Genomic DNA, 101751 nt, shown 5'->3' with positions numbered 1-101751 from the left:
TGGTACTGAGGTCCCATGGACCACTTTAATCCTTCAGAAAGACATATTTGATTGGAGCATTATAAGGGACAATGCTGTAGTGGTACATTTGATGTAGATCATAATCCAATGTAAATGATTGTTGCTTAACAACACATAATCTAACAATTCACTTTTCTGGGTTAAATTGTTGTTTAGGTAATGTGCATCAAGATTCACCCTGGCTTTGTATTCTTATTGTGCAATAACTGGTGGGTTTACATATTTTTGAAGAGCAATTGGAATGCACAATATGAAACGGATTTTTGGCCCACACATTTCTGCTTATGAATTTAAGAATAAGATAAGATAAGAAAACGCAGCTTGTAAGCATGCTCTCAGGGCGAATTGTTGCTGACAGGTATGTACACATGTTTCCTTTGTTAAGGTGCCTTCCCTAGTCTAGAACTGTGCACTAGTGGATTTAAAATGAGATGACAAAAAAAGAGATACAATTTAAAAGGAGATTAATTTCTCGATTTAACCATGAAGTGTAATATCAATCAGCAAATTCAGCTCCGATTCACAATTGGACTGCAATCGGCAAACATTGTAGACTTGAGTAATCATAACGTCGGTAGCTATGCGGGATCTTTTCTGACTCCAGGGGTGTAGAAATGCTCAGGCTAACGCGTCCTCCAGTCGCAGCAGTAGCCACAACTGGCCCATCTCTGGCCTGCGCTGGGTGGCAGCCTCCAAGAAACTCCTGCATGGGGTCCTCAACCTGTTCCTCGTCTACGACAGTGTGAGGGGACTCCAGTCCAGAGAAGGATGCTGAGAAGATGGAGGAACAGCTCTCTAGCGGGGGTCATAAGTGAGCTTTTCAAGAGGAAGAAAGTCTACAATCTGGTCAATCCACATTTTAAATGTAGGAGAAGTATTAGAAGCCCACAATAAAATAATACATTTCTTAGCAAAGTATGTGATAGTCATAAAAACATTTTCTCTGCCAGGATCAAGAACAAAGTCCTGCTGGGCATTAAGAAGATAGACACGCAGGGTCATATCAAACTGTACATCTAGTATTTTCTGTGCAGCAGTATGTATAGATTTGCAAAATCCGGCAATCTCTCTAAAACTCCAAAATACATGCATATAGGTTCCACTTTCAGAGGTACAGTTACGAGAAATGTCTCTTCATTCTATGGAGTCTCATTGGGGTGTAATTAGATTCTTTCATTTTTTACATTGGTAGAGGAGCAGTATACCCTGTCACAAACCTCCGCCCAGAACTCATCACTGATAGTCAGACCAAGGTCCTTTCCCCAGATTATTTTCAAATTAGTAAAGGAGGAGCCTCTCAGAAAGGAGTCTATAGATATAGGAGATTTTGCCTTTAATGGAATGTGCTGTAGCAAGAAGGGTTTCAACTTCATTCAGCTGAGCTCTAAACCTCCTCTTGGAAGTAAATGAGGAAGTATTTTTCTTTCTGTCTTTAGTAAGGCAAGATTTAAAAAAGAAAACAGTCTACTGAAGGTGCTGAAAGTCTCTCTCTCTCTCTCTGAGAGGGGATGCCCTGTAGGTTCTGTCACCACAAAGGAGACATCCGGGAGGACAGGAAACTGCAGAGCTCAGCATGCAGCATCCAGTCGCCCCACATAGCCCTGAAAGCCTCGCTACCTACGGGAAACTGGTCCAAGCTGGGGCTGTTGACAGGACCTCCTCACACGAATCGGTCATCTCCAAAGTGCCCTTAATAGTAAATCTGCACACCTTATAATACAGTGCATTCGGAAAGTATTCAGACCCCTTGACTTTTTCCACATTTTGTTACATTACAGCCTTATTCTAAAATGTATTAAATAGTTTTCACACAATACCCCATAATGACAAAGCAAAAACATGTTCTTAGAAATTTTAGCAAATTTATTTTACAAAACGGAAATATCACATTTACAAAAAAACATTTAAAATATGGCTTTAACGTAACAAAATGTGGAAAAAGTCAAGGGTTCTGAATACTTTCCGAATGCACTGTATATTCATGTCAACAACATAAATTCCTATTAGTGCTACAATGGAAGTCGCATAGAATAGAAGCATTCTGCTCTCTGTGGTAGAGATATACTCTAACTTTTCTTTCTGTATGCAGGCCAAGTTCTTTCTGTAGGTAGCTCTGCTGAGAAATAGGCTCATTTGCGCTGTGTGTTTTTCCCCACTTCCTAGACTGCACCCAAAGGGGCTAGGAATCAGCATTGCAGGAGGGGTGGGCTTCTTGCCTTACAAGGAGCATGACCAGGTGAGCCTCATCTCAGGAGCAGCAGAGCTGTCAGACTTGATGCAGCACTGTTGCAACCCCAATCGGAGCACCACACCTCTTGCATGATAAGGGTAGCTAATAATAATCATATCGGTGGAGTGGCATTTAAAAATGGCAGGAATGTTGCCAGCAGTAATATAGCTAAATATTTACCTAGGCAGTTGATATTTCAGTTCAGTGTTAGTGCTCAGCTGACATATTTCAGATGCAGACAGATTCAAATTCAGATCAGAGTATTGGCTGTGAAGAGGCAACCACAGCTGATTAAAACAATTCCCTTGGTCGAGTTCGCCATTACCTTCCAGTTATTGTAGCCCACTTTTACTGTAGTGTATTCCCTTTTCAAAGCATCTTTATTTCCAACGTGTTGAGAGGAGCGCCATCGGAAAAGGCGGGGGTCCACATTGCTGGAGGTTGAACCCAAATATCCTCCCATGTTGTAGGCCCTGTAGTTTCAGCCTGTTTGTTTCCATGTAGCTTCAATGACCACCAGATTATAAATCAACAGTGTACATCCCTGCTATACCAGGTCCATTGCAATTCACCTCCTGGCCAGAGGGGAGCGGCATTAGACAGACACAAATGTATAAACTGTGGTCTGCAGAGGTTAAAGCTACAAAGGAGTTATGCTGGTTAGTAGAAATAAATATTTCTCTCTTAAAAACAGGTATTCAAAAATATCTATATCTATGGTAAATATCAATATGTGTGATATTGGTCAAAGAGTTGTCCTTTCATCATTTGCACTGCACTGAAAATGAAATCTCAAACTCTTAGACCAAATGTGGCTCTGAATAATCTATTGCGGGCCTACAAATACACCTGTTTTTTTTCAGTGGATAAATGCTTTGAGGCGATAGCTTTTATTTCCCACCCCGACCCCTGCTTCTACTTTTGCTGGTGTCCAACTGTATAATGTGTCACTTGTCCATCCAGGTCAACGGCCTGGACATGCAAGTGGTCAGCCACCACAAAGCTGTCACCGCCCTGAGGAATACTGGGAGCTGCATCAAGATGAAAGTCATGAGGGAGAAGGCCATCCCGTGCCTCGATGCCTGCCGGGCCCAGCAGGAAAGCGCTGTTGCTGTCACCACGGAGACAGACATTCTCATGAGCTGGCAGCTTGTTGACCAGGAGGAAGGACGCCAGCAACCCAAAGCCCGGCAGCCAGGTCCGGCGCACGCTGTGGACTGTAGCCTGACCAAAAAGATTGAGACTGTGGTCTCTAAAGGCAACGGAGTGGTGGGTGGAGTTTGCCACTCCGATGGCTCAAGGTATAATTGTGTACAAAAGTGAGGCAGAATAGAATCCTAGGTTGGAAATTGTCTTTTTAAAATGACTCCAATATTATGTCTTATTTTTTCAGAACATTCTCTCCATCTATAGGTTATGGCAGCGTTTCCCAAACTCGGTCCTCGGCACCCCAAAGGGTGCACATTTTGGTTTTTGCCCTAACACTACAAGCGGATTCAAAGATGGATGATTAGTGGATTATTCAAATCAGATGTGTAGTGCTAGTGCAAAAAAACTAAACGTGCACCCCTTGGGGTCCCAAGAACCGAGTTTGGGAAACCCTGCGTTATGGTCTTCATGATTGTTCATGTCTTTGGTTCTTCTCAGCCTGATCTGGAGACTGTCCTTAATTGGTCATTTTTTTTAACAAGAACCGGAGACCTCGTTTAAAAGCCATGCACTTCAAGTGGTAGCATGACGGTAAGCAAGATGCTTTCCCAGGGGTCTAAAAAACACGCCCTTTCTTCACCCCCCTCTCCTTTATCAGCACTGTCTGACAAATTGACCTGGTAGAATCCAGCTGGTGGAAGCTCATCATTAGGCTGGTTTTCACCTGGTCAAGTCTTTTCCAATCAGTCGAGATAAGGAGGCGAAGGGAGGACAGACCAATCACATTTTTTGAAAGAGCTTCTGATGCAATCTTTGAAACTTGTCAGAGTCATCGCATAGTGTCCCATACAGATGTAGGATCTTCATTTGATCACCCTGTTGCGGGATAACTTTCCTGCAATGCAGGAAGTGTAAAAGTTGTAGTGTATTTTAGGTTAAAAAGGCTTCTGAAGTTTGTAATTTCCAGTTTGAAATTTCAGACTTGATTTTCACTTATGAAAAATGTATCAACCCCTACAACATCCATTAGATATAATCCACATAATACTGTAATTCACATTTCCAGTTGCTGCAGGATTATTCTCCTGCTGTAGCAAACTGGCTCAAATTAAGATCCTGCATCTCTATGCTCTTGTTGGCCCCTTATCAAATGACCTTAACTGGATTGTTCAATTCAAAAGTTTGTCAGAAGTGTTCCATGCTCAGAAGTTGTGTAATGCCAAGTTGAAGCCGTGACCCACCCCATCTGTTGTTTAGATGCAGCAATAGTATCCTTCAACCCCAGATTAATCAAAAAGATACCTACTGTCAAATTTCCAAAACATTTTCATGGCCTCTTTCCCATTCATTTTGGGATTAGGGCTCCCGAGTGGCGCAGCGATCTAAGGCGAGGCATCCCTGGTTCGAATCCAGGCTGCATCACATCCGGCTGTGATTGGGAGTCCCATAGGGTGGCGCACAATTGGCCCGGGGTAGGCCGTTATTGTAAATAAGAATTTGTACTTAACTGACTTGCCTGGTTGAATAAAGGTTAAATTTAAAATTAAATAAATTAAGTGGTGAATCTGGATCTAGACAACAGATGAAGTGAGACATGGACTAGTCTTGACAATTGTGAAGTTCTAGTTGTGAAATGCCAGTATGCTGTCAGTATGCTGTCAAACTAGATGATTTACCGATCATCCATTTTATTTCCCACCCAATCATGTTCAATTCCTGGGCATCCACTGCTAGATACCTCAGATTATCCCCCCCCCCCCCCCCCCCCCCCCCGCCCCCCCCTCTGACAATGATATGGAGCCCTTGACACAGAACGCTGACAGGGAGGCATTAGACCGCCACAGGATCCAGACGGCCACATCCACTCTAACAGTGCTTACTATTATCCCCCCTGACCACATGCCTAAGGTTTGCATGCAAAAAATGTTGACAACAACTGACTTGTTGCACACAACTGTCTCTCCTTACCTTTGTATTGACTTATAAAAAATGTAAGATATTCCAACTAAAGACATGTTCATGTAAGTAAAAAAAGAGTAAAATTGGCAGTTGTCATTACATTGCTATTTTGGGAGAATTTACAACACTGTTCATTGATGTTAATGACTGCTACAGTACATGGTAAGACCATGGCAAGAACTAACTCATTGAACAACGGGAGTCTTTGTTTGGGCAGAACAATAGACTTGTTCCATCCATGTAGGAGTCCAACCACAATGACACAAAGAGTATTGTTACACTCCAGCCTCTCATTCTGAAAGGAAGACTCACAAAACGTAGATGAAAAATATCTGTTAAGCACTTAAAATATGTTATGCTCTTCCAATTTAGAAAGTTTATGTTCAGTTGATCAAAGGGTTATTCTTCTAGCTACCTCTACCAATGAACCACTGAGCCACCGGATGGTTTGGCAAGTGGTTATTGGTATTCCCCCCTAGCCACGAGAGAGTGAGATGCCCTTTTTACTCTCACCAGTAGGAGCTTAGATCCACTGTTTAGTCACTCCAGGCATTGTGAGTGACAGTCTCTGCAGAGGCTCAGTCTGAAACCTCACTTCTCCCAACACCTGCAGCCCAATGCTACATAGTCTTTTCACCTTGCGGAAATATTTCTTAAGTGTGAACGGCCAAAGAGTCTTAATAACATAAAACCTAATAACTTACAGGTCTTTGTAATTAAAATGGTCAAAAACAAACAAAAATGTATTCTTAGTAAAGAGCAATTTCATAAGCAAGAATTTTGCTATGACTGTCAGGGAGTAGTCTGAGTAGCCTCTGCCGAGTCCCCAACAACCAGATTTTCATGGGAAATGGAAAGAGAGCCTGCAACGTGACTTCCGCTTTTGAACGTTAACAACGGATTGGTTGAACAGCGCAGAAGAGAACTTCCCCCTACAGTTTCTTTCTTCTCATCAAGACCAGGATGTAGGGGATCTAGTTTCAGGCTTTTCTTTTACGCCTGCTACGTTAGGTTAGAGCTGAGTGGGGAGGGGAACACTAAAAATTAGCTGTTATTGGCAGAGACGTTTGACATTCTTTATTTTGGTCTATTAACTAATTTACCTCATGGTGATGTCACCATGGAAGGCCCAAAATCCATCCCACCAAATCAGGCTGACATTTCAGGTGGTGTTTTCAAACAGTCCTTCTAATAACTGCCATTTTTCATGTTACATACATTATCCCTCCCATTAGGCTTGTCCAATAAGGCCCCTCTCGCAGACCACTTCGACAGTCCTAGCAAAATTCTCACTTGAGATATTAGTTTTTGCTGAGAAACTATTTTTGTTAGTAAAAAAAACACACAAAACAGTCAGGTGCTTAATTGTTACCCATAAATGATTTTATGTTAAGATAAAAACATCTGCATTTGACCTTTAATCCGTTAAGAAAATCCTGCTTCTGTATTAGAATGTGCAACACTTTAGACTTTACTTGCCCAGTATGATATTTCATTTTGAGATTCATTCTTTCACTATTCTTATATTGCCAATTATTACATTTCTCAAACATTTATCGGAAAGCTTTGTTTTGTGAATCTTGTTGAAAAGTCAAGGCTCTGTGAAACCTGTATTTGACAAAATTAGAGATAATTGCAACGCAAGTTGTACAGGCCCAAGTATAAGCTGTACAACCACAAATGTATGTTCCAAGTTTGAAAGGGACCCTTTAGTTTAACTATTCTTCGCCTGACTAACAAAGTGAGTTCCTGCGGTGCACTTCCCATATCCCACCTGCCACAACAACTTGTTATTCACAGCTAGTATGCAGGATGCTCAATTCTGCTCTATAGCTGGAGTGTTTGATGAGCAAGGTCGCATTCTCTGGCTTACTCCCGTTTTTAAAAATGTATTTTCATCTTGTCTTCCACCTATGCTTTACACAATTGTTTTCAAGAAATGTGTGAGGGTTGAGCTGGATTTCTACAAAGCTGTACATAAAACAAACTTGTAAAAGTGGTGCACCTGACTTAAAATGTAAGATTTACATTTCTTCAAAGAAAGCTGTCATAGATATGGCTCTCTTGGCAATCACTCAACTAGATTCATGAGGTAGTCACCTGGAATGCATTTCAATTAGCAAGTGTGTCTTCTTAAAAGTTTTAATTTGTGGAATTTCTTTCCTTTTTAATGTGTTTGAGCCAATCTGTTGTGTTGTGACAAGTTAGGGGTGGTAACAGAAGAAAGCCCTATTTGGAAAAAGACCAAGTCCACATTATGGCAAGAACAGCTCAAATATGCAAAGAGAAACGATAGTCCATTACTTTAAGATCAGTCAATACAGAAAATGTCAATAATTTTGAAAGTTTCTTCAAGTGCAGTCGCAAAAACCATCAAGCGCTATGATGAAACTGGCTCTCATAAGGACTGCCACAGGAAAGGAAGACCCAGAGTTACCTCTGCTGCAGAGGACAAGTTAATTAGTTACAAACCTCAGGAATTGCAGCCCAAATAAATGCTTCAGAGTTCAAGTAACAGACATCTCAACATCAACTGTTCAGAGGAGACTGCGTGAATCAGGCCTTCATGGTTGAATTTCTGCAAAGAAACCACTACTAAAGGACATCAATAAGAAGACTTGCTTGTGTCAAGAAACACGAGCAATGGACATTAGACCGGTGGGAAATCGAGAGTTTTGGTTCCAGCCGCTGTGTCTTTGTTAGACGCAGAGTAGGTGAATGGATTATTGCCGCATGTGTGGTTCCCACCGTGAAGCATGGAGGAGGTGTGATGGTGTGGGGGTGCTTTGCTGGTAACACTGATTTATTTAGAATTCAAATCGCACTAAACCAGCATGGCTACCACAGCATTCTGCAGCGATGCACCATCCCATCTGGTTTGCGCTTAGTCCCACTATCATTTGTTTTTCAACAGGACAATGACCCAACACACCTCCAGTCTGTGTAAGGGCTATTTGACCAATAAGTAGAGTGATGGAGTGCTGCATCAGATGACCAGGCCTCAACAAATCACCAGATCTCAACCCAATTGAAGATAGTTTGGGATGAGTTGGAATGCAGAGTGAAGGAAAAGTAGCCAACAAGTGCTCAGCATAATGTGGGAACTCCTTCAAGACTATTGGAAAAGCATTCCAGATGAAACTGGTTGAGAGAATGCCAAGAGTGTGCAAAGCTAACATCAAGGCAAATTGTGGCTACATTGAAGAATCTAAAAGATAAAATATATTTTGATGTGTTAAATTTTTTGGTTACTACATGATCTGTTATTTCATAGTTTTTATTACTTCACTATTATTCTACAATTAAGAAAAACCCTTGAATGAGTAGATGTGTCCAAACGTTTGACTGGTACTGTAAGTTCAGACTCTTTGCTATGAGACTCATGTGCATCCTGTTTCCATTGATCATCCTTGAGATCTTTCTACAACTTGGAGTCCACCTGTGGTAAATTCTATTGATTCAACATGATTTGAAAAAGGCACACAGCTGTCTATATAAAGTCCCACAGTTGACTGTTGAAGGAATTGTCCATAGAGCTCCAAGACAGGATTGTGTCAGGTGACCAAAAACCTGATGGTCACTCTGACAGATCTCTAGAGTTTCTCTGTGGAGATGGGAGAACCTTCCAGAAGGACAGCCATCTCGGCAGCACTCCACCAATCAGGTCTTTATGGTAGAGTGAACAGACAGAAGCCGCTCCTCAGTAAAAGGCACATGACAGCTTGCTTGAGGTTTGCCTAAAGGGACCTACACACTGTCAGACCATGAGAAACACGATTCTGATGAAACAAGATTAAACTCTTTGGCCTGAATGCTAAGCGTCACGTCTAGAGGAAACCTGGCACCATCCCTACGGTGAAGCATTGTTGTGGCAGCATCGTGCTGTGTGGATGTTTTTCAGGGGCAGGGCCTGGGAGACTATTCAGGATTGAGGCAAAGATGAACAGAGCAAAGTACAGAGAGATCCTTGATGAAAACCTGCTCCAGAGCGCTCAGGACCTCAGACTGGGGCAAAGGTTAACCTTCCCACAGGACAATGACCCTAAGCACACAGCCAAGAACACGCAGGAGTGGCTTCGGGACAAGTCTATGAATGTACTTGAGTGGCCCAGTCAGAGCCCTGACTTGAACCTGATCTAACATCTCTGGAGAGACCTGAAAATAGCTGTGCAGCAACGCTCCCCATCCAACCTGACAGACTTTGAGAAGATCTGTAGAGAAGAATGGGAGAAACTCCCTAAAATACAGGTGTGCCAAACTTGTAGCATCATACCCAAGAAGACAATGCTGTCATCGCTTCCAAAGGTGCGTGTTTACAGCCTTGGTGTTCACAGTAAACGCGCTCTGGAAGTTGCAGAGAATTTTCACAACGTTCAAGTTTACGCTCAGCAGACCTGAAATTTGCTCAGTGCCGTGACAATTGAGGGAACATTGCTCCAGACACCACTTTTTCTCCGTACAAGATTGGGTCAATTTTGCATCACTTAAAGGGGTCTTTTTTTGGAACTTTCTCCCAGACCACCTCGAACTGAAACGTCAAGTCCTTCAAATACAAAATAAAACAACTATCAACTGGACATTCATACAATGACTCATCCCAATAATTGTCTGCCTACAGTATCTGTCACTGTTGATTAAGCATTTGACCTAAATCTTTTATTTGTATTGGTGTAAATCCTGTGTTTTAATAATCAGGATATACATTTTCATTTTTCAATATTTTTAAAGGTTCCTTTACAAGATGCTCGGTTTATTTATTTTTTTTACCTCTCCTGCACTTGTCTTTTAAACTGGCATTGTTTTGTCTTTTCTTGTGTGAAAATAATGAAAAAGAAAATGTCTGCATGTGGCTCAAGAGAAGAAGGCAACCAACAACTGGTTTCCTGGAAACAGCCTTCCTGGAGAGCGAGAGAGCATGTTAATAATTCAGTATAGTTGTTTGTTTGCTCACACTGGTTTTGTTGAGTACACACAACTCTTTATGTTTTCTTGCAGCATAACCATAAGTGTTTGAGGGAATTACAGGCAGGGTTTGACCCTGATACACATGGGAATACATTCAGGTAGGATTAGAAATGACCTCAGCCCAGTGAAATACAATCATATACCCATAATCTGTAATATACACAATTATTGCCAAGAAGCCATTGATTTATGGGACCTACCTACTCACTAATTAATTCACAAACTAGGAAACCCTTTCTTTTTATAACATGTTGATTACTTTAATTACAGCAGCGCTTAAAAATAGATTAACTTAAAAAAAAAACATTTCCCTGAACCCGCAGGACCTTCAGCCAGACATGACAGTCATGAGGAATATAGGGCTGCAGCCTATGTCACCAATTGAGGAATGTGGGCACGTGCTATAGGAGAAAGATACGGTTAAGATTCAATGAATAAATAATGTCTACTTTTGCTTAAAGCAAGATATTTAATCAGGCCCTTTTGGCAACACGCATGAGCAGATACAAGTTACTTAAATTACTTTTAACCAACTTTCTTGGATGAAAATAATTTAGTCGGCCTATGTTATTCTGTCAGCATGTTCCCAAAAATGACCATTCTGTTTGATTTAGGCAATACATTTGGTTAATCCAGTGCTGCCCGGGATCCTTGGGACAGCCATACCCTAAACCCTAACCTTAACCCTTACCTAACCCTAAACATTTCACATTTCAACTTCAACGGGGGGACGTTCCAAGGATTCTGAGTAGCTGGGACCATTAAAATATTATTTTAAAGTGGCAATCAGCAGTTGAAACAATAACAAAGCATTTTCCCCACCACTTTCTCTAAAAAGCTGAGGGATGGGCCTGGAGAAACACCTCAAATTCATAGACAGAGGACTGGCCATCCATGAGATCACAATGATAGTTTTAAATCATGTTTTGAGGCTATAAAGTGTTTGTTTACTTTTACTTTGTTGACAAACATGGGAGTAAACAATATTATATTTTGGGTTCTGATGGGGTACGACAGTTGAACTAATTTCATGAGGCATTTATAAGTTATATATTCTTCAAGAATCAATGGGTACCGATCATTAATTCTATATGTCAGAAAATGGATGTAGCAACTGCAGATTTCCCCTTAAAGTGCTACAAAAAGAGTTCCTTCACATTTGACTCAGAGGGAGCCTTATTCAAAGCCTGTTCATTAGCTCTCTCGTTAGTCTTGTTTACAAAATCAAAAAGGCAAGTTATGTTGTGATTCATTAAGCTTTGCTCTCGAATCATTAAGAGTTCATGTTGAGTCTCCTGGCTTGCACATTACTCACTTTGATCTTTAGGTGATTGTCTGGTGATTTCCCCCCTCCTCTACACCATGTATATTTGATGAAAGATCAAAATTAAACTGAAAGAAAAACACTGATTTTGAAGCAAAACACTATGTGTGGCATTAAACATTGTCTGCAGATATCTGGCATTGCACATACTGTATAAACAATTATAAACAACAATTATTATGACATAAGTGGCAGGCCACCAGCTCCCTTGCTAGTTGTATTGCAGTCCCAGTCCCATACAGGAGGAGGCAGGGAGATGGTTGAGCAGAGATGGACAGGGACAGCTGTGATAAAGGAGAAATGTGGCACACTTAGGGGATTAGACTGACCTCCCAAGGTCTGCTTTCATTGGCTTGTCAGAAGTCAGACAGACAGGCCGGTTGGGCAGGGGAGGCAGACATACTAGCAGGCAGACAGTAACCCAGACAGACACGCAGGCAGACAGAGAAGACAGGCAGACAGACCTAACCTACTCCCAAACCGAGAATAAACGTGTTTAAAGAGGCCTAACACATTCAGAATATTCAGTCAGGAGCACCAGTCTGCTGCTTCTATTTACTTTGAAGCTTCAGGGCGATTTGGCTTGCTTCATGGGTAGATAAATAGGCCTGCTATCTGCCGAAATCTGGAAGGGCAGAGTCAGACAGGTATTTTAAAATGGGGGGGGGGGGGGGGGGGGGGGGGGGCGGGGGGGCATAAAGGTAAGGCTTCTGCTCGTACATACAGTCTGCAGTAATAGACCACAATAAATCACACTCCCTTCTGCATTCATTATGTAGTCAATCATGTGTTGAATGAAAACCCCCTTGTTAATTAGTCATCCAGAAATTGTACAGTGCGTTTGGAAAATAATTCAGACACCTTCACTTTTTCCACATTTTGTTACGTTACAGCCTTCTTCTAAAATGGATGAAATGATATGCGCTCAGGACCTCAGAATGAAGTGAAGGTTCTCCTACCAACAGGACAATGACCCTAAGCACACAGACAAGACACTGGCTTTGGGGCAAGTCTTTGAATGTCCTTGAGCGCCCCAGGCAGAGCCCAGACTTGAAACTTATCGAACATCTCTGGAGAGACCTGAAAATAGCTGTGTTCCCCATCCAACCTGACAGAGTTTGAGAGGATCTGCAGAGAAGAATGGGAGAAACTCCCCAAATACAGGTGTGCCAAGCTTGTAGTTTCATACACAAGAACACTCAAGACTGTAATTGCTACCAAACGTGCTTCAACAAAGTACATGCAGGATGCAACTGGAAGCCAGCCAGCCTGACAAAGATATTACACCAGCTTTCTAAGGTGCTCACCTTAAGCGTCAATCATATCTGAATTACTAGCATTCCATTCCATTTAACTTGGTTCTCTGCATGCTCAGACTATAACACAGTGGAAAGAAATGAATGCACCCTTCAACATACAGGACCAAGTGGATCATAAGATTTCAGTGTGTACAAATTGCACTGCAAAAGTGGCTACAGAAAGGTTGCTGTTGTAGCAACACCGCCATATTTGTCCATCAGCTTCAATGGTCCAGCCCTCGAAGGATGGCCAACAGGGGGGAGATGTAGAGGAGCGTCAACTTCACACCATAGAAATAGAATGAATAGAATGGACTCCCCCGTTCAAGTCAATGATGGCATAAACGGTAGACTGGCAGCCATTTTGAGTGTACCAATGTCAGGAATGAAAATCAGGAAGTGTACCGTTTGATCTGTGCTGTGATTTGTTTAGTCAACTCAACTGACATTACAAAAAATGTGTTTACCAGTCAAATTGCCAGGGTTAGAGTCCAATTCTATTCCTTCTATTTCTATGCTTCACACATCTTCGCCAGACAGATGTCAACCACAAGGAGAATGTGCAAGGACCCCTCTTCACTGGCTAGACAACACAGGGGACAGAAAGTTCCTAGCAGGAGTCGTCCTCCCCAGTATGCCCATTTCACACCTACCAGCATAAGATAATGTTCAGGACAATCAGCCTTATTGAACCAAACGGTAGTCAGACAGGAGACAAACACAGCAGGGTCCTCGATGAAGATGACTACGGCTCAGCCAAGGAGATTCTCTATTGGAATCAACGGATTGCACACAAAGTACCTCAAACTCTTTTTTTTCCTCAAGCAAACAGTGTAAACAGACTGAAAATGACAGGGTTAAACGTGTTGAGATGTGTGTAATAAGACCGTTTTGGAATGTGTGCTGTGATGTTTTTCTGCCCTTAAAGAATTTATGAAAGTGTATAAAGTACTCTCGCATTCATGTGAACATTGATGAACTGATACCCTATAGAATGACACAGAACAATGCAGGCGATGAATGGTAGAGGACTCAGCCCCTGGAACTTTTCCGTCACTTAAACCAATCGCAGCTCTCCTGACCGGGAGACCTCACCTCTTCCTGTCCCAGGACTATAAACTGAACGTGTGAACACCAGTCCCTGTGTTCAGGATCAGTGACCAGACGTGGTTGTGGTCATTAAGAATCAAGAACGATTCTTGGCTACCTACCGGGGAAAACTGGACTTCTGAACAGCTTTGTTTTGGACTCTGCATGCATGGAGAGTTCTCTGAAGACCGTTGAGTGCAGGCAGACTAAACGTAAGAGTATCCAGCTTGAGCTCAAGTTCTATTAGTCATATGTACAGGATACACATGGTATACGCCATCCAACGAAACACTTGTATTATTTCTTATTGTAGAGAAGGAACCTGCAAGATAAGAATACGAACATAAAATAGCGATTTGACTGAGCGTTTAAATCTGTACCTGTTACTCTATTATTAGGCTATTTTTATTTATTCTTATTTCTCTTTATTTCTCTTCTGTCTTTGTTAGTTTTAGGACTTTCAAATAATCGTCCTGCTTTTATCCTTTGAATCAAAATGCTGCAGAATAGACAAAACCTTTTAACCTTCTTCCTATTCCCTTTCTATTCTGAATTGTTTACACTACCATTTTGCCAACAAAAGCTTCACTATTTATTCATCCTATAAGATTCATTGCTTTGTCTTGGTTATTTCTTAATAAATCTTTTGTTTAATAAAATATTTACTCTTCTCAGAGACTGCATCGCCTGGTCATTTCAATAACTCAATTGCCTTTGAAATGACAATTGTAACTCTTATAGTTTTTTGTTGACTAAGAATTAACAAGTAGTGCTCCAAATTAGACTATCACATTAAGACCATTCCTCTACACCCATCAAACTCAACTCTGGACCTCAGTCAGTTCCACCACACTGTTTGTTGTTCCCCTCTAATCAGGGACTGATTTAGACCAGGGTCACCTGGTGTGTGTTATAAATTATCAGGTAGAACAGAAAACCTTGTAGGGTTGAGTACCCATGCTCTACACTATTCTTAATGCAATTGTCTATAACTGTTTAATGGGAACAGACTTACTGTATATAAATAACTCTGGGGAAGTGGGTGAAACACTCGTCCTTGGTCATCATTACACCTTCAGAGACCACCGCTCCAGGGACCCCCTCGGACAAATTTGAACTGAGAGAAGAGCAAATACAATTGTGGCCATGCATTCCCGGGGGCACAGAGCACAGTTGCTAGCGATGGCATGATCATTATAGTTATCGGTGCCCTGCAGGCTGGATGCCGTCTGCAAGCTATTTGTGGCTTTGTGTGTCTATAAATGGAAGCCAGCGCTGCTCGGCACTTATCACAGGGTAATACATGTTAGGACTCCATATGGAAAAGTTGCTTAATCTGAATTATAGTGTGTAGCCGAATGGACCTCTGTAACCCTGAGAGCATTTCACCTTTACCTGGACAAACAATGCCTAGATGTGGAGAAGAGTGACAGCTCAAATGAGAGCCAGGGAAAGGTAAGAAGGGAATCAATATTTTAATTCAGTAAAGAACAAAGGAAGTAGCAGCTTAGTCATATCGCAGAGGTTTTACATATTATGGCAGGAATGCAACACCTAGTAGTGTGTAAGGTGTTTCCCTTACAAAAAAGACTGCAGTTTTGAAACCGCAGTAAAAGTGCAGTAACTGCAATCGACTGTGGTATTTTGGGCACAGTAATTGCAGCATACTGTAGTTATATTGCACTCTAACTGCACTGTACCTGCAATCTTTTTTCTTAAGGGTTGTGCTGCCAATGACCTTGTTTGAAAAAGCCTCTCCTCCCTCTCATGAGGACTGCCACAGGAAAGAAAGACCCAGAGTTACCTCTGCTGCAGAGGATAAGTTTGTTAGAGTTACCAGTCTTAGAAATTGCAGCCCAAATAAATGCGTCAGAGTTTAAGTAACAGACACATGTCAACATTAATTGTTCAGAGGAGCTTTCATGGTCGAATTGCTGCAAAGAAACCACCACTAAATAACACCAAAAAGGACTTGCTTGAGTCAAGAAACACGAGCAATGGACATTAGACTTGTGGAAATCTGTCCTTTGGTCTGATAGGTCCAAATTTGAGATTTTTGGTTTCAACCGAGGTGTCTTTGTGAGAGAGTAGGTGAACGGATGATCTCAGCATGTTTGGTTCCCATTGTGACGCAAGGAGGAAGACGTGTGATGGTGTGGGGGGTGCTTTGCTGGTGACACTGATTTATTTAGAATTCAAGGCATTCAACACATCATCCCATCTGGTATGCGCTTACTGGGACTATCATTTATTTTTCAACAGGACAATGACCCAACATATCGCCAGGCTGTGTAAGGGCTTTATGATCAAGTAGAGTGATGGAGTGCTGCATCAGATGACCTGGCCTCCACAATCACCTGACTTCAACCCAATTGAGATGGTTTGGGATGAGTTGGACCACAGAGTGAAGGAAAAGCTGCCAACAAGTGCTCAACATATGTGGGAACTCTTTCAAGACTGTTGGAAAAGCATTCCAGGTGAAGCTGGTTGAGAGAAAGCCAAGAGTGTGCAAAGCTGTCATCAAGGCAACGGGTGGCTCCTTTGAAGATCTAAAAAATATTTTGATTGGTTTAACACTTTTTGGTTACTTCCATGTGGTATTTCATTGTTTTGGTGTCTTCACTATTATTCTACGATGTATAAAATAGTAAGAATAAAGAAAAAGCCTTGAATGATTAGGTGTCCAAACTTTTGACTGGTACTGCACACAAACACTAGAAGTCAGAAGTTCACATACACCTTAGCCAAATACATTTAAACTCAGTTTCAAAATTCCTGACATTTAATCCAAGTAAAAATTCCCTGTTTCAGGTCAGATAGGATCAACACCATTTTAAGAATGTGAAATGTCCAAATTAAAGTAGAGAGAATGATTCATTTCAGTTTTTATTTCTTTCATCACATTCCCAGTGGGTCAGAAGTTTACATACACTCAATTAGTATTTGGTAGCATTGCCTTTAAATAGTTTAACTTGGGTAAAACTTTTCGGGTAGCCTACCACAAGCTTCCCACAATAAGTTGGGTGAATTTTGGCCCATTCCTCCTGACAGAGCTGGTGTAACTGAGTCAGGTTTGTAGGTATCCTTGCTCGCACACACTTTTTCAGTTTTGCCCACAAATATTCTATGAGATTGAGGTCAGGGCGTTGTGATGGCCACACCAATACCTCGACTTTGTTTGGAATTTGGAAGTATGCTTTGAGTCATTGTCCATTTGGAAGACACATTTGCAAGCTTCAACTTCCTGACTGATGTCTTGAGATGTTGCTTCAATAGATCCACATAATTTGCTTTCATCATGATGCCATCTATTTTGTGAAGTGCACCAGTCTCTTGCAGCAAAGTACCCCCACAACATGACGCTGCCACCCCCGTGCGTCACAGTTGGGATGTGTTCTTCGCCTTGCAAGCATCCCCCTTTTTCCTCCAAACATAATGGTCATTATGGTCGAACAGTTCTGTTTTTGTTTCATCAGACCAGAGGACATTTCTCCAAAAAGTATGATATTTGTCTCCATGTGCAAACCATTGTCTGGCTTTTTTAGAGCAGTGGCTTCTTCCTTGCCGAGCGGCCTTTCAGGTTGTGTCGATATAGGACACGTTTTACTGTGGATATAGATACTTTTGTACCGGTTTCCTCCAGCATCTTCACAAGGTCCTTTGTTGTTCTGGGATTGATTCACACTTTCCACACCAAAGTACGTTCATCTCTAGGAGACAGAACGCGTCTCCTTCCTGAGCGGTATGATGGCTGCGTGGTCCCATGGTGTTTATACTTGCGTACTATTGTTTGTACAGATGAACGTGGTACCTTCAGGCGTTTGGAAATTGCTCCCAAGGATGAACCAGACATATGGAGTCCTACAATATTTTTTCTGAGGTCTTGGCTGATTTCTTTTGATTTCCCATGATGTCAAGCAAAGAGGCACTGAGTTTGAAGGTAGGCCTTGAAATACATCCACAGGTACACCTCCAATTGACTCCAATGATGTCAATTAGACTAAGAAGCTTCTAAAGCCATGCCATCATTTTCTGGAGATTTCCAAGCTGTTTAAAGGAAGTCAACTTAGTGTATGTAAACTTCTGACCCACTGAAATTGTGATAGTGAATTATAAGTGAAATAATCTGTCTAAACAATTGTTGGAAAAATAACTTAGCACATCTACTTTGTGCATGACACAACTGACTTGCCAAAACTATAGTTGGTTAACAACACATTTGTGGAGTGGTTGAAAAACTAGTTTTAATGACTCCAACCTAAGTGTATGTAAACTTCCGACTTCAACTGTGTGTGTGTGTGTGTATATAAAAATAAAGAAACACAATAAATAGCGGATGCTATATACGGTTACAGTGCCAATACCAAATGATAGATATGTACTGTACATGCAGGTAGGGATTAGGAGAAAGTAGCGTAGGTGTCAGGGGAAGCCGTAGTTGTTATCCAGTTAACGGTCTTATGGCCAGGGGTTAAATGTTGTTTAGGAGTCTGTTGGTCTGAGTCTTGATGCACCAGGACCGTCTGCAGGAAGGGAGCATGAGGAACTGTCCCCGTCTCGGGTGGCTGGAGTCTTTGGCAATTTTTCAGGCCTTTCTCAGACACCGCCTAGCATGTACGTCCTGGATGGCTGGGAGCTCACCCCCAGTGACGCGCTGGGCCGTCCGCACCACCCTCTGCAGGTGCCATACCAGACGGTTATACAACAGGTCAGAATGCTCTCGATGGAGCATCTGTAAAAGTTCTTAAGGATTTCAGGGGACATGCCCAGTCATATTAGCCTCCTAAGGAAGGCTGTACTGGTGTGAGAGAACCGTGATACGTTTTAGGTGATGTGGACAACGAGGAACTTGAAGCGCTTGACCCTCTCCACTCTAACGTGGAGGGAGGGGTTGTTGTCCTGGCACCACACTGCCAGGTCTCTGATCTCCTCCCTGTATGCTGTCTCACTGTTGGTGATCAGGCTTGTCACCGTCGTCCGTCGTGTTGTCAGCAAACTTGGAGTTGAAATCATGCTTGGCCACTGTCGTGGGTAAACGGAGTACAGGCGGTGACTAAGGACACACCCCTGGGGGGCCAACCATGTTGAGGATCAGCGTGGCAGGTGTGTTGTTACCTACTCCTACCACCTGGGGGCGGCCTGTCAGCAAGTCCAGGTTCCAGTTGCAGAGGGAGGTGTTTAGTCCCAGAGTCCTTAGCTTAATGATGAGCTTTTTAGGGCACGATGGTGTTGAACACAGCTGTGGTCGATGAACAGCATCATCACATTGGTAATCCTCTTTTCTAGGTGGAAGAGGGCAGAGTAGAGTGTGATTGAGATTGCGTCCTCTGTGGATCTGTTGCGGTGGTATACGATTTAGAGTAGGTCTAGGGTGTCTGGAATGAAGATGATATGTGCCATGACCAGCCTTTCAAAGCACTTCATTAATAAAGATGTGAGTGCTACAGGGCCGTAGTCATTGTGGCAGGATGCCATGGAGTCTTTTGGGACAGGAACGATGGTAGTCAGCTTGAAACATGTGGGAATTACAGAGGAGAGGTTGAAAATTTCAGTGCATTTGACAGCTCTAACGCTGCGTGCACACAGGTTACTGCTGTACAGTACATTATGATACATGTCATCTAGTCTTCACTAACTAGTCGCCACATCACAACAAAAATAATCATGCTACACATTAGCAAATTCTTCAGTGGTTTACTAATGCTACCGCTAACTTTTTTAACTACAAAACACAGAAACTGTCACGTTGGTAGAAGGGATCGGGAAACAAGTGCAGGAATGTGTAAGTAAAAAAAATATATTTATCCAAATTACAGCGTGCCGTGTAAAGGCACAGGGACGAAGACCAAACAAACACGTAACAAACACAGGGTTGAAACCCAAACAAAAGAGCAAGGACTACCTCAAGTAAATACCACAAGAGCACAATGACACCACACGGGACGAGACCCATAATCATCTGCACAATACACACAACACGAAATCCAACACAGCACAGGTACTCACACGACCAACGGACATTGGAGCAACAACCAACAGGCAATGGTGAACAAAGGGCAGACTTATACAATTACTAATCGAATGGGACCAGGTGTGCGTAGTGACAGTTCCCGAGGGATCCGTGACAGAAACGTGCCATTTTCACATATGTTGATGTTGGGCTGATGCTGGAGATGATGTTAAGAGGGAGCATTTCATTGGGTGTCAGAAATTAAATACATGAATTACTTTTCTTTAATTGAATGGAATTCAATTGCTTGTGAATTTCATTAGCCTAACTGTTGTTCATTACTTTGCTTTAAATGAAAGTAGTACGGTTGGAATTCCTCTCTCAGCTGTGTACATTTGAGGCTACAGGTCAGGAAGAATTGGTAGAACAACATTCGTACTCCTTTCAGCCTGTGTCTACAGTAAGAGATATTGACTCAAACCAGATGGAACAATTTGTGCTGTGAAGAACTATACTTAGTGAAGGCCTGTTCACTAGTAGATGCTGAATTGAGCTCTGAGAGAAACATGTCTCAAAAGTCCAAAAAATATGATTTCCTTTACTTCTGCCTCACTTGAATATTGAATAGATCTTTATTGAGTTTTGCCTCCTGCATGCTGGGGACAGCCATTTTCTACTTGGCACAGATGCTGTATAGAAAGTCATTTATCTATTATGTTGTGGTCAGCATCACGTGTAGGGAGCTCAGCATTCTTTAAAATATATATATATATACATATATATTTTTTTACCCCTTTTCTCCCTAATTTCGTGGTATCCAATTGTTTTAGTAGCTACTATCTTGTCTCATCACTACAACTCCCGTACGGGCTCGGGAGAGACGAAGGTTGAAAGTCATGCATCCTCCGATACACAACCCAACCAAGCCACACTGCTTCTTAACACAGCGCGCATCCAACCCGTAAGCCAGCCGCACCAATGTGTCGGAGGAAACACCGTGCACCTGGCGACCTGGTCAGCGTGCACTGCGCCCGGCCCGCCACAGGAGTCGCTGGTGCGCGATGAGACAAGGATATCCCTACCGGCCAAACCCTACCTAACCCGGACGACGCTAGGCCAATTGTACGTCGCCCCACGGACCTCCCGGTCGCGGCCGGTTACGACAGAGCCTGGGCGCGAACCCAGGGTCTCTGGTGGCACAGCTGGCGCTGCAGTACAGCGCCCTTAACCACTGCGCCACCCGGGAGGCCGGGAGCTCAGCATTCTAATGTGTTTGGTCCATGTAATGTCTTACTATGTCACATTATAACTTTATGGGACCCTAAATGGAAAGTCAACCAACGGTCTCCATGGCATTGAGAGTTAATCTAAATGTCTAGTGTGCTACTGCCTTACACGTGAGATCACAGAGACGTTTTCTCTAAAATAGGAAAGCTTATTCTTGCCGAAGAAAATGATTGTCTTGAGCGCGTACAAACCCTATATCCACCATGTAATGACAGACAGACTGGTCTCAGCAGCGTATTTACCGAGCAGCTGGCAGATGGTTATATTTGTATATTTGCTTTTGAAGGAGGGGCAGTGTTTGGATGTAATTAAACTCTTGACGAAGTGACACACCCACTTGTTTATGTTCTAGCCTCAATGGAGATGCCAAATCCCCTGAAACTAGAAATTGCTTAGCTGTCCATAATGTAGATCTACAATTCTGGGTTAAATAATCTCCAAGCAATTCCATGTAAGTACACTTTTCTCTGTGGTCTTGATCTTGAAATGTTTAGAGTAAAGTGAACATCCAGTCGATAGTGGATGTATGTGTGACTGTACCCATAACGAACACCAACAGGGGTGGTCTGTTTCTGGGAATGATCTATTACTGTTTCTTGTTGGTGTTTGGTATTGGTCAGGGTATGTGCCATGAATTCTCTGGAGAAATACCTATGTGAGCTCAGGCCCAGTGAAATGACTGGCAGTATTGCCCCATAGTGGGGGAAATATGATCTGCGAGGACAGTATGACCTTGGCGATAGTCCCAGCAATTAAACCTTCAAGAGGAGCCCTAACGGGCAAGTAGGAAATGCCTGCCTTAACCTTTAAATCATTTATTTACCCGCTGTTGTGACTACAGAGGAAATACAGAGCAAGGGGTTAACATGTGAGAACACACAGTTTAAATAAAATGAAAGGTTCCTAGGATCAAGCATATATCCTTTTTGGATGAGACGACTGTTTACATATTATTTGCTTTGATGTGAAGAGACACAAACCCCGGAACAGACACATGCATACACACGATAACATACGCACCATAGACATTGATTTTGTGTTGTCGATATTTGGTAATATGCTAGTGGCCTGAGGGCACACACTTAGTGTCTTGTGAAATCTGTTGTGAATGTTTTTAAAATGGTACAACTGCCTTGATTTTGCTGGACCACAGGAAGAGTAGCTGCTGCCTTGCTAGTGGGGATCCACAATACAATACAAATACACCTTTCCTCTTCTGGTAAAAATCCATATGCGACCTGAATGGTTGGGTTGAATCCAGACAAAAAACATATTTAGCCATTCTCCATATGGACCTCAATGATAAAAGTTGAGTGGATTTGATGAATGTGGTGGCAAATGTTATTGTAGAGATTCAAATTGATAAAAATGGTGGGAATTGTAACTGAACGTTTAAAATGTACTTTAAATATTCCAAGGTCATGGGACAAAAGGAATCATTGAATGGTTCTTCATTTATATGATTTACACTGTTTTAATTCATTTGGTGCTGAATTTATCAATTCAGTTGTCAATGAATCCCCCATTATCTATTTGATTCAATAATCATTTACACCCCTCAGAACAGTTGGCCAACAACGTAGGAAGAAACCGTTACCACAGAGCTAGACATTAGATTAGGGGGCTACACATTATATTAGGGGGGCTATACATTAGATTAGGGGGCCTATACATTAGATTAGGGGGCTAGACATTAGATTGGGGCAGTTACTAGCCATACAAATGTGTAATTAAAGTTTGCATTCAACTTGTCTTTTTTCAATAAAAGGTCTTCATTAGTATGACTTGCAGGCATTTGGCTGAAATGATAGGTGGCAGGAGTTCTGAGAAGCTTTGTTATTATTTCTACTGCTGACTGCTCCTTTAAGGTTGTCACAGTCGTGTGTATAGGTGGCAGGGAAGACAGGCGCAGGAGAATCAAAACTTGGTGGAATGGAGTAGTTTAATAAATTAAAACACAAAACTCCAAAACCATGAGATACAATGAAACAAAGTGGGTACGAGGACCCGTCGCGCACCAAATACAAACCACGAATACTGAACATAAAACAATCTCTGACAAAGACATGAGGGGAAACAGAGGGTTAAATACACAACAGGTAATACATGGGATTGAAACCAGGTGTGTAGGAAGATAAGACAAGACAAATGGAAAATGAAAAATGGATCAATGATGGCTAGAAGACCGGTGAAGTCGACCGCCGAGCACCGCCCGAACAAGGAGAGGCTTTGACTTCGTTAGAAGTCGTGACAGGTTTGGGATAGGGTTAAAACCAGTGGAGGCTGCTGAAGGGAGGACGGCTCATAATAATGGCTGGACAGAGTGAATGGAATGGCAACAAACACATGGAAACCATATGTTTGATGTATTTGATACCATTCCACTTATTCCCCTCCAACCATTACCACGAGCCCGTCCTCCCCAATTAAGGTGCCAACCTCCTGTGGAACAACTCAACGGTTAAATTTAGGCAAGTTAAAGGGTAAGGTTTAGGGTAAGGTTAAAATGGTCCCTAGCACTGGGGATTAACCCCACGATCCTTGGAGCCTGCAGAGCCTTCTTGATGGTAGCCTACTTAATGGTGACAGCGCTCACTGTTGCCCCTAGTGGCAGGTATTTAAGGCATCTCTCGACGTCCTGGGAACCTGGATTAACGTTAAATACTGCATTGGATCTGGTGTGATCTGGCTGGTTGAAATGGATGATTGTGGCTTTAAAATTTTCTCTCCCTTTCTGACAGTGACTGAAGTGTAATCATCAAGTAATGCTACAAAGTAATGGCCCCATTTAAGAGATGAAAGCAACATGTCTTTTGACATCTGTATTTGCCACTCACACTCAGTTTTAAGTGCATTTGTGGAGCGAAGGCTTTTGATGGAGTAGCTGGCCTCTAGAATCTAGATTGCTGTAATAAAAGTGAGGTAGAAAACCATGATCGTGAGCGCTACTATCAAGACCACGGCTTCTTTTCACAATCACAACAACTTATCTTTGTTTTTAAAAGGGGAATGATTGGGCCTCCCGAGTGGCGCAGCGGTCTAAAGCACTGCATCGGAGAGCTAGAGGCGTCACTACAGACCCAGGTTTGATCCTGGGCTGTATCACAACTGCCCGTGATCGGGAGTCCCATAGGGCAGTGCACAATTGGCCCAGCGTCATCCGGGCCTGGGGAGGTTTGGCAGGGGGGCTTTACTTGGCTCATTGCACTCTTGCAACTCCTTGAGGCGGGCCGGGCGCCTGCAGGCTGACCTCAGTCATCAGTTGAGCAGTGTTTCCTCCAACACATTGGTGCAGGCGGGTGTTTAGAAGCTTGGTTTGGCGGGTCATGTTTTGGAAGATGCATGACTCAACCTTCGCCTCCCGAGCACATTGGGGAGTTACAACGATGAGACAAGATTGAAAAGAGGGGTAAAATATATAAAAAGGCTAATGATTGAAGTAAGGTTCAATATGTAGTACATAATATATCGTACAGCAAAACGTAAACACAATGCTGAGAACTTTTTCTGGGGGGGTGGACCCTAAGCAACATTTTATTTGACGCAGAGAGAAGAAAAATATGAATTTCCTGAAATTCAAAACATTTTGCCATGGGGTGCTGAGAAAATATTGCAGTTTTAAAGCAAGTTTTACTGCTATTCCACACATTTTGTCATAGGGTGGAGAGATTTTCTTTGCAGTTTTAAAGCGAATTTCCTCCAATTCTACACATTTAACCATGAAATACTGTATGCCATGTTAATATGTTATCTGAGTGAGAGTGACTAACAAAATCAATTGGGGTCCCCTGGAGGTCAGGGCCCCTGGGCACATGCCCTTCATGCCTGGTCGATAATTCAACCATGATTACTACAAGTTTAGATAGGTGGCTAAACTAACTTATCAATCTAAAAAGATTTAGCTGACATGGGCTAATTGAGTGACTGTCAGGGACTACTAATGCACAACCAAATTTCGAATTTTCACCATGTATTGTACTGTTCTAACTCTCAACAGTAAGTTCAGACCCCAACTGAGTTCCTAAAACTCTGTTTTTTGAGGAGGTCAGTGGCCCCCTAGCAACTGAGGGCCCTAAGCGACCACTTATGTTCCTTTATGTCCAGGGCCGGCCCTGATACTATAGTATCACATCACAAGAAAACAGACAACAGTTACCACATGCTCCTCACACCCTGTTCACAGTTAAGATCATAGTCACAGAAAGTAGAGGTACTGAGGTTGCTGCAGCACCCCCTGATAAATCACAATTAATTAATACAAATAAATGCCTTTATTATTCCTGTATGAGCGGAGAAAAATACTTGTCAGCAGAGCGAGGGAGAAAAACACCCCCGTAGACAACACCCCCACCCCAAAACATCTTCCTGCGGCCATGGCTAAGATGACTTTCAATGAGCAATAATGCCCACTTGCATTGCTGTATTGTATACAGTGACCTCTCAATGGCTACAAACCTTATGTTGCTGAACCATAATCAATAATAGCAATAGTCAAATACAGTACAGGCCTATACTGTATAGTATAAATCCATTATTTGGCAAGCACAAAACAACATTCACACTCAATTTGAACCAGTTTTAGTTGTTAATTAATGATTTATAAAGTACATGTAAATCATTATTATTACAACAAACAAGACCCCCCCCCCACCTCAATGTTTTGACATGCTGACATGAATTGACCAGGTGAATGAGTTCTTTCAAATAATTCACAAATGTGAACTTTTAACCAAATTATTACACAGCACCCTCTAGATTGGGAGTAACTAGCACGGTGACTACCAACTCTTGAGACAACCAACCCTTGAGACAACCAACCCTTGAGACAACCAACCCTTGAGACAACCAACCCTTGAGAAAAACATCCCCTGAGACAACCAACCCTTGAGACAACCAACCCTCGAGACAACCAACCCTCGAGACAACCAACCCTCGAGACAACCAACCCTCGAGACAACCAACCCTCGAGACAACCAACCCTCGAGACAACCAACCCTTGAGAAAAACATCCCCTGATACAACAAAACTCTGAGACAACCAACCCGTCTCCCATACCAATTGACTTCTGTGAAAATACGTCTCCTCTTATCTCCAAGGGAGCAGATTCCTTTTTCTCAGTTATAACATTGCATGAATTATTCAGGGTATTATTCAGGGTAGGAATACGATTTTTCCAACTCTCGTATTTTGCTATTATCTCTTTGTTTGTTCATGGTGTCTGGCTAATCCACTTTTGGTGTAGGTATACAATGTCTTGCTGTGCGTAATTAACACAATTCGTACCTAAAAGGACCTAGAAGCATTTACTGTATGTAACATGATATGAAAGTTATGGTCTGTCAGTCATGATATGTTGTGTCACTAATTGCTTTCAGCCTACTCTGTTTTCCACTATTTATAAGGACAGCTGGTGAGAGTGGACATTTCAAAGGCTGCTGATTGCACTCTTGTTTATTTTTTCAGAGTAAATCTCATTCAAATGGATTTATAACAGCATTCTGTTTTGGGGAGAATTTCTTGTGGAATGGGCAAGCAGTTTAGCCCTCTGCCAAGATATTAACTGAGGTTGTTATTCAATCATTTCCAGTGTATTTTCAGAAAGCATGTTTAATTTCCACTGCTGCTGTACCAATTAGCTACACTGTGGCGCAGCGGTCTAAGGCACTGCATCTCAGAGCAAGAGGTGTCACTACAGACCCTGGTTTGAATCCAGGCTGTATCACATCCGGCTGTGATTGGGAGTCCCATAGGGTGGTGCACAATTCGTCCGGGTTTGGCCGGTGTAAGCCGTCATTGTAAATAAGAATTTGTTATTAACTGACCTGCCTAGTTAAAGGTTAAATACAAAATAATAATAATAATAATGAAAATAAAACACAATTCTGAGAGCACTACAGATGTAGGATCTTCATTTGAGCCAGTGTGCTAAGGCAGGACAATAGTCCTGCAACAGCAGTAAGTGTTCATTATTATAATTAATTGATATTTTTTGTAGGGGTTGATAAATTTTTCGTAAGGGAAAATCAAGTCTGAAATTTTAAAGTGGAAACTTCAGATGCGTCAAGTGACATAATAAAAACATCCCCATCAAAATCCCTCAGTTTAAACTTCAAATACACTGCAATTTAAAAAAATGTCCTGCATTTCAGCGAAGTTCTTCTACACAGGGTGATCAAATCAAGATCTTATATCTGTATCACTTTTTCAAATTATGTTTGATGTTTGAAGCTGCTGTGCCGATCAAATACAATTCTGAAAGCAATAACTGGAAACCCACTATCAACCATTGATTTAATACCTGTAGCCTTAGTAGTTGTGTTTTTGTTGCTGTAATTAAACACTCATACTTCAATGTCTTGGAGCAACAGAGAAGGGAAAACAATGGAACGATCTGAAGTATAAGTTCAGTGTTTGTGGGGTTTCCACTAGTTACCACAGCCACAAAGTAAATGTTGGCTATAATATCTTAAAAATGATGGGGGAAAAAAATGTGCTTTTCAGTCTTAATTTAATGTTAGGGTTATGAATAACGTTAGCAGTGTGGTTATGGTTAGGTTTAAAATCACATTTTAAGAAGATCAATTGTATGTGTTTATGACTTTGTGGCTGTGGTAACTAGTGACAATCTTTGTTGAAGTCTTTTCTCTCAAGTTAGCTCTGGTCTCATGATAAACCCAGCGTCACTTCGCAATGGAGAAGTTAGGAGAGCATGAAATAAACAAGGCTATTTCTGTCTAGCGACATTAAATCGAGGACAAAACCTGAGCTGCCTGCTTACATTTACAGTGACTGTCAGTTCAGCTGTTGGCTCAACAAGAGAACACTCCAGTGATCCCAAGACATACCTCATGCAGTTAACTGCAAGTTTGCAAAAACTTAATTTGTCAGCAGTTATATATAGCATAGTAAAATACAATGTTGTGTCGATTCTGAAAAATTGCTAATTGCAACCAGGCTGCAATTAAAGGGACTTTTAACCATTTTTCAATTTCATATTCATCATCTCCAGCACCACTTCAACATCAACATTGCAAATTAATTGCGTTTCTATGTTTTGTAGTAAAAAAGATAGAAGAGAAGTGTTTCATCAACCAATTAGTAGGCAATTAGTAGGCAATGCCTACTCATAATTGGTTTAAATCACATGATGCACACCGATGATGTCATTTGAAATGTTCATCTTTTTACTACAAAACAGAAATGCGCCATTTTCACATTTGTTGATGTTGGGCGTTGTGCAGGAGATTTTGAATATGAAGTAGAAAAATGTTGACATTTCACTTTAAGTGTCACTATATGGCACTCCTACTCTCTGGTGGACAGATCTACCTTAACATAACTGGTACAGTAGAATGTGTCGGGAAGGAATGAGACGCATGGACCAAGGAGCAGCAGTAGTTCCGGTGTTTGGGTTTTTCGTCACTGTGTTTTTTTTTGTTTTGTTATTTGGACAAATCACGGTTTCGCAGGTGTTAACATCTTTCGAATTTCAGAAGGGGAGGGGAAATTCGTCCCGGGATCTTGCAAAGAATGAGGTTCCACAACTCATTCCGGTTCCGCTCCTTGTTCTAGCATCTATTCATCTCTTCTCTTAACACGTATGGACCCAGAACTTAATCAAGCAGTTGATCAATTACGCAAGCCTTTAGTTCTGGTTTAACCAACATTATGACACTCCCAATAAGCAAGTTAGTGGCATGGCATCACTCTGCTAGCTAAAGAAATGACTGTTGATTGCAGTGCCATTTATTTTTAAAGTCATGATCCATCTCTCTAAACTGGTAGTAAGGGATTCTAAACATTTACTTTATGTTCATTTCCTCAGGACTCTTAAATCCTATGTACAAAGTATGATCCAATTCAAGCAAGACTCTTCAATATTGAACACTCATAGTCTCGGTTGTTGTAATGAATACTGTAGTCTACATATACGAGCAGGTTGATGAGGCAGAACTGAGCGATTTCCATTAGATGGGCCAGCTGAAAAGTCAAAATGGGCTATTATTGTAAAAAATCATGAAACAAGTTTAATGATGAAAAATGCTAACCTGTCACATACTTCCTCGTCATTGTGTAAACTTTTGTGGAGTTAAGGTTTAAGTTAATTAACATATACATTGGAATATTAATAGGGAGACCCACAGAATGTATCTTAATTTATTTCAAGTAGTTAGATAATATTGATAATACAAAACATGTTTTCTTTCCAAATGGAGGAGGAGAAAAATGCACTTGTCTGCCTATATTCTTTGTCTCTTGCTCAGTCATCCAACAATCATTAACTGTGAGCTCTTAAAATGTGAACAGGGACGGACTCATTTCTCCCTCCTACGTGTACACATTCATGTAGTCTGAATTGAGCTTCTGTTCTGACACATTCCATTTTGAGTACTACATCCCAAAACGAATTTGGAAAAACACTGCATTATTCTCTTGAGCAGCTTTGGGCTTATTTCATGCAACTCTGACCAGAATAACTAAAGCAAGCAGAAGGTAAACCACATCTCAGGGCTTCTTTACTCTCTTTCAACATCCTTTTAAATGGTAGAAATACATACTTTATAGGTAGAAATATTCACAATATGTGTATCACTAGCGTGCGACAGTGCTTCAGCAATGTCGTTTAATTACAAACTCAGATCATGTGATTTGAATAGTTTTTTAATGTGAAGATCACAGACATAAGATGATGTGTAACCATCTTATTTACAGGTCTCAGAAGAAGAAGTGTCATCCAAGCTTCTTTTTTATACGTTTGTGCCGGTGCTGAAGACATTGCCAATTAAAATCACGCTCACAGTGGCTGTGAAAACAGGACTACTCACAGGCAAACCAAATAAGGTACTTGGCACCAACTTCAATCAGCCACTTTTGTGTGGTCTCAATTCTTACACTGTAAAAGAAAAAGTATGTTGATTCAACATAAAATTGTAAGGGAACCAGCCGCATCAGGATTGTGCATTTTCAACTGGTTGCCTTACAATTGTATGTTGAATAAACATATCTTTTTTATTGTATTTTTTTTTACAGTGTATGCATGAATACATGCATTTAGATAATAATCCTGCCAAAACATTAATAAACGTTAATAATGCACCAACTGAACAGGATGAGATGACGTCTCTTCATTGATACAGCTATTTTAAATGTCATACGCTCATCAAATGAGAAAGAAATTGAAAATATGTTTGACATATCCATGTTTGCGTCCATTTCCACAGTCTCAAACTTTGGCTGTAGCTTTTGTTGGTTTTCAATGCACCTGATTATGAAATGATAATGTTTATATAACATCAGTTGTCAAGTAGTCACTGTTGATATGGGAATCAGTTTTTCATTGAGCGAATCTTTCACACCACGCCCATGGCATTTTCAATGTGCTTCAATTCAAGCCCTCAGTTAGCGATTCCATTTAGTTAAGGCAACCATGAAGCAAGTCTGTTGGCTATGTCGTGTAGAAAAATACTGCATTATCACATGGACAGAATTGTATCAGGCTTGTAGTACATGAGGTGTGGTTGTGAATAATGTATAGAGGGACTGGCTCAATAGGTTACCATAGATACAAATGTGAAGAGTTCAAAAACTCCAGGCCTTTTTTCTTTACCATGGTAACATACAGAACACAGGAGAAACCAAATCTGCAAGTTATTTATTTAAAGTCAATCTTAGGTTGCCTTTTGTGATGAATATGAAGGTCTGAGTTATGCACATGGATACCTAAGAGTCTGTTCAGAAAACCAGCAGATGTCACAAGGAGGTTATTTCATAGGTGAATATAAACTGCAGGTGCACTCTGTGAGCAAACATGAAGTAGTATACAGTATATACTACAAATCAGGATAAATCAGGATACAAGTCTAGGTCCCAAAGGCTCCTTATCAGCTTCTACCCCCAAGCTACATGACTGCTGAACAATTAATCAAATGGACACCCGGACTATTTACATTGATCCCCCCACCCCCCCCCCCCCCCCCCCCCCTTTTATTTTAACACTGCTTTTACACTGCTGCTACTCGGCTGTTTATTATCTATGCATAGTTACTTCACACCTACATGTACAAATTACCTTGACTAACCTGTACCCCCGCACATTGACTCGCTACTGGTACCCCCTGTATATAGCCTCGTTATTATGATTTTATTGTGTTACTTTTTATTTAATTTTTTACTTTAGTTTATTTAGTAAATATTTTCTTAACTATTTCTTGAACTGCATTGTTTGTTAACCCCTTTAAGGGTTTGTAAGTAAGCATTTCACGGTAAGGTCTACCTGTTGTATTCATCGCATGTGACAAATACATTTCAATTTGATATAAAGCTGAGAGAGGTAAAGGTGAGTTGATACTTATCTCAATGTTCTTTGCTACAGTGCCTTGCGAAAGTATTCGGCCCCCTTGAACTTTGCGACCTTTTGCCACATTTCAGGCTTCAAACATAAAGATATAAAACTGTATTTTTTTGTGAAGAATCAACAACAAGTGGGACACAATCATGAAGTGGAACGACATTTATTGGATATTTCAAACTTTTAACAAGTCAAAAACTGAAAAATTGGGCGTGCAAAATTATTCAGCCCCCTTAAGTTAATACTTTGTAGCGCCACCTTTTGCTGCGATTACAGCTGTAAGTCGCTTGGGGTATGTCTCTATCAGTTTTGCACATCGAGAGACTGACATTTTTTCCCATTCCTCCTTGCAAAACAGCTTGAGCTCAGTGAGGTTGGATGGAGAGCATTTGTGAACAGCAGTTTTCAGTTCTTTCCACAGATTCTCGATTGGATTCAGGTCTGGACTTTGACTTGGCCATTCTAACACATGGATATGTTTATTTTTGAACCATTCCATTGTAGATTTTGCTTTATGTTTTGGATCATTGTCTTGTTGGAAGACAAATCTCCGTCCCAGTCTCAGGTCTTTTGCAGACTCCATCAGGTTTTCTTCCAGAATGGTCCTGTATTTGGCTCCATCCATCTTCCCATCAATTTTAACCATCTTCCCAGTCCCTGCTGAAGAAAAGCAGGCCCAAACCATGATGCTGCCACCACCATGTTTGACAGTGGGGATGGTGTGTTCAGCTGTGTTGCTTTTACGCCAAACATAATGTTTTGCATTGTTGCCAAAAAGTTGAATTTTGGTTTCATCTGACCAGAGCACCTTCTTCCACATGTTTGGTGTGTCTCCCAGGTGGCTTGTGGCAAACCTTAAACAACACTTTTTATGGATATCTTTAAGAAATGGCTTTCTTCTTGCCACTCTTCCATAAAGGCCAGATTTGTGCAATATAAGACTGATTGTTGTCCTATGGACAGAGTCTCCCACCTCAGCTGTAGATCTCTGCAGTTCATCCAGAGTGATCATGGGCCTCTTGGCTGCATCTCTGATCAGTCTTCTCCTTGTATGAGCTGAAAGTTTAGAGGGACGGCCAGGTCTTGGTAGATTTGCAGTGGTCTGATACTCCTTCCATTTCAATATTATCGCTTGCACAGTGCTCCTTGGGATGTTTAAAGCTTGGGAAAACTTTTTGTATCCAAATCCGGCTTTAAACTTCTTCACAACAGTATCTCGGACCTGCCTGGTGTGTTCCTTGTTCTTCATGATGCTCTCTGCGCTTTTAACGGACCTCTGAGACTATCACAGTGCAGGTGCATTTATACGGAGACTTGATTACACACAGGTGGATTGTATTTATCATCATTAGTCATTTAGGTCAACATTGGATCATTCAGAGATCCTCACTGAACTTCTGGAGAGAGTTTGCTGCACTGAAAGTAAAGGGGCTGAATAATTTTGCACGCCCAATTTTTCAGTTTTTGATTTGTTAAAAAAGTTTGAAATATCCAATAAATGTCGTTCCACTTCATGATTGTGTCCCACTTGTTGTTGATTCTTCACAAAAAAATACAGTTTTATATCTTTATGTTTTAAGCCTGAAATGTGGCAAAAGGTCGCAAAGTTCAAGGGGGCCGAATACTTTCGCAAGGCACTGTATGTTCTCCTTAATATTCTCTCTATACCTAGCATGATTAGGACCAATAATAACATGTATACTGCTTACTAGCAATAACCATTTCCAGTACTTAATATTGTTGGTACTTAATGCTGTTCAGAGTTAAACTTGCCATTGAAAACTGCTGTGACATTGTTCTATTCAAATGCAGCTTTACTAAGCAATATCCTGTAGTTTTGATAACTGTAGTCCCTTTATATAGACAGCTGATTTTAAAATATATATGATTTTAGAGATATTCTATATTAATTTGACAGTATTACTCATGTTCCATCATTTCCCATTCAGATGTTCAATTATGAACTTACATTGGTATAGGTTATATGCTAGCATGGAATGAATGAGATATATTATACAAGCCATTTTCACATACACAATGTTCGAATTCAGCCATGACGCATGAATGCTACAAAGAATAATCAGGATAAGCAGACTGAAACTAAAGGGGACTTGAGAGTACATTCTTGAAAGAGATATTGTAGCAAATGTATGAAAAAGTCGAACCCATACAGACATTCCAAACGTCATTAGAGTGGTCTCACACCGTGTTTCATCAATTCAATTAGAATTTATCGAAGCTTCTAAGCCTTATAGAATGAACTGGCATTGTGGTTAAAAAGGTTCTTATTATCATGGATCAGTCTCAATCTAGTCAATCATACCGCATGCCAAATGGTTTGGATTATGCAACAACTGTTGTTAAAAGAGCTTCTCTTACTGTAGAAGTCCAGCTTGACCTTTTTCAACATCCATTTTGAGTACAATTGAAATAAAGACAGAATACATTATGTTTTCTCCGCATAATAATTACATTTTAAATGCAGTGTATCACACATCTAGTTAACATCTAGTGAATCTCTGAAAGAAAACACTAACATTTATGAATGTTTCATTTCATTTTATTTAGACAGTGATGAAAGATTTCTAAATGAATTGTGACTGTATGGAGAACATACTGTGTAATTCTGTCGTCAGTCAGTCATCCAGGACGGGTGTCCCTACTCCCCTAGAGAAATGACTTACTATAATTATGAAGAACAAATAGTATCAGTTAAGCTCTTACTCAACCAGTGAGGCATGTGGTAGTGCATGTGGTAGTGCATGTGTACAGTTCATGTGGGACATGTGTTCTGGTAAAAGGAAACCCAGGAGAGAGACATAATTACACATCCCGCTCTCGCTTAGGAGCTGGAAGTTATACACAGGGACTTGCCGAGGTTCACTTCAGGATTGCTCAGGTTACAGTAACTCATCTAAGTGGCTCATCAACGTTTCCTGATCCTCTGTCAGAATTTAGGAGTTCCCAAGCAGAAGGTGACTGAACACACCATGTCGGACGGAGGGCTTTTCAAGGCGGAGGTGATCTATATCAGTGACTGTGAAAAACGTGGAGCAGGGGACATGGTCCAACAGGAGACATATACTCGGGTAAGTGCTTATGTTCTACTCTTACTACCTCAATGTGATACTCGCATTTACAGCAGAACCAACAACAACATTAATCACAAAGTGAATCTTAAAGCTTTGTATTCATGTCCTATATGTCGCACCTTCTCTGCTTGAGGCCAAGACATAGTAACTTTAATGGAAGTTGGGCAAAAATATTTGATAATAACAATGTTTTGTTAAGGCTAACAGCTTGACTCCCTTCCATATGTGACCATTTTAATTACGTACTGTAGCTTCTGAGATTAAATCTATACATAGTAATAAAAATGACACACAAATGGCAGATCAGAATTGTTGGTTCCAACCCTACTTGCCATAATCTATACTGTTCCAATTGTTGTAACCTTTGCTTGTACCTTTTAAATGAGAGAACATGCCTTCTGAGATTCCAATTTTACATAGTATACCAAAAGACAAACAACTTGGTTATATGAAGCTATGGTTACAATCCTGATTTGATGTTGGGTCTCAGACATGCAAAGTATTAGTGATTATGTAAAAATCCAGTTTTGTTTACCCTTTTCTAAATTATGTTTGCCTGAGACTGCTTTAATTACTTTGCAAATCAATGGCAAAATGTTTATCTATCATGGTTCAATAATTCAGAATTTGAAATAAAATAAAATCAAATGAATCTACCTCATTGACAGTCTTCAGTTATCATTAGTCAACAATGTGTTAATTAATATTCATAGAACCTTTTCCCCCCTGTCCCATGTTTTTTTTCCTTCTCAGTTGATATCGCCTCCTGATCACACAACAACACCCCAGACCCCTCCCCCTATAAATACCCAGCCAGAAAATACAGTCCACCATTTTGTATCCGGGCCCGCTACTATGGAAACAGCTGTTAACAAACACCAGGGCATTTCTCAGCAGCAGTGGCACAACACCCCTGTCGGTGCTGAGGTCAGCTTGGATCTCTTTTTAAATAGAGAGTCTGACTCAGACGAGAGACTAAGCCCCACTAACTCCACAGACCTGTTTCCTGCTTCTTCCAAGAGCCAGAGTCAGGAGTCCATCCTCTCTGAGAGTTGGGACAAAGACAGGAGCTGGTCAGCACTGCAAATGTCCCCTGAGACGTCTTGCGCGGTGTCCCCGTGCTCCTCAGTGAGATCTGGCATGTTCACCCCCTCTGTTGTACGAGTCAAGAGGCACTCCCTAGAACCTGGCTCCAGTTTAGTCCACATGCCGCCAACCTGCCTCTCACCAACTTATTGTGCAAGTCCCTCCTCGTCCCCCTGTCCCCTGTCCCCCCGCTCCCGCCACAGGCCCCCTCCCACGCGACTCTCCCTGCTAACAGCTATCCTCCGAAAGGGCCGCCTGCCAGTCCTGTCCCCTACTCTGACTCTACAGAGACCCTACTCCCCCTGCTGGCCCATTCACCATGGGACTTCCTGTAACGCCTGCTCTGCAGCCTCCAGTGTGGCCTCTATTCCTCTGGAGGTGTTCTCATCCAGGGCCCAGTCCTCAGCCTCCATACACAGCCCAGCTCAGAATTACCATCACAGGGATGGATGTGTGTTAGAGTCCCTTAGATCTGTCAATGCACCCCTGTCCATAGAGTCTAAGGAGCTTTCCACCTCATGGAGAATGGTTGGCCCTCACAGCCCACCATTAAGACACTCAGAAAAACTGAAATCAAACAATGGAATTATCTCTGAGAGGGTCACCTCCCCCTCTTATCGAAGCCTTGTGGCGTCACCAGTCCCACCGTTGTCTCAAGCGTTCCCTCAGAACCTCCCCAAACCAGTAGACCACACCAACGTTCCAAGTCCACCTCTGTACTCATCACACTCACGATTCAGACGTCTGTTTCCTGAGCCACTCGACAACTCAGTTAACTCAAGACTTAACTCACTGTCGCCTGAGCCGAAACCAGTTAAGAACCAGGGGGCTTCTGTGCCCCAAGATTCAAATCAACCCCTGTATTCGTCACACTCAAGACTTAAATGTCTGTCTCCTAATCCAGCTCACAACCAGGGGACCTCTGCATGTCAACCTCTTTACTCATCCTTCTCAAAGCTCAGCTCATCGCCTCCCGGAATAGTAAACTCCTCATCAAACTCAACACTCGACTCACTGTCTCCCGGACCAGTAAACACCTCTTCAAACTCAACACTTGACACACTGTCTGCTGAACCTAAACCAGTTAGCAAGAACTTTGTACAAGCTCTGAATTCTCACCTACAATCAAAGCTCACCTTTCTGTCTTCTGCACCTGCTAATAACCAGGAGACCTTTAAGGCCCTCGATACGTCTACACCTGAAGTTTCCTCCATGGGAACCTCTAACAATCGGGGGATTTCTATGGGGACCCTTAACACACGGGGGACCGCAAGGCCCCAAGTTTGGAGTCCACTGCCCTACTCATGTCTTTCCAGGTCTCCTAAACCTCTCTCTCTATCCTGCTGTGCCCCAGAGGGCCATCTTTCTGCCTCATCCCACTCACCCAGTGGCATAGTTTCCTCTGCACAGAGGTACACAGATACAATATCACCAACCCCATTACAGAACGGCCTGAAAACACCTCCACACTCGATGCTGCAACTCGGTGTCTCCCCAGCTCACAGAGCTTTCCACCTCACTCCCACCCTCTACACATCCCCAGGATGTCCATCACCTAAGCCCCCCACTCCCCCCTCTACACCTGACCGTTTCACCCTCTCCCCTTCTCCTGCGCCCCCGACCCGCGACCTTACTCCGTCTCCCTCTCTCTCCCTGCGCTCTACGCCCTCTCCATGCCTATGGAGGGAGATGTCAGACTCCATTGATACAAAAAGAAAGGTAGCTACTCTGCATGCTGGCATGCAGTCCAATCGCACGCCACCTGCATGAGTCAAGTAAACAAGGACAAAGGAAACTATTAATGTCCTGTGACCGACATTGAGTACTGTAAGAATGATTGCGCATCTGGCAAGATGCCGCTCGGTTAAAAATGATCTTGTTAACTTACAACCTCTAACAGTAACTTTTTTGTCCTTGGTTCCCAACTGTCATATTTGCTTTTCAGAGACAGTTAGCGAAAGTTTTTTTTTCATTAAAATGTTGTAGGGTTCAAGTGCATTATGTCTAAACAGAATTGTGTTGTTACATTGAGAAATGGAATCATTTTGAACATTTCTAGCAAAGCCCAGCCTGGGAATAGCACTATAAAAAAGATTTGTTTTGTATTTTTCATATCCCTCCGCCCATCCCTCTCAACTCTAGCCACACAAGATCAAGTTAAGCTATAAAGCCCTCGCTGCAATTCCCACAAACATCGTTCTGTTGGACCAGCAGGTAAGCACAGTCTGCTGACGTATCCCCATCTCATTGCTAATTGACAATCAGCCAGAAACATTACAGTTAAACAGCTGCCAAATTATGGTTGATACAGACACACCTGACCTGGATCAATCGGCAGTAGAAACAATAAACTGTTTTTTCCCACCCCTGTTTTGTTAAAAAGCTGACAGATAGGGCTGGAGAAAATATAATAATAACATGATTATTGGAATGAGTCACTACAGTTCTCATTTAGTCAACAGAATTGGAATGAGTTTATTTTGTTACTACAGAAAATGAATGACTTTTGATTGTGCCTGTGACAGGGTTGACATGCTTCAGACTGAGGATAGAAGTGGATGACAGGAACATTTACAACATGCCTGACAGCCTCAATCGCTTTACAAATGTTGACTCAATAGAAAATACATTAAAACATGCTCCATTGAAAGAAAGAAAAAACTTTGTAAAACCTTGAAAGTTGTTATATTCGTTCTGTGTAGATCACATGACAAAGAAAGAGAACATATACTACAAAGAAATAATTTCATACAGTATGTGCGGATCAGGAAAATTCTCACACAAAAGGGTGATCAAATGAAGATCCTACACCTGTACGTACTGTACTGTACGTTGTGTCCATTGATGTTTCCATCTCAATTTATATTGCTTTCACAGGCAATTGATGATCAAGTGCACAAAGAAGGAGATTCACAGGACCCAGTGGACATATGTAAGAAAGAGGACACACATGCAGAGGTACAGTACAGTGGAGTATAGTGCAGAACAGTGTGGCCTCTGATTCCTAAGACACTGTGTACTTGTAGCATCAATTATTTTGTAAATATATTCTGTAAATGCTTGTTTGCCACAACTTCTCTTTACACGTTTCCATGTAGATGTACTTGACTTTGAGGCAGCTGAGCATCTGTACTGTAAAAAAAGTCCAATACTTTCTCTGAAGTGTTCGGAAACCAATTTAGTCCGTTCAAAAGTAAAACCATATATTGCAGGACTGTTAGCTCGATGATAAAGGTCTTGTTAAGAATATTACAGCTACCATAGCCTTGTCTATATGCCGCAAGAATGTCTATTTAACTGCTGATTCTCTCTACAGATGTGTTCCCCTGCACAGTTGCGAAAGCAGTCAGAAGATCTGTACGCTGCCATAGACGAAGTGTTAGAGGACCCCATTCCAATGGTGAGTTTTGTATTGACCTGCACTCACTTGAGCCAAAGCAGAAGAGATCAAATGAAGTGTTCTCTTTTATGATTACTTTTGGCATCTTTCAGCGCCAAGCATCTCCCGCTCTCGCATACTCCAGGGAATCAATGGACAAATGTGCACCAAAGGTATGTAAGAAGCTGTTCAGGTGGGCCTTCGTGCTTCAGCAAACAAATGAAAGGAGGGCAGCTCAATAGCAATGTCAAAAAATCAGGAGAAGGGCTTACCAAGAAAAACTTCCAATGTAAGAAGCACTCACAGCAATATGTAGAATAGAATAGAACACTTTTTCCCCCCCAGAAGGAACTTCCGTTGTGGCAAGTCAGATAAGATAAAGATATATATAGCAAACATACAAACAACAACATTCACACGTCTGATACAAATGCTTACAAGGTATAATATATACAAGATAAACATACTGCACACAAATACCTTTTCATTTAAACGCCGTACTGACGCTGGTAAAAAAACTGTTTGTGGTTCTCTTGGTTTTAAGAGTGTATACGCCCTGATTGCGCTATTGCATATTTACTATTCAGTGGATGTGTTATCCAAAATGATTTCTTTACCCCTCTTACATGAGCGGTCTTTTTAAATGTCTCGTAGGTGGCTCGTCTCTTATGTCAGACTTTGTTCAGTTTCTCATAACTTATTAGAAAGCAATAATGTGATCCATTCTTATTGGCAATCTAATGCACAACGGAAAACATTGTATCACTATGCATGTCCATTAATCTCAGTGAAAACTCAAATAATCTCATTACAATGCATACAGGTACAGTAATCTCATTACAATACATACAGGTACAGTAATCTCATTACAATGCATACAGGTACAGTAATCTCATTACAATGCATACAGGTACAGTAATCTCATTATAATGCATACAGGTACAGTAATCTCATTACAATGCATACAGGTACAGTAATCTCATTACAATGCATACAGGTACAGTAATCTCATTACAATGCATACAGGTAGAGTAATCTCATTACATTGCATACAGGTACAGTAATCTCATTACAATGCATACAGGTACAGTAATCTCATTACAATGCATACAGGTACAGTAATCTCATTACAATGCATACAGGTACAGTAGCATAATATCCCTTTCTACATCCATTATTCCAACTGTCTTTGTATGTTGGAGTGTGTGTGTGCATTCGTGTGTGTGCCTGTGTGCGTGTGTGCTTGTGTGTGTGCGTGTGGTCAGATACTGATCATATGAAATGAGATGATCCTCTAACTGGCTGATAATTATGTTGGTAATATCCCCTTCCATAGGGCTACACAATGTGTTACACAAAGTGGATTGAAAAGACAGTCCAGATGTATAAAGGTGACATTCAGGATCATAACAGTCTACTTATACAATTACCACCACAAACAGCCCAGCAAGTAGATAAACTGACTTTACCAGGAATAGTCTTCTCATAAAGTTCGCATTATTTGCGTTTCTCTGTTTGCTTTCTCCCACATGTAGCGATACACCTCATTGCCAAGGTCATTGGGACGTGAAACGAAATATGTGAGTATACATATGTATGTTTGTTTTGTCCCCTAAGCAAGATCCACTATACTATATTCCAAAATAAATGAGAATGCTTGTTTTGTGCATCTGGAACTGCAAAATTGCTCCCTATAGGAAAAAAACAACTTTCAGGCTCTACAAAAAGATTATTCTGATGTCTACATTGGAAAGCACAATCACTTTCATGACTAATTACTGTGTCTGTAATTAAATGACTACACTATGTGCTATTTGATCAATCCATGAGGTGTTCTTTGTTGTGTTGTTTTCATTTCTCATATGTGTTTGTAAGAAAATAAATGAATAGAATATCCTGAAAAAGATTGTCCTCATGAGATTTAGAGATACCCTGTATAGGAAAGCAGGTTACATTGCATAGGGAACATCAACATTTTGTTTCTTAGAGTAGTGGGTATGTTTGAGAAGGGGATTTTCTGAGTGAAAACTTGTGGCGGACTTTGGCTTTCATGATATCATTACGGTGGGGATGTTCTACCCCTCTAAGTCTCAATGGGTCTCCAGATATCAAGCTGGAAATGTAATCTGTTATAGTTAATAAACTATATCTGGAAATATTTAGATTAATACAACAACTTACTGAAGTATCTCAGCATGCAAACAACATGACAGCTTTGTCTGGGGAACGAGACTGCATGATAAGACAGGATTCAAAACAAAACCAGTCATGAATGTTTCATTAAGTTGCATTTATATTCACTGAACTTTACGAATCTTACATCAAGAGACACATCATTCTTTTCAAGATTTTGTCTTCAGTAGAGTCCATTGTCATCGAAGCCAAAGAAAGACTCTTTCTAATCAAAGGAAGACTAGTTCTTTGTGCAGCAAGTTGACACTTGGATGATTACATACTGTATGTGGGATCTTAATTTGATCATCCTGTTGCAGGATAACAGGAAATGTAAAGCTTGTTGTGTATTTAAGGTTTTATGGCTTCTGAAGTTTATTTCCACTTTGAAATTGTAGACTTTGTTTTCCCTTTACGAAAAATGTATTAACCCATACTAAAATGTCAATTTAATTATAATCAAAATTACAATTCCCCTGTTCTTACAGGATAATTTTTCTGCTGTAGCAAACTGGGTCAAATTAAGATCCTACGTTTGTAGGAAAAATCCAAAATACATCAACATTATATACAGTATGTGCTGATATCTTATTTTTTACAGGCAACCTGCAACCTTCAACCTGTTGAGAGAAAACTGGCAGACAACTATAAGGTAGTTCTTCTATTGCAAATATGTCAAATCTGTTTAAACTATGTTATGCTAATTAATGGCCATTGTTATTTCTTTATTAAGTGTATATTTACTGTGATCTTATGTTTTCGTTATCTACTAAATCAAATTAATCTAGACATATTTTCAAACCTTACAGACCAAGCCTGGCGTAATTCGACCTGCCAATATTATCCCAAGATTGCCAGAGGAAAATGATGATGAAGCGTTTCATCCAAACCCCTTCAAACAATATCTGGACGAGTTGACTGTCAATGACCAGAACAAGGTAGGCATAGTTTAACCCACAATACCTTGGTATTAGGTTACCTCAGAACACATGTGTTGAAAACAACTGCGTTTATCTTATGGGATTGCCTGATTCATTCAGAGTATGCATATTAACCAGCACTTAGACATAACTGTTTCCAAATAGCATACTTGACATACAAAAATGAGAAAGTGGGTTTAGTGTAGAACTTCTGCATAAGTCTCTGTTTACTTGTAAAGGTTACTTTAGAGGCTTTCTGTTTACTTGTACAGGTTACTTTAGAGGGTTTCTGTTTACTTGTACAGGTTACTTTAGAGGCTTTCTGTTTACTTGTAAAGGTTACTTTAGAGGCTTTCTGTTTACTTGTAAAGGTTACTTTAGAAGCTTTCTGTTTACTTGTAAAGGTTACTTTAGAGGCTTTCTGTTTACTTGTAAAGGTTACTTTAGAGGCTTTCTGTTTACTTGTAAAGGTTACTTTAGAGGCTTTCTGTTTACTTGTAAAGGTTACTTTAGAGGCTTTCTGTTTACTTGTAAAGGTTACTTTAGAAGCTTTCTGTTTACTTGTAAAGGTTACTTTAGAGGCTTTCTGTTTACTTGTAAAGGTTACTTTAGAGGCTTTCTGTTTACTTGTAAAGGTTACTTTAGAGGCTTTCTGTTTACTTGTAAAGGTTACTTTAGAGGCTTTCTGTTTACTTGTAAAGGTTACTTTAGAGGCTTTCTGTTTACTTGTAAAGGTTACTTTAGAGGCTTTCTGTTTACTTGTAAAGGTTACTTTAGAGGCTTTCTGTTTACTTGTAAAGGTTACTTTAGAGGCTTTCTGTTTACTTGTAAAGGTTACTTTAGAGGCTTTCTGTTTACTTGTAAAGGTTACTTTAGAGGCTTTCTGTTTACTTGTAAAGGTTACTTTAGAGGCTTTCTGTTTACTTGTAAAGGTTACTTTAGAGGCTTTCTGTTTACTTGTAAAGGTTACTTTAGAGGCTTTATGTTTACTTGTAAAGGTTACTTTAGAGGCTTTCTGTTTACTTGTAAAGGTTACTTTAGAGGCTTTCTGTTTACTTGTAAAGGTTACTTTAGAGGCTTTCTGTTTACTTGTAAAGGTTACTTTAGAGGCTTTCTGTTTACTTGTAAAGGTTACTTTAGAGGCTTTCCTTTTTTTCTTCTTTTTTTTATTTGTAGATTTTCAGACATGGGAACAGAAACATTGAAACAGTACAACACACCCAGTCCTTTAAAACCCCGCCCACCCCACCGCTTCCGTCCCTCCCTCCCTTCCTCCCACCCACCCCTTCCATCCCTCCCTCCCTCCCACCCACCCACCCCATCCCTCCCTCCCTCCCCACCAAGGCATCATACCAAGACATCATAAAATATAAATTCAAAATAGACAAATAAAAACAAACATTGAGAAAAACAAAGACAAAAACAATAGCAATACTTTGTAACAACAATAGTAATGATTGGTCATACAACATCACTACTGTTCTTTATTAGCAGCTCCAACACATCTGGCCCATATCATTGCCTCTTAGTCCTTGTCCCGGGGACCCTGAGGGGTGCACAACCCCACCCCAGCCTCCAGCACACTGACTCCAATCCAGGGCTTGGTAATGAGTTGTTTTGTTGAATCGAGAGAGCTTGCGCCGTGGCAATAACAAAGATGCAGAGGTTATTGGATTTGCTGTTTAGTCAAATGGAACTAGGATTAGTTAAATTCAAGAGCATTTGAATTATATTCATTAGGTTTTGAGATGTTTTGTAAAACCATAGTTTGTAGATATAGGCCTGTCAGTTTTCCAAGAACATGAAGGTCGATTGGCTACATTTGCCATGACTGAAAGGCACTGCAGTCGCTTCAATCTTGACCTTGTTGACCTGAAATTATTTCCCCTTTGCTCTAAAACCTGATTTTGTGAAAGATGGGAGAGATCATTTAAGACAATTTTAGAAGATATGTTAAAGTAGGAATCCTTAATACTGAAACTGCCACGTCCGTTTGGGATAACAAAAAAGTTACTGCCAACAAAACCTTGGACACGCCTACTCATTCAAGGGTTTTTCTAATCTATGAAATAACACACATGGAATCATGTAGTAACCAAAAAAAGCGTTAAACAAATCAAAATATATTTTAGATTCTTCGAAGTAGCCACCTTGACTGAGATGGTTTGGGATGAGTTGGACTGCAGAGTGAAGGAAAAGCAGCCAACAAGTGCTCAGCATATGTGGGAACTCCTTCAAGACTGTTGGAAAAGCATTCCTCGGGAAGCGGGTTGAGAGAATGCCTAGAGTGTGCAAAGCCGTCACCAAGGCAAAGGGTGGCTACTTTGAAGAATCTCAAATGTAAAATATATTTTGATTTGTTTAACACTTTTTTTGGTTACTACATGATTCCATATGTGTTATTTCATAGTTTTGATGCCGTCACTATTATTCTACAATGTTTAATTATATATTTTTTTATTTCACCTTTTTTTTAACCAGGTAGGCTTGTTGAGAACAAGTTCTCATTTACAACTGCGACCTGGCCAAGATAAAGCAAAGCAGTGCAACACAAACAACAACACAGAGTTACACATGGAATAAACAAGCATACAGTCAATAACACAATAGAAAAAAAAGAATGTCTATATACAGTACGGTGTGTGCAAATGGCATGAGGAGGTAAGGCAATAAATAGGCCATAGTAGCGAAGTAATTACAATTTAGCAAATTAACACTGGAGTGATAGATGAGCAGATGGTGATGTGCAAGTAGAAATACGGGTGTGCAAAAGAGCAGAAAAGTAAATAAAAAATATATGGGGATGAGGTAGGTAGATTGGGTGGGCTATTTACAGATGGGCTATGTACAGTTGCAGCAATCGGTTAGCTGCTCAGATAGCTGATGTTTAAAGTTAGTGAGGGAAATATAAGTCTCCAGCTTCAGAGATTTTTGCAATTTGTTCCAGTCATTGGCAGCAGAGAACAGGAAGGAAAGGCGGCCAAAGGAGGTGTTGGCTTTGGGGATGACCAGTGAGATATACCTGTAGAAAATAGTAAAAATAAAGAAATACCCTTGAATGAGTAGGTGTGTCCAAATTTTGACTGGTACTTTAATTTGAGTGAGGAAAAGTGAGTTTGTGGGTGATTCTCCAATACAATGTCACATTATGTAAGCTCCTACTGACAAACCTTTTATGTTCCTATCAAGTACATATGAAGAGTTTATATCCAAAACACTATACAGTGCCAACAGGACAATGACCCTAGCACACAGCCAAGATAATGCACAAGTGGCTTCAGGACAAGTCTGCGAATGTCGTTGAGTGGCCCAGCCAGAGCCCGGGTTTTAACCCGATTGAATATCTCTGGAGAGACCTCAAAATAGGTGTGTAGCAACGCTCCCCATCCAACCTGACAGCGCTTGAAAGGATCTGCAGAGAAGAATGGGTGAAACTCCCCAAATACAGGTGTGCCAAGCTTGTAGCGTCATACCCAAGAAGACTCGAGGCTGTAGTCACTGCCAAAGGCACTTCAACAAAGTACTGAGTAAAGGGTCTGAATACTTAAGCAAATGTGATATTTCAGTTGTTTATTATTAATAAAATAACAAACATTTATAAAAAACTGTTTTTCCTTTGTCATTATGTGTTATTGTGTGTAGATTGATGAGGGGGTAAAAAACGATTTAATCCATTTTAGAACAAGGCTGTAACCTAACAAAATGAGTAAGGCTGTAACCTAACAAAATGAGTAAGGCTGTAACCTTACAAAATGAGTAAGGCTGTAACCTAACAAAATGAGTAAGGCTGTAACCTAACAAAATGAGTAAGGCTGTAACCTAACAAAATGAGTAAGGCTGTAACCTTACAAAATGAGTAAGGCTGTAACCTAACAAAATGAGTAAGGCTGTAACCTAACAAAATGAGTAAGGCTGTAACCTTACAAAATGAGTAAGGCTGTAACCTAACAAAATGAGTAAGGCTGTAACCTAACAAAATGAGTAAGGCTGTAACCTAACAAAATGAGTAAGGCTGTAACCTAACAAAATGAGTAAGGCTGTAACCTAACAAAATGAGTAAGGCTGTAACCTAACAAAATGAGTAAGGCTGTAACCTAACAAAATGTGGAAAAAATCAAGGGGTCTGAATAGCTTCCAAAAGCACTGTATATACATTTTCAGAAATGTTGGTAATTGAGCTTTTCTTTAAAGAAATTATGAAAGAGATAGGTTTGTTTTTTCACTATCTAATTATGGCATGGTGTTCAATGACACACATTTCAAAAATATACATATATCACTTGATGGTTTCATTTCAGAGAGAAAAATAATATATTTTTTTTGCAAAACGCCATTACATCCACCTTACTCTCAGAGGGATAAATAGCGCTGCTAGGTTTTACACAGTCAAATGTAACAAAATAATCTTTTTTTTTAATAAAGAACTGTACAAATGATACGTCAACATTTAAAAAATAGTCACACAAAAAATGTAATGCATCAATATGAGATCTGTATGTAAAACATTTACATTTGACATTTTAGTCATTTAGCAGATGGTCTACCTTTCAAGTTTTAATGTCACGCACACAAGTACAGTGAAATGCCTTTCTTGCAAGCTCTAAACCCAACAATGCAGTAATCAATACCAATGTAGCACTAAAAATAACACAAGGTAGAACAAAAACATACAATAAATGAAATTAAGAAATAAGAAGAACATGAGAAAGTAAGAAGCTATATACAGGGTCATTTCCAACTCCATATTTATAATGTATAGAGATACTGGAGTTAAAGTGATAGATATGTATAGGGCTAAGGTGACTAGGCAGCAGTATATACTGTGTGGTAAACAGAGTAGCAGCAATGTACAGTTGAAGTCTGAAGTTTACATACACCTTAGCCAAATACATTTTAACTCAGTTTTTTTCACAATTCCTGACACTTTATCCTAGTAAAAATTCCATGTCTTAGGTCAGTTAGGATCACCACTTTATTTTAAGAATGTGAAATGTCAGAATAATACTAGAGAGAATGTTTCAGCTTTTATTTCTTTCATCACATTCCCAGTGGGTCAGAAGTTAACATACACTCAATTAGTATTTGGTAGCATTGCCTTTAAATTGCTTAACTTGGGTCAAATGTTTCGGGTAGCCTCCCACACACTTCCCACAATAAGTTGGGTGAATTTTGGCCCATTCCTCCTGACAGAGCTGGTGTAACTGAGTCAGGTTTGTAGGCCTCCTTGCTCGCACACACCTTTTCAGTTTTGCCCACAACTTTTCTATAGGATTGAGGTCAGGGCTTTGTGATGGCCACTCCAAAACCTTCACTTTGTTGTCCTTAAGCAATTTTGCCACAATCTTGGAAGTATGCTTGGGGTCATTGTCCATTTGGAAGACCCATTTGCGACCAAGCTTTAACTTCCTGACTGATGTCCACATAATTTTCCTACCTCATGATGCCATCTATTTTGTGAAGTGCACCAGTGCCTCCTGCAGCAAAGCACCCCCACAACATGATGCTGCCACCCCCATTCTTCACGGTTGGGATGGTGTTCTTCGGCTTGCAAGCATCCCCCTTTCTCCTCCAAACATAACGATGGTCATTATGGCCAAACAGTTCTGTTTTTGTTTCATCAGACCAGAGGACATTTCTCCAAAAAGTACAATCGTTGTCCCCATGTGCAGTTGCAAACTGCAGTCTGGCTTTTTTATAGCAGTTTTGGAGCAGTGGCTTCTTCATTGCTGAGTGGCCTTTCAGGTTATGTTGATATTGGACTCGTTTTACGTTTCCTCCAGCATCTTCACAAGGTCCTTTGCTGTTGTTCTGGGATTGATTTGCACTTTTCGGACCAAAGTACGTTCATCTCTAGGAGACAGAACACGTCTCCTTCCTGAGCGGTATAATAGCTGAGTGGTCCCATGGTGTTTATACTGCGTACTATTGATTTTACAGATGAATGTGGTACCTTCAGGCGTTTGGAAATTGCACCCAAGGATGAACCAGACTTGTGGAGGTCTACAATTTATTTTCTGAGGAGGCACTGAGTTTGAAGGTAGGCCTTGAAATACATCCACAGGTACACCTCCAATTGACTCAAATGATGTCAATTAGCCTATCAGAAGCTTCTAAAGCCATGCCATCATTTTCTGGAATTTTCCAAGCTGTTTAAAGGCACAGTCAACTTAGTGTATGTAAACTTCTGACCCACTGGAATTGTGATAAGTGAAATAATCTGTCTGTAAGCAATTGTTGGAAAAATTACTTGTGTCATACACAAAGTAGATGTCCTAAACTACTTGCCAAAACTATAGTTTGTTAACAAGACATTTGTGGAGTGTTTGAAAAACGAGTTTTAATGACTCCAACCTAAGTGTATGTAAACTTCCGACTTCAACTGTATATGATTGTATGTGTGCTTGTCTAAGGGGGGGAAATTACGGCCCGCCGGGCACTGCAATCCGGCTCACGAGACATTTTTTACTTTTTACCACTTTTTTCTCCCCAATTTCGTGATATATAATTGGTAGTGACAGTCTTGTCCCATCGCTGCAACTCCCGTACGGACTCGGGAGAGGCAAAGATCGAGAGCCGTACATCCTCCGAAACACAACCCAGACAAGCTGCACTGCTTCTTGACACAATGCCCGCTTAACCCAGAAGCCAGCCTCACCAATGTGTCAGAGGAAACACAACACCTGGCGACAGTGTCATGCTCCTGGCCCGCCACAAGAGTCGCTAGAGCGCGATGGGACAAGGAAATCCCGGCCTGCCAAACCCTCTCCTAACCCAGACAACGCTGGGCCAATTGTGCGCCTCCTCATGGGTCTCCCATTCACGGCCAGTTGTGACACAGCCTGGGATAAAACCCGGGTCTGTAGTGACACCTCAAGCACTGCAATGCAGGGCTTTCGACCACTGCGCCACTCGGGAGGCCCTCGCAAATTGATTTTAACAAACAATTGGTCCCCCAAAATATGCAATATCGATTGAATTTCAAAATCCCAATGTGGCCCTAAGGCCAAAAAGTGTTCCCACTCCTGTCAGTATAAATGTTTGTGCATGTTATGTGTGTGGATGCAAATTCAGTGTGTGTGTGTGTGTGTGTGCGCGTGCGTGTGTTGGAGTATCAGTGTGCGTGAGTGTGTAGAGTCTTGTGAGTGTACACAGAGATAAATACATGGGTCAACCCAGAGCGACTTACAGCAAGTGCATCTTAAGATAGCTAGGTGAGAACCACATATCACAGTCAAATATACGGAGTACCAACATTCTATTCGAGCTAAACAATGGATACTTGGTTTTGCAAAAAGAAAAATGTTCTTACACATCCAGAATCGTTTTGTAGCGTTTTGGATATAAACTCTTCATATGAGTATATTTACTGTAAGTGATAATGCCAGAGAAGCCGGTGTTTGGAGGATATTGGCACGGAGGTTGTTAGGCCTGAGACAAAGTCCAAACACCGGCTTCAAGGTCCAAACACCGGCTTCGAGGGCATTATCACTTTTATACAATGGGTTACCAAAATATTCAAATAATGATTTACATATTTTCATTAAAAACGTTATTTTGATGAATTTATTCATACTATTTCATCCTTCCACAAGATATCGCCCCAACACAAATCTAGGGTTGCTTCCCAAGCCGGCTGGTTGTTTGTTCTATCGGTTAGATTGTTAAAGACGCGACCCAGTCGTTCAGTCTTTTTGTTCTGTATCTATTGACACGACCCAGTCGTTTGTTCAAAATTTTCCATTGCCATATTGGCTGGCAATATTGCTAGCTAGCCAACTATGGCTAACTTACAGTCACATCAAACAGTGCAGCCAGAATAAAAACGAAGTAGCTGCATTTGTTTAATTTGTTTTCTAGTGACATTTATTTGTATACATCCATGACAATGAGCTAATGATGCAGATTTCACCTGGCATAGGAAATGTCCTCTCTCATCAGGACACTGTTGTTCAAGAGCTAGCCAACAACACAGCTAACAAAATCACTTCAAAACTGAAGCTGGAAAACTAGCTGCGCTTTGTTTCATTTGACTTGACAGTTCTTTGTATATATACATAAAAATGATGGAGAAAAGCTGCCTACCTGTCTGTCTCATCCCGACTTCCGACACGTTCATACTATGGGACAGCTGGAGATCGAATTTGAATATTGAAAAAATGTGGAAAATGTCGGAGAGACAGACAGTAATATTTATATAAATCTCCGCTGTTGAAAACTTAATGTTAGTCTACAAGAACTGTGACGTAATGTCTAGATGCTTTTTATAATGGAGATCAAGTTCATAAATTGCCTGGCTGGGCTAATGAGATATTGGATTGCGCAGTCAGACGGAACAGAGTAAATAGGCATTTTAATGTCATGGATTTAGCCGGTGGTAACTTGTGTAATTGACACCGGCTAGGATGCATTCAGGATTAGACCCACACGTTGTGTGATATATATATATATATATATATATATATATATATATATATATATATATATATATATATATATTAATGCCAATCAAAGATGGATGGATTTATGTCCTTTATTCACAACCTTTAATCCAGTCCTTATTGACAACAAAGTCAGGAAACGTTCTGTTTCATGTCTAATTATGTATAGCACTCCCATTGGGTGACACTTTGTAGATCTGCTGTGAGACGATAGGTATCTGCTTGGGGAAATTATAGAATCTCAAACTTTCTTGGCTCAACTCCCAACACAGCAGGTATTCACATCACAACAGGCATCATTATGGTACAACGTTTGAGCTTTATCCAGCTTCAAATCAAACCATATCCAGTCAAACCATCCTCTTGTAATGGAGAGCTTTTCATTCAGTCATCAGGACAACTTGGTTGGTGTCGGTCTACTAAATAGCCTGTATAAAAGTTATAAGAGGGATAAAACCAAACGATTAGGATAGAGATTTATCACCGGAGAAGTGAGTGGACGGAGATAGGGACCGAACGCTATCCATCTCTGTCATTGGGAAAACCGCACCTACAGATGTAGGATCTTAATTAGATTTTTTTGCTAAGAAATCAAAACTTTTAGTGCAGTCCAGCATTAAAAAGGCTTCTAAAGTTTGAAATTTCCACTTTAAAATTGCAGACTTGATTTGCCCTAATGGAAAAGGTATCAACCCCTACCCTTTTTTACAATTAGCTATAATCCACATTACAATTCATATTTCCTATTGCTGCAGGATTATTTTCCTGCTGTAGCGGACTGGCTCAAATTAAGATCTTACATCTGTAATGTACTCAATCGTAGGCAGCTGGCAGACAAAACTAACCACTTGAAACAGGGGCAGTGCCATAATTACAGATGATTGCTTCAGAAACCGGACCTTAAGTGGGTGCAGTAGCTAGGCAAAAGCAATTTTACGCTCGCCTCACAGTTTTCCTTCATGCATACGCATGGGGGCAACCACATGTATATGCTTGGGCGGTATACTTCCGGTTGACTATGAATGATTGCCAACTGAGCAATACAAAGAAAACCAACTACTGGTATGACATAACCAAATGTATACATCATCTCCTCTTCAGTCATTTTGGCACATACATGAAGAAGGTTTTGGAACACTTGTCAGCTGTTTACCAGACCTAATAAAGTAACCAGAGTCTGCATCAGTCCATCTTAATAACTTTGCATTCCTTCATTTTGATCCCCCAATGTTCAGTACCCACTGTTGTTACCTTGAGACCTTCTGTCAGAGCCACTCTCTCACATTCAATTTCTAATCCCCAGTGTGTCCAATCTCTTCTCCCATCCCATCTCCATCTAATTCAACGCACTAAAAGCTTTCAAACACTCAACACGTAGTTAAGGTTAACATATACCATGGTCTTATTTTACACTTTTTTTTCACATTAAATGGTAGCGTAGCAACAAGATGGAAGTCAGAACACAAGGTTAGAGTGTATAAATGCAGGAAGGACCAGACTTTATAGTTATTAGCAATTAAGAGTAATTATTGAATTTCTTATTTACTGTATGAGCTGTGAATATATATATAGGAAGTCACAACTACAACTAGGTCTTCCTGCCATGTATATCTAAAATGATCATGTTAAAACTAATAGAACCAACTATTTTATAATGCTACTAAAATGTCTGATGCAGATATTTGTTTCGATCTGAGTAATGTGGTATCAAAGTCAGCATGAAAACCCACATAATCAAATCAAATCAAATGTTATCACAACAGGTGTAGTAGACCTTACAGTGAAATGCTTACTTACAAGCCCTTAACCAACAATGCAGTTTTAAGAAAATCCATAAAAAAGTTAGCGAGAGGAATAACAAATAATTAAAGAGCAGCAGTAAATAACAATAGTGGGTCTATATACAGGGTGTACTAGTTCAGTGTCAATGCATCAATGTGCGGGGGGGCACTGGTGTCGAGGTAATTAAGGTAATTATGTACAAGTAGGTAGAGTTATTAAAGTGGCTATGCATAGATAATAACAGAGAGTAAGTGGGGGGGGGGGGGGGGGGGGGGGGGCGGGTGGCAATGCAAATAGTCTGTGTAGCCATTTGATTAGCTGTTCAGGAGTCTTATGGCTTAGGGGTAGAATCTGTCCAGGAAGCTTGGCCCCAGTGATGTACTGGGCTGTACGAACTAGAAGCCGAGCAGTTGCCATACCAGGCAGTGATGTAACCCATCAGGATACTCTCGATGGTGCAGCTGTAAAACCTTTTGAGGATCTGGGGACACATGCCAAATCTTTTCAGCCTCCAGACAGTGAGAAAACAATCACAATATCAGAGGGAGATGTCATGACAGTGAGCACTTACAAGTATATTTTGTCTCTATGAAAACATCAGGGATGGTTTTGAAATGTCAATGACTGACACAATAAACATTGCTTTCAATCTGGGAGACTCGGACACAAAGCAACACTGTAGAAGTCATCAAGAAATGCCAACTGCAAACAAAGTCTAAATAGACTGGATCATTTCAGAGAATGCAGTCTAACACAAAACATGAAACGTAGTATGGAGTTTATATACAGTGCCTTCGGAAAGTATTCAGACCCCTTGACCTTTTCCACATTTTGTTAGGTTACAGCCTTATTCTAAAATTTCTTAAATTGTTATCAATCTACACAAAATAACCAATAATGACAAAGCAAAAATAAAAACACTGAAACATTTACATAAGTTTTGAGACCCTTTACTCAGTACTTTGTTGAAGCACAGGCTTCTTGGGTATGACGCTACAAGCTTGGTACACCTGTAATTGGGGAGTTTCTCCCATGCTTCAAATCAAATCTTATTGTATATGTCACATACACATGGTCAGCAGATGTTAATGCAAGTCTAGCGAAATGCTTGTGCTTCTGGTTCCCGACAATGCAGTAGCATCTAACAAGTAATCTAACAGTTCCCCAACAACTACCTAATACACACAAATCTAAAAGCCTAATATTCTCTTCAGATCCTCTCTAGGTTGGATGTGGTGCTTTGCTGCACTGCTATTTTCAGGTCACTTCAGAGATGTTAGACCAGGTTCAAATCCGAGCTCTGGCTGGGCCACTCAAGGACATTTAGAGAATTGTTCTGAAGCCACTCCGGCATTGTCTTGGCTGTGATCTTAGGGTCGTTGTGCTGTTGGAAGGTGAACCTTCGCCCCCAGTCTGAGGACCTGAGCGCTCTGGAGCAAGTTTTCATAAAGGATCTCTCTGTACTTTGCTCCATTCATCTTTACCTCGATCCTGACTAGTCTCCCAGTCCCACAGCATGATGCTGCCACCACCATGCTTCACTGTAGGGATGGTGCCAGGTTTCCTCCAGACGTGACGCTTGGCATTCCGGCATTCAGGTTCCATCAGACCAGATAATCTTGTTTTTCATTGTCTGAGAGACTTTAGGTGCCTTTTGACCAACTCAAAGCGGGCTGTCGTATGCCTTTTACTTATGATTGTCTTCCGTCTGGCCACTACCATAAAGGCCTAATTGGTGGAGTGCTGCAGAGATGGTTGTCTTGCTGGAAAGTTCTCCCATCTCCAAAGATGAAGTCTTGAGCTCTGTCAGAGTGACCATCGGGTTCTTGGTCACCTTCCTGACCATGGCCCTTCTCCCCCAGTTGCTCAGTTTGGCATGGAGGACAGCTCTATAACGAGTCTTGGTCGTTCCAAACTTCTTCCATTTAAGAATGATGGAGGCCAACGTGTTCTTGGGGACCTTCAATGTTGCAGAAATGTTTTGCTACCCTTCCCCAGATCTGTGCTTGACACAATCCTGTCTTGTAAATCTACGGACAATTCTTTCAACCTCATGGCTTGGTTTTTGCTCTGACATGCACTGTCAACTGTGGGACCTTACATAGATAGACAGGTGTATGCCTTTCCAAATAATGTCCAATCAATTGAATTTACCACAGGTGGACTCCAATATAGTTGTAGAAACATCTGAAGGATGATCAATGGAAACAGGATGCACCTGAGCTCAATGTTGAGTCTCATAGCAAAGGGTCTGAATTCTTATGTAAATAGGTATTTCTGTTTTTTATTTTTAATAAAACCTGTTTTCACTTTGTCATTATGGGGTATTGTGGGTAGATTGTCTGTAATGTAACACAATTTAGAAAAAGTTAAGGGGTCTGAATACTTTCTGAATGTACTGTATATAGACATTGAGAGGGTTCTGTCACAAAAGTCTCTCCTCTGTGTCACGACCGTCTTCCTGGCTGGAATAAATGGACCAAAGCGCAGCGTGGTGAGCGTACATTTTCTTTATTTATAAAATGACGCCAACAAAACAAGAAATGAAGAAACAACCGTGAAGCTTACACGGGCTATAGTGCCCCTAACAAAGTCAACTTCCCACAAATAACAAAGGGGAAAAAGGCTGCCTAAGTATGATTCCCAATCAGAGACAATGGTAGACAGCTGTCCCTGATTGAGAACCATACCCGGCCAAAACATAGAACTAAAGAACATAGAATACAGAACATAGAATGCCCACCCAAATCACACCCTGACCAAACCAAAATAGAGACATAAAAAGGCTCTCTAAGGTCAGGGCATGACACTCTGATTTGACATTTCAAGGTAGTCACTTGTGGTTTTGACGTTCATTACAATTTTTTTCTCCCCTTTGTTTAGTTGGGTTTGAGTATTCCATGGCACACACACAGTTTTCCCCTTTGTCTCTTTGGATCAAGCAGCAGGCAGAGTGGTGCAAATACAAAGAGTCGGTTTTTCATGTTTGATATCAATTCAAGTATTGTTTTCCACATTTTGCCCACTGGGTCTGGTAATATATTTGGTCGTTATTATAGACCAGTCACACTGAGATCCTTTTTGTCATGGGTTGTGTTCATTGTTAATTGTGGCACGCCTTTGTTTTAATTTATTGAACACATCTTGTTTTATACATCATGCGGCAAAATAGCGACCAATTCATTACACTAGTGAGCACTAAACCGTTACAGTCAATCTGCAGGTACATTAACTATTCTTAAGGTAATTATCCACTCTAAGTACAGGCACAGGTAAACAGAATAGTCAACTGGAGGCCCAATGTTTTGATTCAGCGAACGTCTCTTGAAGGGTATTTGTGCTCTTAAGAATTCACCAATTCGTAGTGGTGTTCTAGTTTGCGTAGTGTCCACTGTCCTAGTCACCCCAAGGCAGAAACATCAGCAGTGACAATACAAGTATGACTCAAGCTGCAAACAAGGGTATGGATCCAATTTATAGGTCACAGACAGGCGTTTCCAACATACTCATGGAGCATGTATTTCATATTTGAGAGTACCTTGTTACTTTTTCCTTTGTAACCATTATAATTATTTCTGTTGGGTAACAATGAAGAGAGTAATGTGTTTGAATATTTCGAGATTCAATTTGAATGAACCCCTTATTCATTATTTGTTCTTTATCTTGTTGTTCTGTTCTTGGTCCGTGGTTCTACTCTGGATGCCAAAACTGAAAGTCTACTCACCCGTTTGTGACAATCCATGAGAATGAGGCGCTGATGTCCAAAAAGGTAACATATAATATCTATTGAGACTATGTTGAGACGCTGCATTAAATAACCCATTCTGCAATCATAGTGGGGAGTCTGACATTTTTTGAATGGTTTGTATTATTATGACATAATAGCCTTGTATTTAGAATGCACTACTGAATATATTAAAAGCATTATACTAATTCAATGCTAATGGCATTACTAATGTCAGTGCTTTGTCCAGTAACTGCTCTTTTCTCCAGCTGTGTGCTCAGGACCAAGGATGTTTGGGTTACTTTTCTTGCAATTCAATTAATAGACTATTTCACAGAGACAGACTTGAACAGACACTTAGCAGACACCTTATTTAATACTTTAACAAACGGCCTTCAGCCTTTTCCCCATTGACTTTGCATTGCCATTACTTCCTGTTTTCATCTGATGTTTGCTTCCTGAAGTTGTCACCTACTGTTTCTAGGATATAGCATCATGAAAGTTGGAAGTGCTTCTTCCCTCACTTAAAGATGCATTACAGATGTTTTTGTTTACTTTTACGGAGTGGCTGCTTGGCCGAATTCTCTGGACATCTCTCCCCCATAGCTAAACAACCAAACCTTCTGCACATGTGAGGGATTCTCTATTTGATGCAGAAAAATGTAGGTAGTTGCTGCTCCCTCTTTCCTGTTCTCACTTCCCCTCAGTGGCGGATTGGCCATCTGGCAAATATTTTTACGCAATTTCTCTATTATACAAATCAATAACGTTTGGGATTAGATTTTTATTTAGTCATATGCATAGGGTCGCAGATGTAGTTGCAGTGTACAGTAAAATTCTGAAGCTCTGCGCTCCAACAGTGTGCATGGGGGTTGGGAGCTATTCAGCAGCCTGATGTTTCTGGGGGTAGAAGCTATTGGCCAGTCTGTTAGTTTTAGCCATGATGCTCCTGTGTGATTGAAGTGGGGAGAACAGGCCATGGCTCAGGTAGCTGAGGTCCTTGATGATCTTATTGGCCTTCCTGCGACACATGCATGCTCAAATTCAAAGTAAAACGCGGCATCAGTAAAGAGACCTGCTCTGACTGTCATCAGGTAGACAGCCAAGATCATGGATCTTAAAAAACGGAAAGGTTGCCTATTAATGTAGAAAGAGCTCATTCTACTTTGTCACCTCACTTAAAACGTAATATTTGGTCATGAAACCATGATTTGGTCACAGTGAGTTGGTGGCACGCACAGTGCTGTGGGTTTGTGTGGATAAAATGACAGGGCCGAATTCTTGTCCCAGTACACCCATGCTCCCCCTGCACATGACCGGATGTCTTTGTCTGTTGTACAAACTGTTGTAACTATAAGCAACCTTTCTCTGTTTACCTTTAATAAAATCTAATTTACGGCCCACAAACATTGTAACCTGTGTGCGGCAGACTGATCACTTCAATTGACAGGCATGTTGTTTTAGTCAAACTCTGGCTCATAGCCTACCGCCTACACGGCACGGGAACGTTTGGCTCCGAATTTGCTCACAAAACGACACTGTACATAATTCAAGAAGATCTTAATGCATATTCCAATGAAACTGATTGAGGTTAAACGGTTGACATGCAGATGCTGAATGGATGTATCACCGGCAAAATGTTAAGAATTATCATTCACGATGGATAAAGTGAGAAACGTAAAGTGAGGGGAGGGTGATCAGCAGCTATGCAATAAAGTTAAGCTGTGCATAAAGTTAAGTTTAAGTAACACATGCGCAGAACGTGATCCGGCTGTTTAGCTCTGGGGAAAAAGCCTTCCAGGGGGGCGGGACAGGGAGGGAACGGGGGCGGGACAGGGAGGGAACGGGGGCATACTTTTTAGCCAGTAGTTTTGAAAATAGCACTCAAGCCAAGAGGGGTCCCAAAAATGTTTTACAACATCAAATGTGTATATCATGTCAATCTTATAAGAATTCAATGAAATGCCCATATGGACCATACATTGACACGTCAAGTTCAAAACATGAGGTTTAAAAAATACAGAAGTATTTTTCAGTCCTCTGTAACAAGTGTTTCAGTAGCTCTCACCCCCAGATTGGAGTTAATAGAGGAAATGGTTATATAACGTCTAAACAAAATTTTGCTAACAAAACTGCAATTCTGGAAGTCCTTGCTTATTTTCTGTGAATGCTTTTCCATTTGCAATGGATTTGGGTCTGTGAGAACAGGTGAATTGGTGCTCTGTCCAATCAATGACTAAAATTGTCAATTACCGTAGGTCTTTGACAGTAAATACCACCACACATTGCAGTGTCCTAAGATGCTGGTTGTGAGGATAAAAATTCGAAACACATTCAACTGCAGACTTAAACTCTAACAAGAATGTTACTAATCAATTATAACATTGTCAGTAGTTGTGCAGAGTAACTGAATTCACAGCTCATATTTATTTACTCATTGGCACAGACACTGACATCTCTTTTTCAACAGTAACATCATATTTTTTGTCTGTAGCTTGATAACACACTTTTGGGAAAGATGGGGGCAGATGGCAGCATAAGCTCTGGTAACCTGGCCGTGAATACAGAGAAGAACAGTGAGAATAACTCAACAACAGAAGAGGAAGACAACATCTCAATCTCCTCACTGCTGATTACTGAATCTGAGGAGCCGAAAGCTAACCCTGCAAAAGATGGATCCTGGCAAGGTGGTGCGACCTCTTTCAACCTTACTAAGGTAAAGATGGAAGCCTTTGAGACACACATTTAATTGTTTGTGACATAAATGGATGACCAAACAGAACGGGGTAGAGATTGAGGCAACACTTTATTTTAAGTGTCCGTAATAAACCATTTATAAGGCATTTATGAAGTGTGTTAACCATTTATTAATCATTACTCCCACATTTATAAACCTTTTACTAATCATTAGTTATTAAGTCTTTTTGCAGCCCCTAATCTAAAGTGAGTGCTATTTAAGCTTTACATATACCTTATAAATGTTTTGAGTGACCAGTGTAATTTCTCACAAAAAGATGGGCATGCCATTGGTAGACATTCCCGCAGTACCTGGTAAAATAATACGCGCACACAGGATATTTGCTACCATTTATGAATGTGGGAGTAATGATTAATAAATGGTGAGTACTGTTTGTAATCGCATTATAAATAGTTTATGAATGCCTTATTAATGGTTTATTACGGACCTTTCAAATAAAGCGTTACAGAGAGTCATTCCCTGTAGTATTGACAAAGAGGGCTTCTGATCATTATGTGTGACCGCATGCAATAAATTCAACTGCTTTTGTGATTGTATAAACATTTATGGAATGCACCATTTTTCTGGAGATTGTGAAACGACATGCTCCACTGGGATGACGGAGAATCCTTTTTGAAGTGATTGATATAATCACTTAATCATTCTGACTTGTATTTTTGGGATAAATTAGTTTGTTCCAACATGGAATAAAACATTTTGTCATCTTTTCAAAACGTTTGTTTGATTTACTGACCTTTTTAATACATGCGAATAAACATTTTATTATACATAATGCAAGTACATCTATGCCGTGTTGGTGTTGTACCTGTGTGTCCCTGTGATTTCTTTGTACTGACTCAGAACATAACTAATTGAAACATTTCTCATTTTGACAAATTGTATATGTTATTCTACTTGTCAGCATCTCTCTACCCATTTCAACTTCAGAGTTGTCAATACTATGCACTACATACAATTAACTAAATGATAGTTAATTAAAGTTTTAATTACATAACAGTGGACACATTTCTCCAGGCAAGAAGCCTAGATCAAGTTAATTACAGTGGCGACCATAGTTGCTACTATATTTAGTTCTGATTACACCACGCATGTTAAATAGACTTTTTCGTCTTGTATTTTTTTCCGTCAATATTCCCGAACGAAACTGTGCACATCCACAGAGAATTTCAATCTCTAAAGCAGGGATCATCAACTAGATTCAGCCACTGGCCATTTTTTTTCTTGAGTGGATGGTCGGGGTGCCAAAAATTATAACAAATTTGTAGACTGCAAATTCACTGCAAGAAGCACAAACAGATATAATATTTGACAAAAATATAATCATTTAAAACCTTGCTTACATTTGTATGCTATTACATCTACACTACATGACCAAAAGTATGTGGACACCTGCTCGGCGAACATCTCATTCCAAAATCATGGGCATTAATATGGAGTTGGTCCCACCTTTGCAGCTATATCAGCCTCCACTCTTCTGGGAAGGCTTTCCACTAGATGTTGGAACATTGCTGTGGGGACCTGCTTCCATTCAGCCACAAGGGCATTAGTGAGGTCGGGCACTGATTTTGGGCCCGACCTCACTAACCCTTTCTGTATGGACCTCGCCTTGTGCACGGGGGAATTGTCATGCTGAAACAGGAAAGGGCCTTCCCTATCAGGTATCAAGGTAAGGCCCAGATGCAGATCATGTCAAAGTAACAATGTTTATTACAGCAACAGGGGCAAAGGTACAGGATGGCAGGTAGGGTCAGCGGACAAACAGAGAACACAGGTATAAATACACAGAGGATAATGAGGAAGATGGGCGACACATGGAGGGTGGTGGAGACAATCACAAAGACAGGTGAAACAGATCAGGGTGTGACATTTCCCCAAACGGTTGCCACAAAGTTGGAAGCACAGAATGTCATTGTATGCTGTAGCGTTAAGATTTCCCTTCACTGGAACTAAGGGACTTAGCCCAAACCATGAAAAACAGCCCCAGACCATTGTTCCTGTTCCACCAAACTTTACAGTTGGCACTATGCATTGGGGCAGGTAGTATTTTCCTAGCATCTGCCAAATCGAGATTTGTCTGTTGGACGACCAGATGATGAAGCATGATTCATCACTCAAGAGAACACGTTTCCACTTCTCCTGAGTCCCATGGCAGCGAGCTTTACACCACTCCAGCCGACGCTTGGCATTGCGCATAGTGAGCTTATGCTTGTGTGCTGTTGCTCGGCCATTGAAACAGATTTCATGAAGGTCCCAACTAACAGTTCATGATCTGACGTTGCATCCAGAGGCAGCTTGGAACTCGGGAGTGAGTGTTGCAATCGAGGACAGATTTTTACGCGTTACGCGCTTCAGCACTCTGTGGTCCTGCTCTGTGAGCTTGTGTGGCCTACCACTTCGCGACTGAGCCGTTGTTGCTCCTAGACGTTTCCAATTCACAATAACAGCACTTACAGTTGACTAGGGCAGCTCTAACAGGGAAGACATTTGAAGAACTGACTTCTTGAAAAGGTAGCATCCTATGACGGTGCCACATTGAAAGTCACAGCTCTTCAGTAAGTCCCATTCTATTGCCAATGTTTGTCTATGGAGATTGCATGGCTGTGTGCTCAATTTTATACACTTTTCAGCAACGGGTGTGGCTGAAATAGCTGATTCCACTACTTTTGCATATATAGTGTTTCTCTCTATTATGCGTGGGAATACTTTGGAATAGATTTCCAAAATTAAAATCACCTGAAGATGATTTGCTGGTGTTTTTACAGTCATATGTCCTACAATAAAAAACTTGTTTGGGGGGGGGTCAAATAAAATCACCTGTGGGCCATCAGTAGGGGAACCCTGCTCTATAGGCTTATCAAGCGGCTCTCCGATCTATTCAGCAATTTTCTTTAACGTCAATAGGCCTCGAAAATTAGCATTCTACTATAGAGAACCACTGAACAGACATCGAAGAAATCCAACAGAGTTGTCAACATCCGTTTGAATATGTAAGAAATGTGGTGTTGATATGATTAAAAACAATCTTTTAGTTTGGACTGCTATATTCAAAATGATAGACAGCTACAATTGCACATGTTAAAGGTAGACTCAGCGGAATGACGTTGCCACAAACAGCACCTCAGATATTGAGATGAGTGAGATGCAAGACTTCACACGCAGTATCTGTGCGTGTGCATGGGTTCACTTCACACTGTTCCCAACGTGGTAGCCTTGGCACCAAAACAGAGGAGTGGTTGAGTGCCTGAACACTCTTAGTAGTTACCGAAACTGATCCATTATGCTGTTTACTTTCTGAATCTACTGGGTATCGCTAGTTCTAATACTGTATGTCAAATGCTAATTCAGCTACTTAATATTTGTTGAAGGAGAAAAATATTATTTATAGAAATGGTATCACATACATCCTCACTCAAGTCAACCAGCGTATGTTGATTGTATATCTATTGTACATTGAGTATCCAAAACATTAAGAACACCTGCTCTTTCCATGACATAGATCAGGTAAATCCAGGTGAAAGCTATGATCCCTTATTGATGTCACTTGTTAAAGCCACTCCAATAAGTGTAGTTGAAGGGGAGGAGACAGGTTAAAGAAGGATTTTTAGGCCTTGAGACAGTAGAGACATGGATTGTGTATGTTTGTCATTCAGAGGGCAAATAGGCTTGACAAAAAATGTAAGTGCTTTTGAACGGGATATGATACTAGGAGCCAGGTGCACTGGTTTGTGTCAAGAACTGCAACGCTGTTGGGTTTTTCACACTCAACAGTTTCAAGAATGTGCATGTGTATCAAGAATTGTCCACCACCCAAAGGACATCCAGCCAACTTGACACAACTGTGGGAAGCATTGGAGTCAACATGGGCCAGCATCCCTGTGGAACTCTTTTGACACGTAGAGTCCATGCCCCGAACGAATTGAGGCTGTTGACAAATTAAGGCATTTGTGCTTTAGGCTAGAAACAGCCCAACAAATTCTAAAGAAAGATACAACTCTGATGCACATTTTTGTTTTGTGACAATAGCATTAACTGTCAATGAGTCATAAATATGTAAAAAAAAAATTGCTGTGCTTTGAATGGGAATTAAAAGGCATCCTGTACCATGTGTGAGTCGGTTGCCATCAGTTGAGCTATTCAGTCTCTGAAAACTGCACAAAGTAAAGGCCTTAAGCATTACTTTTTGGTTGTGTAATTAAAACACCTGAATAAAGGAATTTCTACATCCAACTTGGCACGTATTCAAATTTCTAATTTAGAAATGTGCACCAAAGTTTTACAGCAAACTCAGCTTATTACACCTGCTACAGCTATTAATGTTCATAGGTCAAATTTGGAATATCCTGTTTTTTTGTGGTATTGTCAACACTAACTATGACAGTTAAAATGTCGTTTTTGTGTTTAATTGTACATATACAACTAAAAACATATACATTGTATCAATCCGGAGCATCCTGGATGAGCCCTCATATATTACGAAACCATCTAGCTAGCCTAATGATATTGCTGCTCACGCTAAGTCTAGGGGTCCTAGGCCTAGCAAATGTTCTGTAACCAAGTTTAAAGTGAGAAGTCAGAGAATGTGAACTCGTTGAGAACGTCGATTGGCTAATGGCGAACAAGTTGCATCAGCCATTAACAAAAATAACAGCTATCATGCTCGTAAATAAGTTACAGTATAGTGTTGAAAAACCATAGGAATAGATTGGTTTTTATGAATGCTATTTTTGTATTTTTTCTTTGTATATTTGTATTTTGTATGTAACATGTAACATATTTTCTGCTGAAAATGCTGTTATCAAGTTAATATCCTTAGTATGTGATGTCGGAGTTCACAATGTGGGAGAAGTCGGCGCACAGGGATGATAGACAAGTTTCCCACTAGTAATTACAAGATGGAGGGGGGTTAAGTGGATTTTTCACATATGCTCGTATTTATGAATTCGTGAGATGTCATGAACACAGCATAATTGTGCTCAAAATAACTAAATTACCTTAACTCAAAGCATCCCTCTGGAGAAGAGCTATAGGTCACTAACAATTCATTAACCTCGTCTGATGCAGAAGGATAGAAACTGAAATGATTAGACTGTGTATGGGAACCCTGAGCACATCCCCTCTGAATAGGCTGCCAATTGTTTTAAGTCTGGACTCTTTAGTCAATGTAATACTCTTTGATGTCAGTTCTTTCAGCCTCAAATTAATCTTTTTATTTCTCTTCAACATCCAATCAGATACACACTGATTATACAGTGCATTCGGAAAGTATTCAGACCCCTTGACTTTTTCCACATTTTGTTACGTTACAGCCTTATTCTAAAATGTATCAATCTACACACAATAACACAATGACAAAGCAAAATAGATTTTTAGAAATTTTGTGAATGTGTTTAATTTTTTTATTTTTTTTTAAATATCACAGTTACATAAGTATTCAGACCGTTTACTCTGTACTTTGTTAAAGCTCTTTTGGCAACTATTACAGCCTCAAGTCTTCTTGGGTATGATGCTACAAGCTTGGCACACTTATATTTGGGGAGTTTCTCCCATTCTTCTCTGCAGATCCTCTCAAGCTCTATCAGGTTGGATGGGGAGCGTTGCTGCACAGCTATTCATAGAGATGTTCGGTTCAAGTCCAGGCTCTGGGTGGGCCACTCAAGGACATTCAGAGACTTGTCCCAAAGCCACTCTTGGCAATGTCTTGGCTGTGTGCTTAGGGCTGTTGTCCTGTTGGAAGGTGAACCTTCGCCTCAGTCTGAGGTCCTGAGCGCTCTAGAGCAGGTTTTCATCAAGGATCTCTCTGTACTTTCCTCCGTTCATCTTTCCCTCGATCATGACTAGTCTCCCAGTCCCTGTCGCTGAAAAACATCCCCACAGCATGATGCAACCGCCACCATGCTTCAATTAAAATCAAATCAAATTTTATTTGTGACATGGGCCGAATACAACAGGTGTAGACCATACAGTGAAAAGCTTACTTTCAAGCCCTTAACCAACAATGCAGTTTTAATATAATACCTAAAAAATGTAAGAGAGAAGAATAACAAATAATTAAAGAGCAGCAGTAAATAACAATAGCGGGGCTGTATACAGGGGGTACCTGTACAGAGTCAATGTGTCAGTGTGCGGGGGGCACCGGTGTCGAGGTAATTCAGGTAATATGTACATGTAGGTAGAGTTATTAAAGTGACTATGCATAGATAATAACAGAGAGCAGCAGCAGCGTAGAAGAGGTGGTGGCAATGCAAATAGTCTATTCATTTGATTAGATGTTCAGCAGTTTCATGACTTAGCGGGTAGAAGCTGTTTAGAAGTCTCTTGGACCTAGACTTGGCACTCCGGTACCGCTTGCCGTGCGGTAGCAGAGAGAACAGTCTATCACTAGGGTGGCTGGAGTTTAAACATTTTTAGGGCCTTCCTCTGACACCGCCTGTTATAGAGGTCCTGGATGGCAGGCAGCTTGGCCCCAGTGATGTACTGGGCCGTACGCACCATCCTCTGTAGTGCCTTGCGGTCGGAGGCTGAGCAGTTACCATACCAGGCTGTGACGTAACTCGTCAGGATGCTCTCGATGGTGCCGCTGTAAAACGTTTTGAGGATCTGAGGACCCATGCCAAATCTTTTCAGTCTCCTGAGGGGGAATAGGTTTTGTCGGGCCCTCCTCATGATGGTCTTGGTGTGCTTGAACCATGTTAGTTTGTTGGTGATGTGGACGCCAAGGAACTTGAAGCTCTCAACCTGCTCCACTACAGCCCCATCAATGAGAATAGTGGCGTCCTCCTTTTCCTGTAGTCCACAATCATCTCCTTTGTCTTGATCATGTTGAGGGAGAGGTTGTTGTCCTTGCACCACACGGTCAGGTCTCTGACCTCCTCCCTATAGGCTGTCTCATCGCTGTCGGTGATCAGGCCTACCACTGTTAGTCCCATGGTCCTTCGCTTAGTGATGAGCTTTGAGGGCACTATGGTGTTGAACACTGAGATGTAGTCAATGAAAAGCATTCTCACATAGGTGTTCCTTTTGTCCAGGTGTGAAAGGTGAGTGTGGAGTGCAATAGAGATTGCATCATCTGTGGATCTGTTGGGGTGGTATGCAAATTGGAGTGGGCCTCGGGTTTTTGGGATAATGATGTCAATGTGAGCCATGACCAGCCTTTCAAAGCATTTCATGGCTACAGACGTGAGTGCTACGGGTCGGTAGTCATTTTGACAGGTTACCTTAGTGTTCTTGGGCACAGGGACTATGGTGGTCTGCTTGAAACATGTTGGTATTACAGACTCAGACAGGGAGAGATTGAAAATGTCAGTGAAGACCCTTGCCAGTTGGTCAGCACGTGCTTGGAGTACACGTCCTGGTAATCAGTCTGGCCCTGCGGCCTTGTGAATATTGACCTGTTTAAAGGTCTTACTCACATCGGCTGCGGAGAGTGTGATCACACATTCGTCCGGAACAGTTGATGCTCTCATGCATGTTTCAGTGTTGCTTGCCTCAAAGTGAGCATAGAAGTTATTTAGCAAAAATGTATTTAGCTCGTCTGGTTGGCTCGTGTCATTGGGCAGCTCTCGGCTGTGAATTCCTTTGTAGTCTGTAATAGTTTTCAAGCCCTGCCACATCCGACGAGCGTCGGAGCCGGTGTAGTACGATTTGATCTTATTCCTGTATTGACGCTTTGCCTGTTTGATGGTTCGTCGGAGGGCATAGCGAGATGACTTATAAGCTTCCGGGTTAGAATCCTGCACCTTGAAAGCGTCAGCTCTACCCTTTCGCTCAGTATGAATATTGCCTGTAATCCATGGCTTCTGGTTGAGGTATGCACGTATAGTCACTGTGGGGATGACATCATCGATGCACTTATTGATGAAGCCAGTGACTGAATACCTGAAGACCTCAATACCATCGGAAGAATCCCGGAACATATTCCAGTCTGTGCCAACAAAGCAGTCCTGTAGTTTAGCATCTGCTTCATCTGACCACTTTTTTATAGACCGAGTCACTGGTGCTTCCTGCTTTAATTTTAGCTTGTTAGCAGGAATCAGGAGTATAGAATTATGGTCAAATTTGCCAAATGGAGAGCGAGGGAGAGCTTTGTACTTATCCCTGTGTGTGGAGTAAAGGTGGCCTAGATTTTTTTGTTCCCTTTGGTTGCACATTTAACATGCTGATAGAAATGAGGTAGAACTGATTTAAGTTTCCCTGCATTAAAGTCCCCAGCCACTAGGAGCGCCATCTCTGGATGAGCAGTTTCCTGTTTTATTATGGCGGTATACAGCTCATTGAGTGCAGTTTTAGTGCCAGCATCGGTCTGTGGTGGTATGTAGACAGCTCCGAAAAATACAGATGAAAACTCTCTAGGTAGACAATGTGATCTACAGATTATCATGAGATACTCTACTTCAGGCGAGCAAAACCTTGAGACTTCCTTAGATATTGTGCACCAGCTGTTGTTTACAAATATACATTGGCCCCCACCCCGTTTCTTACAAGAGGCTGCTGTTCCATCCTACCGATAAGGTGTATAACCTGCCAGCTGTATGTTATTAATGTCGTCGTTCAGCCACGACTCGGTGAAACATAAGATATTACAGTTTTTAATGTCCCGTTGGTAGGATATACGTGCTTTCAGTACGTCCCCATTTATTTTCCAGCAACTGAACGTTAGCTAACAGTACAAATGGCAAAGGCAGATTAGCCACTCTTCGCCTGATTCTCATAAGATACCCCGATCTCTTTCCGCAAAATCTCAGTTTCTTTCTCCAGCGAATGATGAGGGCCTGTTTGGGTGTTTGGAGTATATCCCGTCCAACTTATTAAAGAAAAATGATTTGTCCAATTTGAGGTGTGCAATCGCTGTTCTGATGTCCAGAAGTTATTTTCGGTCATAAGAGACGGTAGCAGCAACATATGTACAAAATAAGTTACAAACAATGCGAAAAAAACAAACAAAATAGCATGATTGGTTAAGAGCCAATAAAACAGCAGCCATCCTCTCCGGCGCCATCTTTCTCGCCACCTTCCCCTTAGGGATGGTGAAAGAGTTTCTTCCAGATGTGACGCTTGGCATTCAGTCCAAAGAGTTCAATCTTTGTTTCATCGGACCAGAGAATTTTGTCCCTTAGGTGCCTTTTGGCAAACTCCAAGCAGACTGTTATGTGCCTTTTACTGAGGAGTAGGTTCCGTCTGGATACTCTACCATAAAGGCCTGATTGGTGGAGAACTGCAGAGATTGTTGTCCTTCTTGAAGGTTCTCCCATCTCCACAGAGGAACTCTGGAGCTCTGTCAGAGTGACCATCGTCACCTCCCAAGGCCCTTCACCCCCGATTGCTCAGTTTGGCCAGGTGGCCAGCATTAGGAAGAGTCTTGGTGGTTCCCAACTTCTTTCATTTAAGAATGATGGAGGCCACTGTGTTCTTGGGTACCTTCAATGCTACAGAAATGTTTTGGTACCCTTCTCCAGATCTGTGCCACTACACAATCCTGTCTCTGAGCTTTACGGACAATTCCTTCGACCTCATGGCTGTTTTTAGTTTTAATACATTTGCAAAAACATCTAAAAACCTGTTTTTGCTTTGTCATTATGGGGTGTTGTGTGGAGATTGATGAGAAACATTTTTTATTTTATCTATTTTAGAATAAGGCTGTAACGTAACAAAATGTGGAAAATGTCAAGGGGTCTGAATGCTTTCCAAATGCACTGTATATGATGTACGATCTGTTCTAGTAACTTTATCAAATCCTGATACATCCAAGGAAGAGTAAAAATGTAAAAACCAGCACACAGGTGTAATTGTTCCTCATAATCCTTTTGTCCCACAGCTTCCCGACACATGTAACATTTTCATAATAAAATCAGGTCAAATTTTATTTGTCACATGCGTCGTAGAGAACAGTTGTAGGCTAACAGTGAAATGCTTACTTACGAGTCCCTTTCCAACAATGCAGAGTTAAAGATACACATTTAAAGACAAATGTTTAATGGTGACCCAAGGTATAAATACACAGTGAATAATTAATCGAAATAATGACAAAAAATATTGTGGCTATATATAGGGAGGAGAAATAACATGGCTATATACAGAGAGTACCAGTACCGAGTCGATGTGCAGGGGTATGAAGTAGTTGACGTAGCTACTATATGTACTGTACATATAGCTAATGTAGGGGTAAAGTGACTAGGCAACCGGTTAGATAATAGACAGTGTTAGCAGCGTATGTGGTGAAAGTGTGAAAGTGTGTGTGTGTATGTGTGTTTGTGAGTATGTGTGGCGTCATTATGCATGTGTATGCATGTTATAATTGTGTGGGCGTATGTAGTGTGTGTGTATGTGTGTGTTGGGGTGTCAGTGTAAGTATGTGTGAGCGTATGGGTAGAGTCCGGTGTGTGTGCGTAGAGTCAGTGCAAGAGAGTTAGTTTAAGAAAGGGTCAATGCAGGTAGTATTGTGTAGCCATTTGATTAGCTATTTAGCCGTCTTGTTTAGAAGTCTTAAGGCTTGGGGGTAGAAGCTGTTCAGGGTCTTGTTAGTTCCAGACTTGGTCAATCTTATGAACGTAAGGAGAGACTATTAGTATATTTAGATTTTATTTAAAAGGGGCCTTGTCGGTCGTCCTTACCACATCCTTCAATATTTCCAGATAACGTACAGACCGTCTGGGTTTATCCCTTACCTAAATATTGCAGTAGGGCTACACACATTGTTTCTTAAGCATAACCACACACAGTTTGTAAGAAGGAGTGGCATCCCAGAGCTTCATTGTGCTTACATCGGAGTTGAGAATGACAAGACACATGTCTGGGCATGAGTCAGACGCAGACAGCCTGCCAGTCACAGATAGGAACAACATCACAACAGAGCTTGGATTTCCCAGGGAGACTTACCAGTGATGCAGCTTCAGGTGAAGAAATGCACAGTTAATGACAAAATACATACCTTACATGGCCTAAGTTAGTATTACACCCACTTCCAGATTATAGCTGAAAAATGCAAGATCATATTTTGTCCTCCCTGACCCCTTTCAGGTTCAGAATTGGGGAACTAACTACCAGAGGCATTTCATTCACATTATGATATATTGTGCGGAGGGAGACTGGGGATGGTTGTAACGTGGGACAGTTGTAACACTTGCAATTCCTCTAATCAGGAGAGAGGTAGAATTACGGGATTCACTGTGCACATGCTCAGTTTAGTCCTGAACCCTCATGTTTAAAAGCAAGTCCCTATGATAAACTTTTTTTGCAGTAAGAAAGTAATTATTTTGACCAAATGTGTTTTTGTGATGGCATCAACTGCTTTGTAGTTCCATTCACCAAACTTATATCAGGTTTCTAACCAGTCTGTGTAGGGATATTTGATTCAAGTTAGCAATGCTAAAGTTTTAACATTTATCTAAAATGGAAGCTAGCTAAGGGCTGCAAGGGTCAGGGTTAGTGGTAACAACTTGTGAGAAAATGTTACAACCTACCCTGAGTAAAACTGGATGTTTTTGGTACATGTTTTCTTTTAATTTCAGCATGCCTAGATAGTGGAAAAGAAAGACAGACAGGGAGTACCTCTTCACACTTTGAAAAGAGCATCAAATGATGTAGCAGAGCAGGGGAAGTCAATCAGATCGGTTGCAAAGTTGTATGGCATATGTCATGTAATGCTGTACAGATTCTGCAAAGTGAGAAAGAAGCTACTGGAGAAGGGGTTGAGAGAGCTTCCTCGTGTAGGCTACAGTAGTGGAAACAGGGTATTCATGGAAAAGCAGGAGCAGAAGCTGTCAGAGTATCTCTTGAGGGCATCTGATTTATGCACACTGTGCCCACTGCTATCCAGCTCACCTCTCCAGTTGCTTTCCAGGCCACTGATGATCCATGACACGAAGCCTCCAGTGATGATCCATGGCACGAAGCCTCCAGTGATGATCCATGGCACGAAGCCTCCAGTGATGATCCATGGCACGAAGCTTCCAGTGATGATCCATGGCACGAAGCTTCCAGTGATGATCCATGGCACGAAGCCTCCAGTGATGATCCATGGCACGAAGCCTCCAGTGATGATCCATGGCACAAAGCCTCCAGTGATGATCCATGGCACGAAGCCTCCAACGACGGCCTCCAGTCCGGGGCCCCTAGCGACGGCCTCCAGTCCGGGGCCCGCAGAGAGGGTCCCCAGTCCGGGGTCGGCAGTGAGGGTCCCCACACCAGAGGCAGTACCAAAGTGGGGTGAGCCAGAGGTGTAGCGGGGTCTACGTCCTGCACCTGAGCCGCCACCGTGGATAGATGCCCACCCAGACCCTCCCCTATAGGTGGGAGGGGGTACTGTCACGCCCTGACCTCAGAGAGCCATTTTATTTTTCTATTTGGTTAGGTCAGGGTGTGATGTGGGGTGGGCATTCTATGTTTTGTTTTCTGTGTTTCTTTATTTCTATGTTTTGGCCCGGTATGGTTCTCAATCAGGGACAGCTGTCTATCGTTGTCTCTGATTGGGAATCATACTTAGGTAATCCTTTTTCCCTCCTTCAGTGTGGGTAGTTAACTTTGTTTGTGGCACTAATGCCCTGCAAGCTTCACGGTTGTTTCTTTCGTTTGTTGCTTTGTTGGCACCATTTTTAATAAAAAGGAAAATGTACGCTCACCACGCTGCACCTTGGTCCCCTTCTTACGACGTCCGTGACAGGATAGATGTAGGTTGTTTGTATCATGTTTTGAATACACTACCATAAACGATCTCTGAGATGCTGACGAAAAGGTGAGTGTTACAACCATCCCCGGTCTCCCCTACAATATCTCAGGACACAAAGACACAGTGGCTTTGTGGACGAAAATGCAAATCTTGTCTGATTCACTGGCCTAGGTTTGAACATTAAATTCTGAAGAAGTCAAGATAACATGCTTTGAATTTTACACATGCATTCAAAGATAATTTTTGTATTCAGAGGAACGGTTGGATTGACAAGACACACGATGATGGTAATAATTATGTCTTTGTCATGTACACTGCTATCTTTTTATTTTAGCAGAAAACAATTTCTGTCTTTATCTCAGTCCGTTTATTAGTATCATAGATTTTTCAGTCAACCTTCATGTTTCTGTTTAACCATTTAGATTTTTTTTGTAAACTATTGTTTTAGTCCAAACAAAATATCCAACCACGGCAGAAAGCAAATACTTCAGAAGATCCACTACAACCAATGGCACAGGCACAAACACAAACCTCATTTCCTGTCTTTATCTCATAATAGATGAGATAAAATAGAATAGATGTGTGTTTGCCTGGTAGCGTGATGATTCATTAGAAATAGATGTTTGAAAGTACAAACAAGCAGCATCATTGTTGATAGGCAGACAGTCCAAACACAAAGCAAGCTGCTCTTCAGGAAATAAAAATGTTAGCTTAGTAACATGGAAATAAGGCGAGCCACTGATTTGCAGATGAGGGTGATTTAACTGAAACAGCAGTCCGAGTGTCCTTGTCAGTCGATGTGTTGCACTAAACTGAATATTTAAAAAAACACACATAAAATACATTTGTCCTCCCCAGGCTGATAAAAAACATTTGCCCTCCCCAGATGAGAGTTAATTTAGTCAACGCCGTATGACTCCAAGGAACCCTCTCTGCAAAACTTTGAATAAGGGAATAGTGGTCTATTGCCAATTGACCTACTACTGCAATTACACACCCCACGTAGGCATTTAGCCCTGGGGCTCACACTGTCTGACTGAGTCTAGACTGGTAAAGGAACTAAGTGCTCTGAGATATCTGATCATTTAATTCTTTGACATCCATGTCAGATAAGTGTAAGTATTCTTTATGTTTGAAATGACCCCAGGAAATGTTTTTAGTTTAAGGCACGATTTCAAATACATAGTTTTCATATTTCTCAAATATTAGTATAAATTCAATGCAGCATTAATACTTCAAACCAATTTGCCCCAGTTATTTCTAAATGATTCTGTTAGCTAGGTTAATAGAATGAATGAAATAAAGGCCCTGCTCAGATTCTTTCAGTTATTTCTAAATGATTCTGTTAGCTAGGTTAATAGAATGAATGAAATAAAGGCCCTGCTCAGATTCTTTCAGTTATTTCTAAATGATTCTGTTAGCTAGGTTAATAGAATGAATGAAATAAAGGCCCTGCTCAGATTCTTTCAGTTATTTCTAAATGATTCTGTTAGCTAGGTTAATAGAATGAATGAAATAAAGGCCCTGCTCAGATTCTTTCAGTTATTTCTAAATGATTCTGTTAGCTAGGTTAATAGAATGAATGAAATAAAGGCCCTGCTCAGATTCTTTCAGTTATTTCTAAATGATTCTGTTAGCTAGGTTAATAGAATGAATGAAATAAAGGCCCTGCTCAGATTCTTTCAGTTATTTCTAAATGATTCTGTTAGCTAGGTTAATAGAATGAATGAAATAAAGGCCCTGCTCAGATTCTTTCAGTTATTTCTAAATGATTCTGTTAGCTAGGTTAATAGAATGAATGAAATAAAGGCCCTTCTCAGATTCTTTCAGTTATTTCTAAATGATTCTGTTAGCTAGGTTAATAGAATGAATGAAATAAAGGCCCTGCTCAGATTCTTTCAGTTATTTCTAAATGATTCTGTTAGCTAGGTTAATAGAATGAATGAAATAAAGGCCCTGCTCAGATTCTTTCAGTTATTTCTAAATGATTCTGTTAGCTAGGTTAATAGAATGAATGAAATAAAGGCCCTGCTCAGATTCTTTCAGTTATTTCTAAATGATTCTGTTAGCTAGGTTAATAGAATGAATGAAATAAAGGCCCTGCTCAGATTCTTTCAGTTATTTCTAAATTATTCTGTTAGCTAGGTTAATAGAATGAATTAAATAAAGGCCCTGCTCAGATTCTTTCAGTTATTTCTAAATGATTCTGTTAGCTAGGTTAATAGAATGAATGAAATAAAGGCCCTGCTCAGATTCTTTCAGTTATTTCTAAATGATTCTATTATCTAAGTTAATAGAATTAATGAAATAAAGGCCCTGCTCAAATTCTTTCAGTTATTTCTAAATGACTCTATTATCTAACTTAATAGAATTAATGAAATAAAGGTCCCACTCAGATTCTTTCGGTTATTTTTTAATTACTAAACGACTCTATTATCTAGGTTAATATAATGAATGGAATAAAGGCCCCGCTCAGATTCTTTCTATTTCTCTTCGGGCATTGGTGATGAAAGACTGTGTCTTCTTGTCTTCTTCAAAGGCACCAGGGGAGATTTGAAATATACAGTATATATGCTATATTGTCACACACCAGTTAGGTTCAGTGAAATGTGTTGTTTTACAGGGTCAGCCATAGTAATACAGAACCCTTGGAGCAAATAAGGGTTAAGTGGCTTTGCTCAAGGGGACATCAACAGATTTTTCATCTTGTCGGCTCGGGTATTCAAACCAGAAAGCTTTTGGTTACTGGTCCAACGCTCTAACCGCTAGCCTGCCTTCCGCCCTAAAGACTGTGGCTGATTGCTGTATTCCAAATATTTTCAGTTCGCTCCAGCTACACTTATGTACATGGTATAAGAGATGTCCTCACTCAGGGATTCTCTGTGACTCTGATTGGCTCACTGATTTGGAGTGCAACGTTTAAACCTAATTTAGTATTCCACACTTCCCTTGCTGAATCTGAAGAGGCAGCTTCTCACCACGATGAGATCATTTCAATACATTGCCTGATCAAAGTGTTTCTGGCAACACAAGAATGACTGTCATGTTGACTGGATGTAGTCTGTTTGGATGGATTGTGGTAGGTTTGGGTCAAGAGAAACCCAATCCCTTAAAACAATTAAATACACTGCAGGTAGACTGCATGTGGAACTTCTTAGTACAAAATAATTCACTCTTACAAATAGCATAGCTAACAAATAGATAACAATAATCAATAAATAGATAACAATCACAATACATAGATAACAATAATCTTGTGTTTTCATGAGGTCATGGCATACACTTGTCAAATAAACAACAGGTGAAAAACCTGAGCCGTGCGCTTTCTCAGGGTAATAATAGTTAATATGGTAAGGAACAAAGTAAGTGTTTGACATGGTTGCCAAGTAAGAGCTGTTCAGTGGATAATTGCAGTGATCATTAGTCAACTAGAATAATCCCTGATGCACAGAGAATTATAAATAGCCTCAGAGATATATGGAAATGTATCCCCAATTGATTAATATTGCAAAAATTGCAAAAATCTCTGAAGCTGGAGCCTTATATCTCCCTCTCTAACTTTAAGCATCAACTGTGAGAGCAGTTTACAGATCACTATACCTGTACACAGCCATTCTGTAAATAGCACACCCGACAACCTCATCCCCATATTATTTCTCTTGCTATATTTACTCTTGCTATTTTGCACCCCAGTATCTCTACTTGCACATCATCATCTGCACATACAGTGGAGAGAACAAGTATTTGATACACTGCCAATTTTGCAGGTTTTCCTACTTACAAAGCATGTAGAGGTCTGTAATTTTTTATCATAGGTACACTTCAACTGTGAGAGACGGAAATCCAGAAAATCACATTGTATGATTTTTAAGTAATTCATTTGCATTTTATTGCATGACATAAGTATTTGATACATCAGAAAAGCAGAACTTAATATTTGGTACAGAAACCTTTGTTTGCAATTACAGAGATCATACATTTCCTGTAGTTCTTGACCAGGTTTGCACACACTGCAGCAGGGATTTTGGCCCACTCCTCCATACAGACCTTCTCCAGATCCTTCAGGTTTTGGGGCTGTCGCTGGGCAATACGGACTTTCAGCTCCCTCCAAAGATTTTCTATTGGGTTCAGGTCTGGAGACTGGCTAGGCCACTCCAGGACCTTGAGATGCTTCTTACGGAGCCATTCCTTAGTTGCCCTGGCTGTGTGTTTGGGGTCGATGTCATGCTGGAAGACCCAGCACGACCCATCTTCAATACTCTTACTGAGGGAAGGAGGTTGTCAGCCATGATCTCGCGATACATGGCCCCATCCATCCTCCCCTTAATACGGTGCAGTCGTCCTGTCCCCTTTGCAGAAAAGCATCCCCAAAGAATGATGTTTCCACCTCCATGCTTCACGGTTGGGATGGTGTTCTTGGGGTTGTACTCATCCTTCTTCCTCCAAACAACGGCGAGTGGAGTTTAGACCAAAAAGCTCTACTTTTGTCTCATCAGACCACATGACCTTCTCCCATTCCTCCTCTGGAGCATCCAGATGGTCATTGGCAAACTTCAGACGGGCCTGGACATGCGCTGGCTTGAGCAGGGGGAACTTGCGTGCGCTGCAGGATTTTAATTAATGACGGCGTAGTGTGTTACTAATGGTTTTCTTTGTGACTGTGGTCCCAGCTCTCTTCAGGTCATTGACCAGGTCCTGCCGTGTAGTTCTGGGCTGATCCCTCACCTTCCTCATGATCATTGATGCCCCACGAGGTGAGATCTTGCATGGAGCCCCAGACCGAGGGTGATTGACCGTCATCTTGAACTTCTTCCATTTTCTAATAATTGCACCAACAGTTGTTGCCTTCTCACCAAGCTGCTTGCCTATTGTCCTGTAGCCCATCCCAGACTTGTGCAGGTCTACAATTTTATCCCTGATGTCCTTACACAGCTCCCTGGTCTTGGCCATTGTGGAGAGGTTGGAGTCTGTTTGATTGAGTGTGTGGACAGATGTCTTTTATACAGGTAACGAGTTCAAACAGGTGCAGTTAATACAGGTAATGAGTGGAGATAATACAGGTAATGAGTGGAGAACAGGAGGGATTCTTAAAGAAAAACTAACAGGTCTGTGAGAGCCGGAATTCTTACTGGTTGGTAGGTGATCAAATACTTATGTCATGCAATAAAATGCAAATTAATTACTTAAAAATCATACAATGTGATTTTCCAGATTTTTGTTTTAGATTCCGTCTCTCACAGTTGAAGTGTACCTATGATAAAAAATTACAGACCTCTACATGCTTTGTAAGTTGTAAAACCTGCAAAATCGGCAGTGTATCAAATAGTTGTTCTCCCCACTGTATATCACTCCAGTATTACTGCTAAATTGTAATTATTTTCGTCTCTAGGGCCTATTTATTGCCTACCTCCCTACTCTTCTACATTTGCACACACTGTACATAGATCTTTCTATTTTTCTTTTATTTTGTGTTATTGACTGGTCGTTTGTGTATGCGTAACTCTGTGTTATTGTTTTTGTCGCACTGCTATGCTTTATCTTGACCAGTTTGCAATTGTAAATGAGAACTTGTCCTCAACTGGCCTACCTGGTTAAATAAAAATGTAAAATAAAAATATGAATTGAAATTTGAGAAATTTGTTGTAAAATAACCCTCTGTTGACTTAATAAAGAATGCCCAGGCCCAATTGGCTTGTTGACAACCACACAGAAATATGTAATTGGTTCACAATCTGTTGGGTTGCTCCAGATTCCACATGCATCACAGGGTAACACTGCTACAGTATAAATCTGATAATAGTAGCCTGCTGGTATATCATTGTTGAATGGTGGGAAATTGACAGGTACTTTTGGATCTGGTTTGAGCTGGCAGAGTGTAGAGGCAATCAAATATGTCTTTTTAAGGCATGGTTTTTATCAACAACATTGCAGTGACTCCACAATAATGACTTTAATGAGAGCATGGTTTTTATCAACAACACTACAGTGACTCCACAATAATGACTTTAATGAGAGCATGGTTTTTATCAACAACACTGCAGTGACTCCACAATAATGACCTTAATGACAGATTGAAAATAAGAATACAAAAACATGCATCCTGCATGCAACATGGCAACAAAAAAAAACACATGGCACATTGACCTAAATGCAAAGCCTTATGTTTGGGACACATCACTGAGTAACTGCCTCCTTATTTTCAAGCATGGTGATGGCTGCATCATGGTATGGGTATTGTTGACATCAGCAAAGACTGGGGAGTTTTCCAGGATAAAAAGAAACAGGATGGAGCTAAGCAGACAAAATCCTAGAGGAAAACTTGCTTTAGTCTGCTTTACACCAGACACTCGGAGGTAGAATACACTATTCAGCAGGACAACAACCTACAACACAAGGCCAAATGTACACTGGAGTTGTTCACCAAGAAGACAGTGAGTGTTCCTTAGTGGCCAAGTTACAGTTTTGACTTAAATCTACTTGAAAATCTATGGCAAGACTTTAAAATGGCTGTCTAGCCATTGTCACCAAAACCTTGACAGAGCTTGAAGAATTTTGAAAAGAATAATGGACAAATATTACACAATACAGGTGTGCAAAGCTCTTAGAGACTTACCCAAGATGACTCACAACTGTAATCGCTGCCAAAGTTGTTTCTAACATAATATTGACTCGGGGAGGGGGCGGGGGTTAAATCAAGGTAAATTGGTATTTTATTTGCCATTCATCTTTTTTTTATTACAACAATCTTCCATTTAGACATTACAGAATATTTTGTGTAGATCATTTTCAAAAAATGACAATGATATACATTTGAATCCCACTTTGTCACAATGGAATGTGAAGAAATCCAAGGGGGGGGGGGGGGGGGGGGGGGGATACTTATGATAGGTAAGTGTCATCAAATAAGTTAACAAGTAGTGTTAAAGATAATTACATATTACCATATTATATGTAAAAAGTGCAAAGCCTTTAAATTTGCTTGAAAAGATAACTGACTATCAAAACCTCCATTGTCTACACACCATAATTGAACTTTGAGCGCTTGAAGAAGAAAGGGGTGTGGCTCCTATCCGAAACAGGTTTATGGCAGCTCTTGGCCCGTGAGCAAGTTTGAAGCCGGTGCTATTTGCATGAGAAAACTGGAATCCACACCCTCCATCCACAGAGGGCTTCTCATGTTGAGACACCTCCTTGTCTTTGTTACTTCAGTTGGCAGATATCAGCTTTTGCTCCAATACGGCTACACAGTCAGAAGAATACATTGAAAAATGCAGTACTGGAATTTATTGGGAAACTACAACAGGATCTTTCTTTAACTCATACTTTTAATGTAAGTAACTACTATAGAGTTTAACGTTAGACTGGAATGTACAGTATGCTTTAAAATAATTAAATAGACTAATGAATAACAATAGACATATGGACTAATACGCGTAACAATACGCATAGCAATAAGCATAACAATATACATACCAATATGCATACCACTATGCATAACAATAGCATAACAATACGCATCATCCCTATTCATCTAAATATTTTCTCATAACAATTAAGAGATTCTTTCAAAAATCAAGGAAACACTTGTCTTTTGTTACTAACACTGTCTTTGCTGATGGCTACTTTGAGGAGAAATTGTACTTGTACGTCATTTAGCAGACGCTCTTATCTTAGGGTTAAGTGCCTTGCTCTGTTCAACCTAGTCGGCTCTGGGATTCAAACCAGCACCCTTTTGGTTACTGGCCCAAAGCTCTTAACTGCTAGGCTACCTACCACCCTTAAAATGACTGTGATATATGGTTGTGCCACCTAGCTACCTTATGACGAATGCACTAACTGTCTGTCGCCTATGTATTAACCTTAAAGTCCTCATTAGGCAGGTTGACGTTTATTGTCATGGTGAGTCTTGTTCTGGAGTTAGAACTGAACGATTTATACTAGATAGGCCAGCTGCAAAGTCAAAACTGGCTATATTGTAAAAATTCCTGAAAACAAAAATGTGCTTTTTGATCTTAATTTAAGGTTAGGGTTAGGCATTAGGGTTAGCAGTGTGGTTAAGGTTAGGGTTAGATTTAGTGGCTCATTAGTATGCTGATTTGGTACAGCTGTTTCATTTAGGTTATAGGTGTCAGGTTTAGTGTTTATTTTGTTTAACTACTTGATAAGCCTTAAATGACATGTCATATTATGCTCCCTGCATTTTGTTTTCAACGCTCGTTCAAGGTTAATTGAATCCACCAGACAATTTTGGTGTAAACAGTGCACCACCCAAATAACCAAAGTATCTTAAATGTAATTTGATAGCTCGAGGTAAGGTGAAAATCAGATGTTGTCAAATAAACACCTTTAATAATTTCATTACCCCCACCCTTTGATGTCTATGTACAGGCTGGAGCCGAGTTGGAATGTTTGTATGTCTCAGTTCTCAATTAGGGAACCCTGCCATGCTCTACATTTTTTTATTTTTATTTTACCTTTATTTAACCAGGCAAGTCAGTTAAGAACAAATTCTTATTTTCAATGACGGCCTGGGAACAGTGGGTTAACTGCCTGTTCAGGGGCAGAACGACAGATTTGTACCTTGTCAGCTCGGGGGTTTGAACTCGCAACCTTCCGGTTACTAGTCCAACGCTCTAACCACTAGGCTACCCTGCCGCTACCCTACATCAATTAAGTGATGATGCCCGAGAACCTGGTGTTTGGAGGATATGTTGGCACAGGTGTTGTGCCAATATATCCTAGAAACACCGCCTTTGAGAGCATTATCACTTTTATACAGCAGCTTACCAACATATTCAAATAATGATTGACATATTTTCATTAAAAACATATTGATGATTTATTCATAATACAGTGCCTTGCGAAAGTATTCGGCCCCCTTGAACTTTGCGACCTTTTGCCACATTTCAGGCTTCAAACATAAAGATATAAAACTGTATTTTTTTGTGAAGAATCAACAACAAGTGGGACACAATCATGAAGTGGAACGACATTTATTGGATATTTCAAACTTTTTTAACAAATCAAAAACTGAAAAATTGGGCGTGCAAAATTATTCAGCCCCTTTACTTTCAGTGCAGCAAACTCTCTCCAGAAGTTCAGTGAGGATCTCTGAATGATCCAATGTTGACCTAAATGACTAACGATGATAAATACAATCCACCTGGGTGTAATCAAGTCTCCGTATAAATGCACCTGCACTGTGATAGCCTCAGAGGTCCGTCAAAAGCGCAGAGAGCATCATGAAGAACAAGGAACACACCAGGCAGGTCCGAGATACTGTTGTGAAGAAGTTTAAAGCCGGATTTGGATACAAAAAGATTTCCCAAGCTTTAAACATCCCAAGGAGCACTGTGCAAGCGATAATATTGAAATGGAAGGAGTATCAGACCACTGCAAATCTACCAAGACCTGGCCGTCCCTCTAAACTTTCAGCTCATACAAGGAGAAGACTGATCAGAGATGCAGCCAAGAGGCCCATGATCACTCTGGATGAACTGCAGAGATCTACAGCTGAGGTGGGAGACTCTGTCCATAGGACAACAATCAGTCGTATATTGCACAAATCTGGCCTTTATGGAAGAGTGGCAAGAAGAAAGCCATTTCTTAAAGATATCCATAAAAAGTGTTGTTTAAAGTTTGCCACAAGCCACCTGGGAGACACACCAAACATGTGGAAGAAGGTGCCCTGGTCAGATGAAACCAAAATTGAACTTTTTGGCAACAATGCAAAACATTATGTTTGCAACACAGCTCATCACCCTGAACACACAATCCCCACTGTCAAACATGGTGGTGGCAGCATCATGGTTTGGGCCTGCTTTTCTTCAAAATTGATGGGAAGATGGATGGAGCCAAATACAGGACCATTCTGGAAGAAAACCTGATGGAGTCTGCAAAAGACCTGAGACTGGGACGGAGATTTGTCTTCCAACAAGACAATGATCCAAAACATAAAGCAACATCTACAATGGAATGGTTCAAAAATAAACATATCCAGGTGTTAGAATGACCAAGTCAAAGTCCAGACCTGAATCCAATCGAGAATCTGTGGAAAGAACTGAAAACTGCTGTTCACAAATGCTCTCCATCCAACCTCACTGAGCTCGAGCTGTTTTGCAAGGAGGAATGGGAAAAAATGTCAGTCTCTCGATGTGCAAAACTGATAGAGACATACCCCAAGCGACTTACTTACATTTAAAATTATTTAACTTCTAAAAGTGTGAGGGAAAATCCAAGATGTAGAACCGATCAGTGGTCCACGAAGGCTGTCAACAGATGAATGACCGCAGCAAATTAACTTAAGGGGGCTGAATAATTTTGCACGCCCAATTTTTCAGTTTTTGATTTGTTAAAAAAGTTTGAAATATCCAATAAATGTTGTTCCACTTCATGATTGTGTCCCACTTGTTGTTGATTCTTCACAAAAAAATACAGTTTTATATCTTTATGTTTGAAGCCTGAAATGTGGCAAAAGGTCGCAAAGTTCAAGGGGGGCGAATACTTTCGCAAGGCACTGTATTTCATCCTTCTACAAGATATAGCCCCGAAACAAATCTAGGGTTGCTACCCAAGCCGGCTGGTTGTTCGTTCTGTCGGTTCGGTTGCCAGAGACTCAACCCAGCCATTCAGTCTTTTTGTTCTGTATCTATGGATGTTCGTTCTAAATGTTCCATTGCCATACTGGCTGGCAACATTCTTATCCCTTGCTAGCTAGCCAACTATGGCTAACTTACAGTCACGTCAAACAGTGTAGACAGAATAACAACATTTGTTTAAGCTGTTTTGTAGTGACATTTATTTGGATACATCCATAACAATGAGCTAATGAGGCACGATTTCATCTGGCATAGAATATGTGCACTATCGTCAGGACACTGTAATTCAGAGGAGCTAGCCAACAACACAGCTAACACAATAACTTCAAACTGAAGCTGGAAAGACTGCAAACTAGCTGCACTTCGTTTCGTTTGACCTTTTTTCAATTTACATTTCTGTGTATATACAGTGGGGCAAAAAAGTATTTAGTCAGCCACCATTTGTGCACGTTCTCCCACTTAAAAAGATGAGCGAGGCCTGTAATTTTCATCATAGGTACACTTCAACTATGACAGACAAAATGAGAGAAAAAAATGCAGAAAATCACATTGTAGGATTTTTAATGAATTTATTTGCAAATTATGGTGGAAAATAAGTAACATGGACTTTCAACTCCCTCCAAAGATTTTCTATGGGGTTGAGATCTGGAGACTGGCTAGGCCACTCCAGGACCTTCCATTTCCTAATAATTCCTCCCACAGTTGATTTCTTCAAACCAAGCTGCTTACCTATTGCAGATTCAGTCTTCCCAGCCTGGTGCAGGTCTACAATTTTGTTTCTGGTGTCCTTTGACAGCTCTTTGGTCTTGGCCATAGTGGAGTTTGGAGTGTGACTGTTTGAGGTTGTGGACAGGTGTCTTTTATACTGATAACAAGTTCAAACAGGTGCCATTAATACAGGTAGTGAGTGGAAGACAGAGGAGCCTCTTAAAGAAGAAGTTACAGGTCTCTTAGAGCCAGAAATCCTTCTTGTTTGTAGGTGACCAAATACTTATTTTCCACCATAATTTGCAAATAAATTCATTAAAAATCCTACAATGTGATTTTCTGGATTTTTTTTTTCTCATTTTGTCTGTCATTGAAGTGTACCTATGATGAAAATTACAGGCCTCTCTCATCTTTTTAAGTGGGAGAACTTTCACAAATGGTGGCTGACTAAATACTTTTTTGCCCCACTGTATCTATAACAATGATGTCAGCTGATTCATGATTTTGACTGGCTGAAAAACGCTGCCTGCCTCTCTCTCTCATCCAGACTCCCGACCCCAACACGTTCATTACTATGGGACAGTTGGAGATCGAATTTGAATATTGAAACAATGTCGGCGAGACAGACAGTAAGGTTAATACAATTCTCCACTGTTGAAAACGAAATGTTTAAAATAAATGTTGGGATGCTTTTTATAGAGGAGATGAAGTCCTTGCCTGGGCTGATGAGACAGTGGATTGCGGGGTCAGACGGAACAGAGTAAATAGGCATTTTAACGGCATAGATTTAGCCGCTGTTAATAGACACCGACTGGAATGCGCTTTTAACCAATCAGCATTCAGGATTAGACCCACCTGTTGTATAATGCTTAATAACATCTGGGTATAAATGATATCTTAAAGGAATAGTTCTCGATTTTGGCAATGAAGCCCTTTATTTACTTCTCCAGAGAGATGAACTCGTGAATACCATTCAAGGGATGTAATTTCATGATAACTAGTTAGTACAAATACTATCTCTACCCGAAGACTTCCAGTGTTTGCGCTAAGCTAGTTAGCACTAGCTCTCAAAATTCCCTCGAACTTCCTGCATACTGAGCACAGAGACATAAAAATGGTATCCATTGTCAAAATTGCTAACTATACATTTAAGACCTCCTTTAAACCCAGCTGTTGTTAAGCATTGATGTAGAGCATGGCAGGGTTCCCTAATTGAGAACTGAGACATACAAACATTCCAACTCGGCTCCAGCCTGTATATAGACATCAAAGGGTGGGGGTAATGAAATTATTAAAGGTGTTTATTTGACAACATCTGATTTTCACCTTACCTCGAGCTATCAAATTACATTTAAGATACTTCGGTTAGATGGGGTCTGTCCTGATTTACACCCCAATTGGCTGGTGGATTTATTTAACTTTGAATAAGAGTAGAAAACACACATTGTTGTTTTTCATAATATAATATGTTAGTCCATTATTAAAACGTCATCCTGTAACGTTTTTGCAAAAAGTTAGGCATCAACAAATTGATGCTTATGTATACTGGCCATGCTCCCACCAGGATTTGCGGTGCCAATGGGAAAAGATAAGGATCAACCAATTGATGCTTCTGTTAATACATTGCATTCAATGGGAAAAGATGAGTGCCCAAGGCTTGACACTTATGTCAACACATTGCAGTCAATGGGAAAAGGGAAACTTCAACCAATTGATGCTTCTGTCAATACATTGCATTCAATGGGAAAAGATGAGTGTCAACCTATTGAGTTTATGTCAATACATTGCATTCAATGGGAAAAGATGAGTGTCAACCTATTGAGTTTATGTCAATACATTGCATTCAATGGGAAAAGATGAGTGTCAACCTATTGAGTTTATGTCAATACATTGCATTCAATGGGAAAAGATGAGTGTCAACCTATTGAGTTTATGTCAATACATTGCATTCAATGGGAAAAGATGAGTGTCAACCTATTGAGTTTATGTCAATACATTGCATTCAATGGGAAAAGATGAGTGTCACAGGGTTGATGCCCCAAAGCTTTACAATGATGGTGAAAACTTGGGGAAATCTTGGGGTTAAGTGGATTATCTTCCTAGAAGTTGGACAAACATGACCTGGGAAATGCCTAAATGTATTTTCAGTGAAAACGCATAATTTATTTAAAGGAAGACACACTCTCGATCAGATTGTTTTTCTAATGCCTTGCTTCTTGTCTCTTTGACTTCAAGCATCCACCATCTGTAACAGAACGCACTAAGCCACCCTTATGATGGATTCCCAACAACTCTCCCTGCTGTCCTCCTTGAAGGAAGAGTTGAAGCCTGAAGATTACATTCAGCCCCACTATAAGGAGGCCTATCGCCTTGCCATTGATTCCCTGGTGAATGACGGCAGAGAGAGCTACCAGGAGTTCCTCAAGTCCGAGCGGATAGGGAGCTTCCTCTCAGAAGATGAAATCCACTTCATCACTACAAACGCCTCACAGCCATTGCCTAGCAACCACACAGAAGAAATTGATGGCCCAGGTCCGGACGCTACGGCCAGCAAGTCTTCAACTGGAACGTACTGGCCTGTGGACTCCGACATAGCAACACCTGACTTGGAGTTAGGGTGGCCGGAGGTCATGCCTGATAGACTACAAACCAATATAAATCTGTTCTTCCATCCACCCAGACTAAACAGACCCACCATCAAAGAGGTGATCCGGAAACACATTCAGGATGCCAGACAGGTAATCTTGCAATGCATTGTGTCAACAACAATGGCAATGCTTATGGAGCTATTGGAGTTTATGGAATGCAAATTACAATAGTTGTCTTTTTTAAAAGCTGCTGCTCCTTTTACAAAAAGTGTATTATTATTATTATTGTTACTATAGTAAAATAGTATAGCATATACTATATAGTTTATACAATAATCTCTGTTCTTCAACTGTGACTGTCTCTTTGTGTGAACGTGATAGCTCCTGAATCACAAATTGAAACTAGTCCAGGACAAAAGGATTTACAGCACAACTCCCCTTTTCTCCAAGGGCAGAATTATACCCACATAGTTCCTTTTCACTAGACAGGTGTGTCTGAGGTGGTGTCATGATGGGTCTATAAAATACATATATTTTTTACAATGTACCTTCATGAGTAAACGTATAGGTGCCGCTGCAACAAAAACTCACCCAGTATCCTTGAATGTGAGGTAACTCTCGCAGTTGTGGATCAAATCCTGAGATGAAGCCAAGTACAGATTATCCTGCTTCTAACCTTGTTCTCTGAGTGATTCACAAGACATTTTCAGACTACCATTACCAGAAATAGAAATGTAAAGATCAATAGACTTTTACCTTATGTTGCACAGCAGGACAGCAGGACAGTACACAGATCATGGATTGCCTGCAGCTGTCATGCAAGAAATCTGTCAATGCTGTGTTCAAAGAAAGAACCGGTTGTACAGGAACTGGAATCATCAAAAGATGTTCCTGAAAACCTATCATCGTAGCAGTCATAACTACACTCTCAGAAAAAAAAGGTACTGAATTGTACTTTGAAGGGGTACAAATGATTGTCAATGTAGTGCTACCCTGTAAGGTACATCCATTGTACCATTAGTTATAAGTACATAATTGTACCCTTGCAGTACATACCTCAAAAGAGCCAAAAGTTACAAATGTGCCTTTTTAGGGTACCAACACAGTGACAAAGCCATTTGATAATTTTAAGTGGCAGAAATGTACCTCTTCATCTATGCCAAGTCCCTCACGTGTACACGCCTCTCCGCCATACACCTTCTGACACCAATGTAGCAAATTCAGAGGATTTTGATCTACTGTACTTTGCACTAATTGTACCCTTTATTCTGAGAGTGTACTTTGAATCCTATCATGCAGTCATATAATCTGTTGGCTATGCAATGCCAAACCCCTGATCATTATATTTGCTGCTTCATCCGCTTCGGTCAAGGATGGGTTATTTTGAACATTTACAAATCTTCTATCAGAACACTCAAGCTATAGTTTTACTGTAGTTTCTCATGTGATTTAGTCTACAAGTATTCCAAGTACATGAACATCTCATTCCAAAATAATGGGCATTAATATGGGGTTGGCTCCCCCTTTGCTGCTATAACAGCCTCCACTCTTCTTTGAAGGCTTTCCACTAGATGTTGGAACATTGCTGCAGGGACTTGCTTCCACATGCATTAGTGAGGTCGGGCACGGATGTTGGGTGATTAGGCCGGGCTCGCAGTCGACGTTCCAATTCGTCCCCAAAGTGTTAGATAGGGTTGAGGTCAGGGCTCTGTGCAGGCCAGTCAAATTCTTCCACAACGATCTCGACAAACCATTATTCTTCCTTCAACAAACTTTACAGTTGGTACTGTGCATTCGGCCAGGTAGCGCTCTCCTGGCATCTGCCAAACCCAGATTTCTCCGTCGGACTGCCAGATGGTGAAACGTGATTGATCATTCTGGAGAAAGCGTTTCCACTGCTCCAGTCCAATTGCTGCGAGCTTTACACCACTCCAGCCAATGCTTGGCATTGTGCATTGTGATCTTAGGCTTGTGTGTGACTGCTCTGCCATGGAAACCCATTTCATTAAGCTCACAACGAACAGTTATTGTGCTGACGTTGCTTCCAGAGGCAGTTTAGAACTCGGTAGTGAGTGTTGCAACTGAGGACAGACGATTTTTATGCTCTGCGCGCTTCAGCACTCGGCGGTCCCATCCTGTGAGCTTGTGTGGCCTACCACTTCGTGGCTGAGCCGTTGTTACTCCTAGATGTTTCCACTTCACAGCACAGCACATAACAGCACTTACAATTGACTGGGGCAGCTTTAGCAGGGCATTCATTTGATGAACTGACTTGTTGGAAAGGTGGCATCCTATGGCTGTGTCACATTGAAAGTCACTGAGATCTTCAGTAAGTCCATTCTACTGCTAATGTTTGTTTATGGAGATTCCATGACTGGTGCTCGATTTTATACACCTGTCAGCAACAATGGGGCTGAAATAGCCATATCCACTAATTTGAATGGGTGTCCGCATACTTTTGTATGTACATGTATAGTGTATTAGCCAGAGGAGTTTGGTGTGTATTTAGGTAAATCTTCCATCTATGTGTCAAACCAAGTCCTACTTGTCACAGTAAATATGGTAAACACAGTGTCCGTGTCCTTGTAACCACACACTTACTAAGTTACCAGTTACCTCTTGAGATACTATACAGTATAGATAACACTAGCAAAAAAGGAAGAGTCAACACAGTGTGATATTTGCTTAAAAGTGAACATATTTTGGGGCCCGGGTGGCGCAGTGGTCTAATTGGTGAACATATTTTAACTAGATTTGTGGCATATATATTGCAGTGTGCTGAGTGTGTTTCTGTTGTTGTTGTGATGGTCAGGTTGCATCCTGACTGTAAAAGGGTGCATTTTAAAGGTACTTTTAGTGACATGAAACTACACGTTTTTACCTAAGTGTAATAGGTCTTGGTCATCAGGTAGTCTCCATTATGTCACCACATAGTGCAGTTCCGATTACCCACAAATGGATCAATGGAAAGCTGTAACCTGTCAGAGACAGATCCTAGTATAACACATATGGAAGGATGACGATATCACACAGCCTTAACCACCATCTCATGAGCTCCTGGAGTACCATTTTTGTCACCTGTACTTTTGTTGGCATCACAGTCTCCAAATCAGACAGATTTCCTGAGCTTACAGTAATGCCTCATACTCTAATTAACACTCCATCAGCACTAAGGTGTTGTTCTTAAGCAATAATGCCCTAGGGGGTGTGGTATAAGGCCAATATACCACGGCTAAGGGCTGTTCTTAGGCGCGATGTTACCAATGTAATAAAAGCAGTAAATATGAATGTTTTGTCAATCCTGTAGTATACGGTCTGATATACCACGGCTGTCAGCCAATCAGCATTCAAGGCTTGACCCACCAGTTGATAATATATAATAAACTCAGCAAAAAAAGAAACGTTCCTTTTTCAGTACCCTGTCTTTCAAAGATAATTAGTAAAAATTCAAATAACGTCACAGATCTTCATTGTAAAAGGGTTGAAACACTGTTTCCCATGCTTGTTCAAAGAACCATAAACAATTAATGGACATGCACCCGTGGAACGGTTGTTAAGACACTAACAGCTTACAGACGGTAGGCAAATAAGGTCACAGTTATGAAAACGTAGGACACAAAAGAGGCCTTTCTACTGACTCTGAAAAACACCAAAAGAAAGGTGCCCAGGGTCCCTGCTCATCTGCGTGAACATGCCTTAGGCATGCTGCAAGGAGGCATGAGGACTGCAGATGTGGCCAGGGCAATAAATTGCAATGTCCGTACTGTGAGATGCCTAAGACAGCGCTACAGGGAGACAGGATGGACAGCTGATCATCCTCAGCAGTGGCAGACCATGTGTAACAACACCTGCACAGGATCTGTACATCCGAACATCACACCTGCGGGACAGGTACATGATGGAGTTACACCAGGAAAGCACAATCCCTCCATCAGTGCTCAGACTGTCCGCAATAGGCTGAGAGAGGCTGGAATGAGGGCTTGTAGGCCTGCTGTAAGGCAGGACCTCACCAGACATCACCGGCAACAACGTCACCTATGGGCACAAACCCACCGTCGCTGGACGAGACAGGACTGTCAAAAAGTGCTCTTCACTGACGAGTCACGGTTTTGTCTCACCGGTGTTGATGGTCGTATTTGCGTTTATTGTTGAAGGAATGAGCTTTACACCGAGCCCTGTACTCTGAAGCGGGATCGATTTGTAGGTGGAGGGTCCGTCATGGTCTGTGGTGATGTGTCACAGCATCATCGGACTGAGCTTGTTGTCCTTGCAGGCAATCTCAATGCTGTGCGTTACGGGGAAGACATCCTCCTCCCTCATGTGGTACTGTTCCAAAATGACAATGCCACCAGCCATAGTGCTCGTTCTGTACGTGATTTCCTGCAGGACAGGAATGTCAGTGTTCTGCCATGGCCAGTGAAGAGCCCGGATCTCAATCCCATTGAGCACGTCTGGGACCTGTTGGATCGGAGGGTGAGGGCTAGGGCCATTCCCCCCAGAAATGTCCAAGAACTTGCAAGTGCCTTGGTGGAAGAGTGGGATAACATCTCACACCAAGAACTGGCAAATCTGGTGCTTAATGTACAGTACTTAATGCAGCTGGTGGCCACACCAGATACTGACTGTTAATTTGGATTTTGACCCCCCTGTAAGGACCGACGCTGGACAGGAGGAGCAGGTACGGGCAGTCAGACATTTATTCGGGAACAGACATAGAACAATACAGGAACAGCGTCAGCACACCGGTAACATATGTCTATATGACAAACAATGCAGCAGCAGGGAACAGAGCTGGGGAACTGACACATATAGGGGAGGAAATAAATAGGTGATTGAGTGAGTCCAATATCGCTGATGCGCATGACGAGGGAAGGCAGGTGTGCGTAAATGATGGTGGCAGGAGTGCGTAATGCAGGTCAGCCTGGCGCCCTCCAGCGCCAGGGGGGAAGAGCGGGAGCAGACGTGACACCCCCCTTTGTTCAGGGCCAATAAACTGAATATAAACGCAGTTGACAGTGAGAGGACAGTTTTTTGTTGTTGCTGAGTTTAATATAGTGTGTCATGGTATACAAATTATTTTCAGAAATCATCATGTTTTTCTATACTTCTGGTTCTAATTTGTGTTAATGTCCCTTCTTTCACTACAGGTTATTGCAATTGTAATGGACATTTTTACAGATGTGGATATATTCAAAGAGGTGGTTGATGCCTCCACCAGAGGAATTCCAGTTTATGTGCTTCTGGATGAATTTCATCTGCAAAGCTTTCTCTTAATGGTTGAGAATCAAGACATCCAAATCCCAAAACTTAGGGTAAGTTCAGATCCTCTGCTACAATGGTAACAAATTCAGGTAGAGATCTACATGCATCGACTGATCATCCTCTCATCGTATAAACAGTATTGGTTCAACCACTGACAGTAGGCCCTCAAAATGACAGACTGAAGAAGTCAAAGTCTCACTCCTCCTGTTTTTGCAGGGTGAGGCAGTTTAAAGGGCGAGGTAGTTATTACCTGAGGTATGAATCTATGCAAAGGTGAATTGAATCTGTTTTGGCTCGCAGTGGCCCAACGCCCTATTAAGACACTTTATGTTGGTGTTTCCTTTATTTTGTCAGTTAACTGTATTTATTACCTGAGGGATGAGGTATTTAGCACGCAGCAACCACACCCTTTAAGTATATTCACAAAAGGGCGACAGTTAATCTAGCATTTAGAGTGTTGGGCCAGTAACCGAAAGGTTGCTGGTTTGAATACCCGAGCAGACAAAGTGAAAAATCTGTCGATGTGCCCTTGAGCGAGGCACTTAATCCTAATTTGCTCCAGGGGTGCCGTACTACTATGGCTACTAGGCTATGTACTACCCTATAAAACAACACATTACACTGCCCCTATCTGGTGTATGTGACAATAAACCTTTTCTTTATATATACATATATATATATATTCAGGCTTTGCATAAAGCGATATGTTACCATAGAATGGTCTTGGTAACATTCCACTGACTCTCTTGGTCTACAGAACATGAGAGTACGCATAGTGAAGGGTCAGGATTACCTCTGTCGTTCAGGAGCTACATTTCATGGAGCAATGGAGCAGAGGTTTCTGTTGGTGGACTGCCAAACAGTGGTGTACGGATCATACAGGTAAATGGAGCTAGGAGCTCAGGGAGAAGAAATGTCCAATAACCAGATCCTATTGTTACTGTTAATGCAATCCAGGTTCCTTGGGAACTCCCTACCCTAAAGCCTAACCTTAACCCCTACTCTTACCCTAACCTTAACCATATCAACTTCAATGGGGGTGACGTCAGAGCTGGGACGTCCCAAGGAATCCGGATAGCAAGTACACTATCGTTACTGTATGATAATCTAGCAGCTCAGAAAAATATTGATTAAAATGTTCTTTAGATATAAATGAAAGGCACTTTATTGAGTCATTATCATGTTCTTTCTTTGTATTTTAACAGTGACTATTTGAACACGATAAGGGTAAGGCTTAAAGGGATGGTTTTCTGAATATTTACCCCAATCATAATTATTTTCTTACATCTGTGAAGTAAACACAATGAATGGAAAATGAGAATGAAAAAGTTATGTTCCAAAATGTTACATGACAGGGCTGTCTGCAGATCCTGTATTTCAATTCTATATGGAACACAGAACCTCTTTCGAAATAAGAAAACATTTAAGATTGGGATAAAAAATCGAAAAGGGTTAACTTTTCAAAAATGGCATTTTTATGAGGTAGGGGCTGATAAATTCCTAAAATACCTATGGGTAACAGATAAGGCAATATTACTTTTTTATTAATTTTTTAAACTTTAGACAGCCTGAAGGCTTATCTTCGATACATCTTCAACAATTTACTGATATTGTGAAACTGTCTACCTCAGTTGACCGTGTGTAGTTGACTGAGATAAAAATGTCTGTTATTTCATTTTCACTGATGTAATTGCTGCTATCTGTTTATTCTTCTCTGCCTAGCTTCATGTGGTCCTATGAGAAAATCAACCTGAGTATGGTGCAGGTCATAACAGGCCAGCTGGTGGAGTCCTATGACGAGGAGTTTAGAACGCTCTTCGCCCGTTCTTTCGTGCCAGCAGTTCTCACCCCTCCCGAGACTGTGCTACTAGAACGGAATGGAAGACATGCTAGGGCAAAGTATGCTTCTGAATCCAGACAAGCCTTTGAGAGGAAGGACCAGTTGAGACATACCCTGGACACAGTGTACAGGAAAGCCTGTGAGAGACAGACGGGCATGACGAGCCATATGGGAGAGATGGAGGAGAGACTTTATGACAAGGAGCCATTTGAACACAGACCCATGATCAACCATGGCGAGAGTGTTCAAAACCGCATCCATCAGTTCCAGTCTGCAGAGACTGTGAACTTCCTGAAAAGGCACAGTTATGCTGGGGAGAGACAAGAAGTCCCATATGTTCCACACAACACAAGGTATGGGGCAAGCAACTGGAACGTGGCTGGAGATGGAGGTAATCACTGCGCTCCTGGAAGAAGCCACTTTACCAATGCTTTGGAAGACCATTCTCAGGGGGCACAGATAATCAGAGGTCGCAATTTTCGCCAGTCCTACCACGGGAATGACAAACAAGTCCGCTCTATGCAGCGGAACATGCCAACTTTGAAGAACACGGCTAAGTCCTTCTTGCGCACGTATAGGATAGAGTCTTACCTCAATAACACTGATGATCATACTGGGGAATCCTGTGACTATCTGGACCAGTATGAAGCACAGGAAAACAAAACTAGCTCATTGATTCCTTCCAGACTTAGGTCATCCCTTGTTTTCAAGTCCACTATTCCAGAAAAACCGGAGACAAACAGTCACTCAAACAACTCTTCCTCTTCCATACGTCAGGTCGACCCCTCTGCAAAGCCAAACAATGCACCGTATTACTCTTCAATGCAATTGCAATGGAATCCAGCAACATCGATGGAAAACAGAATGAGACAAGATGAATACATAATGAAAAGGCGGAGTCTGCAGATTTTGGATGATCCTAGGAATAACATTGGCTATGGCCCAGGAAGAGACCCATATCAGTCGGTCTATGCCTGCCTGGGAAGAGCCAAAGAGGGACTGGTAACGAAAGCCCCTGAGCTCCTTCAAGACAACTGGCACAAAAGACACAGTGTGGCAGACTCAAAGACCAACAGTGACTACAGAGTCAATAAAGAGTCCTCCAGTCACATGTACGGTAGGGCCTTTGGGAGGAGTCAGCCAGATGGTGGTGGAATAACATTGGGTCCACAGAATGGAGGATATTCTTCAAATTTGAACAAGGATCAGAGATCTATCTCTCATTATGACGTCAAAAACGTTGTGGACACAAAGAGCCCCCCTGTTTCTAATTGGCAAGAGCCTCCCTACAGAACTGTGTCTGCAGCAGCCCTTGATATGAACAGCAAAGAGCCTCCCTACAGAACTGTGTCTGCAGCAGCCCTGGATATGAACAGCAAAGAGCCTCCCTACAGAACTGTGTCTGCAGCAGCCCTTGATATGAACAGCAAAGAGCCCACTTACAAGTCCACCAGCACAGCATTGGGTTCACCACATTTCCTTAAGAAGAGCACCAAGCAAATCAGATCATTGCTCAAAATACCGGAGAAAAAAGAGGGTTCCCCTAAAGGGGGTTCCCCTAAAAGGGGTGGTAGCTCTGACACCATAGTCACAGACGAAGAGGGACAAATACCAGAGAGAGAGAGGAAGGTTGCATCACAGAGTAGCATGCTTCAGATGGACAAGAACCACTGTGCAGATGATATAGGGTTATCCTCAACCCCTCGTTTTAGCACTGAAGAGCTGCACCAAAATCTTCCTGACAGAACTACATCCATGGGGACACAGGGGCAGCATACGTCCATTGATAAAACGCAAGAAAGGGCAAGGCTTGCGTCAGGAAATTGGCGTAGCGATCGGGGTGGCGATAGTCGTTTGTATAGCAGATTTGAGCCTTTCTGTTCATTGGAGAAGGAGCGACCCCATTTCTCACAATCTGCAACAGGCCCTGCCCCCATACACTCCCCAGAGAGGACCAAGAGCATGTACTCTGCTAAAAGTAGCCCCACCAATGAACAACACAACCACACTGGCCAGCAGACACATAGCCACCATGAAAACAAACTGGGCAAATTCATACAAAGAGTGGGGCATTTCATTCACAAAAATAAGTAGTAGAAAAGAAAGTTAACATAATACAACATGGATTACTGGTCAAATTTACAAAAGCGTTCAAGGGCCCAATCAAATGGTAGGCAGAGTGGAAACAGTGTACTGCACTATTTAACTTGAAAACTGGTTACATGAAGAGATTACATCCTTTTAGGACTCTTTAAGGCAATTGCAAACCGATTTTTACTTGAATTAAAGGGGGGGGATCAGCACGGTCCAGGACAAGGTATCACAAACTGTGAAATCAAGTCAGGGGCCCACAGTGTCAGTCAGAAACAGCAGAACCGGATCTGCAGCATGGCCAAGTGAACAGGGACCACAGGAGGTTGGTGGCAGGGTTCATGGTAATGGCTGGAGCAGATTTAGTGGAATGGTATAAAATACATCAAACACATGTTTGATGCCATTCCATTTGCTCCGTTCCAGACATTATTATGAACCGTCCTCCCTTCAGCAGCCTCCAATGACAGGGACAGCCAGGAATTGGCAGGCCAGGTTGTCCTGAGGCACAGTCCAAGGTCCTTGTGGTAGGGGAGACAGAACTAGAAGGGAATTAGTGGTCAGCGGCAGGGAATCCGAGTGGGGAGCCGGCCAAGCAGAGACCGAAAGGGTGGCTCGTCACTCCAGTACCTTGACGTTGATAAGTCTTCAGTCCAAGACTAAAAGATGTAAGATAAAAGTGTGTGTTTGTGTGTGAGTGTGTTTGTACACTTTAGTGTGGGGAAACACTGAACACAAATTTGTTACATCTTATTTGCTCTTCAAGTCTAAGAGTGCTTTAATATGTTATGCTTTTTGGTCTTTAATACATCAAAGATCTATATTCTTCATAATATATCAAAGCCATTCGCATTTTTTTTAAACCCAGAACCAATCAGCTGCTCGATGGCTGTGACGAGAGACTAAAAGTTAACTACAATAGGAGGAATTCATAATGCAGTAGCTTCATTTCCATATAAAACACATTAAATCATTTCATTTTAAAGATGTCTTCACAATAACAACTCTGATCAAAAGAGTGAAAACAATCTATTTGTTAGCCACAATATCAGAAAAACATATCCAGAGTACAGGATTTACAGTGCGTAAATTGCCTGATTGGGTGAATGAGTTCGTTTGTCAAAACCTAATGCCGCTTTTGTCATCATTGCAGTGTCTGGAGTATTTTTCTTGGAACAATGTCTTGGCAAAATATGCTTGGATTTGACAGGTGTTGTGGGAAATGCAGTGGTATTATGAGGGACTAATTTAGGGAAATGTACATTGTTTGTCAAATATTTGACCTGTACAAACACTGACAAAGTTGGTTGAAAAATATAGTTGCTTTTTCCAAACAAATGTGACATTGTGTTTTTGTTACCTTTGATCCTTTGTTGTATGAGCTACAGGGAAGTGCATCCTACAGTACCACCATGAGGTGAAGTATTTATTTCAGTCTGTTTAAGCTACAAAATCATTTTTGGGCCAGGTTGTATGTGTTAGTATTCAACCCATTCCTCTGACAAGCTAAAGACAATTTCACAGTCAACGTGATATATAAGCATGAGTTGAATAGAGCACAGCATTATTTTTGTGTTTTGCATTCCACTGATTCTGGACTATTTGAACCACACTTTTTTGAACCATGCCTTTTCATTAGACAGGGCTCCTACTGTCACTAAGTACTTCAACACCTCAATCTTTCACATCACAACATCGATGGAAAACAGAATGAGACAAGATGAATACATAATGAAAAGGCGGAGTCTGCAGATTTTGGATGATCCTAGGAATAACATTGGCTATGGCCCAGGAAGAGACCCATATCAGTCGGTCTATGCCTGCCTGGGAAGAGCCAAAGAGGGACTGGTAACGAAAGCCCCTGAGCTCCTTCAAGACAACTGGCACAAAAGACACAGTGTGGCAGACTCAAAGACCAACAGTGACTACAGAGTCAATAAAGAGTCCTCCAGTCACATGTACGGTAGGGCCTTTGGGAGGAGTCAGCCAGATGGTGGTGGAATAACATTGGGTCCACAGAATGGAGGATATTCTTCAAATTTGAACAAGGATCAGAGATCTATCTCTCATTATGACGTCAAAAACGTTGTGGACACAAAGAGCCCCCCTGTTTCTAATTGGCAAGAGCCTCCCTACAGAACTGTGTCTGCAGCAGCCCTTGATATGAACAGCAAAGAGCCTCCCTACAGAACTGTGTCTGCAGCAGCCCTGGATATGAACAGCAAAGAGCCTCCCTACAGAACTGTGTCTGCAGCAGCCCTTGATATGAACAGCAAAGAGCCCACTTACAAGTCCACCAGCACAGCATTGGGTTCACCACATTTCCTTAAGAAGAGCACCAAGCAAATCAGATCATTGCTCAAAATACCGGAGAAAAAAGAGGGTTCCCCTAAAGGGGGTTCCCCTAAAAGGGGTGGTAGCTCTGACACCATAGTCACAGACGAAGAGGGACAAATACCAGAGAGAGAGAGGAAGGTTGCATCACAGAGTAGCATGCTTCAGATGGACAAGAACCACTGTGCAGATGATATAGGGTTATCCTCAACCCCTCGTTTTAGCACTGAAGAGCTGCACCAAAATCTTCCTGACAGAACTACATCCATGGGGACACAGGGGCAGCATACGTCCATTGATAAAACGCAAGAAAGGGCAAGGCTTGCGTCAGGAAATTGGCGTAGCGATCGGGGTGGCGATAGTCGTTTGTATAGCAGATTTGAGCCTTTCTGTTCATTGGAGAAGGAGCGACCCCATTTCTCACAATCTGCAACAGGCCCTGCCCCCATACACTCCCCAGAGAGGACCAAGAGCATGTACTCTGCTAAAAGTAGCCCCACCAATGAACAACACAACCACACTGGCCAGCAGACACATAGCCACCATGAAAACAAACTGGGCAAATTCATACAAAGAGTGGGGCATTTCATTCACAAAAATAAGTAGTAGAAAAGAAAGTTAACATAATACAACATGGATTACTGGTCAAATTTACAAAAGCGTTCAAGGGCCCAATCAAATGGTAGGCAGAGTGGAAACAGTGTACTGCACTATTTAACTTGAAAACTGGTTACATGAAGAGATTACATCCTTTTAGGACTCTTTAAGGCAATTGCAAACCGATTTTTACTTGAATTAAAGGGGGGGGATCAGCACGGTCCAGGACAAGGTATCACAAACTGTGAAATCAAGTCAGGGGCCCACAGTGTCAGTCAGAAACAGCAGAACCGGATCTGCAGCATGGCCAAGTGAACAGGGACCACAGGAGGTTGGTGGCAGGGTTCATGGTAATGGCTGGAGCAGATTTAGTGGAATGGTATAAAATACATCAAACACATGTTTGATGCCATTCCATTTGCTCCGTTCCAGACATTATTATGAACCGTCCTCCCTTCAGCAGCCTCCAATGACAGGGACAGCCAGGAATTGGCAGGCCAGGTTGTCCTGAGGCACAGTCCAAGGTCCTTGTGGTAGGGGAGACAGAACTAGAAGGGAATTAGTGGTCAGCGGCAGGGAATCCGAGTGGGGAGCCGGCCAAGCAGAGACCGAAAGGGTGGCTCGTCACTCCAGTACCTTGACGTTGATAAGTCTTCAGTCCAAGACTAAAAGATGTAAGATAAAAGTGTGTGTTTGTGTGTGAGTGTGTTTGTACACTTTAGTGTGGGGAAACACTGAACACAAATTTGTTACATCTTATTTGCTCTTCAAGTCTAAGAGTGCTTTAATATGTTATGCTTTTTGGTCTTTAATACATCAAAGATCTATATTCTTCATAATATATCAAAGCCATTCGCATTTTTTTTAAACCCAGAACCAATCAGCTGCTCGATGGCTGTGACGAGAGACTAAAAGTTAACTACAATAGGAGGAATTCATAATGCAGTAGCTTCATTTCCATATAAAACACATTAAATCATTTCATTTTAAAGATGTCTTCACAATAACAACTCTGATCAAAAGAGTGAAAACAATCTATTTGTTAGCCACAATATCAGAAAAACATATCCAGAGTACAGGATTTACAGTGCGTAAATTGCCTGATTGGGTGAATGAGTTCGTTTGTCAAAACCTAATGCCGCTTTTGTCATCATTGCAGTGTCTGGAGTATTTTTCTTGGAACAATGTCTTGGCAAAATATGCTTGGATTTGACAGGTGTTGTGGGAAATGCAGTGGTATTATGAGGGACTAATTTAGGGAAATGTACATTGTTTGTCAAATATTTGACCTGTACAAACACTGACAAAGTTGGTTGAAAAATATAGTTGCTTTTTCCAAACAAATGTGACATTGTGTTTTTGTTACCTTTGATCCTTTGTTGTATGAGCTACAGGGAAGTGCATCCTACAGTACCACCATGAGGTGAAGTATTTATTTCAGTCTGTTTAAGCTACAAAATCATTTTTGGGCCAGGTTGTATGTGTTAGTATTCAACCCATTCCTCTGACAAGCTAAAGACAATTTCACAGTCAACGTGATATATAAGCATGAGTTGAATAGAGCACAGCATTATTTTTGTGTTTTGCATTCCACTGATTCTGGACTATTTGAACCACACTTTTTTGAACCATGCCTTTTCATTAGACAGGGCTCCTACTGTCACTAAGTACTTCAACACCTCAATCTTTCACATCACATAGGAAGTGTATCATTCAATGTGAAGTTCACAGAGTGTATGCATGCAGGCATTCAGCTGCTTGTAATTGATATGGGAATAATTGTCATTGCATCAGGTTTACAAGAAATCACATTCATAATAAAATGGTGGTGGGGGGGGGGGGGGGGGCATATGATGTATGGAAGGTTGGGAATTGTTCTATAGAAACTTTTTTTAAATCTGTGTTTGAAAATAGGATGTTGGTATTTGCTCTCGATAAGCACAAGTGAACACTTGGCCCTTTTATAATTTGAATTTAATTACCTGTTGTTGCGTTGTGTTTTCCATCTTTAGTAATGATGAGAATAGATATTGTCCAATGGATCTGTTATAATTTAGAGCTATGAGGTCTGAATTATGAGATTGTAGCTTACAAGAGGTTGTATGGAGGTCAGCATTATGACCATCAAGTCAGAAGCATCATTTTGTAATGTCGCTAGGAAGATGTGTCATTGCAATCAGTTTGTCCCACTGGGTTTCTAATTTGTGCAATATGTAATAAATATGCAATGGAATAAACTGCTTCCAAAAGCCTCTCATAAGTAATACATTTATATTGTTATGTTCCACTAAGACCATTATGCGCCATTACGTGCCATTAAGACCAGAACAAATAGGAGTTACTGTACAAATACATGTGGTCACTAATCTGATCAAAATAATTATTTATAAATCAGCAGATTAGAGTGTTTATGAGAATTACAAAAGTATAGAGTCTCTTGGCTATATTTTATATGTAATAATAATAATATGTGCCATTTAGCAGCCACTTTTATCCAAAGCGACCAGGGCCGGCTCTAATCTTTAGGGGGCCCTAAGCGAGAAATGGTTGGGGGGGCCCCAACGAACGGGCCAAAAAAAATGTGTGAACCCCCTTGACAGTGGAGAAAGCCTTTTTTTGTTTTAAAGTTAATTTCCTGCAATTCTAAACATTTTGCCATAGGGTGCAGAGAAAATGTTAAAGTTTTAAAGCAAGTTTTCTGCTTGTCTATACATTTTGCCATGGTGAGTAGAGAACAAAAGATCAAAACTGCTGATGCACAACCAAATTTCGAACTTGCACCTTTTTTATTCTACTATTCTAACTCTCTAGCAGCTGGGGGCCCTAAGCGACAGCTTATGGTGCTTAAGCCTGGAGCCAGCCCTGAAAGCAACTTACAGTCAAGCATGCAAGGACAGCTATGCCACCACACCCCATGAGACCTGTGTTTGCTGATCTATTTATTGTAAATATTTCATTAGCCTTGGAGCTCGCATAGCGAATGGTGAGGTAAGAACATTTTTATTTTCTACTTAATGTCAAACTAGTTGCTGCAGGACAGTGGGACAGGGTTGGGGACAATTCAGGAAGTACACTGAAATTCCAATTCTCTTCAATGCTTTTCAATGAGGAAAACGTGCAATTGGATTTTTTTTAACTTTCTGAATTGACTGGAATTTAAAAGGAATTGACCCCAAACCTGTAGTTGGATAAAGCAACATAGTGCCCAGTAATATGAAAAACAGACATGACTATTCTTAAAGACCCAGTTGAAAAAAGAAAATTGAAACACTTTTCAATTGGACACCATTCTTAACAGTGGCTTCACCAACAGTGGCCCTATATGTTGTTTGAATTATTGTGTTTTTGCAATAATGTACACTACTGTTCAAAAGTTTGGGGTCACTTAGAAGTGTCCTTGTTTTTGAAAGAAAAGCTCATTTTCTGTCAATTAAAATAACATCAAATTGATCAAAAATCCAGTGTTGACATTGTTAATGTTGTAAATGACTATTGTAGCTGGAAACTGATTATTTTTTATGGAATATCTACATTGGCGTACAGAGGCCCATTATCAGCAACCATCACTCCTGTGTTCCAATGGCACGTTGTGTTAGCTAATCCAAGTTAATCATTTTAAAAGGCTAATTGGTCATTAGAAAACCCTTTTGCAATTATGTTAGTGTAGGACAGAATGTTGTCAGATTTGAGAACAGCTTGTTTGGTGAATGTTAAGCAGCAGCTCTGTCCTGGAGCACCAGCCATCCTTCTCCAAGCCATATGATCACACTAACACTTTGACAACAACAAGTCAAAGCCTGAGTCACCTCATGTGTATATTAAAATAAATAACTATCATGTCAAATGCTAGATTATTTAGCAAAGGTCTAATATTTACACCTGTCCAGGACAGTGTACTTATCTGAGCCATCGCCCCTAAAGAAAGGTGGAGCACTAACATCTGACTCCACAACCAGATTCAGCTTGGACGATCAATAAAAGTTGACCCACATTGATCAGACAGGGGAAACTGCTGGGGTTGGTGAGGGGGATGGGCAGGAGAAAGACTTGAAGCCCTAGGCTGCAGTAAACTTGCGCTGATTGGTTAAAAGATAGGAGAAT

At 41.1% G+C, this 101751-nt stretch overlaps 2 protein-coding genes and 1 long non-coding RNA gene across 10 annotated transcripts; 2 read left to right on the top strand and 1 right to left on the bottom strand.

Annotated features, from left to right (window-relative positions):
* Positions 1-10580: 10580 nt before the first annotated feature.
* On the bottom strand, positions 10581-15216 carry LOC118942064. The gene is made up of 5 exons (XR_005037989.1): positions 15051-15216; positions 14158-14357; positions 12208-12273; positions 11640-11716; positions 10581-10725 (listed from the first exon to the last, which is right to left on the bottom strand). It is a non-coding gene; the product is annotated as an uncharacterized LOC118942064 (long non-coding RNA).
* Positions 15217-15282: 66 nt separating this feature from the next.
* On the top strand, positions 15283-59684 carry mlip (muscular LMNA-interacting protein). 8 transcript variants are annotated; one of them, XM_021576478.2, is made up of 13 exons: positions 15286-15490; positions 29985-30113; positions 34572-34709; positions 35466-37517; positions 37941-38012; positions 38676-38756; positions 39115-39198; positions 39291-39350; positions 40713-40757; positions 41951-42001; positions 42159-42287; positions 56205-56258; positions 58708-59684. In XM_021576478.2, exons 3-13 carry the CDS (start codon positions 34611-34613, stop codon positions 58960-58962), a joined length of 2982 nt encoding a protein of 993 aa, XP_021432153.2. In that variant the 5' UTR covers positions 15286-15490; positions 29985-30113; positions 34572-34610; the 3' UTR covers positions 58963-59684. The 8 variants fall into 8 exon arrangements, with proteins under 8 accessions (XP_021432156.2, XP_021432159.2, XP_021432158.2 ...); XM_021576479.2 differs by lacking the exon at positions 15286-15490 and adding an exon at positions 29634-29765; XM_021576481.2 differs by lacking the exons at positions 56205-56258; positions 58708-59684 and adding an exon at positions 43446-43892 and having other exon boundaries at positions 15283-15490.
* Positions 59685-78785: 19101 nt separating this feature from the next.
* fam83b (family with sequence similarity 83 member B) lies at positions 78786-99898 on the top strand. The gene is made up of 6 exons (XM_036956237.1): positions 78786-78962; positions 85174-85676; positions 90674-90838; positions 91546-91670; positions 92511-93476; positions 96414-99898. Exons 2-6 carry the CDS (start codon positions 85212-85214, stop codon positions 97657-97659), a joined length of 2967 nt encoding a protein of 988 aa, XP_036812132.1. The 5' UTR covers positions 78786-78962; positions 85174-85211; the 3' UTR covers positions 97660-99898.
* Positions 99899-101751: the final 1853 nt, after the last annotated feature.

Source organism: Oncorhynchus mykiss, chromosome 20 (genome assembly GCF_013265735.2).
Source record: "Oncorhynchus mykiss isolate Arlee chromosome 20, USDA_OmykA_1.1, whole genome shotgun sequence".
In the NCBI taxonomy this organism is placed as follows: Eukaryota; Metazoa; Chordata; class Actinopteri; order Salmoniformes; family Salmonidae; genus Oncorhynchus; species Oncorhynchus mykiss.
The sequence above is the reverse complement of the archived record's forward strand: the minus strand, read 5'-3'. Positions and strand labels throughout refer to the sequence as shown.

Excerpts from the sequence above, each read along its gene's own strand:
- fam83b (XM_036956237.1), top strand. The coding sequence starts at position 85,212 with ATGATGGATTCCCAACAACTCTCCCTGCTGTCCTCCTTGAAGGAAGAG. Across the intron at positions 90,839-91,545 it reads TCCAAATCCCAAAACTTAGG|AACATGAGAGTACGCATAGT; the intron begins GTAAGTTCAGAT and ends CTTGGTCTACAG. Across the intron at positions 91,671-92,510 it reads GTGGTGTACGGATCATACAG|CTTCATGTGGTCCTATGAGA; the intron begins GTAAATGGAGCT and ends TTCTCTGCCTAG.
- mlip (XM_021576480.2), top strand. The coding sequence starts at position 34,611 with ATGTCGGACGGAGGGCTTTTCAAGGCGGAGGTGATCTATATCAGTGAC. Across the intron at positions 42,002-42,158 it reads AACTGGCAGACAACTATAAG|ACCAAGCCTGGCGTAATTCG; the intron begins GTAGTTCTTCTA and ends CAAACCTTACAG. Across the intron at positions 56,259-58,707 it reads AGGCGCTGATGTCCAAAAAG|CTTGATAACACACTTTTGGG; the intron begins GTAACATATAAT and ends TTTTGTCTGTAG.